Below are 144179 nucleotides of genomic sequence, written 5' to 3'. Positions count from 1 at the left end.
CAGTATAACTATAAATGTGGACTCAATAATTGCAGTATCCATACATGGGTGCTTGGCAGCCTATCATTGCCCTCTGAAACGCACATGATGTTCTACATAACTGGCTCATGGAAAAGTGCCACGATCACCCAATAAACTAGCAAAATGTTTTGTTGAGTGATCAATCTTTCACTGAGGCACCTAACATTGTCATTTTTCAACAGTACATTGCCATGCATAAAGAGGGGATTTACTTCCAATAATATCCGATGTGAATGAGAGACTAACAATTGAAATACAAATAATTCATCCTCCTTCCAGATATTAATAGAATTCCCTATAAGGAATATGATATTTTTCATGTAAAGTAGAAAACTGACATTCCCGGAAATCTTCAAAAAGAAGAGAAATGCAAGAGAAGGCCCTTCGATATCCATAAGTGTAGGTCCACATCAGGTAAGAAGAAATATAAAGCTTCTAGAGGAGTGTGTGAACGTAAGGATAGCTGAACGGTAAGACTTTTGGAATGGAATGCCTTCCAAATAGATAGTGAGATGGAAAAGAAGTACGAAAGGACCCCAAGGAGGGTAGAAGGTGTAAGTCCTGCTATAAGCAATGCTCTGAGATTGCCCCCCAGGGCCACTGAGGACTGAATCTGTAACCAATGGTGCCTCGTGTCTCCAGCCCACCATTCTTTTAATGTTAGGCTTAGACCACCAGCTGCTAAGCACCGCTTTTTTTTTAGCTCAAAACAAATGTATGAAGAAGCCTTTGGATGCAGGTAAAGAACATGGGAGGGAAAGTAGGAATTACACCTACCAGTAATTGTATTTCCTGAGTCCGACATGACAGCACCACATGGAGGATGTCTCCCCGCCCACTATTGGGACAGGAACAGACAGAAGTTAAAAGCCCCAATCCCCCCCCCCTCCCCCACACACACACACCCACCCACACACACACACTAGTGCTTTTTAAATTATCACACAATGATGGATGCAAATAACTGAAACCATTTTTTAATCAACTGTTTAACATAACAGAAATATAATAAATATAAAAGGAGGGAAATCCGGGTGCTGTCATGTTGGACTCCTAGAAATACAATTACCGGTAGGTCTAATTCCTACTTTCCAGGACGTCCTCCATGACAGCACCACATGGAGCAATACCAGATTAGTATACAGATTAGGGAGAGACCACAGCCTATAGGACCTTACGTCCAAACCTGGTAATAGTTACCTGCAATGTCTAATCTATAGTGTTTGCAATATTTATGAGAACTCGACCATGTTGCTGCTTTGCAAATCTCATCAATTGAAGTGTCCGCATGTTCTGCCCATGATGCCACCACCGCTCTGGTGAAATGGGCTCTAATATTTTGAGGACAATCAATTCCCTGCATCTCAAAGGATTCAATAATTGCCCTTTTTACCCATCTGGCCAATGTTGTTTTGGAAGCCTTCATGCCTTTGTTCAGGCCATGCGAACTGAATGAACAGATTTGCATCCTTTCTAAACCTGCTAGTAGCCTCTAAATAATTCAGAAGAGTCCGTCTGACATCTAGCATGTAGAAGCTCTTTTCCGTGTCATATTTTTGATCTGCACAAAAGGTAGGTAATACTATTTCTTGATTTAGATGGAACGTAGAAACTTTCAGTAAGAAGGTTGGATCTAGCTTTAGAATGACCCTATCATCTAAAATTTTAAGGTAAAGTTCCCGGTTGGTTAAAGCTTGTATCTTGCCTATCCTGTGGACCAATGTTATTACCACTAAAAAGACAGTCTTTAGGGATAGATGTTTCAAAGAGCAATTTTGCATTGGTTTAAAGGGTTATTTAATTAAATCATTGAGAACTATCGTTAAGTGCCAGGGAGGGACTGATGATTTCACAGTTGGCCCAATCCTTGTGGTTGCTTTTATAAACCTGCTTACCCATCTATTCTCTGCTAGGGAACAGTTTAGGAACCAACTTACGGCTGCTATCTGAACTTTCAGGGTGCTGGGTCTAAGACCCCTATCCATAGCCTTTTTGTAAAAAATCCAAGATTTCCGCCAATTTCAGGAGCAGAGGATTTCCATTATTTAATACTATCCATGAGCAAAATTTCTTTCCATATTTTTTTTAATAAAAAATAAATAGGCTGAGGTTACCTGCTTATGGCCCTTTTGTAGGGTTGATATTACTATGTCTGATAACCCTTGTAATCTTAACAAGCCCCTTTCAGGATCTATGCTGTCAATTTTAGTCTGTCTATTTCTGGGTTCCAGATTGAACCATGGGACAGCAGGTCTGGTCTTAGAGGGAGAGTTATCGGATGCTCTAAAGCCATTGAGTTTAGGACTGGAAGCCATGCTTGTTTTGGCCAGAATGGGGCTATTAGAATTACTTTTGTTGACGCCATCCTGATTTTTCTGAGAACTGCCGGAATTAGAGGGAATAGAGGAAATGCATATGCCAGCTTCATATCCCATATTTGCGATTTCCCAGTTTTTTTGTTTGTATGTCAAATGTTGTGCTGCCATACCTGTTTGTTTGCTTCCTTCACGCTAGCTTTATGGATGTGCACCTGTGACTATGAATGTGCTAGTCTAAAATGTCTTATAGTATATATTGAGGGTAGCTGCCTCTTTTAGATTGAGCACTGCCCGCCCATCTGCCCAGGATTTCTAAGCAGAGTATAAATGTAGCTGGTTCCTACACATTGTAGGCTTAGGTCAAGCCCAGGAGAGGCAGTTCTGTTAGTGTTAGGGACCCATCTGCAGAATCCACCTTGACGCCTGGTAGTGTCATGGCACTGTGTGGGTAGATAACGCCACACCGACCACAAGAGGGATGGGAAAAGGTACTAGGCCTGGAAACTAGGGAAAGGAGAAAAGGTCACCACCTAGTGAATCCCTAAACCGAACCCTAACTACTTTTTTCTTCATTTCCTGATTCCAGAATCCTTGGAAGCAATGGTCTCCTATTTTGGCACCCCATCCCTGCAGACTGGTGTCTGTTGTTACCACGATATAGGGACTTAGGTTCCAGGGAATTTCTTTTGAATAGATTCTCCACATTTCTCCACCATTCCAGGGATTTCCGAGCAATGTCCTTGATGTGAATCTTTTGATTCAAGGATTAATGGTTTCCATCCAAAACTGAGAGAATCATCTTTTGTAGCAATCTCAAAGGGAACTGGCTCCATGGGACTGTCATGATACAGGCTGTCATCAATCCCAGGATGCTCATTGCTTCCCTTATCATACATACAGATTTATTTTGAAAAGCCACGATCTTTCTTTTCAGGCTCTTTTGTTTGTTTTCTGGAAGGAAGGATCTCTGCAACGTGCTGTCTAGTACGGTTCCCAAAAAGATCTTCCTGGTTATCCAGTGTTAGATCTGATTTTACCACATTCAGGATCCAACCTAAATCTTGTAGGAGGGAAATAACAATCTTAGTCTGATCGACTACAGTGAAGCTTCTGAACAAGTCAATAAAATGTTGTCACTTCAAGATAGACTCTATCAGATCTACCATACCTCTGATTCTTCCAGGAGTGGTAATGTGCACCCTGGACTCGAAGGATGCATATTATCATGTGCCAATCCACCCAGATTACCAAGGGTGATTTAAGGGAGGAAGGAAGGGTGAGACATTATCAGTTCCAATGCCTCCCATTTGGAATATCCTAAGCCCCTCGGTTATTTACAAAATTAATAATAGGAATTGTAGCCTTTCTCAGGGAGAACGAGAAAAAAATTGTGCCATATCTGGATGATTTCTTTCTGATTGCAGAGGTCTAATTGGGCAGCAGAAATATAAGGGAGATGTAACTTCTCCAAAAAGGCAATGATGTCTGGGAGAGAAACTTGGGAAGGAGAGTCAAAGTGACCCAAATTATATAGAGATGAATAATATTCCATAAACCAGTTAACCAAAACCCTCTGGATCCATAATCTTAATGGAGTCCCGGGCGGAAAGGAGGTATGGGAATTTTGGCTTTAGCAGCTCAGGATTTAAGGTGTTGCGCCAGCAATTTCCCTGCTTATTGGTTTAAGAGTAGTACCTGGTCTTGACTTTCTTAAGATTTTGCTCATATCTGTAGAGAAGGCACTCTTTAAGTTGGAGCCCAAGGATCCCAAGTTGGTGCATGTATAAAGGGGCAATATTATTTTTTGTTTCAATGTCCTATATAGAGTAAGGAGGTCTGAAATCAATTTGTCCCTATGCTTCTTGGCCTTATGTCACAATTTAAGAAAGATACCTCTAATCCCATAATTCCTTATGGGCACACCAAAGTGTCAATGGACAAGAAACAGAGCCGACATTATGATGGAAGATTTCTCTCAGAGCATCCTCTGGCTCAGTCTTATATGAAGGGTGCGACATGAGGTATTATTATGCCATAGGACAGGGTGGGAGGTTGCATGGGCTTCATTGAGGGTTAGAGCGATGGCCGTGTGGTCTGACCATTTAATGAGGCCGATAGATGAATCTGTGGCCAGGAAAAGATATTTGAACTAAAAATAGGTATATTCAAGAGTACTATTGGTGAGCTGTAGAAAAGAAAGTATAATCCCTTTCCAGCAGGTGCAGAATCCACCAAACATCAAATAACTCTTCAGAGTGAGCCCAGTGTGCCAAGGAAGGACCCGCTTATCTGTGGCTATCAGTGGAGTCAATATCTGTACAAGGGACTAGATTAAAATCCCCACAGACTAATAAATGTCCCTGTTTCACTTTAGTAATATTGTGAGCAAATGTATTGTGAATTAGGAGCATTAGATCGCTAATAGTATAGAAAACATTATTGATATGACAGACTTGAATAAAAAGGATGCCTTGGAGTTAGACAAAATGCAAAGGAGAGCAACTAAACTCATAAAGGGCCTGGAAGTTTAGTCTTGGAAGACATCTAAGGGTTCATTCAGACGTCCGTTGAATGGGTCCGGATCCGTTCCGCGGGCAGTAGGAGATGAGCGCTTCTTCAGGACAGCGATACAGATGTCTGTGCTGCGGCAGGGCAGGGGAGGGAGAAGCATCTCCCTTCCCTGTTCTTCTGATAGGCCGCAGGCACTAATGTCTGCAGCCTATCAAAGGCCGACTCAGGCGGCGCGATGACATCATTATCATCGCTCTGCCACAGCCGTGCAGCACACAGCGGGGTACACAGGCTGGAAGAGGCCTGCATCGCATCGCTGCTAATAGAGGTAAGTATTAGTGTGTTTTTTTTTCTTTGCGGGGGGAGCTGCCACTATGGGGGGAGCTGGCATTTCTTACAGCCCCATTTTTTGGGGGGTGGCATTCTGGGGGCATTAATTTCTTGCCCATTTTGGGGGGGCATTATGGGGGCATTTATTACTGGCACATTATGAGGGGGGCACCATGGGGGAGAGGAGCACTATGGGGGCATATGGGGGCTCTAAAGGGGCTTTTTTTTAATTATTGCCACATTATGGGGGCACTATAGGGAAGAGCGGCACTATGAGGTATCTGTTGGCACTATAGGGGCATTATTTGGGGCACTATGGGGAAGTGGGGGCTCTAAAGGGGTCTTTTTTATTGGCACATTATGGGGGCACTATGTCATCTGGTGGCATTAAGGGAGCATTTTTTACTGGCCCCATTAGGGGAGGCATTATAGGGGAGAGCGGCACTATGGGGCATTATTTGGGGGCACTATGGGGGAGTGGAGCACTATTGGGGCATCTGGTGGCACTAAGAAGGGGCATTTTTTACTGGCACATTATGGGGGAGAGGAGCACTATAGGGTCATCTGCTGGGGGCACTAAGAAGGGCATTTTTTTACTGGCATATTATGGGAGACACTATGGGGAAGGGGGAGAGGAGCACTATGAGGGCATTTACTGGGGCACTATATAGGGGTATTTTGTACTGGCATACATTATGGGGACATTAACTCAACTGCGGGCACTAGGCGGGGGTATTTCATGTACTGTCATATTATAGGGAGAATTATTACTACTAGGAGATATTATGGGGAGCTTTACTACTACTGGGGGGCTATGAGGAACATGATTACTAGTAAGGGCACTATAGGGGCATTATTACTACTAAGTGTGCTCTGGCAGAAAATTATTTCTATTGGTGGGATTTTGGGGAGCACTGTTACTTTGGGGGGCACCCTGGCACAGTATCAGCACAATTATTTTTGGGGGACATTATCTTTATAGTATTATTGTCTGGGTGCAGTTATTATTTAGAGCACAGTGTGCCAATAATTGTTGAAGGGTGCACTATCTGTGTGGTAGTAGTATTTCCAGGGGACTGTTTCTGCAGTATAGTATTGGGGGTGGGAGGGAAAGGGTGTTCAGAAGATGTGAAGATGATGGAAATATGGGAAACTAATGTCTGTTTGTCAATCTCTGCAGAGACGGGAGATGGCTGAAAAGTCATCATGGCGGTCTGGTCTGAATGGAGAAGATAAAGAAAGAGAACGTCTACAACAAAGATGACATCACTGGATGTAAGAGGTATGTGGCACTATGTAGGAGAGGAGATGCTCCGGCTCCTTCCACTGCCATTTGCAGAAGGAGGATTCAGAGCTAGGTTAGGACTGCCAAAGGGGGCAGCAGGCCACGGGCGGGTGGCAGATGGTAGGGGGAACCACAAGCCTTGAGCAGGATCTGGGGAGGAAGGAGAGTGGAGGAGCTTCCTGGCTGTAACCTGCTGTTATTTATTGTATAATGTGAAGCAGGCAGTGCAGCCAGGACAGGCCTCCCCTCTCCGTATGATGTGTAGAGACAGGCCTCAGCAATAGAATTTCAGCTGTACAGTGTTTGTTGGGAGTGGCCTATTATATGTAGGAGGGGCTTTTAATAATGGTCGGGGCAAAAAAAATGGGCCACTTGACAGGATTTGCCCCCCAGGACTAAGGCTGCCAGCCCTCCCCTGACAGCTGGGAGCACGCTCTCGCGGTTTTTATCTTCACTGATGCGATGGTCGCATTTGACCATGGCTTCTGAGAGGTTAATACATTTGAGAGGTTAAATATATGCTATCGTCCTATTAGTCCTGGGTGCCTGCTTTTTAAAACAGCAGGCACCCGGTGGCAATGGCGCCTGCTGTACTTGCGAGTGAGCTCTATATTTAAAGTCCCGACCGCCAACGTATATAGTAGTAAGGCAGTTGGGAACAGGTTAAAAATTGCATCAGATAGTTCTTCTCAAAAGGCTGTGTATAGGGTAGGTAGAAGAGGTAATATTAGGTCCTCCAGAGCTCATGAAGTGAGCAGAAAAACAAAGGCATTTGGCGTACATGTGCAATGACACAGGAGGTGAGAAGAGGAAAGGAGGAGTAGCAATAATGAAGGTTGTAGTCACTCACTCTGACACTCCCCTGGACCATACCTTTTCCTGTCTTTGGGCACACCCTGGTTTAGGAGTTCTCCTACCTGGTGTTGGTTGAGGTACCAATGATGGTGATAAATTGCGAGGTCCAGGACAGGGTCCCTTTTTCAGGTTTTACTCAACAGGTTCACGGTACTTTACTGAGGCAGTCCAATCAGGGCCGGAGCTATCATAAGGCAGACCAAGCAGCTTCCTTAGGGCGCACCCTGGCGGAGGGCGAAAAAATGAACCTTCTTTTTATTTTTTTTATTTTTTTAATTACTCACTTGTGAGTTGCGCCGGGGCCCGACAGCACGTTCACGGGGTCAGACCAGAGGGGTGTGACTGGCGAGTGGCGCAGCAACGGTGGAGCGGTAGCAGGGACTGGAGCTGACTGTGTCTGTGAGTCTGACTCACACAAAGCCAGATTGCCGTAGCAGCAGGACAGGTGGGTAGGTGATCACTGATGAGCGCACTAGCACCAGAGTGCATGGCATAAATGTGTTACAATAATTACACAAACAACAATCATAAATGGAACGGGGGGGGGGTAGTGACTGTGACATGACAGGAGGGGGGACAATGTCTGTAGTCTGTGACATGGGGATGGGGCCAGGGCCGGCCGGGGGGGGGGGGGTGATGTACCATGGGGGGGGGGACTGAAATGTGACACAATAGGAGGTAATGATGTGATCATGATGTGACATGAAGGGGGTAATGTGACATGGTTTGGAGGGGAGAAATGTGACATTGAGGGAGTGAAATGTGACAAGGAGGGGGAGAAATGTGACATGGAGGGGGTGAAATGTGACAAGGAGGGGGTGAAATGTGACAAGGAGGGGGAGAAATGTGACATGGAGGGCTGACGTGACATAGGTGATTTGACATGGAGGGGGAAATATGTGACATTGAGGCCTTGAGAGGGAGAAATGTGACATTGAGGGGGTGAAATGTGACATGGAGGGGGAGAAATATGACATGGGGGAGAAATCTGACATGGGCTAATGTGACAGAGGGGATTATGTAAAAAGGAGGGGGAGAAATGTGACATGGAGGGGGAGAAATGTGACTTGGAGTGCTGATGTGACATAGGGGGGTGATTTGACATGGAGGGGGAGAAATGTGACATGGGGGGCTGATGGCTGACATGGGCCCATGATGGCTGACATGGGGTCATGGTGGCTTACATGGGGACATGATGGCTTACATGGGGGCATGATGGCTTACATGGCGGGATGATGACTGACATGGGAGGCTAATGGCTGACATGGGAGGCTAATGGCTGACATGGGGGCTAATGGCTGACATGGGGGCATGATGGCTGACATGGGGGTATGATGGCTGACATGGGGGGCTAATGTCTGGCATGGGGGTCTGAATCTGAGGCATTAGGGGTCTTATCTGAGGTCTGATTAACATTGGGGGTCTGATTACTGGTCTGACCTGAGGTGTATCGGAAAATATTTTTTTCTTATTATCCTCCTCTAAAACCTAGGTGCGTTTTAGAGGGAGAAAAATACAGTCCTCAAACCAGCGATTGTCTGAAGCAGAGAGAAGATACCAGGACCACACAGAGGAGAAGCCAGCTGCTGCAGACGGGACCAGGGCCAGGTGAACTGCGAGGTGGGGGGGGGGGGGGCGCCAAAATGTAGCTTTGCTTGTGTTGGCAAAAATCCTTGCATCGGCCCTGAGTCCAATAAATGATTCACATTAAATACAGTCTTTACGGTGGCATATGCCGTTCCCAAGGCTGTATATGGAAGGCTGGTCTATTTCTCTCTTTTCAGTCAGGCTATGCAATCTCTCCTTTATCAGCCTAAGAATCCGTTCACACGTCTGCGAGTGTTTTGCGGATCCGCAAAACACGGACACTGGCCATGTGCGTTCTGCATTTTGCGGACCGCACATGGCCGGCACTTTAGTAGAAATGCCTTTTCTTGTCTGTGTCTGCGGACAAGAATAGGAGATGTTCTATTTTTTGCGGAACGGAAGGGAGGACAGCACACAGTGTGCTGCCCGCATCTTTTCCGGCCCCATTGAAAATGAATGGGGACGGATCTGTTCCGCAACGTTGCGGAATGGATCCGGATCCATTTTGCGGAAGTGTGAATGGACCCTAAGGGGGACAACTGACATCTGTCACTCTCACTATATGGTATCTCTGTCGTATCATCAGTGTAATACAGTCTCTGAACTGACGACCCTTCTGTCCTTTTGGTATTAAAGGGTTACCTAAAGCTTATTACTCCCACTAGTATGCAGAGAAACCTGTAGCCACAATGTAGGTGCCTTACCTTTCTCTGACAAATGCTCTGCAGTCCTCCACCAATGGCAACTGGAGGTGCCAGCCCTGCCTAACAACAGTAGCTAGGAACCTTAAACTCTCTCCATATACGTCCTTTGGGCACAGAATATAGTGACATTAACACTTGCAGTAGAGACAATGCACAATGTACAATTTAATAGGGATTTACAAGAAAGGTGTCCTAGAAAACCCCTTTAAGGGTGCATTCACATTACCTCTTAGCTTTCTGTTCTTCTGAACCATCAGGAAAATAAAACAGAATTCTGTAAAAAACTGATCCAGTTGCATTAGCTGTTGTCAGTTTGAACCATTTCCATCTGAGATCCGTTTTTTAGGCAGAAAAAAAAGTACTCCATGCAGGACTTTTTTTCTTTCTAAAAAACGGATCTCAGATGGAAATGGCTCAAACTGATGACAACTGATACAACAGAATCCGTTTTTTACAGAATCCTGTTTTTTCCCCTCTCTCTCTTCTTGTGAAGGTTCAGGAGAACGGAAAGCTAAACGGTGATGTAAATGCACCCTAAATTGTAGAACCAAAAAATGACTTCTTTTGTAAGTGCATTGCACTCCTTATGGATCTATGTGTTAATCCATGACGTTAAGACATCATTAACAAATATAGTAGAAAAACTCCTCATTCTCACTCCCTGCCTTATAATCCACACATTCTGTTAATGTAAGCATTCTACACATTCCAACATTTTGACATTTTTAACCTTCTCTCCTTAGCTCATGTTTATCCATGTTTATATTATAAGATTTTATTCTGCTTCGTATTTTTAAAGTTTTACCTAGTCTTTCCATGCAGGTTTACTTACTGCAAAGTCCGTGTTATCATTGAGCTTTAGTTTCAATGAATTATGCTGTAGTTTCTTAACACGTTAGGCCCCTTGCAGACGAGCGTTCCTCCCACAGCTAGTCCGCATCGCAGCACCCAGCCTGACCTCCCAGCACTGATGGGATTCACATAGCATTACAGTTCTGGAATGTATTGGATAACACTGGTATAATGCTGCCAGTGTTTTCCAATACATTCCAGAACTGTAATGGCTACATAGCATCATAAATCAATATAATGCTACGTGACCCCGGGCAGCACTGGGAGGTCAGGCCGGGAGTTGCGTTGCAGACTCGCTGCGGGAGGAACGGTCATCTGCGAGGGGCCTTAAGGACCCAGGACAAGAATGCTTGTACTAAAGCGCTGGTACTTAGTGCCCCAGGATGAGCATTCTCATCCTGCGGTCCTTCCTACTCCCCGCTTGCGTTGCCGTGATCAGTGGCAGAGATTTGGCTGTTACTGACAGCCAAATTCCTGCTGCATCCACCAGCATCAGTGATAACGTCGATGCCGGTGGATTAACCACTCATTTGCCGAGGTCAGCGCTGACCGCGGCATATGGGAGGTATGCGCTCCCTCACCTCATCCATCGGGTCCCCGCGCTACTGTGGAGGGGACTCGATGGTTGCCATGGCAGCCCCAAGCCACTCTAAGGCTTGGGGCCCGGCATGTACAGTGGCCTAAGAGGCCCAGCCCCCAGGCTGGGTCTCCTAGGGAACTGTTAGCGTCTTACAGTGTAAGACACTAACAGTTCAATACAGCACAATACAGATGTGCACTGAAACACGGATCAGACCCTGTGATGTTGAAGTCCCATAGTGGGAGAAATAAGAAAGTGAAAAAAAAAGTAAACAAAATGAAAGTTAAAAAAAAATAATGAAAAGCTTCAAGTAAAAAAGAAAAAGCATCCTTTCCCCAAAATAAAGTTAAAAAAAATTGTAAAAAATAGGGAAATAAAGAAAAGGTATCACCGCGTCCGTATCGACAAGCTCTAAAAATATCACATGATCTAACCCCTCAGGTGAACACCATCAAAAAAATTTAAGAAAAACTGTGCTAAAAAAGCAGTTTTTGGGTCACCTTAAATCACTAAAAGTGCAACACCAAGCGATCAAAAAGGCTTCTACCCCCTAAAAATGCACCAATCTAACCATCACCTCATCCCGCAAAAAATGAGCCCCTACCTAAGACAATCGCCCAAAAAATAAAAAAATATGGCTCTCAGACTATGGAGACACTAAAACATGATTTTTATTTGTTTCAAAAATAATATTATTGTGTAAAACTTAAATAAATAAAAAAAAGTATACATATTAGGTATCGCCGCGTCTGTAACAACCTGCTCTATAAAAATATCACATGACATAACCCCTCAGGTAAACACTGTAAAAAAATAAAATAAAAATGGTGTCAAAAGCCATTTTTTGTCACCTTACATCACAAAAAGTGTAATAGCAAGCAATCAAAAAGTCATATGCACCCCCAAAATAGTGCCAATCAAACCGTTATCTCATCTCGCAAAAAATGATACCCTACCTAAGACAGTTGCCTAAAAAAAAATAAAAAATATTGCTTTCGGAATACAGAGACACAAAAACATGATCATATGTACCCTAAAATAGTACCAACAAAACTGCCACCTGATCCCGTACTTTCCAAAATGGGGTTATGTTTTGGGAGTTTCTATTCTAGGGGTGCATCAGGGGGCTTCAAATGTGACATGGCAGCTTAAAATTATTCAGAGTGAAATCTGCCTTCCAAAAACCATATGGCGTTCTTTTCCTTCTGCGCCCTGCCGTGTGCCCATACAGCAGTTTACAACCACATATGGGGTGTTTCTGTAAACTACAGAATCAGGATAATAAATATTGAGTTGTGTTTGGCTGTTAAATTTTGCTTCGTTACTGGAAAAAAATTATAAAAATTAAAAATCTGCCCAAAAAAGTGAAATTCTGAAATTTCATCTTCATTTTCCATTAACTCTTTTGGATAACCTAAGGGTTAACAAAGTTTGTAAAATCAGTTTTGAATACTTTAAAATGTGTAGTTTCTAAAACGGGATCACTTTTTTGGAGTTTCTACTCTAGGGGTGCATCAGGGAGTCTTCAAATGTTACATGGCAGCTTAAAATTATCCCAGTGAAATCTGCCTTCCAAAAACCATATGGCGTTCCTTTCCTTCTGCGCCCTGCCGTGTGCCCGTACAGCAGTTTACGACCACATATGGGGTGTTTCTGTAAACTACAGAATCAGGGTAATAAATATTGAGTTTTGTTTGGCTGTTAACCCTTGCTTTGTTAGCAGAATTATTTTTTATTAAAATGTAAAATTTGCCAAAAAAGTGAAATTCTGAAATGTCATCTCCAGTCTCCATTAATTCTCGTGGTTAACAAAGGTTAACATAGTTTGTAAAATCAGTTTTGAATACCTTGAAGGGTGTAGTTTCTAAAATGGGGTCATTTTTGGTTGGTTTGGGGTCATTTTTGGAGGAATGTAAAGTAATAACTATTTTTATTACTATCTATTATAAAAGTAGAGAAATTAAAATTTGGAAATTTGCAACTTTATCCAAATTTTTGGTAAATTTGGTATTTTTTTATAAATAAAAATGATTTTTTTTAACTCAATTTTACTACAATCATGAAGTACAATATGTGACAAGAAAACACTCTCAGAATGGACTGGATAAGTAAAAGCGTTTTAAAGTTATCACCACATAAAGTGACACATGTCAGATTTGCAAAAAATGGCCTGGTCCTTATGGTGAAATATGGCAGGGTCCTTAAGGTGTTAAAGGGGCTTTCTGGTTTTATGTCAACAAAGTAGAATTACAGTAGAAATAAAAAGTTCTAAGTTTTCTAATAAACTTTGGTCCAGGTTTACTAATAATATGCTAATGTGCTTGTGCCTTGATGTACAAGTGCACCAAAATTTAGTACAATCTGGTGTATTTTTCTGTCTCTAGTTTCAGACCTATTTAGGATTCAAATGAGACATAAAAAATTTAATCCACTGTGCCTAGCTTGCCAAAGGGGCATGATTTAGCAGGAAAGAGGCATGGCCTAAGATTTGAACATAAAACTCTGTCACAAAGTAAGCCAACTAATAGGTGATGTAGAGTTAGACAAAAGTGTCTAGTTGTTCACCAAATTTATCATCCAGCCTCAGACACTGTAATAGGTTTCGAACATCTTTAGACTGCCTAAGTTTATGATGTCTACATTTTGGATTAGTAAATGTGGCCCATTATGTCTCAATTACTCCTCCTTATCAAAACAATAGCTTGCTGTCAGTGGCTGGCAATCCCTACATACCTAATCCAGAATACAATTATATCCAGTCTAGGCAATGCTCTGTGAGCGAAACAGCCTGAACTCTAGACTGGTACAGAATTCTGATGCAGATTGTGTGTTATGTTAATGAAGTGTCTTAGAGACGTTGTCTGCCTTGTTTGGCAGGTCGGCATGACTTAGAAGGAAAGCAGGGTGGCTTAGCGGGAAAGGGTCTCTGTGTTAATTGCAACACCCTGCGCTAAAATTAAGGCAAGATTCTGGCTCTAAATTCTTGTGCAAATAATCCAAGTCATAGGTGGTAATACTGTATGAACTAAGTTTTAACGGCCTGCCAGTGCTGGTCTGCAAGTAGCCTGAGTTGTAGTAATTCTCTCCAACTGTTGCTGCTAATGTATACAGCTCACAGAGCATTGCCTAGAAATGATACAGATATATCCACCTCTAATTTTGACAGACTTCACTAACAGCAAATTAGTATATTTGAAACATTGAAATATAAAGTTGCAGAACTTTTTACATACACATTATTATGTTTCAGTTACATAAAACCAGAAATCGCCCTTAAGGCCTCATGCACACGACCGTTGTTGTGTTCCGTTCCGCAAAATGGGGTTCTGTTGTTCCTTGATCCGTTTCCGTGTGTATTCCTTTATTTTTGGAGGACCACCAGACATAAAGGAATGTTAAAAAAAGTCTAAGACAGGTTTGCCATGCAAATGATAGGAAAAAAAACTGACGCGGATGACAATCTTGTGTGCCTCCGCGTTTTTTTTTGCGGTCCCATTGACTTGAATGGGTCCGCGAACCGTTTTCTGCGAAAATAATAGGACAGGTTATATTTGACAGACTGGAACCACAGATCACGGACGGAAAACGGTGCATTAGCCAAGTTTTCAACAGACACATTGAAAATCAATGGGTCCGCAGAAAATCACGAAAAACTGTGCAACGGACACGGAATAAAACAACGGTCATGTGCCTAAATGTAAGGCTGAGTTCACACTTCAGTTATTTGATCAGTAATTTCCATCAGTTATTGAGAGCCAAAACCTGTACTGAAGCCTACATAGAGAGAAGATATAATGGAAAGATCTGTACCTGTGTTTTTGACCCCCCACCTGGTTTTGGCTCAAAATAACTGATGGAAATAACTGACAAAATAACTAAAGTGAATTCAGCCTCACCTGTCACCATGAAATGCAGTGCAGCATGTTATAGAACAGGAGGAGCTGAGCAGATATATACACTACTCACAAAAAGTTAGGGATATTTGGTTTGTGAGTGAAATTTCAAGATGAACCTAAAATGTACTCTAGCCTTTACAGGTGAACCTAATGTGACCTTCTCAAAACTTTTGAATTCAGATGTCCAACTATTTAGTGTTTCAATACTTTTTGGCCAACTTGCTGTTCTCTAACGAGGAGCTTAACGGCAAAATTCACATAAGGTGTTCGATCCATGAATCGCCCAATACATTTCCTGTTTCAATTAAAATTAGTATTTAAACAGTCCTCTTCATCATGCTGTTCACATTTTGACATCATGAGACCAAGACGACACCTAACAATTGATCAACAATATCTCGCCATTGTGAGGCTTCAAGCAGGACATTCTCAGACGGAAGTGGCGACTGAGCTTAGAGTGTCACAGAGTGTCATCAACAGGTTGCAACAGAGATACAGAGAGACTGGAATAGTCACAGCAAGGCATAGAAGTGGACGAACTTTGGCCAAATCCCACACTGATGACCGCTTTATTACGAACAATGCCCTGTGGAACAGGATCATGAATGCCACACAACTCCAGGCACATTTAAGGAAGGTGAGAGCCATGCAAGTGTCACTTCAGACCATTCAAAACAGTTTACATCAGCGTGGTCTGTGTGCTAGATGACTTGCAAGGGTACCTGACCACACCTCCAGGCACAGGAGCCATCTTCCTGCATGAGCCAGGGATCATCTATGCTGGACGAGGGACCAGTGGGCCTCAGTGCTGTTCATTGATGAAAGTTGATTCACGTTGAGTAGAAATGATAGCCGCCAATGATGTTGGAGACGTCAAGGAGAGCGCTAAGCATAAGACACTGTTGTCACCAGACGAGCCTTAGGTGGTGGTGGTGTTACAGTGTGTGTCTAATACAGAACTGCCCTACACTTTGTGAATGGCACAGTGACAAGCCCATACTACTTGAATAATATCTTGAATCCAGTAATTGTGCCTCTGCATGAACAACATAGGCCTAATTTCATCTTCATGGACGATAATGAACTAAGGCATCGAGGTTACATCCTTAGGGAACAGCTGCTGGAGACTGAGGTACCTCAAATGGAGTGGCCTGCACTTTCTCCAGACATGAATACAATTGAAAACCTATGGGATCAGCTGAGTCTCTGTGTAGAGGCTCGTAACTCTGTACCCCAGAACCTCAATGACCTGAGGGCCGCCCTTCAAGAAAAGTGGGATGTCATGCTTCAGGAGACAATAAGTCGACTTCTGAACAGCATGAGACGTCGTTGTCAAGCTGTAATTGATGCTCAAGGCCACATGACAAGTTTTTGAGACATTGACATTTTTGTAGGGGTATACCCACCACTGTTGTTGGCTTTTGTTTCAATAAATGGTTTGAGATGAGGAAATCACCATTGCATGCTTCTGCTTAAATTCCCTACTTTCATGATATAATATCACTGTAGCGTGAACTTTTTAAGTTTTCCATAAATTTCACCTGGAATCCAAATATTCCTAACTTTGTGTGAGTAGTGTAGTTTTGCCGGAAAGGATTCAGTAAAACTTGTCATTTATACATTTATATTTCTCTTCTTTCTGGCTTCATCTGAGGTGTTATCAGTGATTGATAGCATTCTCTGTGTAAGTGTGTATACATAGATAGCTGTCAGTCACTGATAGCTATACACAGGGGAGGTGTTATCAGTGATTGATAGTATTCTCTGTATAAGTGTATATACATAGATAGCTGTCAGTCACTGATAGCTATACACAGGGGAGGTGTTATCAGTGATTGATAGTATTCTCTGTATAAGTGTATATACAGAGATAGCTGTCAGTCACTGATAGCTATACACAGGGGAGGTATTATCAGTGATTGATAGTATTCTCTGTATAAGTGTATATACATAGATAGCTGTCAGTCACTGATAGATGTATGCAGCTGGCCAGCTAAGACCTGTCCTAGGTTGCTAATATAGCTTATATGTTTATACAGCTAAACCTGCCAATAACCTTAATACAGTTCCTATGTTTGTATGTTAAAGACAAAAGCAGTTATTTGCAGTGACTTCATGTTTGGATGTCATAAAACTGTTATACGGTATATTGTGTTCACAGAAGCAGAAAAGATAATATGCCTTTAAGAGTCATTATATAATGTAAGGTAAGCTCAATGACACAGCAGAAACCACAGAAAGCATAGAGTTAAACTGTTGTTGCTGGGCAGGAGTCTTGTCCGATCACAGCCAGCCTCACACACAGCAAAAGTTTTGACCAATCACAGCCAGACTCACACACAGCCTGTGTGGGAAATTCCACTAGCAGGAGCTGCTAGAATCATTACACCAGAGGAGAGAAGCTGAACAAACATTCACTCCACTAAGGGCTGTGTTTTATGGAAGCAGAGAGGCCAAAACAGTTATTTAAAATAGTTATACAATGTTCTTACTGGCAATATAGTGATTAGAACTGTATACTGAACCAAGTATATGTGTGTTTACTTACAGTTCCACCAATTGCAAACTACAAATACCAAATTCAATTGCAAACTACAAGGTTCATAATCCAAATTAAAATTCCATATTGCAATCCAAATTGCATACAACCATACCAGATCATACTCAACCAATCTACAAATAGTTGCTGCTAACTGCACACTGCAAATTGCGACCAAATTCAGAGAGTGAACTATTAGTTAGACCTCAGATATACCTCTCAGAGATATCATAAAGTACAGATACTCAAGAGAGAAATATATCCACCATTTTATGTTGAATGACAAGATTGAACAATTGAACCACCATCTTATGCATACTGCCATTTTATGATACTTTATTCAACACGTGTTTTGTACATGGACTATCTGCTGCGGAGTTATATGAAGAAAGTTGAAGTTAAAGTTAATAAAGAAGTTATTTCAAGCATTTGGTGTGCTCTTTAAACCTACTGTTTCTATAGAATGGGGCTAGAGGAATTACAGAGTAATAGACAGTCTGGTTAGACTAAAAGTCAGAGATATCAGAATTCTTCTAATGCCACAGCGCAAAAGGCACTTCATAGTGTTGCGCCTGCCACAATGTACACAGGGGAAGTGTTATCAGTGATTGATAGCATTCTCTGTATAAGTGTATATACATAGATAGCTGTCAATCACTGATAGTTGTCCACAGGGGAGGTGTTATCAGTGATTGATAGTAAGTGTATATACATAGATAGCTGTCAGTCACTGATAGCTGTACATGGGGGAGGTTTTATCAGTGATATCATTATCTGTGTGTGTATACAGAGATAGCTGTCAGTCACTGATAGATGTACACAGGGAATGTGTTATTAGTGATTGATAGCATTATTTGCGTAAGTGCATATACAGAGATAGCTGTCAGTCACTGATAGATGTACATAGGGGAGGTGTTATCAGTGATTGATAGCATTCTCTGTGTAAGTGTATATACAGAGATAGCTGTAAGTCACTGATATTGTACACAGGGAGGTGTTATCAGTGATTTATAGCCTTCTCTGTGTAAGTGTGTGTCACCACCAGATCTCTGAGAAGTTCTGACAGACATTCTTCAGTACCTCCTGCATGATGTTCTTTTGTTTTGGTTTCGCTTTGACATCTCTTCTCCCTCTTCCAGCTGTCATCTATTAGCAATGATTGCCTCCCTTTATATCCCCTCCCATATTGCCTCACTTTGCGGTTTATACTACTTCCTGGATTGTGCTCACTGCTAGAAGTTTGCTACTGCTGGTTTCTCAGATAAGTCTATCCCTTTATTTGTGTTTCCCTGTTGGCTTGATTCTAGGTGACCCTGACTCCCTCCGTATTAAGTGCAGGGAGCCGGTGGTCGTGTCTCCTCACTATTATAGGGTTTTCAGGTGTCACTCAGTCTAGGTACGTGGACATGCAACTTTCTATCACAGAGATCTTTGCATGGGCTGAGCAGTCAGGGAGAGCTATAGGGCTTTAATAGGGCTCACCCTTTTGTTCCTTAGTTTGGGATCAAGTCAGTCGGATCTTTATTTGTTACTTCTTGTTTTCTTCAACACCATCCGTGACAGTGTGTATACAGAGATAGCTGTCAGTCACTGATAGATGTACACAGGGGAGGTGTTATCAGTGATAGCATTCTCTGTGTAAGTGTGTACACATAGATAGCTGTCAGTCACTGATAGATGTACACAGGGGAGGTGTTATCAGTGATTGATAGCATTCTCTGTATAAGTGTATATACATACATAGATAGCTGTCAGTCACTGATACACTACATGCAGAATTATTAGGCAAATGAGTATTTTGACCACATCATCCTCTTTATGCATGTTGTCTTACTCCAAGCTGTAGAGGCTCGAAAGCCTACTACCAATTAAGCATATTAGGTGATGTGCATCTCTGTAATGAGAAGGGGTGTGGTCTAATGACATCAACACCCTATATCAGGTGTGCATATTTATTAGGCAACTTCCTTTCCTTTGGCAAAATGGGTCAAAAGAAGGACTTGACAGGCTCAGAAAAGTCAAAAATAGTGAGATATCTTGCAGAGGGATGCAGCACTCTTAAAATTGCAAAGCTTCTGAAGCGTGATCATCGAACAATCAAGCGTTTCATTCAAAATAGTCAACGGGGTCGCAAGAAGCGTGTGGAAAAACCAAGGCGCAAAATAACTGCCCATGAACTGAGAAAAGTCAAGCGTGCAGCTGCCAAGATGCCACTTGCCACCAGTTTGGCCATATTTCAGAGCTGCAATATCACTGGAGTGCCCAAAAGCACAAGGTGTGCAATACTCAGAGACATGGCCAAGGTAAGAAAGGCTGAAAGACGACCACCACTGAACAAGACACACAAGCTGAAACGTCAAGACTGGGCCAAGAAATATCTCAAGACTGATTTTTCTAAGGTTTTATGGACTGATGAAATGAGAGTGAGTCTTGATGGGCCAGATGGCTGGATTGGTAAAGGGCAGAGAGCTCCAGTCCGACTCAGACGCCAGCAAGGTGGAGGTGGAGTACTGGTTTGGGCTGGTATCATCAAAGATGAGCTTGTGGGGCCTTTTTGGGTTGAGGATGGAGTCAAGCTCAACTCCCAGTCCTACTGCCAGTTTCTGGAAGACACCTTCTTCAAGCAGTGGTACAGGAAGAAGTCTGCAAGGTAAGAAAAACATGATTTTCATGCAGGACAATGCTCCATCACACGCGTCCAAGTACTCCACAACGTGGCTGGCAAGAAAGGGTATAAAAGAAGAAAATCTAATGACATGGCCTCCTTGTTCACCTGATCTGAACCCCATTGAGAACCTGTGGTCCATCATCAAATGTGAGATTTACAAGGAGGGAAAACAGTACACCTCTCTGAACAGTGTCTGGGAGGCTGTGGTTGCTGCTGCACGCAATGTTGATGGTGAACAGATCAAAACACTGACAGAATCCATGGATGGCAGGCTTTTGAGTGTCCTTGCAAAGAAAGGTGGCTATATTGGTCACTGATTTGTTTTTGTTTTGTTTTTGAATGTCAGAAATGTATATTTGTGAATGTTGAGATGTTATATTGGTTTCACTGGTAAAAATAAATAATTGAAATGGGTATATATTTGTTTTTTGTTAAGTTGCCTAATAATTATGTACAGTAATAGTCACCTGCACACACAGATATCCCCCTAAAATAGCTAAAACTAAAAACAAACTAAAAACTACTTCCAAAAATATTCAGCTTTGATATTAATGAGTTTTTGGGGTTCATTGAGAACATGGTTGTTGTTCAATAATAAAATTAATCCTCAAAAATACAACTTGCCTAATAATTCTGCACTCCCTGTAGATGTAAACAGGGGAGGTGTTATCAGTGATGGCATTCTCTGTGTAAGTGTGTATACAGAGATAGCTGTCAGTCACTGATAGATGTACATGGGGGAGGTGTTATCAGTAATAGCATTCTTTGTGTGTGTATACATAGATAGCTGTCAGTCACTGATAGATGTACATGGGGAGGTGTTATCAGTGATTGATAGCATTCTCTGTGTAAGGATGTATACATAGATAGCTCTCAGTCACAGATAGATGTGCACGGGGAAATATTATCAGTGATTGATAGCATTCTCTGTGTAAGGATGTATACATAGATAGCTCTCAGTCACAGATAGATGTGCACGGGGAAATATTATCAGTGATTGATAGCATTCTCTGTGAGTGTGTATACATAGATAGCTGTCAGACACTGATAGTTGTACACAGGGAAGGTGTTATCAGTGATTGATAGCATTCCCTGTGTAAGTGTGTATACTGAGATAGCTGTCAATCACTGAAAGATGTAGACAGGGAAGGTGTTATCAGTTATTGATAGCATTCTCTGTGTAAGTGTATACACACAGCTGTCAGTCACTGGTAGTCGTATACAGGGGTGGTCTTCATTTCAGGTTCCACCACCATGCCCGTGAATATTGAATGGTTTAATACAACACCCCACCACCCTTTGAATGGCAGCTTCCTCCCCATTTATACCATTTGAGAGTATGGTGGAAGAAGGAAGCTGAAAGCTCGTGAATAAGGCTACTTTCCCATGTAGGTTTAGGCTATCTGACTGGCTGCTCCAGCATAGCCGGATACTCCCATTTACTGCAAGAGCCATTGACTGGCATGAGTGCCGTGATTCGACAGGACAAAAACTAGTGCAAGCACCATTCTTCGTCCAGGTGAATCCCGGCAATAATGGCTGAAACAAGCCGTATCCCTGCCGGGTCCCAATATAGTCAATGGGGTCTGGCAGTGCTTCGGTATAGTCGGAACAGCCTGCCAGATAGTTTAAACACATATGTGAAAGTAGCCTAAAGCCTCATTCACACGTCAGTGTTTCACGGATGGGGGCTGTAGGTGTTCTCCACAGACAGAACACGTCCCCATTCATTTTAATGTGTGTATTCAGACATCAGTGTTTTAGCACTGTCTGTGGGTCCGTATTTTAGTACGGATGCATGCTCTATTTTGTACGTCCATCACATCCATTATAGTCTATGGGTCCGTGAAAACCATTAAGAAGAGATTCTTTAAAAATTATTTTTCAGCTGTTCAGTGTCAGTGAAACACGGATGCAATACGGACAGCAAAAAATGGACAAATGGACCCAACACGGACAGCTTCACGGATGCATCACTGACCACCTGCTCACGGATTTGAGCACAGACACGGACGTGTGAATGAGACTTAAGCTGGCATTGCTACACTATCATTTTTGTGTATCTGTGCATGTCTGTACTTGTACTGTCTAGCTTTTCATAAAAATGTATCCTCCTGAGCAGCACCCTAGCCCTCTACACACACTAAAAGTTGCCTAGTAGTCCTTTGGGGCAGACCTAGACAATTCTGAAAAGTTTGGTCTCTGTGGACTGAGTTTATCAGACCGGTGTAAACGTCTGCCCTCCTGGAACAGTTGTTTTTTTAGTTTCTTATCTGTTTGTGGCAAAGCGCATTTCTTTGCCTCAGGCTTCCTTTTTTTAAATTCTCTTGTTATCCCATTTTCTTCAGTATAGGTTTACATTAAAGGGAATGTCTCACATAGAATTTATTTTCTGCCATTTAAAACCAGATAGTGACGCGTATCCTTTTTTCTAATCTGTTTTTATACTCTGATTACAGATTTTTTTTAATTCTTTTTCCTGAATATGGAGGCGGCCATCTTGCCTGAGCTGTTGGTGACAGCATTTAGAGACGTGCTTCACAGCAGCAACCATGGGCCTTAGGCTACTTTCACACTTGCGTTTAGTGTGGATCCGTCATGGATCAGTGCAGTGGCCAGGTACGGGGGGATAAAACTCAGTATTTGTTTGTTACGCCAATTGCAGCCTGCACAGGGTACTATCCCAGGGCCCTTCCAAGGTGTTATAACGCACGTCCCAGATTAGGAATGCCAGAGTGGTGTGATGGCCTATAATGTCTCTATAGCTTGATGTTAGTTGTGTCACGGTGTCTCCTACCTGGGTACGGCCGGACTCCTGGCTTCCTGGCTCACTTGCAATAAATTTGAGTGTAGTGATAGTAGGAGTAATAGAGGAACTTTGCAGAATAAATGATGTCCAGACCTTTAGATGAAGTTCAAACGTTGCTTTACTTGACATAACTTGCATCCAAGCAGTATACAGCTTTGGTCTCTTGGTCCCAGCAGGTTTTGGCAATCATTGGCAGGAATGAATACTTCTGCTTTAAATGTGGAGCTTGCAGGATAAACGTCTGCTTGGTAGCTCTGTAACTATGGCAGGATTAGCTTCTGCACTTATCTGGTACCTTCTGCTGTATAAGGGACAGACTAGCTGAGGAGGAATAAGCTTCTTCTAGGCACTGGCCCTAACTAACCTCTTAGATGGATTCTCACGGGATGCTTTCTTTCTGGAACTCTGGAGTTTGTCTGTAGTTTCTGCTTTCCTCATCCAGCAGAGCTGAAGGTTCTCAAAATGGGTATATGGCCAAGTCTCAGCCGAGACTAGGTTCTTTCTGTCTTCCCTATGCAGGGGAACTCCACATACACACACACACCCTACCCCTAGCAGGGGGTGGGCTACACTCCTCATTAACTTCCTTCTCCTCCCACAGAGTGGGAGCTAAGCTGGAATAATCCATTCCAGCTCAGATACACTAAACTGTAGCTTGTACCTGCCAATGGGTTGCTGCCACCTGCTGGTAGCCAGACAAATTACACGAACAATTGCATTTAACATAGATTTATATGCACATTTGTGGAAGACATGAGCAAAATCATATCTTATGACAGTATAAAGGCTCCTAGGAGATAGTAGCGGGGTAGTGGAGTATAGTAACACAACTCTGTTCAGATAATACAACCGCATGCATCCGTTCAGAACGGATCTGTTTTCTATTGCGCCATATTGTGTCGTTTGGCTCAGTTTCAGCAGACAGACACCAAAACGCTGCAAGCAGCGTTTTGGTGCCCACCTCCAAAGCGGAATGGAGACTGAACGGAGGCAAACTGATGCATTCTGAGCGGATCCTTATCTATTCAGAATGCATTAGGGCAAAACTGATCCGTTTTGGACCGGTTGTGAGAGTCCTGAACGGATCTCACAAACGGAAACCAAAGCCAGTGTGAAAGTAGCCTAAGACACCATGGACAGGATGGGGCCCCACTGACTTCTATGGGAGAGATTTCTAGGCATGCTCTGTGACCTGTGCAGAGGTCAGGAGGGAGTAGATAAGCTGTGATATCACCTATTGGGGATGATGATAATGGGATAACTGCGGTAAAGTGACCTGTATAGACCAAGAAGTGGTGCCGATTATTAGGTTTAGTGGCCAATGTGAGAACTGCAGGATTTTAGGATTTTTTCAAATATAAATAGTGAGATGGAAAATTAAAAATAACATCACTAGAAATTCTTTAAAGGGATTGTTTCATCTTGCTGTTCCTAAGGTGAGATGAGACACAGTCCTGACCACCAGCCGGCTGGGAAATAGCGGAACGCACCGGTGCTCGCTGTTTTCAGTAGCTCCCATTGCGGTAAACTGGAGCTACGGAAACAGCGTAGCACAGGTAGCTATGCCATTTCCCAACTAATGTACTGTTTCCATAGCTCCCATGCATCACAATGGGAGCTACTGAAAACAGCAAGCATCAGTGCGGTCCTCCATTTCCCGGCCGGCTGGTGGTCAGGACTGTAACTTACCTCGCCTTAGTAATGGCAATGACAATGTCGACAACTCCTTTAAAAATCGAAATTCAAATGTACAGCAACTATTAGGGTATGGCTAAAAGGCGGCATGTGTCATGTGAGAAGAAAGTCGCACAGCATTTCAGATAATGTATTTCAATGGTGTCGCAATACAACATGCTGCGACGTGACAGCGACAAAAAGTCCATCCAAGTAGGATTTAATTTTGCGACTCATGTTGCAGCATGTTGCGTTGCGACACCATTGAACTACATGAATGTCGCCATGTAGATGCATTGTGCCGCACAACACATCGCTGTGTAGCCGTACCTTTAAATTGTTACCTATGACCTATTAATGACCTGAGGATAATTTTCCCAATTCCAGTCTGTCCTACAAGGGTTGGAAATTGGTCAAACAAGTGCCTTATGCTCCAGGATTAAGAAGATTGGCAAGAATGGGCGCTGGGGAGGGAGCCCACCTCCTCTATATACCATATCAAAGTAATATACATAAAATGAATGGCGCCCTACCTATGGATGAATGGGGGCTTGGACCATATATGTGTTTTTGTGATGAAGCAAGGTATCCAGTCACGTCTGGTCTGGGACTAGGTCTAGGAGAACAATAGTGGAAAATGACAAGAATTCTCCCAATATGTGAATGTGTTAGACACAAAGCCCTGTCATCAGTGCTGCATCTCCATGCCACCACCATGGATGTGCAGCTTTCTCCAGTGTGTGATGACTAATGTCACCGTGCTAGGCAGGCTGCAGCAGATTGCAGCATGGCCGGGGGGTTCACCTGCCTGTAGTCAGGGGGCACTGGAGTGAGGCTGGCTGGCTCCTGTAGTTCTCCCCAGGATTCTCCTAGCTGCACTTTGTATCCCTCCTACCTCCTTCCCTCTCCATCCTCAGTGCCCCCTCCTCGTCTTTCCTTCATTCTGCCTCCTTCCCTCTCTCCTGTTGCCTCTCTCCTTCCCTGCATTCTCCCCGGCTTCTCTCCTCATTGCACTCTCTTTCAGTCTCTGTCTCTCTCCCCTCTTCTCTCTACCTTCCTCTGTCTCACCATTCCTTGCTCTCTAGCTTAGTTCTACCGCATGCCGTCTCTTCGCGTGACACCACTCCATTCAACTCTCTTCTGTCTACCTGGGTGACAGCCCCCATTCTGCTGTCTCTTTCAGTGTCTGCTGTCTCCTAAAAAGAAAAAAAAAAGAGCATTCCCTCTCTGCCGTCTCTTCAAGTGACATCCCTCTCTTCAGGTGGCATGCTGTCTCTTCATGTGACATGCTATCACTCTGCTGGCTGTCTCTTCCTGTGACAGCCCCTCATTCCGCTGCCTGACATTCGTGGCAGACCCTCTCAATGTGACGGCCAGCGAGTGCCCGCATGCGGCTCACCTGTGCCACCCGGCCAGTGACAGTGCCCGCGCTGTGTGACCATCCACTGGTGGCAGTCTCTCGGTGACAGTCACTCCGTATGCTGCCCCTTCGAGTCGTGTCTGCCCCCGGGTGTCCCCTCGCCCGCAGAGATGCCTTTTCACCCGGTAACGGCGGCGTTAATGTACAGGGGGGTCTACACCATCCCCGAATTACTGAGAGACCACTCACCCACGCAGCTCCCCGAAGACGAGATAGAGGGTAAGTACTGCGTCTATGGGGGAGCACTAGTTAGGGGGGCAGCCACCCTCTATGTAGGGGAAGGGGGGAGACTTCAACAGGTGAGTGGGGGGTAATGGGGGGAGGGAGTCACCTAAAGGTGAGGAGGACACGTGGAGGCTTGTATATAGTGGTGTATATATTGTGCCTGTTTCCTAAACCGTGCAGTCTGAACACAGTCCTATGTGACCCCTGGGATGTCATGATCCAAGGCTTTTATGGGATTTCCCCAGTCTGGACTATTGATGCAGGTTGTAATATGGCAGCCAGGACCTGGAATGTGGAGGGGCTGTCTCCTATGTCTTCTCTGGATTTCATTCATGGACTTGTCCAGTGAGGGTGATGATGGATGGAGTGACTGGTAATTAGTGTAAATCGGCTGTCACCCTGTGCTGATAGCAGGGACTGCTGCCAATCTGCCTCTGCTCAGTCCCTATGGCCGGACCTCAGTGTGCCCTAGGACTTACTCAAGCAATTTACACTGTTTTTACTGATTATATAACAGGGCTGGAAGTTTGGGATTTTCATCATCAAACACATTAAAACCAGCTTGCTTGCTTAGAAATACACCAGGCTTCTGTCATCTTCCGAATGTCCTATAGAGAACGCCTCCGGCTTCCCTGACACTATTGTATACTGCACTTTTATCCCCTGTAATGGTTTATTACAGCTGCGAAAAGGACTAAATAGGGATATTGAAAATGTATTGAAAATGACATTGGCACAGAAGGTTGGCATTGGTAACTGTTCAATGGGAGGTCGCTTCCTGGTGCATACTGTGATAGGGTCTGCTCCGACTGTGACACCTCGGTTAATATTTGTCACAGTTTCTTGTTCAAGGCTGTTAACAGTTGTCAAATGATATGGAAGTGGCGTTTTTATCAATGATAAAGCAGTGTGATATAACAAAATCCGTGTTTGTCCCTTCTCCCTTTGACCTTCCCATAGGAAGTAAGTGAATCTGCCCTCACGCTTGGACCTTCTCCATCCATCGCGAATGAACCGTTTGACAATATAAAAGCTTTAAATTGTTAGCCAAGATGAGAACAACATAGGGAAAGCAAAGCAAGTCCATGGACGTTCGGACCAAGGGCCCAGTAGGTGTGGGGAAGGTAAACGGTATACTGGTTGGAGAATCTGGTCTGATACCTGACAGCTGAGGGTCTCATTCTGTATAAATGTGGCAAATATTAATATTTCATTACATATTAATGAAACGCTCCAAAACATCTTACGAATGGTAAGATTTGTAGTGCACCTAGTTCACAGGCTGCTGGCAATCCATGTGTAGTCTGATCCTGCAGCAAGGTGTATATGGAAAATGAACTACTGCAAAAGTGCGCATATCTTAATCCCTGCAGCATTGTTTGACCCATGTAGGGGGACACAATAAAGACACGATATTTTGCATATCTATGTCTAAAGTGTAGTTTGATGATAAAATGTCCAACATGTTTCGCTTCTTTTCCGCCACTTTTCTTGCGAGTGGGAGGGAGGAGGCAGGCCGCGGACAGAAGCTCCGTAGCCGGACACGTTTTATCCAACGTGAGCACATGCCACGCATTACACCAGGAATCTATTCTAGCTCCTGGCTGGAGGAGATTTCTATTCTGGGGCACGGACAGCAGTAGATGCGACAAATTTATGAAGAGGTGTGCGCCTGGTGACATCTTCCGTCTGCAGGATTTTTCACTAAGACTGGCTTGTGAACAGGGGCGGACTGGGAATTTAAGGTGGCCCTGGGGGGAAAAAAATAAATAAAAGTGGCCCCATGTTGTAGGTGGGTCCAAATTGACAGAAGCCGGGGCAATACAAGTAGTGCAGATTAAACATAAGTAGGTAGGGCCTGCAATACTGTAGTGCAGCAAAAAATACTGCTGCCACAGCAAAAACCAAACACCATAGTGCAGCACAAAATCATCATACTGAGGACGGTGATTACCGTTGAATTCAGGAAGGTTCCTGCAGCTGCTGGGGAGGTACATAGGTATCTGACGCTCCCAGCATTAATTAATGCAGAGAGCATCAGATCGTTATGTACATGGCCAGCAGACAATAGAAGGGCTCGGCGGCCCCATGGGCATCGGCCCACTGGAAACATTCCTCTGTAGGGTCTATGGCCAGTCCGCCCCTGCTTGTGAAATGCCGGTCTTTAGTAAATGACCCCCAATGTGTTTTACACTGTTGAAATGAGGATATGAATTTGTGTTTTACTGTCTAACCTTTACTATATATTCAGCTCACGCATTGGCTTATTCTATTCCTATTGATTGTCAATATCGGAGTGTGGGCGATTCGGTAAATCCAGGTACCTGGTCCCCATAAAGAATGAGCAGAACCCACCTAAAGATCCTCTGATGACTTTCATGGTTCATCAGGCTGTATTCAGATTTTCATGGTAGGCTTTGGGTTTGGGTTGATGGATTTATGATGATTGAGTGTAAGCGGTTCTTATCTAAAATGCACCAATGGACATTGGAAACCAGGAGAAACTTTCAGGTGACGCATCATTGAAACGCTGAACTTCTGCATTGCAACAATTGGTAAAGTTTCTCTCTCCCAGGCTGGATGTATTACACTTTACAGTTTTCACCTGGTTTAATATTTAGATCATGCACCATTCAGACAGCATCTCATTTATTCGTGTCCTTCCAAATGACAGAGTGCAATGTGAGTATTACGTTACTGTAATATGGCTCCTTCAGAGCACAAATGAACAATAGTGAGATCCTATGTGCAGCGGGTGGTGATTTAGCGATGCCTCCTTTATATGGTCACTGTTGTCAATACATAGCTGCCACTTCAGTCACTGTGATGAATTGCTGAGGAAGATTGACTCATTTATGTATCAAATATTCCTTTAAAAATGTGTACTGCATCAGGATGGCAACAAATGTTTTGCAGCTGGCTTTAAAAGCATGATGTTCTCCTTTGTCCTATGACTTCAGAGGGAGCGAGCAAGCTATAAATGTTCAGATGGAGTCCTTCAGAGTTCTCTTGAGTCTTACATCCATTTTACCATGACGAAGCTGAATGGCAGCTTGTACAAAAATACCACTTACCAAAGGACCAAAATAACAGCCTGCAATGACCATTACAAAATAAGTCTTGTCCTTTCCTTTCTATTTTACTCATTTGGAACTGGCACAATAACTGGGTTGCAGGAATATGGTCCCCAATATGATTATGAGACTAAGGCTACATGCACACAAACGTATTTTGTTTCCGTATCCGTTCTGTTATTTTTTTGCGGATAGCATGCGGACCCATTCATTTCAATGGGTCCGCAAAAAATGCGGACAGCACACCGTGTGTCTGTAGCCCCACAAAAAAAATAGAACATGTCCTATTCTTGTCTGTTTTAGGCATTGTTACAATGGTCCGCACAATTTGTGGACCGCTGAACACATACGGTCGTGTGCATGTAGCCTAAGGCTACATACACACGACCGTATGTGCATGTAGCTTAAGGCTACATGCACACGACCGTATGTGTTTTTAGTTCTGAAAATTGCGGATTCGCCCAAAAAAAAGGATGACATCTGTATGCCATCCTTTTTTTTTGCGGATCCTTTGTAACGGACAAGAATAGGACATGTTCTATTTTTTTTGCGAGGCTATGGAACATACATACGAATGCGTATAGCACACGGTGTGCTGTCCGCATTTTTTGTGGACCCATTGAAATGAATGGGTCCGCATCCTATCCGAAAAAAAACAAAAAATGGAACGGACACGGAAACAAACAACGTTCGTGTGCATGTAGCCTAATGGAATGAATGACTGCAAGGTAAAAAGAAATGATCGCAGAGATAACATGAACTTACCTGAAGCACAAGGAGTGAATATATAAGCCTCTTTTGATGCTGGTTTACTTAAAGAGGACCTGTCACCAGAATAAAACTTCTAAAGTAACTATACAGACATGGAGAGCGGCGCCCAGGGATCCCCCTGCACTTACTGTTATACCTGGGCGCCGCTCCGTTCTCCCGTTATTGCCTCCGGTATCTTCATAGTTAGGCTCCACCCAGGGGAACCTGCCGTCGGCTCATTCTCCCGTGCTGTAGCGCTGGCCAATCACAGCGCTCAGCTCATAGCCTAAGAGAAAAAAAAGCCTCTCAGGCTATGAGCTGAGCGCTGTGATTGGCCAGCGCTACAGCATGGGAGAAGGAGACGTCGGCAGGTTCCCCTGGGTGGAGCCTAACTGTGAAGATACCGGAGGCAATAACGGGAGAACGGAGCGACGCCCAGGTATAACAGTAAGTGCAGGGGGGTCCCTGGGCGCCGCTCTACATGTCTGTATAGTTACTTTAGAAGTTTTATTCTGGTGAAAGGTCCTCTTTAAGGAGGAGCTGTCACCTCTCCTGAGATGTCTGTTTTAGTAACTAACTGCATCCCCCTTGTAAAAACAATTCCAGAGCATCTATTCCTATGGCTCTGCGAAGTACCGTTCCTTTATTATTTCTGCTAGAAGTTATGAATGAATTGCTAGAAGTTGGCAATGAAGGTCAGATGGGTGTTACCAGTTGTAGATGTGCCCCTGTACAGTCTGACACTTACAGTACTGACTGGATAGTGTACGACTATGTGGAGATAACCCCCCCCCCCCCCCCCCAACTGCTAACACCCATCTGGACCTTCATTGCAAACTGCTAGTAATAAACTTCTAGCAGGAATAAAAAAGGAATGATGGCAATACAGTTGGAAGCACTCATTGCCCACGGCCCTGCTGCCCCCCCCCCCCTCCCCAGAATGGCAGAAATCTGGGGGGGGGGGGGCAGCAGGGCCGTGGGCAATGAGTGCTTCCAACTGTATTGCCATCATCAGGAAACAAACCACCGCATCCTGACAGCACCATGGAGGTAAGTATTTGAGTTTGTTATTTTTCTTTGGCAGCACACCATTGGGCCACTATGGGGCGGGAGCACTATTTTTTGTTGTACTGTCATACCTTATAAGGTGCATTTTTATACTGGCTTACATAAGGGGGCCTTTTTTTGTGCTGGCACACATTGTAAGGGGTGGCACATTCGTTCTAAAAGAGGGTATATTATAAGATGCATTTTGTACTTCGACTTGTTATAAGGGGGAATTTTTTTGTACTGGCACTCATAAGGGGTATTTTGTGTACTTGCTCACATTATAAGGGACATTTTTTGTACTGGCACACATTATAAGGGGGTATTTTTTGTGTTGGCGCACATTGTTAGGTGGGTATTTTCTTTATACTGGCACACATTATAAGGGACATTTTTTTCTAATGGCATACATTATAAGGGACATTTTTTGTACTGGCACACACTATAAGTTTTTTTTTGTGTTGGCGCACATTATTAGGTGGGTATTTTCTTTATACTGGCACATATTATAAGGGTTATTTGTGCTCACACACATTATAAGGGGGTATTTTTTGTACTGGCACACATTATAAGGGAAATAATTACCACTGGGAAGCATGATGGTGGGCCGTATTACTGCTGGGAGACTTTGGGGAATATGATTACTAGTATGAGCACTATGAGGGCATTATTATTTCTTGGGCACAATGGGGACATCCTACTACTGAGGGCACTATTAACACTAGGTGCACTCTGGCAGAGAATCATTACTGTTGTGGACACCTGACACAGTATCGGCTTAGGACAATTATTTTTGGGGTACACTATGTTTACGTCACTATTAGTGTCAGCACTATTTGCTGGGCACAATTATTTTTGAGGGCACTATCTGTGTGGTACTAGTATTTTCAGTGGGACTGTCTTTTTCCTCAATAGAATATTGGAGAGCACAGTGGGCACAGTATTGGGGTAACAGCATGGGGTGTTCAGTAGATGGGGCGGATGATAGAAACATAAAAAACTAAGATGTCAATGTGTCAAACTCTGCAGAGACAAGAGATGGTATCATCATGCCGATCCGGTCCAAATGGAGAAGATGAGGAAAGAGAACATCTACATCAGAGGAGACATGACTAGATGTAAGAAGTATGTGGTGCTGTATATCTTTAACTCTTTAACAGTAGGGCTGGAGGGAGGGAAAGGGTTAGGTTGAGAATTTGGCACGAGGGGGAGGCACGTTGTTTCAATTTTCGCCTCGGGCAGCAGAACGGCTAGGTGCACCCTTGATGGGGAAACCAAGTACTTGATGAAACAGACATGTCAGAAGAGGTTACATGTCCTTCTTAAGCCTCCTCCATTATGCAAAAGGAGGATCGGCCTGTTGCCTTACGTCTTTGCTTACTTTATGACAACTATGCATAAATGGATTCAAGCATCTGGATAGGAGAACATTTCCAATCTTTATTTGAATTGTAGGTCTTAGGTGTTAGCGTTACAAACCCTGGTTGTAAGTTGGATTCTATTGATTTTCACATAAAGGTTGGAGTTTTTGTCCTATTTGGATGCTGGCATCCCTTTCTGCATTCATACACGCTTGGCTCTGAGCATTTCCGTGTATACTATCTATGCCAGGCGAGCTGGACTCTCTATTTCTGTTTATTAACAGTACCTATGAATTAGGCTGTTAGCCCATATTGGCTTTCCCTCCTTATTCGGGCCATAGCAACTACACAGATCTACTATATAGTATGTACACTCTTGCCTAGCACCATGCAACAAGACCAATATAGATATCTACATCCCATTGCTTATATAGCTCCAGAAATTGTCATGATTCACACCAGTCCTTTTCCCAAAAGTGGCTCACAATCTCATTCCTCTATCACAGGCATACACTCTGCGACCCATTAATAAGCCAAAAAGTTATCGGTATGTTCCAGAATGTCCAAGAAAACCCACACAAACATACTGAGAACATACAAACTCAATGCATTTGTTGTCCTCAGTTGGGTTCACACTTAGGGAACATTGGGCTGCAAAGAAACAGTGCTAACCACTGAGCCACTACAATACACTACATTGGGTTTTGAATACAGAAGTGAATTAGATATGTCCAGGCTAAGCCACCAGTTTCACCAGAGTATAGACCATGGTATCTTCAAAGCACATTTCTGTCATCTGAATGTAATACATGTTAACATCACACTAGACATTAGATGTTGCATTATTCCAGCTCTGAATATTTTTTGATATCAGACCAATTGCTCAATATCTGCAGTGTTATTGTGACCTACTTTAGCCTAGCTCACTCTTCATAGGCTATAGATAACACTACCAACCAATTAGCGATAATGCAACCACCTACTGGTTGCAACACAGAAAAAAGTGAGAAATCATTTAGACTAACCACGCAAAGGTATTTATGCCAACAATTAAAAAACGGTAGACTTTGATGATAAAATATAAACCACAGGTCATTTTAATTATGTATCCGAAAAAGGAAAGAAAAAAAATTAACTTTTACGAAATGATAGAATAAAAACATAACAAATCTGCAAAAGCAGATGTGACAGGAATGCACGGCAGCTGGCAGCACATACATCTAGTGCTACAATCCGATGTTGAATTCACAACCACAAATCTATGCAAGAAACCATCTGCATGCAGCATCCATTGATCACAGTGCAGATGAAAGACACAATATTGTGGCAACGACTGCAAATCACTTGTCAATTGCTGGCCCTTTGTATAAGCCGCCTATAATACACTTCAGCTGTAACTATGTTTAATGTCCCATTACAAATATATAATTGAAACCCTCAATAATAACAATTGGTGAATCAGAAACAGCAGCATCAAATTAACTAAAATATGCAGGTTCTCGTATAGTTGTTACGCTTTATAAAAATGGCATTTGCAAAGAATTGTGTGTGACTCTAGTAACAATGATCTGCCTTTTACACCGATGGTGTCCTCACACATGTCCGAACTAGGACGCTCTTCTACCTCCTGCTCTATAGGTAGATGATAAAAGAGGTTATACTGTACAAAGTGCATGGTAATACATCCGTGATCTCTGCATGTAAGTTCACAAGTCAACCAGGACTGTGTTGTGAACTTTCCATAGAGATTATAAATGGGAGTAGAGCAACAGTAGAACAAAAGGATGAGGCGAAATTGAAGTGAAATTCAACATGTTCGATCCTTATCTTTCCTGACAGCCGTTGGTGGCTTGACACCATACACATTAGGCTACTTTCACACTAGCGTTCGATCGGATCCGTTCTGAACGGATCCGATCATAATAATGCAGACGGAGGCTCCGTTCAGAACGGATCCGTCTGCATTATTTTTAGCATATAACAGCTAAGTGTGAAAATAGCCTCGTACGGATCCGTCCAGACTTTCAATGTAAAGTCAATGGGGGACGGATCCGCCTGAAGATTGAGCCATATTGTGGCATCTTCAAACGGATCCGGCCCCATTGACTTACATTGTAAGTCTGGGCGGATCCGCACGCCTCCGCACGGCCAGGCGGACACCCGAACGCTGCAAGCAGCGTTCAGCTGTCCGCCTGTCCGTGCGGAGGCGAGCGGAGCGGAGGCTGAACGCTGCCAGACTGATGCAGTCTGAGCGGATCCGCTCCATTCAGACTGCATCAGGGCTGGACGGCTGCGTTCGGGTCCGCTCGTGAGCCCCTTCAAACGGAGCTCACGAGCGGACCGACGAACGCTAGTGTGAAAGTAGCCTTAGATGGTCAGCTGACATCAATCTAAGGGTCCATTCACACATCCGTATGTGTTTTGCGGATCCACGGATCTGCAAAACACGGACAACGGCAATGTGCGTTTCGCATTTTGCGGACCGCACATTGCCGGCACTATAATAGAAAATGCCTAATCTTGTCTGCTATGGCGGACAAGAATAGGACATGTTCTATTTTTTTCTGGAACGGAATTGCGGACCTGGAAGTGCGGATCCGCATTTCCGGATCCGGACAGCACATAGTGTGGCCCCATAGAAATGAATGGGTCCGCAATTCCGTTCCGCAAAATGCGGAACAGAATTGCGGACGTGTGAATGGAGCCTTATGTGTATGGCCAGCTTAAATTGGTTGTTCCGAGTGTTTAATACTGATGATCCATTCTCGGGATAGGTCATCGGTATCTGATTGGTGGAGATCTGACCACTGCCACTGATCAGCTGTTTAAAGAGACCGTTGTGCTCCATGACTGCTGCAGCCTCTTCCTAGGTCAGTGATAGTGTTGAGCGAACTTGTGTTTTAAGTTCGGGGTCTAAAGTTCAGGTTCGGGTTATCGAAGAATTGGGTTATGTATTCTGAATTCCGTTATGGTCCATGGTAGCGGAATCCATAACGCAATTCTTCGATAACCCGAACCCGAACTTTAGACTCCAAACTTAAAACACAAGTTCGCTCAACACTAGTCAGTGACAGCATGTTGATCGGTCATATGGGCCATTCAAGCACAGCTGCCATCCAATACACGGCACTATAGTTGGTAAGCTGCAAGAAGGCTGTGGTGCTCACCAAAGCGGTGCAGCCTCTTGAAACCACTGATCGGCAGTGGTCCCAGGAGTCAGAACCCCACGATCAAGTGAAGATTAGTGATATAACAACACACACACAAAAAAAGATTTGCTCCCCTGCCAGTTTCAAATGGGGTCTTGTAATCCCTAGGTTCTCAATTTGTATTACCATTGGGGGTACTTTGATATAATTAGCTTCAGCTGGGGGTACCTGGTTTAGGAACATTGGGGCACATCTATTAAGACCTGCGTCGGTCTTAATAAAGCCCCACAGCTGGCGGAGGATATGAAGTTATGAAGAGGCGCAGGCTAGTTCTAAATGTAAGACCGCTTCCTAGCTGTCTTACATTTAGACCATTTTGTACGCCTTAGGCCTCTTTCACACTACCGTTTTTTCCGTTTTCCGTTCCTTTTTTTGCGTTCCGTATACGATACGTATACGGAACCATTCATTTCAATGGTTCCGCAAAAAAAACGGAATGCGTTCCGTATGCATTCCGTTTCCGTATTTCCATTTTTCAGTTCGGTTGAAAGATAGAACATGTCCTATATTTGGCTGCAAATCACTGTCCGTGGCTCCATTCAAGTCAATGGGTCCACAAAAAAAACTGAACACATACGGAAATGCATCCGTATGTCTTCGGTATCCGTTCCGTTTTTTCTGAACCATCTATTGAAAATGTTATGCCCAGCCCAATTTTTTCTATGTAATTACTGTATACTGTATATGCTATACGGAAAAACGGAACGGCAGAACGGAACGGAAACGGAACCACAACGGAACCAAAAAAACGGAACAACAGATCCGTTAAAAACGGAACGCAAAACACTGAATTCAACATACTGTAGTGTGAAAGAGGCCTAATACAGGTGTAGAAAATGATGAATGAGACGCATCCCCTTCAAAACCAGTGCAAAGTAAAACTGCCTTAGTTACCCATAGCAACCAATCAGATTCTACCTTTCACTTTTCAGAGCTAATTTGGAAAATGAAAGGATGAATCTGATTGGTTGCTATGAGCAGCTAAGCCAGTTTTCCTTTGCACGACTTTTGATGAATCTACCCCATAGATATAGGGTGAGATTCATATGCCAGTCTTAGACCATATTTCATTTGAGTCAAATGTGCCAAACGAGACACATGCCCCTTAATACATTTGCCACATTTTCTGGCTGTCCTTTTTTCAGAAACTGAAATGTTTGCTTTTTATAAGCAAACGTAGACTTGCACTATACTTTGGGCCAAATTCTAAGTTGTAGTATATCTGTTGGAATCATTTAATAAACTTCCCCCATTCGTGGAGATTTATCAAAACTGGTATAAAGGAAAAGGGACTTAGTTGTCCATAGCAACCAATCAGATTCCACCTGTCATTTATCAAAAGTGCTCTAAACAATGAAAGGAGGAATCTGATTGGTTGCTATGACCAACTAAGCCAGTTTTCCTTTACGCCAGTTTTGATAAATCTCCCCCATTGTGTCTAGTTTTTGGTGGCTACTGGTATGGAGAATGTTTAGCCCCTTGTGTCCCGAAAGTACATGCAGTATCCATTTTGGGCTTATTATGGTATTCACTGGCATTTCCCCAATCTTGGGTTGCGTTCCTTCCATCTAGTGCTCTTAGCTTTGTTTCCTCCTCTGTCTGCAAACATCTCTATAGTCTGTCACCCATTAGGAACGACTCTGATTTTACATACGAAGATGAAGAACTAAGAACATCCAGTACCTCGGTGATGCGCAGGTCTAAAATAGCACACACTTTACTGAGTGATATGCCATATAAATTGAAACGTACACAGGGCAAATATTGGTTTTATTACAGATATTGTTTGAAGAGATAAATTCATTTTAAGACTTGCTTCTCTTCAAATAAGATTTTTCAGTAGATCATGCTCGTCCCGGGCATTTGTTAACTTGTGCCATTCCTGGAAAATGCTGCATTGGTTACCAGAATTGTGGAAGTAGTATTTTTGTAGGTTATGTGAGTAGTATGTGAAATGAGAAATGTTTAATATAGCCCTCTAGGTCATGCTGTGTAAAGTACAGGCGGATGTGTGACATAAATGAGATGTCTTATTCTGCTGCCTTCCTGTTTCTTGCCATGTAATGTTCTCCCTGTGAGTTATGATTTGCCCTTTAGCCATATTCCTGCCTTTGATTCTAGTTATACTCTGTATTTAATATGCAACATTAAGTATTTTAAGACATGGCTCTTCCTTGTCCTCTTTTAAATTAACTCCATTTTTTCTGTGAATAGTACAGTGTTGTATCCAATAATAGTATAATGCTAAGCTATCTATCATCATTGACAACAATTTACATATATTGGGTAGGTTACCTCATGGTATAATGCTACCAGTGTGTTAAAGGGGCTGTCTCACTTCAGTAAGTGGCATTTATCATTTAGAGAAAGTTAATACAAGCCACTTACTAATATATCGTTATTATCCATATTGCTTCCTTTGCTGGCTGGATTCATTTTTCTATCACATTATACACTGCTATCCGGAGGTTAGTCCATCAATGTTGAACTTCCAGAAAACCTTTTTAATTAGATGTAAATAAACCTGAGAGGTTTGCCTATCCCTGAACAAGTCTATGTAGGCCTGTTCAGTGTATTGAGATCATCTTGAGGGGCTAATCATATAGTAGAAATGTGATTCATAAGGGACCATTTCTAACCAATGGGATTCCATATAAGCCAAAAATAAGAACCAGGCAATAAGCAGTCAATTGTGTAGGAGAAATTAAAAAAGATGGAGATGCCATCCATGCTCCTAACAATTCCACATAACCAAGTAATGAGGCCAAACTGAGAATTTACTTTGGACAGTGTTTGTGATGGGGCTTGTCTCCTCCACCTCACCTCCACTAGGGTGCAAAACTTGTTTGCATAAGATCTTTGCTTGTGCCTTTAGTAAGTGAGTTTCAGCATACAGTCAGGTCCATAAATATTGGGACATTGACACAATTCTAACATTTTTGGCTCTATACACCACCACAATGGATTTGAAATGAAACAAACAAGATGTGCTTTAACTGCAGACTGACGGCTTTAATTTGAGGGTATGTACATCTAAATCAGGTGAATGGTGTAGGAATTACAACAGTTTGCATATGTGCCTCCCACTTGTTAAGGGATCAAAAGTAATGGGACATAATAATCATACATCAAACTTTCACTTTTTAATACTTGGTTGCAAATCCTTTGCAGTCTATTACATCCTGAAGTCTGGAACGCATAGACATCACCAGACGTTGGGTTTCATCCCTGGTGATGCTCTGCCAGGCCTCTACTGCAACTGTCTTCAGTTCCTGCTTGTTCTTGGGACATTTTCCCCTTAGTTTAGTTTTGTCTTCAGCAAGTGAAATGCATGCTCAATCGGATTAAGGTCAGGTGATTGACTTGGCGATTGCATAACATTCCACTTCTTTCCCTTAAAAAAACTCTTTGGTTGCTTTTGCAGTATGCTTTAGGTCATTGTCCATCTGCACTCACTGTGAAGCGCCGTCCAATGAGTTCTGAAGCATTTGGCTGAATATGAGCAGATAATATTGCCCGAAACACTTCAGAATTCATCCTGCTGCTTTTGTCAGCAGTCACATCATTAATAAATAGAAGCAGGGGCGTAAGTAAAGATTAATGGGCCCTGGTGCAAGAGCTTAGCTTGGGCCCCCCTTCCCTCAGTGCTTTGTGTGGCCAGGGTCAGGGAAGCACATAGCCTTCGTACTGCCCAAGGCAAAAATTTAAACGCAACCCCCCCCCCCCCCCCCATGCCAAATTATTGACCTAACCCTTTCCTCCAGCCAAAGGTGTAACTTGACCAGCATGCACTTTATATAATACCAGTGTCTTCTTATGTGGCACAAGGGTCTTTGGGCCCCCTCAGGCTCCTGGGTCCAGTAGCGACTGCTACCTCTGCACCCCCTATAGCTACGCCCCTGAATACAAGAGAACCAGTTCCATTGGCAGCCATACATGCCCACGCCATGACACTACCACCACCATGCTTCACTGATGAGGTGGTATGCTTAGGATCATGAGCAGTTCCTTTCCTTCTCCATTTCTTGTCTTCCCATCACTCTGGTACAAGTTGATCTTGGTCTCATCTGTCCATAGGATGTTGTTCTAGAACTGTGAAGGCTTTTTTAGATGTCGCTTGGCAAACTCTAATCTGGCCTTCCTGTTTTTGAGGCTCACCAATGGTTTACATCTTGTGCTGAACCCTCTGTATTCACTCTGGTGAAGTCTTCTCTTGATTGTTGACTTTGACACACATACACCTACCTCCTGGAGAGTGTTCTTGATCTGGCCAACTGTTGTGAAGGGTGTTTTCTTCACCAAGGAAAGAATTCTTCGGTCATCCACCACAGTTGTTTTCCAGCTCTTTTGGTGTTGCTGAGCTCACCGATGCGTTCCTTCTTTTTAAGGATGTTCCAAACAGTTGTTTTGGCCACGCGTAATGTTTTTCCTATCTCTCTGATGGGTTTGTTTTGTTTTTTCAGCCTAATGATGGCTTGCTTCACTGATAGTGACAGAAACAGATTCCAAATGCAAATAGCAGACTTGAAATTAACTCAGGACCTTTTATCTGCTCATTGTAATTGGGATAATGAGGGAATAACACACACCTGGCCATGGAACAGCTGAGAAGTCCCATTACTTTTGGTAAGTGGGAGGCACATAGGCAAACTGTTGTAATTCCTACACCGTTCACCTGATTTGGATGTAAATACCCTCAAATCAAGGCCTATTGCACACGACCGTATGGCTTTTTCAGTGTTTTGCGGTCCGTTTTTCATGGATCCGTTGTTCCGTTTTTTGTTTCCGTTGTGTTTCCGTTTCTGTTCCGTTTTTCCGTTCCGTTTTTCCGTATGGCATATACAGTATACAGTAATTACATAGATAAAACTGGGCTGGGCATAACATTTTCAATAGATGGTTCAGGAAAAAACGGAACGGAAACGGAAGACATACGGATGCATTTCCGTATGTGTTCAGTTTTTTTTGCGGATCCATTGACTTGAATGGAGCCACGGACCGTGATTTGCGGGCAATAATAGGACATGTTCTATGTTAAAACGGAACGGAAAAACGGAAATACGGAAACGGAATGCATACGGAGTACATTCCGTTTTTTTTTTGCGGAACCATTGAAATGAATGGTTCCTTATACGGACCGTATACGGAACGCAAAAAACGGCCAGTAAACGGGGAAAAAAACCGGCCGTGTGCAATAGGCCTAAAGCTGACAATATGCAGTTAAAGCACATCTTGTTTGTTTCATTTCAAATCAATTGTGGTGGTGTATAGAGCCAAAAATGTTAGAATTGTGTCTATGTCCCAATATTTATGGACCTGACAATGTTCATACATTGGAAAGTTATGGTACTTCATACTAGTATTCTTGTATGGAGGATTTTGATGACGTCATAAGTCAGTTCATTTTGATGAAGATGGAGCTTATCATGGAAGCCTATGACACCACATTGATTGAACAGACAATTAGCAATTAAAGGAGCTTTCCGAGATGTTAAAGTGAATGGGGCTGAGTGCGATACAATATACGACGCTGTGCTTGGTAAGCTGCGAGAAGGCCGTCACGCTCACGGGAACACTGGTGCCTTCTCTAACAGCTGATCGGCGGGGGTCCCGGGTGTCAGACCCCCACCGATCAGATAGTAATGACCTATAAGCTAGTTTTAAGCTGGCCCTGCACTGGGTCAGGCATGACATGATGACATGCACAGTTCATCCTTTCCACCATTCACTCACAGTATAATAAATATGGACCAACATAATTTCCATCTGTCCTAACATCTGTTCATACATGCTGATATTATATAATTTACATATTATACATTCACAGAAAACAACTGCTTCTGATCTGCCTTAAAATGCAGCTGACACATGGATCACCGATCCCCATGATAGTTGCTTCTATCCTCCAGCTATAACATTACCCAGCGGTCTAAATCGCGCATTTCAAAGCACCACAACCTCAGAGATTAGTATTATTGAGAGAGCCATTTTGGTTCACAAGCATCATATATTGAAAACGGTTTGGTAAATGACATAAGTCATATCATGTATTCTGTTCCGTATTCTATTTCGGCTACGCTCATGCTATGCTTATATCTGTATGTCTTAATGAAGTGACATCCTTGCCACATTCTGTGTGTTCTTCTATCTTTCCACATTTATTCATGTCCATTCTAACCATGTTGGACTTTTTTTTTTTTCATAACTTCCTGATGTACCAAAAGCTGAATATGAATTAGGGCTCATTCATACGCCGGTAGTGTAATGCGGATCAGCAAGTTGCTGATTCACAATACATCCGGACGGCAGAACCGCCTATTCTTGTCCGCAATTGCAGAGAAGAATAGGACATGTTCTATTTTTGTGCTCTCCGCATCTATTCCTGCCCCATGTAGAATGAATTCGTCTGCACCCGTTCCGGATATTGTGGAACGGATGCGGACCCATTCCACAATATCGGGTTTTCCAGGTGTTTAATATTAATGACCTATCTTAAGGATAGGACATCAATATCTGATCATTGGGGGTCCAACTCTCGGCACCCCCACTGATCCGCTGTTTGAAGAGACCATGGTGCTTCGTGCATTGGTCACATAGAGCACTTTCGATCATCAGTCACATGGCCTAGGTGCAACTCGGTCCCATTGAAGTGAATGAGCTTGAGCTGCAATACCAGGCACAGCCACCATACAATATATGGTGCTATTCTTAGTACGCTGTAAGGAGGACTCTGCGCTCATCGGAGCAACAAAACTGCTGATCCGCATGCTGCCAGGAGTCGGACCCCTGCTGATTTGATATTGATGACCTAGTCTGTTATATATTTGTAGTCCTGGAAAATCCCTTTAAGCCCTTCCTGATCTCCGCCTCACATATATAGCCGAAGTCGGGTCCTAAAAAATGTCGCCCAATTTCAGAGCCCAGCAGGTGCCATAGTCACCGGGTTTCTGCTATTTTAAACAGCAGACACCCGGGGCTAATATCTGTGATCCACGATAACACCGTCATTTAACCCCTTAGATGCAGTGGTCAATTCTCCTTCCAAAGAAAATGTAATAAAAAGTGATCAAAACCTCATACGTACTCCAAAATGGTATAAGTTTCAATTACAGATCACCTCGCAAAAAAAATGAGTTCTCACACAACTCCATAGACTTAACTATAAAATGTTATGGGGAGTCAGAATATTCTGATGTGAACAAAAAAAAATTCCAAAGTTTTTTTTTACAGTATTAAAACACAATAAAAATGATACAAATGTGTTATCGCTGTCAGTTTTACTGCATAGTGAATGCTGTAAAAACGAAACCTATAAAACTATGGTGGAATTGCATTTTTCCAATTCCACCACATTTTGGGATTTTTTTTTCCAGCTTCCCACTACATTATATTCCATATTAAATAATGCAATTACAAAGTACAACTTGTCCCACAAAAAGAACAAGCCCTCATACAGTTACGTGGACGGAAAAATAAAAAAAGTTATGGCTCCAGGAAGGTAAAAATGAAAACGGAAAATTTGTGCTATTTCTTTCCTGCAAAGCGCTGCTCATTACAAACATCCTAATGTTACCATCACACCTACCTTTTTGGGGGTTATCTTGCCCTGTTCTATGAGGCATTCATTACAATCAAAGTCCTCTTGCATCCATCTTCAAATGCTTTGTAAATGATTCTCATTTCTCAGACATGAAGCTATTTAGATTCCTTTTCCTTCTACCGTACCTTGACTCCCTGTTAATTGGTCTGCCTTTGTGAAGACTCTTGCCCTCACACTTAACGTGGGAGTCTGAATTTTATCAAGACTCGCCGCACAAAGTGGAGCAGCTAATCACGTTTGATCGTCTTTTATACCGAAAATTTCAAATCCGATCATAAATCTGCAAAAACCTTTCGTTATCTCCTGCAACCTCGTTTCCTTCTAATGACTTTTCTAATAACGCATTCCACCCAGGTCTGTTGCATCATTGGCTTTTTATTTTTTCTTCCCAAAACATATGTGGGTTTTGAATCCCCCAATTATTAATAAAAATAAAAAAAAACTGCCTATGTGCAGGTATGTGACAAGCGTATCTCATGGTGTTATCCATGACTAGTCAGGGAATATGGCCACTCTTTGGCCCCTTTCACACGGGCGAGTATTCCGCGCGGGTGCAATGCGTGATGTGAACGCATTGCACCCGCACTGCATCTGGACCCATTCATTTCTATGGGGCTGTGCACACAAGCGGTGATTTTCACGCATCACTTATGAAAATCGCAGCAAGCTCTATATTGTGCGTTTCGGTGCGATAATCCACGCAACGCAGGTCCCATAGAAGTGAATGAGGTTGCGTGAAAATCGCAAGTATGTGCGGATGCGGTGCGATGTTCACGCACGGTTGCTAGGAGACGATCGGGATGGAGACCCGATCATTATTATTTTCCCTTATTACATGGTTATAAGGGAAAATAATAGCATTCTGAATACAGAATGCATAGTAAAATAGCGCTGAAGGGGTTAAAAACAAATAAAAAATTATTTAACTCACCTTAATCCACTTGCTTGCGTAGCCGGCATCTCTCCTGTCTCTTTCTTTGCTGATTGTAGTCAAGGACCTGTGGTGACGTCACTCCGGTCATCACATGGTCCATCACGTGATCCATCACCATGGTAAAAGATCATGTGATGGACCATGTGATGACCGGAGTGACGTCACCATCAGGTCCTTGACTACAATCAGCAAAGAAAGAGACAGCAGAGATGCCGGCTGCGCGAGCAAGTGGATTAAGGTGAGTTAAATAATTGTTGTTTTTTTTTTAACCCCTCCAGCGCTATTTTACTATGCATTCTGTATTCAGAATGCTATTATTTCCCCTTATAACCATGTTATAAGGGAAAATAATACAATCTACAAAACACCGATCCCAAGCCCGAACTTCTGTGGAGAAGTTCAGGTTTGGGTACCAAACATGCGGGAAAAATCACGCATGTTCCCGCACCCGCCTCTTATCCGGGCCTAAAATATGACGCCCGTGTGAAAGAGGCCTTTGGAACGCTGTTCTGTCAATTCTGTGGTACATTTTCTCAAACTTTTTACCAGACCTGGTGCAAAGGTTATATCATTCACTCTGCGTGTTAAAAGTCCAATTAGCATATGCATTGGTTAAAGACATTACAGTATTTCCCAAAGTGTTGCGTGGGACAACAGGTTCTGTGCTATTTATTGCTTTTTCTCACCCGCCATAATAGCAAGAAGTAGCATCAAGACAAGACCCAACCTGAATTTATCCACACTAATAATTGAAATTAAATTACAACTCATTTTAGTAATGATCATTTGCAAATCTGCAGACGTGTGCCCTAAGTGTAAATGCTCTCTGTTTCTTTTGTAAATTCTTCTGATTATTTTGTGGTGATGATAAGCATTCCCATGGGTACAGACATGGCAAAAGGAACTAGATACTTAAGAGAACTCACTGTACTCATATTTTGTCAACAATTGGTTTTGGAAAATGTCACATTAGGGCTAGGGCCACATGGTCCGTTTTACTGATGCAGTTTTGGAGTCCAAAACCAGGAGTTAATTTAAAAAATGAGAAAACGTTGTATTTGTCATTTGTAGTTTCTCTCCTTTTATGATCCACTTCTGCATCAGGAAACCTGACCATGTGACCGTATCCTAAAGGAGTTTTCTGGCCGAGGAGATGAGTATCCCAGTGGTCAGAAGGTGTGCAATATAAAAAAGAAAATAAAGAATCAAACAAAAAAAAATACACTTACCTGCTTACCTGTCCACAGTACTACTACTACTTTTTCAGTGCCACTGCCCCATTCTCATCTACTTCTGGTCCCGGCTGAACTGGAAGTGGCTTGAACATGGCGTTCAAGCACATGTGACCACTGAGGCCAGCGATTTACTGCAGCGGTCACAGGACCAAGCTACTTATAGTCTGGCAATCAGAAGCGGCCAGGAATGGGGCAGTCAGGGGAGGACTGGGAAGTGGCTCCATAATGTAGGTGGGCCCAATTTGACAGAAGGAGGGTAGCACAAACAGGCAACCCATGTAGCCAGGGACAAGAGAAGTAGGCAAGTCCAGCAATACCATAGTGCAGCACAAAATGCTGCCCCAGCTGAACCAAATACCATAGAGCAGACCAAAATACTGCAGCCCCAGCTGCAGTATTCAACTGTGAGGAAGACGCGGTGGAATTCAGGAAGGCACCCTGATGTTCCCAGCATTAATTAACAATGAGAGCATCGTTGTGTACCTGGCTGGCAGCCATGAGGATGGCTGTGTTGGCCCCCTGGGCATCGGCCCACTGGAAAGTTTCCCTGTAGTGTCTATGGCCAGTCTGACCCTGGGGGCAGTGTTTCTGGAACAGCAGGACTGCAGACCATTTTTAAAAAAAATGGGCTTCCCTTCTGAGCACTGGCGTTGTGGACTCCTAGGCCAGACAACCCCTTTAAACCGTAAAAAAACAAACAAACACTCCAGCATTTTATTTCCCTATGTAATATAGCATAGGCTATTCTCACAGAATAAGGGCTCATGCACTCGACCGTGGCCCGGCCGGGCCTGTGCTGTGGACCGCAAATAGCGGGTCTGCAAAATACTGGTCCCAGCTGTTCTGGCACCACATCACAGATGCGGACCCATTCATTTGTATGCACTACTTTTTTGCGGTGCGGACCGTCGGATATGGATCGCGGACCCCATCGAAGTGAATTGATCCGCGATCCGCATGCGGCGGCCCCATGTTCGTTGCCCGTGCGGTCGTGTACATAAGCTCTAATGTAGAGGTTCTTCTGTATGCCTTCTGTTTACCCGTTTTAGCTGAAGTGCCATTTATGAGTGGCAGCTGTACTGATTCCTTCTTCTTTTCTGATATGGTTCCCCTAAGGTCTCGGCTGCAAGGTGACTTTTGTGGGCATAGTCTTACCACACAGCATTTGCTCTGCTTGAGTCCTATCTAATAGCAGTAAGTAATAAATCTCTAGAGTCTGCGTATTTTGTGTGATGCAGTTTCAGCTTTCTCCCTGACAGCTCTTACAAACAGGAGTCAGGGGAAAGCAGTGTGAACAGGGGCGGACTGGTAACTTAAAGTGGCCCTAGAAAAACCCCAAATGACAGGAGGCAGGGCAACACTGTGGCAGGCACAGCACTATAAAGTGCCTTTTGCGCTGTGGCATTAGAAGAATTTTGATATCTCTGACTTTTTAGTCTAACCAGACTGTCTATTAGGCCCCATGCACATGGCCGTTGTTTTGGTCCGCACCCGAGCCGCCGTTTTTGTGGCTCGGATGCGGACCCATTCACTTCAATGGGGCTGCAAAAGATTCGGACAGCACTCAGTGTGCTGTCCGCATCCGTTGCACTGTTCCGTGGCCCCACAAAAAAGATATAGCATGTCCTATTCTTGTCCGTTTTGCAAACAAGAATAGGCATGTCTACAATGGGCACACGGGCGCCTTCCGTTTTTTGCGGATCCGCGGTTTGCAGGCCGCAAAAAACGTCACGGTCGTGTGCATGTAGCCTTAGGCCTCTTTCAGACGGGCGTTGAGGGAAAATGTGCGGGTGCGTTGCGGGAACACCCGCGATTTTTCCGCGCGAGTGCAAAACATTGTAATGCGTTTTGCACTCGCGTGAGAAAAATCGTGCGTGTTTGGTACCCAAACCCGAACTTGGCTTGGGATCGGTGTTCTGTAGATTGTATTATTTTCCCTTATAACATGGTTATAAGGGAAAATAATAGCATTCTGAATACAGAATGCATAGTACAATAGCACTGGAGGGGTTAAAAAAATAATAATAATAATTTAACTCACCTTAATCCACTTGCTCGCGTAGCCGGCATCTCCTTCTGTCTTCATCTTAGCTTTTTGTAGCAACAGGACCTGTGGTGACGTCACTCCGGTCATCACATGATCCATCACCATGGTAAAAGATCATGCGATGGATCATGTGATGACTGTGACGTCACCAAAGGTCCTTGTTGCTACACAAAGCTAAGATCAAGACAGAAGGAGATGCCGGCTGCGCCGAGCAAGTGGATTAAGGTAAATTAAATTATTTTTTATTTTTAACCCCTCCAGCGCTATTTTACTATGCATTCTGTATTCAGAATGCTATTATTTTCCCTTTTAACCATGTTATAAGGGAAAATAATAATGATCGGGTCTCCATCCCGATCGTCTCCTAGCAACCGTGCGTGAAAATCGCACCGCATCCGCACTTGCTTGCGGGTGCTTGTGATTTTCACGCAACCCCATTCACGTCTATGGGGCCTGCGTTGCGTGAAAAACGCACAAAAAGGAGCATGCTGCGATTTTCACGCAACGCACAAGTGATGCGTGAAAATCACCGCTCATGTGAACAGCCCCATAGAAATGAATGGGTCAGGATTCAGTGCGGGTGCAATGCGTTCACTTCACGCATTGCACCCGCGCGGAATACTCGCTCGTGTGAAAGGGGCCTAACTCTGTAATTTCTCTAGCGCTGTTCTATGGAAGCATTAGGTTTAAAGAGCACACCAAATGCTTGAAATTAACTTCAAATTTTCTTCATATATAACACTGCCGCCTCCGCAGCAGATAGTCCATGTACATAACACATGTTGATATCACAAAATGGCGGTATGCATAAGATGGTGGGTCAAATGTTCAATCTTGTCATTCAACATAAAATGGTGGATATATTTCTCTCTTGTGTATCTGTACTCTCACTTTAAGTTATTTAAGCACTTTATGATCTCTCTGAGAGGTATATCTGAGGGCTAACTAATAGCTCACTTGCTGAATTTGGTCACAATTTGCAGTATGCAGTTAGCAGTAACTATTTGCAGATTGGTTGAGTATTATCTGGTATGGTTGTATGCAATTTGGATTGCAATATGGAATTCGAATTTGTGAACTTTGCAGTTTGCAATTGGAGGAACTGTAAGTAAACACACATATAACTAGTTTAGTATACAGTTCTAATCGCTATATTAACAGTAGGAACATTATATAACTGTTTTAAATACCTATTTTGGCCTCTCTACCTCCATAAAACACAGCTCTTAGTGGAGTGAATGTTTGTTCAGCTTCTCTCTCTGGTGAATAATGATTCCAGCAGCTCCTGCTAGGGAATTTCCCACACAAGCTGTGTGTGAGGCTGGCTGTGATTGGTCAAAACTCCTGGGCTGTGTGAGGCTGGTTAGCCTTGGACAAGGCTCCTGCCCAGCAACAACAGTTTAACCCTATGCTTTCTGTTGTTTCTGCTGTGTCATTGAGCTTACCTCACATTAATATTATGCCCAAAGCATAATTACTGACTTATCCAGTATCTTTTTCTTGTAAAAAAACACCATGAATTAAAAGCATTTTTGGTGGCATTTTTTATGTCACTTTTGTAGCATGCCTTTTTTCCCTGTAGGGAGGCAGAAGAAAAATTGCCCCACCTAGAGCATTCTTCATTTTGAAAACAATCTTGTATAAACTTGGAAAAAAACACCCTTAGGCCTCATGCACACGACCGTTTATTTTTAAGGTCCGCAAAAACGGGTCCGTAGGTCCGTGATCCGTGACCGTTTTTTCATTCGTGGGTCTTCCTTGTTTTTTGGAGGATCCACGGACATGAAAAATGAAAAAAAAAAATCTAAGTCAAGTTTGCCATTGAAATGATAGAAAAAAACGGACACGGATCACGGATCACGGATCACGGACGCGGATGACAATCTTGTGTGCATCCGTGATTTTTCACGGACCCATTGACTTGAATGGGTCCGTGAACCATTGGCCGTGAAAAAAATAGGACAGGCCAGTAAACACGGATCACGGATGCGGCTGCAAAACGGTGCATTTTCCGATTTATTCACGGACCCATTGAAAGTCAATATGTCCGCGAAAAAAAACGGAAAACGGCACAACGGCCACGGATGCACGCAACGGTCGTGTGCATGAGGCCTTAAGAACATCATAAAAAACTCCACACAAAAAAGAGTTAGGGTACTTTTAAACTAGCGTTATTTTTTTTACGGCATTGAGTTCCGTTCTAGGGGTTCAGTACCGGAAAATAACTGATCAGTTTTATCCTAATGCATTCTGAATGGAGAGAAATCCGATCAGGATGCATCAGGATGTCTTCAGTTCAGTCTTTTTGCCTTTTCAGGACGGAGATAATATCACAGCATGCTGCAGTTTTATCTCTGTCCAAAATTCCAGAATGCCGGATCCAGCATTTTTCCCCATTAAAATGCATTAATGCCCGAGTGTTCTGGCAAAATGGATCAGTTTTTGCGGTCTGCGCATGCTCAGACCAAAAAAAAATTTGAAAAAAAATACCAGAGAGACGGATACGGCATTTCAATGCATTTGTCAGACGGACCAGGATCCTGATCCGTCTGACAAATGCCATCAGTTTGCATTCGTTTTGACGGATCCGGCAGGCAGTTCCGGCGACGAAACTGCCTGCCGGAATCCTCTGCCGCAACTGTGAAAGTACCCTTAAAAGAGCTTACAATCTAAGGGCTCATTCACACGAACGTATGTGTTCCGTTCTGTGCATTGGGGCTGCAATTTGCGGTCCCCAATGCACGGAGAACGTTCGTGAGGCCTCCGGAACTGATCCAGACCCATTCAACTTGAATGGGTCCGCATCCCTCCGTTCCGCAAAAAGATAGGACATGTTCTATCTTTTTGCAGAACGGAAGTACGGAACGGAACCCCACAGAAGCACTCTGTAGTGCTTCCGTGGGGTTCCATTCTATGCTTCCATTGCACACCGCTCCGCATCTCCGGATTTGCGGATCTATTCACTTGAATGGGTCTGCATCTGTGATGCGGGTTTGCACACGGAACAGTGTCCGTTTATTGCGGATCCGCATATGCGGTCCGCAATACGGAAACAGAACCCATACGTTCGTGTGAATGATCCCAAAGGGTTCGACCACATGGCTTGGTTGTGCCATGGTTGCGATGTGGCCTCACTGCACTGGAGTACCATGTGAGTATACCAGCCACAGCAGGCTCTACTTAACTAATTACTGTAGGGCCGACTTGTTTAGTCGGTCTGCATTGGCATTGGCCATGTTGTTGTGCCCTAATTTTTTAATCCTTCGATATATATTCACTATGGACAAGCCAGCAGATGTTGTAGTATATTTTTGGTGTGCAAAAGAAAATTAGACTGCACAAAATCACTAGAAGAACATGTGGACCTCAACGGGGCCGCAAAAAATGCAGACAGCACACAATGTGCTCTCCACATCCATATGTCCGGTCTGTGGCATCCGCAAAAATATATCCGCATTATGGACAAGGATAGGACTGTTCTATTGTGGGCCGAATGTTCCATTCTGCAAAATGCGGAGTGCACACATCAGATATCCGTGTTTTGCAGATGCCTAATTTGCGGACCTCAAAAATGGCAACTGCTGTGTGCATGAGCCTTTAGTCTCTGCAAATATTGATCTGGATTCTGGTGGTATTTAGGTTCAAGACTAAAGTAAGCATGTTGTTTCTGAAGGTCATGAACAGGATGAAAGCTATGGAAAAGTCACTATATACAGTCATGTGAAAAAATTAGGACACCCTTTGAAAGCATGTGTTTTTTTTGTAACATTTTTAATAAAAGGTTATTTCATCTCCGTTTCAACAATACAGAGAGATTAAAGTAATCCGACTAAACAAAGAAAACTGAAGAAAAGTCTTTTCAAGATCTTCTGTAAATGTCATTCTACAAAAATGCCTATTCTAACTGAGGAAAAAGATAGGACACCCTTGCCCCTAATAGCGAGTGTTACCTCCTTTGGCTGAAATAACTGCAGTGAGACGGTTCTTGTAGCCATCTACCAGTCTTCGACATCGGTCTGAGGAAATTTTACCCCACTCCTCAATGCAGAACTTTTTCAGCTGTGAGATGTTTGAGGGGTTTCTTGCACGTACAGCCCTTTTCAAGTCACCCCACAGCATCTCAATAAGAATCAAATCTGGACTTTGACTTGGCCATTCCAGGACTCTCCATTTCTTCTTTTTCAGCCAATCTTTGGTTGATTTACTAGTATGTTTTGGGTCATTGTCATGTTGCATGGTCCAGTTCCGCTTCAGCTTTAATTTTCTAACTGATGGTCTCACATGTTCTTCAAGCACCTTCTGATACACAGTAGAATTCATCGTGGATTCTATGATGGTGAGCTGACCAGGTCCTGCTGCAGCAAAGCAGCCCCAAACCATGACACTTCCACCTCCATGCTTCACAGTTGGTATGAGGTTCTTTTCTTGGAATGCTGTGTTTGGTTTACGCCAAACATGTCCTCTGCTGTTGTGTCCAAATAATTCAATTTTGGACTCATCTGTCCAAAGAACATTATTCCAGAAGTCCTGGTCTTTGTCAACTTTATCTCTGGCAAATGTCAGTCTGGCCTCGATGTTTCTCTTGGAAAGCAAAGGTTTCCTCCTTGCACACCTCCCATGCAAGTTAAACTTGTACAGTCTCTTTCTGATTGTAGAGGCATGTACTTCTACATCAACAGTAGCCAGAGCCTGCTGTAGTTCTCGAGATGACACTTTAGGGTTTTTGGAGACCTCTTTTAGCATCTTGCGGTCTGCTCTTGGGGTGAACTTGCTGGGGCGACCAGTCCTGGGCATGTTGGCAGTTGTTTTGAAAGCCCTCCACTTGTAGACTATCTTCCGGACAGTGGAATGGCTGATTTCAAAATCTTTTGAGATCTTTTTAAATCCCTTCCCAGACTCATAGGCTGCTACAATCTTTTTTCTGAAGTCCTCTGACAGCTCTTTTGCTCTCACCATGGTGCTCACTCTCACTTCAACAGTCAGGAGCACACCAAACTAAATGTCTGAGGTTTAAATAGGGCAAGCCTCATTCAACATGCAGAGTAACGATCTACTAATTATGTGCACCTGGTGTGATATACCTGTGTGAGATCTGAGCCAATTTAAGAGGGAATACATGTGAGGGTGTCCTATCTTTTTCCTCAGTTAGAATAGGCATTTTTGTAGAATGACATTTACAGAAGATCTTGAAAAGACTTTTCTTCAGTTTTCTTTGTTTAGTTGGATTACTTTAATCTCTCTGTATTGTTGAAACGGAGATGAAATAACCTTTTATTAAAAATGTTACAAAAAACCACATGCTTTCAAAGGGTGTCCTAATTTTTTCACATGACTGTATATAGGGTTGATCCGCATTTTTTGCGGATCAGATGCGGACCCATTCACTTCAATGGGGCCGCAAAAGATGTGGATAGAATACCGTGTGTTTTCTACGTCCGTGTGTCCATTCCACGGCCCCGCAAAAAAATTGTACGGACAAGGATAAGACATTCTACAAAGGGCAGTACTTTCCGTTCTGCATAAAGCAAAACGCACACGGCCAGTATCTATGTTTTGCAGACCCCAAAAATGTCTAAGACCGTGTGTGCATGAGTCCTAATGGGTATGCGACAGATCGGGAAACCTATGGTTAGTTCATTTTGCTGACCTGAGGTTGTCTGCCTCGAAATCAATGGAAGCAACTGCAAGAAGAAAAAAAAAACACCGCTGAAAAATTGAAAAGTGAGGCTATGTTTAACCCTGCCCCCCAAAAAAAGGAGTAGGAAAATTAAGTATACGGTCCCTAAGCCATCAGACATTAGGGACTGTGATTAAAAAGCACTGGAGAAACACCAGGGACTTCCAGGGACATTGGCAAGTCTGTATTTTGCCTTCAGTGCCTGTTTAACTCCGTATAAAGTGCATAGTACTGGTGTACAGCTGTTCATCAACCGTCGGTGCATTCAGTATAAAGCAGGTGTTAACTCGGTAGGTGCCTGTGTGAACATATCGGGTGTTATTGTCTTTCTCCCATTAAAATTCCTATCAGGTTTCTGTGAGGAATTCAATTTGTTCAAACACGAGGCACAATGGAGTGAGCTGAGGAGACCTGGAGACTGCGGTGTGTGTGTGCATGCATAGCCTGTGTAGAAAACGTGTGGAGGTAGCGCGTTTCTTCGTGGATCTATGTATAATTCACGGAGTATAAACAGCGCCTGCAGAGCTTTCACTGAGGGCAATGCATGAGGGGAAGCGGTTTAATAGCAGTGTCAATGAAGGCAGCCGGTGGCTCCGTGGAGGAGATTAATCCACATGGAGCCTGTGTGTGTCTGCGTACTGTGTATTGTGCTTTTTTAGCGTGTGAGGAGTCAGCTTGTGTACGTTTAGTGTGAATATGTTTATACGGCGTGCGGCATGCACAGGGGGAGGTTTACACTGAGTGGCTGGCTTCTGTGTATGTACGCCGGGCTTCCTATGATGTATGTGACAGCAGTTGCTGTATACACATCTTAAAAACTTTGTGTTGGAAGAGATGAGTTGGCGACTACGTGATGTGTACAGTAATGTGCTCGTCCTATGACTGCAGTGAATATATGTCATCTCCAGGTGCTTCGCATAAAGCAGAGATGCTGTTTTCTAATATGGTTTTGCAACACTGCAGTGTATTTGTACATGTTGGAAGCGCAGTGCGAATAATGAAGGGTTATAATCATGACCCCATGGTTTATCACATCCCCCACTACTCCCTTCCTCCTCCTCCTCCTCTCGCTCTTCTCCCTCCTTTAGACTTTCCTGATTTTTGTTACATAATTCAGGCAGCATTTCAGTTGCTCCATCTCCGTTGTTCTTTATTTTCATTCCAGAGCAGACCACATGGTACGGATTCAAGTACGGATGGAGGTCCTATCGGAGATGGAACCTCTGCAGATATCTAGCTCTTCACTGATTACTTTAGATGTGTATTTTATGCCTTCTCATTTTCTGTAGAATTCATTTTGCTGAATACCATTTTCTGCAAGTTAAGAGTTCCAGGTGCCCTTTTCTAGAATTCTATATGTAATATTGAATTAGACCTATAATACACCGTCAGATAACTCACCCATAAATTGCATCAGGTTGTAAAGACCAATTGTACCGCTCAAGCTAGGTGACCCTGAGAGATTACAAATGACGGCATTCGTCATTGTACTGTATATGGATCTCTTTGATGTTTTCCTTATCTGTGAAAATCAATACAAAAATGTATACTAGGCAATGAATCCAAGCAGATGCATGTAAAATGAAGACATCAGATAGAAGAGATGAAAGAGCCGGTTCTTCTGTAGCTTTAATATGTGTTCCAAGAAAAGTCACATCCTTTTGTCCTTGATACACTTGTCAGGAGAGATGTGTCCTTGCGGTTCACTCACCTGCCCATACTGTACATACATACAAACAGCCTTTTATTCCTCACCCCACAAGCAGGAACGGACTGATTTTGCAGGCCATTCATTTTAGTTTGCATTTCACTAATATGTAAATGGTTCTTTTCATGAATAATGTAATAAACTGGGGACTCATATATTATATTAAAGGTAGATTTTGCAGTAAACATTAAAGTAATGGCGCATTACATCTCAGAACGCTAATCTTCACATGATGAAGCATTACAAGACAGCACATAAGATGTTAAGGAGGTCATACACATACAATAGCTATCGGTGGAACAGATATCTCTCCTGAATCCCTCCCAGCGTCCTCATACACATACATGTTCACCTCGGCCGAACACGTATGTGTATTCAATGGGAAGAGAGGAGAAAGCCGCAGCCAGACACTACTGGCAAGGGCATATCTCCTGAGAGAACAAAAGGATCAGGCGAAAATATTCACTTCACCCAATCCTTCATCTGTTGGGGGAGAGCCGGGAACTCCCCACACACACGTCGGCCAAGGTTGGCTGACAATACTCTAATATGTATGGGGGCCTTTAGGCTTCATGAATATTTACAGTTGTTAAATTTTTAACATCTTCCACAGTTTTCATAGATATACTACTATATGTAGGCAATTTCAAGAGATTTACTAAGCTAAATGCGCCATAATTCTGGATTTATTTGCACCATTCTGGTGGACATGCTTTACGTGTTTTAGACACCTTTTTCTCCTTGCTCCACAAGTGGGTGTGGCTTAACAGGAAACAAGTTTGGCTTAACGGGAAGGGGGGCGTGGTGTATTATGAATCACCAACTTGCGTCAAGTCAACATTGCAGTAAGCCACCCACTAGATGGTGTAAATGAGACAAAAGATGTATCAAATTTATCATCCAGTGTGAGCCGCCAATACATCTGGCAAATCTTACATACATGGGATTAGTAAATATACCCTATTGTGTTTTTGGTAGATTTGTAGCAGTGAATTCCTAAAGGGGCCATACACACTAGGTAGACGTAGGTCATACATTGAACAGTCATACACAATTTATTTGCTATTGCTTGTTATAGTCAGTCGAGTAGTCCATGAACGGTTATAGCAGGCAAATAATGAAGAATAGTCTTGACCCACCTTTTATGGTATTACATTTACTAAACATTTGCTGAAGGTTTGCACCATACACCAACATCAATCAACCGAAACTACCGTATTAACTGCAGCTGACTTGTTTCCAGACAATGATGGTTTGGCGTTTTTTATTTTTTTATGCTGGCCATACAAATTACGCTGGTCATACACAATCAACGATTGTTTGACCGACAGCTATATCTCTGAACTCCCTCCCGATTCTCACATACACATACATCGCACAGACTTGAGCTATAATTTACTCCAGTTTCTGGCGGAAATTATAGTAAATCTTTTAGGGTGCGCTAAGCCCTCCTGCCCCTTCCACTAAGGCTACCTGCACATGTTGTGGAATACGCACAGTTTTACCACGCTGATTCCCGTGCGGAAAAAAAGCATCGTAGTACAGTACCAGCAAATTGTATGAGATTACAGAAATTTCATGTACACTTTGTGGATTGTTTCCTATGCGGAAAATGACCTGCAGTGTGGATTTCCAAATCAGCAGCATGTCAATTATGTTTGCGGTATTAGCTGTGGATTTCACCCTTTTCAAAGGAATGGTGAGATCTGCGGCAAAACCGCCTCTAATCCAATTAGAAATTGCGGATTTTGGTGTGAATATGATGCAGAAACACAGAGAAATTTGTGCATATCTTATGTGCGTTCAACCTCACTCATGTGCAGGTGGCCTTAGCCCTCCTTTTTTTTCATAAAGTTGCAAGAACCTCTAAAAGTTGCAAATTATAGTGCAAATATGGTGTGCACAGGGGCATAACTACCATAGCAGCAGACCAGGTGACTGCTGTGGGAGACAGGGCAAGAGGGGGCCCAGTTGTAGTTGGAATCATCTCCTTTTCTACTGCGGGTGAAATCTTGTTCAGGACTCTACCCTCTAAAGGAACAACTTTTAGCAAATGAGACTGTCATGAGAGGCAGACGGCGGGCGTCTTGTTCCCTGCGCCGCCGTCGGCCCCCTGATCTTGCGGCAGCCAGGACATTCAGGTCTCCTGGCTGCGCTCTCCTGTCTGCTGCGTCATGGTTACCATGGTGACGGGGGAGGCGGGACGTTCGGCCGCACTCCTCCTGCAGGAGCGGCCGACGCTCCCCGTTGCCATGGGGACTGTCAGGAAGGAGGGATCATGTGACGCTGGCCACATCACATGACCCCTTCCCTCCACTATTTAAACAGGCAACCTGCTGGCCACAGGTTGCCTGTGATTTTCATCCCTTAGGCTTTGTGTTATTGTTATTATTAAGCTGACCTCTGGAATTGACCCTTGATCGCTTCCTGACACCTCTTCTGCCTGCTCTCTGAACCTTGACGCTACCTCTCGGATTTTGACCTCGGCTTGCTTTTGGATTTTGTCTTTGTCTCCTCCCTTTTACTGACGTGACCTCCTGGACTGACCTCGGCTAGTTGACCCACCTCGCCCTTCCGTTTTTGGTGGTACCTTACTTGTTCTACCTCTCTGTCCACTCGAGTGCTACCTCTCATTGTCTGTCCGCTTCCCTGCTGTCTCTATCTCTCTGCTTGCACTTACGCAGGTCAGGGACTGTCGCCCATTTGCACCCCATCACCTAGGGCGGGTGGTGCAAGTAGGCAGGGACAGGGGACCGGGTGGCAGCTCAGGGGGTGCACCTCCGCTCTATCTTGATACCCATGATGCTACCCCGTGACAGAGACAGTGGAAAAAATGGCCCAAGGGTCATTAAAAAGGGTTTAGACGGAAACCCTTCTGTCCTGTGTGGGGGGCCTGGTTTGATCCTTGCTGTGGGGCCCTTACTTCTCTATGTACGCCACTGGGTTAGCGCCATAATTTGTGCCTTCTTAATATGGTGTGCCTTCACAGTAATGACGTAAGCACGATGATAAATGTCTTACTTGTGCATAATTAACATTATAGTAAAACTTTTAACAGTTAACTATGGCATTAACCCTTTAGCAGTAAACCTTTATCAGTAACTGTATTAAAGGGGTTATCCAAGACCTATAATGGTCCACATATGCCCGGGCCCCTAACACAGATTGTACTTACCTCGCTCCCGGTCACCTATGTCGCTTTTGATGGAGGCACAGCCGCCGCTGCATCTCCCTGTTGTGCATATGAAAACATCTGTCGATGGGGGCAGCCAATAGCAGGCTGCAACGGGAATGAGCCTCCCTAGCATTGCAGGTGACGCTAGGGAGGCTTGTTCTCGTCGCAGCCTGCCATTGCCTGCCCTGCCCTCAAACGCTGGATGTTTTCATCCAGCAACGGGGAAATGCAGTGCGGCCGTGTCGGCATCAGAAGCGACGCAGGTGCCTGGGAGCGAGGTAAGTACAATCTGTGTGAGGAGCCCGGGATTTGGGGGGGCATTATAGGTTTTGGATAACCCCTTCAAGGCAGGTGTTTGATCGCAGTGGTCACGAGACCAAGCTACTTCCTGGTACTGCAGAGACTGGAAGCAACTACAGTAGAATGGGACACAGCAGATATATATATATATATATATATATATGGCCACACCATGAATTTCTCATTTTTTTATGCCCATAACAGCCTATGAGTATTCTCTGCAGCATGAGATGGTGCATTGTCATCCATGAAGATGAATATGCTATGGAAGGCACGGTTCTTCTTTTTGTACCATGGAAGAAAGTGGTCAGTCAGAAACTCTACATACTTTGGCGACGTCATTTTCACACCTTCAGGGACTCTAAAGGGGTCTCCTAACTCTCAATCCATGATTCTGGCCCAAAACATGACTCCGCCACCTCTTGCTGATGTCGCAGCCTTGTTGGAACATGGTGGCCATCCACCAACCATCCACTACTCCATCCATCTGGACCATCCAGGGTTGCATGGCACTCATCAGTAATCAAGAAAGTTTGAAAATTAGTATTCATGTATATCTTGGCCCACTGCATCTGTTTCTGCTTGTGAACACTGGTTAGGGGTGGCTGAATACTAGGTTTATGCACAACTGCAAGCCACTGGAGGATCCTACACCTTGAGGTTCTCAGGACTCCAGAGGCACCAGCAACTTCAAATACCTGTTTGCTGCTTTGTAATGGCATTCTAGCAGCAGCTTTCTTAGGGTACTTTCACACTTTTGGCAGAGTGATCCGGCAAGCAGTTCCGTCGCCGGAACTGCCTGCCGGATCAGGCAATCTGCATGCAAATGGACAGCGGATACGGATTCGTCTCACAAATGCATTGCAAGAATGGATCCGTCTGTCCGCATGCGCAGACCGGAAGGATGGATCCGGAATTGCAGTATTTTTATGCCGGATCCATCACTAATACATTTCAATGTAAATTAATGTCTGATCCGGCATTCCAGCAAGTGTTCTGGAATTTTGGACGGAGATAAAACCTGAACGGATTTCTCTCCATTCAGAATGCATGGGGATAAAACGGATCAGTTATTTTTGAGCCCCTAGGATGGAACAGTACCAGAAAAGAAAAACGCTAGTGTGAAAGTACCCTTAGGCCGAACGAGAGCGGTCCGTGGTATGCCGGGCTGGATTCCTGTTCAGAGCAGGAGCGCACGGCGTCATGGTTGCTATGACGCCGTGCACTTCATGTCGCCGCTGCACTACAGTAATACACTATACTGCTTGAAACCTGTGGCCTGATTAATAATGTGGGACGTTCATCTTAGGCCTCATGCACATGACCGTTGTGTGTTTTACGGTCCGCAAATTGCGGATCCGCAAAACAAAGATGGCGTCCGTGTGCATTCCGCAATTTGAGGAACGGCACAGACAGCCATTGATATAACTGCCTATTCTTGTCCGCAAAACAGACAAGAATAGGACAGGTCATATTTTTTTTTGCGGGGCCATGGAACGGAGCAACGGATGCGGACAGTACACGGAGTGCTGTCAGCATCTTTTGCTGCCCCATTGAAGTGAATGGGTCCGCACCCGAGCCGCAAAAACTGCAGCTCGAATGTGGACCAAAACAACGGTCATGAATGAGACCTTGAGCAGTTTTCCTTTAATTGTGCTTACCTATCAAACTAATTATCACAGGTGTTTGAGATTGATTTCAGTGATCCAAAGAGCCCTGAGACACAATACCATCCATGAGTTTAATTGAAAAACAAAAATTACATCTTTATGACAGTTACATCCAATTTGCATAATAATTTGGAATGCGGTCTGCATATATATATATATATATATTCAATGTAGGTTCTCAGTGCCGCAGATGTGAATAGAAAGTAGAGATCATGGAGGCAGAAGTTCTTTTGTACTTCTCGGTAATCCTGTGAAGAACACTACCGTTAAATGTAAAATGGCTCTTTTAATGTATATTTGTCATTAATTTGCACTTTTATAAGGACAATATTTTGCACTTCTGTGATGACTAAGCAGCGTAAAGTCATATCTTCTAGGTGTCTAACGGGATGGAAACAGTTAACCTTCTTTTGCTTGTCTACACAGAGATTCGAGAAGCTTTCAAGGTGTTTGATCGAGACGGAAATGGATTCATCTCCAAGCAGGAGCTGGGCACAGCAATGAGGTCTCTGGGGTACATGCCCAATGAAGTGGAACTGGAGGTCATTATACAGAGGCTGGATATGGATGGTAAGGCCTGGGAGCATTATCTGTACTTCATCTTTATACTTTACAATGGAACTAAATACTCGGTTTATACTTTCCTCCAGCATAATGTAGTCTCCATATATTGATCCCAGTGGATAGGACTATGACAGTAGTTTCTGTGAGTCTACACATCTATAAATCACCTTGTGTGTTCTTAGAAAACTCTCAGTGTGTCTTATATATTCTTCTTTTATATCGCAGGCTCTGCTTCCATATGCATTTGCATGTCGGAGGTGTACATCAGGAAATGCTCCCGAAATATACACTTCTGGCACATGCACTGCATAGTTGTATGTATGTAGATATACACTGACATACATTGCCCATTGATTCCCATTCTTTAGCAAATAAATATAGCTATACTGCATGGCATACTTTTTTGACGGATGCCTCTGTTGGCACAAAACAACATGTATCATCTGTCTACAAGTTAGTTAGTAAATAAATGTATGATCACCGAGGGAGAGCTGAGCACTGGGCCCTCTACCTATTACAAGAACGGGGTTCTCCGAGCCGCCTGTGTGAATCGAACAGTACTGAGCATACATGGCCACCGCTCCATTGACTTCGACTGGACTGCGGAGATAGTCGAGTGCTGTACTGCAGTCCTAAAGACAGTGAATAAAGTGTAGAATGACAGACTTCTCATCAAACGGGTGGTTTTCAAGCTCAAACAGTGCTTTATTTGTCACACAGCACATCACACTTCCAAGTTTGGCGTCACTTGGCACAATGAAGTTGCAGCTTCACCTCACAACGTGTTACATCAACACAAAAATACAAACACTTGCCTGGCTAGGCGTTAACTATACAGAGGTCTCCCTAACTCACCTCTAGGTCAGTGTTCACACTGCGGTATTCGGCTTCGGTCAGACAGTCTCCTAGCTGTGACCAGTGCACCAAAATACCTTGGGGGGATATGGTCCAACAGTCCTGACTCTGACCCGGCGACACCCCTCTTCTTCAAGCATCGCTGGGTCCTCCCAAACTCAGGCTTCCTCAGCCTTGTAGTGCCGCGGCCTTCTCGCTGTTTACCGCTGGCCCAGTGACGTCACGACTAGTATCAATGGCCTGAGCGGGGCTAAGCTCCATTCAAGTGAACAGAGCTTAGCCCTGCCCAGGCCGCCTAGGCCATTGATACTAGTCGTGATGTCACTGGGATTGTGGTAAACAGCGAGAAAGTCACGGTGCTACTGCCAGCGCCGCTGCCTTCTCAAACAGCTGATCGGCGGGGGTGTCAGGTGTCTGACCCCCGCCGATCAGATGCTGATGATCTATCCAGAGGCTAGATCATCAGTTTGAAAAAACTGCAGAACCCCTTAATAGTGGTTGTGCCATAATCTACTTTTCACTTTAAAGTGTATTTTCATCAACTACTCCAGCTCCCATTCCTACTTGGATATTTTCCCCCCATTTTTTCTTTTTGTCAAATTGACCTCATTTGCAGTTTTCTCTTAGGCCTCATGCACACAACTTTTTCTTGGCCTCCGTTCTTTTTTTTTGCAGATAGGATGGGGACCCATTCATTTTAATGGGTCAGCCAAAAAATGCTGATAGTACATCCGTTTGTGTTCCGCGTCCGTTGTCCGTGTTTCCCTTCAGCAACAAATATAGTGCATGTCCTACTTTTTTCACATTTGCGGATAAGGATAGGCATTTATTACAAGGGATCTGTAAAAAAAAAAAAAAAAACGGATCCTCTAAAAAAACAGGGCGCCGCATCAGTTTTTTTTAGCGGACGCAAAAAACAACTGTCGTGTGCATGGATCCGGCAGGGTCCAGCAAAATCACTTGCATTACTGATAATACAACAATCTGCATCCATTATGAACGGATCCGGTTGTATTATCTTTAACATTGCCAAGACGGATCTGTCATTAACTCCATTAAAAGTCAATGGGGGACGGATCTATTGTGGCAGTATGTGGCAGAGAAAACGAATCCGTCCCCATTGACTTGCATTGGGGGTAATGACGGATCCGTCTTGCTCCGCATTCCAGGACGGAAAGCAAAGTACAACATGTTGCGGTTTTCTCTCCGGTCTGGGAACGCAACTAAACGGAATGGAATGCATTTTCGAGCATTCTGTTCTATTCAGTTCAGTTTTGTCCCCATTGACAATGATTGGGGACAAAGCTGAAGCGTTTTTTTCCGGTATTAAGCCCCTATGACGGAACTCAATACTGGAACGTAAACGCTAGTGTGAAAGTAGCCTTAATCTTACTTCCTGGTTTGTTATGTGACTGCTGTCCCATCATGCCTTTAGGCAATGACATGTGTCCTGACATGTGACACTAAGGGCTCATGCACATGACCGTATAGATTTTTCAGTGTTTTGCAGGCCATTTTTAACAGGTCCGTTATTCAGTTTTTTGTTTCAGTAGTGTTCCCGGTTCTGTTCCGTTTTTCCGTATGGCTTATACAGTATACAGTAATTACATAGAAAAAATTGGGCTGGGCATAAAATTTCCAATAGATGGTTCTGCAAAAACAGAAAAGATACGGAGACATACAGAGTACATTCTATATGTGTTCCGTTTTTTTTGCGGACCCATTGACTTGAATGGAGCCATAGAATTTCATAGATGTTTCTGCAAAAACGGAACGGCTACGGAAGACATACAGAGTACATTCCATATGTGTTCCGTTTTGCCTTCTGGCAGGCTGTTCTGGCATAGAATGCCAGTGGTTTTTGTCTGGCGATTCTCAGCATATATCTCCACCGATTCCTATTGTAGTTAATGGGGCCAGACGGAAATCCGGCAGACTGTTCCTGGCCAGAACAGCCTGCCGATTCTGTCAAATGCAGACATAAAACAGGCCTTAGGCTACTTTCACGCTTGCGTTTATATTTTCCGGGACTGAAATCTGTCATAGGATCTCAATACCGGAGAAAAACCTAAATGAACAGAACGGAGTGCTCCAAAATGCATTCCGGTTAGTTGCATTCCCATTCCGGAGAGCAAACCGCAGCAAGCTGCGTTTTTTTTTCCGTCATGGGATGCGGAGTAAAACAGATCCGGCATGACCCACAATGCAAGTCAATGGTGACGGATCAGTTTTCTCAGACACAATAGAAAACTGATCCATCCCCCAATGACTTTCAATGGAGTTCATGACGGATCCGTCTTGTGTATGTTAAAGATGATACAACCTGGTCCATTCATAACAGATGCAGATGGTTGTATTATCAGTAACAGAAGCTTTTTTGCTGTTCCCCGCCGGATCAGGCAAAAACGCAAGTGTGAAAGTAGCCTTAGACAGTTTTGATAAATGTTGGTATTTGGAGATATAACAGCAATATCTGTTCGATCGGATACATTTATATTAGTGGCACAACCCCTTTAAGGCAGACACCCGCTGCAGCACTGTCCCTTTAAGCAATATAGAGCTGTATAGCTGCTGTAGCCATCCATGTGCCTGCCTGTAACACAGCAGAGTTAATACAGCAGGATAAAAAAACATTGAATTTGACCCCTTGACCCAGCAGAGCCATTATATTGCTATACAGAGAAGAAAAAATTACAAACGACTCACCAAACTATTTCTAATACCACAACTTCATTGCCCTTCTAATAGCGTCTATGGCCCTATGGATCAACTGGACAACCCAAATGAGTATACTGCAACATGCTGTATACAGAAGTAACAGAAATAAGGGGGACATTTGTCAACTCCCTTGTGCCAGAAAATTAGCTGTAAAAAGTCGCAAGCTGTGTGTTTGTGACTTCTTAAATGCAACCTTTAAAAAAAAGTCTCAAATGTCTCTTTTTAATCCACCCTCGCCACTTTTCCAAAAAGGTGCATGGCAAGGGCAGGAAAAGGGCATGGTCAGCACTGGAGACAAATTTATCTTCAGTTACACCTGATTTTTGGTGCAAATGAAGCCAGAAGTCATAAATTTCTGTTTAGGTGCATGGACTGCTGGAGGATGTACCTAATTTATGACATGGCCTGCACCTCATCACAAATTAGGCGCATCCTCCAGCAGCGCAGTTTAATTATTTTATGTACTACTACATGATAGTATGGATTTAGATTGCTCTGTAGCAGGAAAAGTTTAAGCTGCGTGGCTTATTTATTGTGGATACTTTGAATAAGCCTAACTGAAAAGAATTTTCCAAAACTTTTATACTGATGACCCATCCTCTCAATAGATCATCAGTATCTGATCAGTGGGGGTCCAACACTTGGGACCACTGCCAATCAGCTGTTTGAGAAGGCTACAGTGCTCGCAGTAGCGGCGCAGCCTTCTCGCTGCTTAGGCGCTAGGCCATGTGACGTCACATTCATCGGTCACATGGCCTAGGCGCAGCTCAACCCCATTGAAGTGAATGGGGCTGAGCTGTGATACAAAGCACAGCCATTGTACAATGTACGGCAGTGTGCTTGTTTAGCAGGGAGAAGACTGTGACGTTGCCTCTCCTACAGCCTCCTATATATATTGGAGACCTGTCTCCATAAAGCATTAAAATACATTGCCTGCTTTGAGGCAAAATTTGTTTCAACCGAAGTTGCCCGAGACTTTGGTGAATAAATTCGGTATTCAGTTCTACATCTTTAAAAACATTTCAAATTTGGACTCCGAAGTCGGATTTGGTACCGGCTGGTACCTCGGTACCAAACTCGACTTCGGATTGTTAATTTGAAATGTTTTTAAAGATGTAGAAACGAATACCAAATTCATTCACCGAAGTCTCTTGTGACTTTGTGTGACATTTTTTTTTCCTCAACAGAAGCAATACATTTTAATGCTATATGGTCTCCGTACAGCATTAAAACAAAGTGTTAGAACGAATCGACTTCGGATCTACTCCCAACCTCTCAGTTGTGTAAAAATATGAAAATAAAACGCTTACTAGTGCAGGACAGGAGGAATAATCAAGTTTACAGTATGCTGCCCAGGCCCTGTATGCCCCCTTAGTGCCCCACACAGTAGTGATGCCCCCTTAGTGCCCCTTAATGGTAGTGAGTTATGCCCCATCTGTTGTCCCACATAGTAGTTATGCCCCCTTAGTGTTCTCACACAGTAGTTATGCCTCCTTAGTCCTTCCACACATTAGTCATGCCCCTTAGTACTCCCACACAGTAGATATGCCTCCTTAGTTCTTCCACACAGTGGTTATACCTCTTTAGTCCTCCCACACAGTAGTCATGCCCCCTTAGTACTCCCACAAAGTAGTTTTGCCACCTTAGTTTACAGTATGCTGCCCAGGCCCTATATGGCCCCTTATTGCCCCACACAGTAGTTATTCCCCTTTAGTGCCCCCTTCACAGTTGAATGCTTCCTTAGTACCTGCTGCCCCCTTAGTGCCTCTTAACGGTAGTGAATTATGCCCCATCAGTTGTCCCAAATAGAAGTTATGCGCCCCTAGTGTTCTCACACAGTAGTTATGCCTCCTTAGTCCTTTCACACAGTAGTCATGCCCCCTTAGTACTCCCACACAGTAGATAAGCCTCCTTAGTACTTCCACACAGTGGTTATGCCTCTTTAGTCCTCCCACACAGTAGTCATGCCCCCTTAGTACTCCCACAAAGTATGTCTGTGGAGGTTCTCATTTATCCAGGTCATGGTATATCTGTAAAGAATAAATCAAGGCAACTGGACTTACTGTAGAGTTCTTGAAACGTTTTCAAGAAATCTACAGTAAGTCCAGTTGCCTTGATTAATTCTTTACAGATATCCCACAAAGTAGTTTTGCCACCTTAATGCCCTCACACAATAGCTATGCCCCGGGGTGGGATACAAATTTTTCACAACAGGTTCCCTACAACAGGTCCATACGGCGGACATGCGGCATCATGACACATGTTTACATATACATTACACCATATACAGTTGCAAGAAAAAGTATGTGAACCCTTTGGAATGATGTGGATTTCTGCACAAATTGGTCATAAAATGTGATCTGATCTTCATCTAAGTCACAACAATAGACAATCACAGTCTGCTTAAACTAATAACACACAAAGAATTAAATGTTACCATGTTTTTATTGAACACACCATGTAAACATTCACAGTGCAGGTGGAAAAAGTATGTGAACCCCTAGACTAATGACATCTCCAAGATCTAATTGGAGTGAGGTGTCAGCAAACTGGAGTCCAATCAATGAGATGAGATTGGAGGTGTTGGTTACAGCTGCCCTGCCCTATAAAAAACATACACCAGTTCTGGGTTTGCTTTTCACAAGAAGCATTGCCTGATGTGAATGATGCCTCGCACAAAAGAGCTGTCAGAAGACCTACGATTAAGAATTGTTGACTTGCATGAAGCTGGAAAGGGTTATAAAAGTACAAACCGGATTCCAAAAAAGTTGGGAAACTAAACAAATTGTGAATAAAAACTGAATGCAATGATGTGGAGATGGCAAATGTCAATATTTTATTTGTAATAGAACGTAGATGACAGATCAAACGTTTAATCCGAGTAAATGTATCATTTTAAAGGAAAAATAAGTTGATTCAAATTTTCACGGTGTCAACAAATCCCCAAAAAGTTGGGACAAGTAGCAATAAGAGGCTGGAAAAAGTAAATTTGAGCATAACGAAGAGCTGGAAGACTAATTAACACTAATTAGGTCAATTGGCAACATGATTGGGTATAAAAAGAGCTTCTCAGAGTGGCAGTGTCTCTCAGAAGCCAAGATGGGTAGAGGATCACCAATTCCCACAATGTTGCGCAGAAAGATAGTGGAGCAATATCAGAAAGGTGTTACCCAGCGACAAATTGCAGACTTTGCATCTATCATCATCAACTGTGCATAACATCATCCGAAGATTCAGAGAATCTAGAACAATCTCTGTGCGTAAGGGTCAAGGCCGTAAAACCATACTGGATGCCTGTGAGCTCCGGGCCCTTAAACGACACTGCACCACAAACAGGAATGCTACTGTAAAGGAAATCACAGAATGGGCTCAGGAATACTTCCAGAAACCATTGTCAGTGAACCCAATCCACTGTGTCATCCGCCGTTGCCAGCTGAAACTCTACAGTGCAAAGAAGAAGCCATTTCTAAGCAAGATCCACAAGCTCAGGCGTTTTCACTGGGCCAGGGATCATTTAAAATGGAGTGTGGCAAAATAGAAGACTGTTCTGTGGTCAGACGAGTCACGATTCGAAGTTCTTTATGGAAATCTGGGACGCCATGTCATCCGGACCAAAGAGGACAAGGACAACCCAAGTTGTTATCAACGCTCAGTTCAGAAGCCTGCATCTCTGATGGTATGGGGTTGCATGAGTGCGTGTGGCATGGGCAGCTTGCATGTCTGGAAAGGCACCATCAATGCAGAAAAATATATTCAGGTTCTAGAACAACATATGCTCCCATCCAGATGTCATCTCTTTCAGGGAAGACCCTGCATTTTTCAACAAGATAATGCCAGACCACATTCTGCATCAATCACAACATCATGGCTGCATAGGAGAAGGATCCAGGTACTGAAATGGCCAGTCTGCAGTCCAGATCTTTCACCTATAGAGAACATTTGGCGCATCATAAAGAGGAAGGTGCAACAAAGAAGGCCCAAGACGATTGAACAGTTAGAGGCCTGTATTAGACAAGAATGGGAGAGCATCCCTATTTCTAAACTTGAGAAACTGGTCTCCTCGGTCCCTAGACGTCTGTTGAGTGTTGTAAGAAGAAGGGGAGATGCCACACAGTGGTGAAAATGGCCTTGTCCCAACTTTTTGGGGATTTGTTGACACCATGAAATTCAGATTCAACATATTTTTCCCTTAAAATGGTACATTTTAGTTTAAACTTTTGTTCCGTGATTTATGTTCTATTCTGAATAAAATATTAGAAGTTGGCACCTCCACATCATTGCATTCAGTTTTTATTCACGATTTGTATAGTGTCCCAACTTTTTGGGAATCCGGTTTGTATCTCCAAAAGCCTTGCTGTTCATCAGTCCATGGTAAGACAAATTGTCGATAAATGGAGAAAGTTCAGCACTGCTGCTACTCTCTCTAGGAGTGGCTGTCCTGTAAAGATGACTGCAAAAGCACAGCGCAGACTGCTCAATAAGGTGAAGAAGAATCCTAGAATGTCAGCTAAAGACTTACAAAAGTCTCTGGCATATGCTAACATCCCTGTTAGCGAAAAATTAAGGAAAAGTTAATTCGCAAGTTTATCAATATATTTTATAGGAGAACTTAAGGCCATCTGTCCACCAGCTGAAACTCAACAGAAGATGGGTGTTGCAACAGGACAACGACCCAAAGCATAGAAGTAAATCAACAACACAATGGCTTAAACAGAAGAAAAAACGACTTCTGGAGTGGCCTAGTCAGAGTCCTGACCTCAACCCGATTGAGATGCTGTGGCATGACCTCAAGAAAGCAATTCACACCAGACATCCCAGGAATATTGCTGAACATAAACAGTTCTGTAAAGAGTAATGGTCAAGAATTACTCCTGACGATTGTGCACGTCTGATCTGCAACTACAGGAAACGTTTGGTTGAAGTTATTGCTGCCAAAGGAGGTTCAACCAGTTATTAAATCCAAGGGTTCACATACTTTTTCCACCTGCACTGTCAATGTTTACATGGTGTGTTCAATAAAAACATGGTAACATTTAATTCTTTGTGTGTTATTAGTAGAGATGTCGCGAACATAACATTTTCCGTTCGCGAATGGCGAACGCGAATTTCTACAAATGTTCGCGAACGTGCGAACCGGGCGAACCGCCATTGACTTCTATGGGCAGGCGAATTTTAAAACCCACAGGGACTCTTTCTGGCCACAATAGTGATGGAAAAGTTGTTTCAAGGGGACTAACACCTGGACTGTGGCATGCCGGAGGGGTATCCATGGCAAAACTCCCATGGAAAATTACATAGTTTCGCATCTTACAGATATTACTCAGATTGCTCTCATTAGTAAATGCTAGATCGATCCTAGACATTGCTCTGCCCCCCCTACTGACACAGGAGTATACTCTCTTTCCTCCACCAAGATGTTCCCATATATCCACCACTCCCACCTCAGAGCAGAATTGAGGCAGCGGGGAGTTACAAGGATACCTCCCCTTTTCCACATCAAGTGAAAATCTGTCTTTATTAGGATCAATGACCGCATTAAAATCCCCTATCAGGATTAAGCGGCATTCTGGTCTCTTTTCAGAAAAGAGCATTAACTGAAGCAGTAGGTACATTGAAAATGGCGGAGGTATATAGAAAAAGGCTAGGATATAACTATCACCATTAAGCTTGCCATGCAAGAAAATAAATCTGCCCTGGGCATCTATATGAGATTTTATAAGGGTAAAATCTATGGAGTTATGAATAAGAACCGAAATACCCCTGGAGGAGCCACTAAAGGTAGAATGATACGATTGGGACTGCCATCCCGTTGTCAGGCGGGACAAGGTTTCCCTAGTTAGGTGAGTTTCTACTATACAGATAATTGCTGGAAGATATATTTTTAATGCGTCCATAATCGCTTGCCTTTTAACTCTCTCCCCAAGTCCTCTGACGTTCCAAGCTACAATTCTAGTGGACATCTCTCACAAAAAGGAAGAAAAAAAAAAAAAAAACATTCCTGCAAGGTGGGTCCCCCCCCCCTCCCCCACTCTTGATCCGCCCAAACTAGTCAGCGAACCTCTAACCTCCGGCCGTTCTCCCCCAGCCTGGCCCCCCCTCCTATCCCTCCAATCATAGTGAAGCACAATTTCAGATGCCCATTTGATCCATCCAGTCTGATGCCTGTTGTGGTGACTCAAAAAAAAGGGAAGTCCCGTTATGAATTACTCTTAATTTCGCTGGGTATTGTAAGGGAAAATTACATAGTTGACGTTGTTTAAAACATCCAGTGTGTGTATACGATCAGCTATGATGTTGTATCGATTAGGTAGTGTAAGGGTTACGCCCGCTTCACAGACATTGACAGACCAAACTCCCCTTTTAATGCACCGCAAACAGTCCATTTGCCCAACCGCAAACTTCCCATTTGCACAAGGTTGGATACCAAGCTAGCCATGTCCCGTTGATGTCATTAAAGGTTTCTTCCTCCACCCAGCCACGTACAACACCAAGGGTCCCGGAAAGGTGAATGGAATTGATTTTTCGAATGGGGAGATGGTTAAAAAAACGCTGGCTCCCTCCCCTTTGTTTGAATTCACGGTCACTGCGTCTGTGCCGTGCAGTTTACTGCCCCACCCGATATGAGTGCTATTTTCTATAGTTCTCTCTTCTCATCAGTTTAATCCCTGTTATGTCCCCAATCTGGGGTCCATTTATTAAATGGATTTTTCAAACGGGGAGATGGTTAAAAAATCGCTGGCTCCCTCCCCTTTGTTTGAATCCACGCCACGGTCACTGCGTCTGCGCCGTGCAATTTACTGTTCCACCCGATATGAGTGGTATTTCCTGTAGTTCTCTCTTCTCATCAGTTTAATCCCTGTTACGTGACATCCCCAATCTGGGGACCATTTATTAAATAGATTTTTCAAATGGGGAGATGGTTAAAAAAATGCTGGCTCCCTCCCCTTTGTTTGAATCCACTCCACGGTCACTGCGTCTGCGCCGTGCAATTTACTGTCACACCCGATATGAGTGCTATTTTCTGTAGTACTATTCTCATCAGTTTAATCCCTGTTACGTCCCATATCAGGGTGGGATTGCCTTTTGTGAAAAAAAAATTTGACCGGGTACCTTCGACTGCCTTCACAGTGACAGACCAAACTCTGATACACCAAACTGAATTGATTTTAGGAACCGGGAGATGGAAAAAGCAGCTTGGTCGGTCCTTTTACTCCCAAGTTGGGGCACTGCGCGTGCACGGAGCAATGTGCTGTGACACCCTATATGAGTGGTGTCTTAACTAGTACTATTCCTATCAGTTTAATCCCTGTTACGTCCCCTATCCGGGGACGTGTGTCGAATTGATTAACTATTGTCGAATTAACGAACCATTACGACATCCTGCAATAATTTAGTTCTGAGCTTTGTACTTGATTTGTATTGGAATTGTTGGGGATTTTTTAAATTGTCTGCATTATTTCTAATAAACTATTAAGAGACTTTATTATGATTTTTTTATTTTATGTATTAAAAACCGACCCATACAACTTAAAAAAAAAATCAAAAATTTAAGTTTTTTCTATGAAAAAACATCCAGCCGAACCTGTTCGCTTTTGGTCTGATCATAATGAAGCAACGGCCTTATCATCTGGGGTGTGGCAACATTGCCAACACACTCATAGAGGTGATGATCGTTTCAATGTGATACGCAAGCCCCTTCACCACAACAAGGTAACGATCACGAAAGGGGAATTGACACTTGTATGTGCCTTTTTTTTTTGTTTTGTTTTTGCAGCCACAGTGCAGCACCAGAGGCCAGAAAAATGAGGCATGTACAGCCGCTGTTATAGCAGCGGACAGAAAAATTGATGTTTTCAAGGCAGAAAGGTGACTAAAACATTGCGGCTTGACCCTAGTTGGTGGCGGAGAATTCACGAAAGTCATCCGGTATGCAGACATTAAATACAGCAGCGTGGGGACCATTTTGAGGCCAAGGCATGTCAGGCCGTTTGTTAGTTAAACGTATCCCCTACTGTCAGTCCCTTCGGGATCCATGCCTCATTCATCTTAATGAAGGTGAGGTAATCAACACTTTTTTGACTGAGGCGACTTCTTTTGTCAGTGACAATGCCTCCTGCTGCACTGAAGGTCCTTTCTGACAAGACACTTGAAGCGGGGCAGGCCAGAAGTTATATCGCAAACTGGGATAGCTCAGGCCACAGGTCAAGCGTGCACACCCAGTAGTCAAGGGGTTCATCGCTCCTCAGAGTGTCGATATCTGCAGTTAAGGCGAGGTAGTCTGCCACCTGTCGGTCGAGTCGTTCTCTAAGGCTGCCACCTGTCTGTCAAGTCGTTCTCTAAGGGCTGTGGCGATGTGTTGGACTGAAAAAGCTCTGCATGTCTTCCATCAACAACACATCTGTAAAGCGTCCTGTCCTTGCCGCCGTGGTCGTGGTAGGAGGAGGATTACTTTCACCTCTTCCCCAGTTAGATTCCCATTGTGCTGTGACATCCCCCTTATAAGCTGTGTAAAGCATATTTTTTAGTTTGGTTTTGAACTACTGCATCCTTTCTGACTTCCGGTAATTTGGTAACATTTCCACCACTTTCTGCTTATACCGGGGGTCTAGTAGCGTGGCCACCCAGTACAGGTCGTTCTCCTTCATCCTTTTTATACGAGGGTCCCTCAACAGACATGACAGCATGAAAGACCCCATTTGCACTAGGTTGGATGCCTAGCTACTCATTTCCCGTTCCTCCTCCTCACTGATGTCATTGACGGTCTGTTCTTCCCCCCAGCCACGTACAACACCACGGGTCCCAGATAGGTGACAACAACGAACACCCTGGGATGCCTGCTGTGGTTGGTCTTCCTCCTCCTCAAAGCCACATTCCTCCTCTGACTCCTCTTCCTCATACTCCTCTTGCAGCGTTGCCGCAGCTCCGGCAAGCGATGATGACAAGGCTGTTTCTGGTGGTGATGGTGACCACAACTCTTCCTCTTCCCGCTCATCTACAGCCTGATCCAGCACTCTTCGCAGGGCACGCTCCAGGAAGAAAACAAATGGGATGAGGTCGCTGATGGTGCCTTCGGTGCAACTGACTAGGTTTGTCACCTCCTCAAAAGGACGCATGAGCCTACAGGCATTGCGCATGAGCGTCCAGTAACGTGGCAAAAAAATTCCCAGCTCCGCAGAGGCTGTCCTAGCACCCCGGTCATACAAATACTCGGCGACTTTTTCTTGTTGGAGCAGGCGGTCGAACATTAGGAGTGTTGAATTCCAACGTGTTGGTCTGTCGCAAATCAAGCGCCTCACTGGCATGTTGTTTCGGCGCTGAATGTCTGAAAAGTGCGCCATGGCCGTGTAGGAACGCCTGAAATGGCCACACACCTTCCTCGCCTGCTTAACGACGTCCTGTAAGCCTGGGTACTTAGACACAAAGCGTTGTACAATGAGATTCAACACATGTGCCATGCACGGCAGATGTGACAACTTGCCCAAATTCAATGCCGCCAACAAATTGCTTCCATTGTCACACACCACTTTGCCGATCTCCAGTTGGTGCGGGGTCAGCCACTGATCCACCTGTGCGTTCAGGGCGGACAGAGGTGCTGGTCCGGTGTGGCTCTCTGCTTTCAGGCAAGTCAACCCCAAGACAGCGTGACACTGTTGTATCCGGCATGTGGAATAGCCCCTGGGGAGCTGGGGGGATTCATTTGATGTGCAGCCAGACGCCGCAGCAGAAGAGGACTCAGCCGAGGAGGTTATGGAAGAGGATGGAGTAGGAGGAGTAGAGGAGGTGGCAGTAGGCCTGCCTGCAAGTTGTGGCGGTGTCACCAACTCCGCTGCAGAGCCACGCATTCCATGCTTGGCAGCCATCAGCAGGTTGACCCAATGCACAGTGTAGGTGATATACCTGCCCTGACCATGCTTTGCAGACCAGGTATCAGTGGTCAGATGGACCCTTGCCCCAACACTGTATGCCAGAGATGCCATGACCTCCTTTTCAATTACTGAGTAGAGGTTTGGGATTGCCTTATTAGAAAAAAAAATTAGTCCAGGTACCTTCCACTGTGGTGTCCCAATAGCGACAAATTTTTTTAAGGCCTCAGACTCCACCAGCTGGTATGGTAAAAGCTGGCGGGCTAAGAGTTCCGTCAAGCCAGCTGTCAGACGCTGGGCAAGGGGGTGACTCTGTGACATTGGCTTCTTACGCTCAAACATTTTCTTTACAGACACCTGACTGTGGGCAGATGAGATGGAACTGCTGAAGGTGAGAGGTGGAGTGGCGGGTGGTTTAGAGGGGGGCAAGGAGGACAGCAGTGGTTGACGTGGCTGAAGATGCTGGACCCGGAGGAGGATGGTGACTTTGAGCTTGTGTGCTACTTCTACTCATCATCATGTGTTGATCCCATAGGCGTTTGTGATGTGCGATCATGTGCCTTCGCAAAGCAGTTGTACCTAGGTGGGTGTTGGATTTCCCACGACTCAGTTTCTTTTGGCACAGGTTGCAAATGGCATCGCTGTGTCAGAGGCAGACACACAAAAAAAATGCCACACTGCTGAGCTTTGCAATGACGGCATTCTGGTGGTGGCAACAGCATGCGTTGATTGGTGTGCTGTCTGGCTGACCCCGGGTGCCGATACATGCTGTCTGACTGTGCCACTTGCTCCTTGCAACGACCTTCCCCGGCTTCCAACTCGTCTCCTCTTTCTCTCTGTCTCCCCTTCTGAACTTTCCCCTCTTCTTCTTCTCTTCGAGCAGGCGCCCACGTGGCATCCATGGACACATCGTCATCATCAACCACTTCACTTGTATCTGACACCTGAGCAAAAGAAGCAGCAGCGGGTACAACATCATCATCATCACACTGTACGTCCATGTGTGTAATGCTGCCTGACTGAGACATATCCCTGTTATCTACATCCCCTGTCAATAATGGTTGCGCATCACTAATTTCATCCAACTGATGTGTAAATAACTCCTCTGAGGGATCATGTGAAGCGGCTGTGGTGGCTGTGGTGGTAGTGGTGGTGGCGGGCAGGGAGAGTGGTAACTTGAGAGCAGGTGACCAAAGCTGAGCTGGAGGAGGATGGTGCGTCAAGGTTCGTAGCGGAAGCTGTTGAAGATTGGGTGTCCTGTCAACTATGTTCTCCAAATTTTTTGGGTTCAGGGTACGTGGCCTCTGAACACTGGGCATTATTCCAGGGCCAGTGGAAATCACAGCACCACGAACACGACGGCCCCTGCGGCGTGGCCTGCCTCTGCCTGTCATTTTTTATTAGATAAGTTTTACTATGCGTGCAAGGTACTGTGCCATCCTATATAAGTGGTGGGCACAGTACAGTCTGTGTGGGCCTGACACGCACGGGCTTGCAAATGTGATTAGATCACAGTTAAATTTTAAATAGAATTTTTTTTTCTGCAAGGTATTTGAGTGATCGACACCCTGTTACGGTATGAGTGAAGGCCTAGCCAGCCACTAGCCAGTGGCCACAATACAGTATGTGTGGGGCGCCTGACACACACGGGCTTGCAAATGTGATTAGATCACAGTTACATTTTAAATAGATTTTTTTTTCTGCAAGGTATTTGAGTGAATGACACCCTGTAACGGTATGAGTGCAGGCCAAGCCAGCCACTAGCCAGTGGTCACAATACAGTATGTGTGGGGGCCTGACACACACAGGCTTGCAAATGTGATTAGATCACAGTTACATTTTAAATAGATTTTTTTTTCTGCAAGGTATTTGAGTGAATGACACACTGTAACGGTATGAGTGCAGGCCAAGCCAGCCACTAGCCAGTGGCCACAATACAGTATGTGTGGGCCTGACACACACGGGCTTGCAAATGTGATTAGATCACAGTTAAATTTTAAATAGATTTTTTTTTTCTGCAAGGTATTTGAGTGAATGACACCCTGTAACGGTATGAGTGCAGGCCTAGCTAGCCACTAGCCAGTGGCCACAATACAGTATGTGTGGGGGCCTGACACACACAGGCTTGCAAATGTGATTAGATCACAGTTACATTTTAAATAGATTTTTTTTTCTGCAAGGTATTTGAGTGAATGACACCCTGTAACGGTATGAGTGCAGGCCAAGCCAGCCACTAGCCAGTGGCCACAATACAGTATGTGTGGGCCTGACACACACAGGCTTGCAAATGTGATTAGATCACAGTTACATTTTAAATAGATTTTTTTTTCTGCAAGGTATTTGAGTGAATGACACCCTGTAACGGTATGAGTGCAGGCCAAGCCAGCCACTAGCCAGTGGTCACAATACAGTATGTGTGGGGGCCTGACACACATGGGCTTGCAAATGTGATTAGATCACAGTTAAATTTTAAATAGATTTTTTTTCTGCAAGGTATTTGAGTGAATGACACCCTGTAACGGTATGAGTGCAGGCCAAGCCAGCCACTAGCCAGTGGCCACAATACAGTATGTGTGGGCCTGACACACACGGGCTTGCAAATGTGATTAGATCACAGTTAAATTTTAAATAGATTTTTTTTTTCTGCAAGGTATTTGAGTGAATGACACCCTGTAACGGTATGAGTGCAGGCCTAGCTAGCCACTAGCCAGTGGCCACAATACAGTATGTGTGGGGGCCTGACACACACAGGCTTGCAAATGTGATTAGATCACAGTTACATTTTAAATAGATTTTTTTTTCTGCAAGGTATTTGAGTGAATGACACCCTGTAACGGTATGAGTGCAGGCCAAGCCAGCCACTAGCCAGTGGCCACAATACAGTATGTGTGGGCCTGACACACACAGGCTTGCAAATGTGATTAGATCACAGTTACATTTTAAATAGATTTTTTTTTCTGCAAGGTATTTGAGTGAATGACACCCTGTAACGGTATGAGTGCAGGCCTAGCCAGCCACTAGCCAGTGGCCACAATACAGTATGTGTGGGGGCCTGACACACATGGGCTTGCAAATGTGATTAGATCACAGTTAAATTTTAAATAATTTAATTTTTTTTTGCAAGGTATTTGAGTGAATGACACCCTGTAACGGTATGAGTGCAGGCCTAGCCAGCCACTAGCCAGTGGCCACAATACAGTATGTGTGGGCGCCTGACACACACAGGCTTGCAAATGTGATTAGATCACAGTTACATTTTAAATAGAATTTTATTTTCTGCAAGGTATTTGAGTTAATGACACCCTGTAACGGTATGAGTGCAGGCCTAGCCAGCCACTAGCCAGTGGCCACAATACAGTATGTGTGGGGGCCTGACACACATGGGCTTGCAAATGTGATTAGATCACAGTTAAATTTTAAAATTTTTTTTTTTTTTTTTGCAAGGTATTTGAGTGAATGACACCCTATAACGGTATGAGTGCAGACCAAGCCAGCCACTAGCCAGTGGCCACAATACAGTATGTGTGGGCCTGACACACACAGGCTTGCAAATGTGATTAGATCCCCCAAATTTTTTAAATATAATATTTTTTTCTGCAAGGTATTTGAGTGAATGACACCCTGTAACGGTATGAGTGCAGGCCTAGCCAGCCACTAGCCAGTGGCCACAATACAGTATGTGTGGGCCTGGCTTGCAAATGTAATTAGATCACAGAAAAATATTAAATATAATTTTTTTTATCTGCAAGGTATTTTCTGTCACACCCTGTATGAATGGTGTGCACTGTGCACACAGTGCTGTCTATGACTGAGCCTGCAGCCTCTCACACACGGGCAGCCAGGCAACTGCAATATATATATATGAAGAAAAAAAGAACACTGATGTACCAGCCCTGAAAAGGGCTTTTTGGGGTGCTGTCAGGACGCTGTCCTTACAGCACATGAGTCTGTGGACACAGAACACTGCCCTAGCTAACGCTTTCCCTATTGAATCAGCAGCAGCAGCAGCACTGTCCCTCCTCTCTCTGTGAATGCAGTTTCCGAATTAATCTAAAATGGATGCTGTCCAGGAGGTGGGGGGGGGGGGGGTCTGGGAGAGAGGGTCTGCTGTTGATTGGCTGGAATGTGTCTGCTGACTGTGAGGTAGAGGGTCAAAGTTAAGTCAAAGATGATGTATAGGGGGCGGACCGAACATTGCATATGTTCGCCCGCAGCGGTGAACGCGAACAAGCTATGTTCGCCGGGAACTATTTGCCGGCGAACTATTCGGGACATCACTAGTTATTAGTTTAAGCAGACTGTGATTGTCTATTGTTGTGACTTAGATGAAGATCAGATCACATTTTATGACCAATTTGTGCAGAAATCCATATCATTCCAAAGGGTTCACATACTTTTTCTTGCAACTGCATATGCAACACACATACACATAAAAACATGATGTAAGCTGTGTACAGGGGTGGGCTCCCCAGGATACAGTGAAGTCACGAACGAGGAAAGCAACCCCAACACCAGCTTTTGCCAAAACCGAATTTTACTTAAATGTGGCAATAAACACAACCACAAATGCTGGGAACATACAATCAATTTACATACACCCAGCCTGAAGGCTGAGACCCTTGTGCTGCACAGGACGGCACCCTCCGATAGATAAAAGAGGAAAGTGCAGTAATTTATTTACTGGCGGGCGCTAAACTGCCACACCTTACCTGTTATTACCCTAAAAACAAGAACCACTGTATGGTTGTGTGTTACGGGCTATTCTACGGTGCAGCACAACCGCTTACAATCTTATACAGTATTCCCCCCTCCTATAACACGTGCCTGAGTATTCCCCCTGAGCAAGAAAACACCAGCCTGGCTTGAGTTTGTGAGAATTGTATCAGCTCTCCAATGTGAAATGTCACTTTAAGTTATGGAGTCCTTGAAATGAAATGAACTACAGGCCTAGTCTGAGTCTCTAGGCGCCAACACGTTGGTAAGGTGTGCGCACGATCTTACCGACCCAAGTCTATTTTGCATCCGCTGGTGACTCTGAACAGAACAAATGTCTCTCCTACAAGCATGCGGTACCGCAGTGTATGTTTCTTTGTTCCTCTGCTCTCATCAGCGTTCCTGGCAGCAATCCTCCTGCCTCTGGACAGGATCTTGGACACGATCAGCTTCACTTAGCTGCAGCTCTGGTCACTGAGGGATGCTCTCACACCTGGATGCCATCAGATTCTCTGCTCACACAGTTCCTTAGTTTCACCTCCGTCTAAGATGGCTGCTCTCTCCTTGTCTTCTCTTCAGACTCTGTGTAAACCCCACCTCTCTCATGAATATGGAGATATATGTGCAGTCTGTAGCTGTGTTTAGGAAACAGCAGCATCTGGGGTACAAACAGCAGAATATCAGTCCAGAACATTTAATTTAATCACACAAACAGTGTTCAGACAAGGAGAGCTGTTTCTCGCATATACATGGTACACATACATAAATACACCATATATACACTACACACACATACCACCCAACTAAGGAGCTAAACTATCAGTGGTGCGCAAAGCAATAGAAGCAAACATCTTCAGCTGCCCTGCCACCGCCAGAGCACCGGATCGGGACTCGGGCGGTAACACGGTTCTCCGATCCAGTTGTAATTTTAACAACTGGATCTGGAGAACTGGAGGGAACTGGCTGAATCCCATACCTGGCTGTGCCCCTTAGTACTCCCACACAATAGTTATACCCCCTTTGTGCTCCCACACAATAGTTATGCCCCTCTAATACTCCCACACAGTAATTATATCTCCTTAGTCCTCCCACACAGTAGTTATGCCCCCTTAGGACTTCAACACAGTACTTATATCCCCTTAGTGCTCCCACATAGTAGTTATGCCCCTCAGCATTTCCACACAGTAGTTATGGCTGCTTAGTCCTCCCACACAGCAGTTATGCCTGCTTAGTCCTCCCATACAGCAGTTATGCCTGCTTAGTCCTCCCATACAGCAGTTATGCCCCCTTTGTACTCCTACACAGTAGTTCCTTAGTCCTCCCACACAGTAGTCATGCCCCTTTGGTACTCCCACACAGTAGTTATGCCCCCTTAGTGCTCCCACACAGTAGTTATGCCCTCTTAGTCCTCCCACACAGTAGTTATGCCTCCAGGATTCGCCTACTTTATTACGAGGCCTACGCCGCATCATGAATTATTAGCATCCTCCAGCGGTGCAGGGGATATCAAGAACAGCATTTTATAAATGTCCCCCATTGTGTAAACTTAGACAAGACAGCCTAAAAATGCGCCAGATTTACCACAGTGGCCAGTGTTGCACCATTAGACTATTAAACTGTTAGTTTTTACCACCTATTTGTGCCAGAATGATGTGTCTGAATTTTTGTGGATGTAAATCCGTGCCCCTTTCACTCACCTCTTCTACTTAAATGTCTGTGTAATAGATGTGGCAGGACAGCTCATGCTAGAATCCTGGCATACTTCCATTAGTAATCCAACCCCATTCTCTCTCCTATGCCGATAGTAGGCCTTAGATTGTGCATGCATGTCATGGTGTCAATAAAAGTTCAAATAAAATATTATATCATTCTATTCATTGAAGAGAATTCTCCTTTGTGTATTTTATGCAATTTAATAAACCTGTTAGCTACCCGTGTCTATAAATATATATATCAGGCGAGTGAACCACTCTGGCAGCACTGCAGCCAATAGCGATAAATCTAATTCCAGACTTACTTATTAAGATATTGCCACGGCAGACATCTGCAGGATATAAATGTGTATACAAATGAATATGTATATTCTGTCCACGTAGGTTGCAGTGAGCTAAGCCCTTGCTGTCCGAGTATGTTTATGACAAGGGTCACATTTATACTGTAATCATGCTTTTCCATTTAAATGAATATACTATGCAAGAAAGTCTCTAAAGCTGCCATAGATGGAAGGGGGGTGTCACACAATATCTTTCTTGGCATTCTGGGGAAGATTTATCAAAACTGGTGTGTGCTACAATGGTCTTGATATCCCTTGTGCCGCTGGAGGATGTGCTTAATTTATGACAAGGCGCACTTCTTGTCATAAATTATGAGCAACCTCCGGCAGTCTGTGTGCCTAGATTGAAATCAAGGCCATCCTGTAGCTAGTGTAGATTTCAGTTATCATTTACATAAGGAAACTGATTAATCTGCCGGGTGATGGCCCCACCCAAAACAAGCCCCCGACAGGGAGGAGGTAAAATGCTATTTGCTCAATTTTTGGGGGCGGGAATGGCCTTTAAAAAGTCACAATCCTGGGGTTTATGACTTTTTAATTCCAGTTTTCTGGCTCATAATGACAATAAATCTCCTCCCCTTTTTTTGTGTGTGTTTTTTACTGGCATTTCTAGGTAAAAAATGGCAGTTCCAGAAGTCTGAGAATTATTAAATGCAGCACAATGTGTTTTTTGACACTTGAGTTTTTTGCTTCCACAAAATACAGATTGAGGGGTGTGATATACCTGCTTCCACAAAATACTGATTAAGGGGTTTGATATACCTGCTTCCACAAAATGATGATTGAGGGGTGTGATATTCCTGCTTCCACAAAATACTGATTAAGGGGTTTGATATACCTGCTTCCACAAAATACTGATTGAGGGGTCCAATATACCTGCTTCCACCAAATATTGATTTAGGTGTTCTATATACCTGTTTCCACAAAATACTGATTGAGGGGTGGGATATACCTGCTTCTACAAAATATTGATTGAGGCCTGCAATACATTGTATTCCACAAAATACTGATTGAGGGGTGCGATATACCTGCTTCCACAAAATACTGATTGAGGGGTGTGATATACCTGCTTCCACCAAATATTAATTCAGGTGTTCTATAAACCTGTTTCCACAAAATACTGATTGAGGGGTGCAATATGCCTGCTTCCACAAAATACTGATTGAGGGGTGTGATATACCAGCTTCCACCAAATACTGATTGAGGCCTGCGATATACCTGATTTAACAAATACTGCTCTTCTCTAGGGACTTTGGAACAGGGTCATTTTGGAAATGACAGGCAGAGGCAGAGGCAGGCCTTTCCATAGGGGTGGTAGGAGTCGGGCAGGTGCACCAGGCCAGAGCCTAAGTGGGAAGTTGGAGAAGGTGAATGCGATTACTTCAAAGAACGCACCAGACTTGGTTGAGTGTCTCACTCAGCCTTCCGCTTCTGCAACCTCCTCATCCTCTGTATCGGCACCCTCCTCACTCTCTGCTGTGTGCACCCCCAGAGACACCACCAGCACTACCATAGCCCTCCACTCAAGTCAGAGGAATTATTTTCCCATACATTGCCAGACCTTAATGATGCGCAGCCATTCTTGGCATCGTAAGAGGAAGAGGAGGTAGCAACGGCCGCCACCCAGCGGTCTGATGACAGTACCCAGGATCAGCCGAAGGAAGGTGGTCCCCGCTGTTGCTGCCTTCTCCGAAATCTCTAATGTCAGTGGTGGTGAATGTGACGATGATGATGTGTCGATGGACGTCACATAGGTGCCCACAAGAGAGGAAGAGGAGGGGAGTTCAGAGGGAGAGACAGAGCAGCAGATAGGGAGGAGAATCAGGCAGAACTCGCAGTGCACAGGAGGCAAAAAGCAGACTGCAAATGTATCTGGAGCGAGCCATCCACCATGCATGGTCACATCTTGCGCTCCCAGGATGCCGCCACATGGCTCCTCAGTGTGGGCTTTTTTTTAACGTGTCAGCTGCTGATAATAGTATTGCCATCTGCAGCCTGTGCTGTCAACGCATAAGTCGCAGTAAGCCCAACACTCACCTAGGGACGACCGCCTTAAGAAGGTATCTGGCCTCCCATCACCGAGCCCAGTTGGAGCAACACCGTCAGAACCCACAAAGCCACACTCCCGGCGCTCCACGTTCTTCCTCTTCTCCTTCTCCTCTCTCCTTTAATTTGTCCTCCACTCCACCTTCCACCGTGCCGTCATTGCGTTCATCTGGCAGAAGGCAGGCTTTTGTGGCCCAAGTGTTCAAGCGTAAAAAGTTGATGATGCTGGATAACCCCTATGCCCCTGGATAACGGCTGACCACTGGCTTGTCAGAACTGCTAGCCCGCCAACTACTGCCATATAAACTGGTGGACTCGGAGGTCTTTAGAAAATTTGTGGCCATTGGCACACCGCAATGGAAGGTCCCCGTAAGGAAATATTTCTCCCAGAAGGGCATCCCAGAGCTATATGGCCATGTTCAGCGGCAATTGAATATATCACACAGTGTCTGTGCCAAGATACATCTGACCACAGACATGTGGTCTAGCAAACACGGGCAGGGAAGGTACATAAATTTTACTACCCACTGGGTGAACCTTCTGACGACCGTCAAGCATGTAACCCGTGGCACCTGTGTGGATTTGGTGTTACCGCCACGGATTGCATGCAGACCTGCCTCTTCTTCTCCTCCTCCTACTTCATCCTCCGTCTTCTCCTTGGCTGACTCCTCCTTTTCCACTGCTACCGCCTCTTCCGCTGCACCCCCCAAGCTCCCTAGAACCTATTCAACATGCCAGATGAGACGTTGCCATACAATGCTGCGGCTGTTGTGCCTAGAAGCCAAGTGCCACACCGGTCCTGCACTGCTTTCAGCTCTGCAGTCACAGGCCGATCAGTGGCTAACCCCGCTCAATTTGACAGTTGGTAAAGTGGTGTGCAACAATGGTGCCAATCTGCTGAGCGCGCTGAAACAGGGCAAAATGACACACATGCCGTGGATGGCACACGTCCTGACCTTAGTCGTGCAGCAATTCGTTGCCAAATACCCCTCTGGCCATTTTAGAAGATCTTACACGGCCATGGCTCGCCTTGCTGACGCACATCAGCGACACCACCTGCCCGTCAGACGTCTGATTTGTGACAGACCGACGAGCTGGAACTCCACCTTGTATATTCTTAACAGGCTGCTTCAGCAGCATCGTGCCGTTAAAGACTACTGGTACGAACTCTGCAGCAGGACGGGTTCTGGGGAGCTTGGTTTCTTTTCACTGTGCCAGTGGTTGTTCATGTGCGGCGCATGCAGACTTCTGCGGCCATTTGATGAGATCACCAAACTGGTCAGTTGCAGCCAGGGCACCATCAGTTGTACTTACGCCTTCTTTCACATCGTACTTTTGCCTTCTTTCTGGAGTGTGCATTGCATCGTGTCATTGATCAAGCCGTCGTGGAGCAGGTGCAGGAAGATGAGGAAGTCGCAATGCTGAATGAATTCCCAGGGGGGGCAACTTCATCTGAGACAAGTCAGCAGGAGTCTGAAGAGGAGTCAGAGGAGGATGGTGGCTGGGGGGAGGAGGAGGAGGAGCAAGGAGAGTAGGCTTTGAGGCGGACTTTCAACTTTTCAGGGATCCCTGGTGTTGTCCGTGGCTGGGGGGAGGAGACTGAGGACAACATTCTCCTGGGTGATGAGCAGGAGCCAGGGCGCTCCACCGCTTCCAATTTAGTGCAAATAGGGGCCTTCATGCTCCAGTGTTTGAAGAGGGACCCCTCGTATGAAAAGCATAAAGGGCAAGAACAAGTACTGGGTGGCAACGACTTAGACCCCTGGTACAAACACAAAATGGCGAACATGTTACCAGAATCACAGAGGGCTGTCAGAATGCAGCATTTACAGGCCTTGCTGCAAGAGATGCTGCATTCTGCAGTTGCGGGCGCTGGCAGAGGTATTTCGACCCACGGCAAAACAGGTGCGGGTACCAATACTACTACGCCTGCAAGAATAGGGCGGTTTAAAGATGTGTTGGTCTCTTCAGATATGAGATGATTCTTGCACCCAACCCATCGAGAGCCGCCCCCCTGGATCCAGCCTCAGGGAACGCCTAGATAGAAAGGTGTCCGACTACATCGAGTTTACGGCCAATGTGGACGCTCTGAGAAGCGAGGAACCCCTGGACTACTGGATGTGCAGGCTTGACCTGTGGCCAGAGCTAGCACAATTTGCCATGAAACTCTTGGCTTGCCCCTCGTCGAGTGTCCTCTCTGAAAGGACGTTCAGCGTAGCAGGGGGGATAGTGACCGATAAGCGCACTCGCCTAGCTTAAGACAGTGTGGACTACCTCACATTTCTAAAAATGAATCAGGCATGGATCTCGGAGGAATTCAACACCTGTGACAACCACGTGTAATTGAATTTCCTCATGCCAGCCTACACATATCCGCCACTACCCAGAACAAAGAATGGTCCTTGTCTTATGTATATACAGCGGCAATAAAGGCCTTTTCTGTCAGGTGAATGCCTAATTTCTGGGCCTGTACTGGCCTACAGTAAAATTTTTAGCCAGTGACAGCCTATCGTACCTCCAGCTACATCATCACAAGTTCTTTTCTGTCAGGCGAATGCCTAATTTTTGGGCCTGCACTGGCCTACAGTAAAATTGTTATCCACTGACTGTCTAATATACCTCCAGCCACATAATCACTTGTTCTTTTCTGTCAGGTGAATGCATAATTTTTGGGGCCTGTACTCCACAGGCCTGCAGTAAAATTGCTATTCACTGACTGCCTAAAATATACCGCCAGCCACATGATCACTTGTTCTTTTCTATCCGGTGAATGCCTAATGTTTGGGGCCTGGACTCCACTGGCCTGCAGTAAAATGTTTATCCACTGACCGCCTAATGTACCTCCACCCACATAATTACTTGTTCTTTTCTGTCCGGTGAATGCCTAATGTTTGGGGCCTGTACTCCACTGGCCTACAGTAAAATTGTTATCCACTGACCATCTAATATACCTCCAGCCACATAATCACTTGTTCTTTTCTGTCTGGTGAATGCCTAATGTTTGGGGACTGTACTCCACTGGCCTGCAGAAAAATTGTTATCCACTGACCGCCTAATATACCTCCAGCCACATAATCGCTTGTTCTTTTCTGTCTGATGAATGCCTAATGTTTGGGTCCTGTACTCCACTGGCCTGCAGTAAAATTGTTATCCACTGACCGCCTAATATACCTCCAGCCACATAATCACTTGTTCTTTTCTGTCCGGTGAATGCATAATTTTTGGGGCCTGTACTCCACTGGCCTATAGTAAAATTGTTATCCACTGACCGCCTAATATACCTCCAGCCACATAATCACTTGTTCTTTTCTGTCCGGTAAATGCCTAATGTTTGGGGCCTGTACTCCCGTGGCCTAAAATAAAAATTTTCTATGCTCCAGCAAGGCACATTTTTGAGAGTTTCACTTTAAGAGACATACAAATAGCCTGTGATTAAAATACATATTTTTGGTGGGAATTTTTGCCATTGATCCCCCTCTGGTATGTCACTGTCCATGTTGTGGGACTATTTTGGTGGCTGCAATTATGACCTGAAGGTTTTTCAGGTTCGCCTGCCATTAAAGTGAATGGGTCCCGCCGCGAACGCGCAGTTCGCAAACATTTGATCGCGAACGCGCGTTCATAAAACTTCCCGGCCGATGTTCATCCATCACTACTGGTGATCTGATGGAAGAGTCTGGGTTTGGTTAACACCAGCAGAACGTTACCTGCCTGCATTGTGCCATCTAAAAAGTTTGGTGGAGGATAGATAATGCTATGGGGTTGTTTTTCAGGGGTTGCTCTATGCTACTTAGTTCCTATGAGGGGAAATCTTGGAGCAAGAGATTTTGAATAATTCTATGCTGCCAACTTTGTGGAAAATAGTTTGAGAAACACCTTTTCCTGTTTTAGTTCTGTTCCCCAGTGAACAAAACAAGGACCATAAGGCCCCTTTCACACGGGCGAGTATTACGCTCGGATGTGATGCGCGAGTTGAACGCATTGCACCCGCACTGAATCCCGACCCATTCATTTTTATGGGGCTGTTCACATGAGCGGTGATTTTCACGCATCACTTATGCGTTGCGTGAAAATCGCAGCATGCTCTATTTTGTGCGTTTTTCACATAACGCAAGCCCCATAGAAATGAATGGGGTTGCGTGAAAATCGCAAGCATCCGCAAGACAGTGAGCGATTTTCACTCACAGTTGCTAGGAGACCCGATCATTATTATTTTCCCTTATAACATGGTTATAAGGGAAAATAATAGCATTCTGAATACAGAATGCATAGTACAATAGCGCTGGAGGGGTTAAAATAATAATAATTTAACTCACCTAATCCACTTGCTCGCGCAGCCCGGCATCTCTTCTGTCTGTCTTCTGTGCTGTGTGGAGGAACAGGACCTGTGGTGACGTCACTCCGGTCATCACATGATCCAATACCATGGTAAAAGATCATGTGATGGACCATGTGATGACCGGAGTGACATCACCACAGGTCCTGTTCCTCCACACGGCTAAGATGAAGACAGAAGGAGATGCCGGCTTCGCGATCAAGTGGATTAAGGTGAGTTAAATTATTTTTTATTTTTTTTTACCCCTCCAGCGCTATTTTACTATGCATTCTGTAGTCAGAATGCTATTATTTTCCCTTATAACCATGTTATAAGGGAAAATAATACAATCTACAGAACACCGATCCCAAGCCCGAACTTCTGTGAAGAAGTTCGGGTTTGGGTACCAAACATGCGTGATATTTCTCACGCTAGTGCAAAACGCATTACAATGTTTTGTACTCGCACGGAAAAATTACGCGTGTTCCCGCAACGCACCCGCACATTTTCCCGCAACGCCCGTGTGAAAGAGGCCTAAAGGTTGAGTTTGATGTGGAATCATTTAACTAGCCTGCCCAGAGCTCTTACCTCAACCTCAATGAACACATTTAGAATGAACTAGAACAGAGATTACAAGCCAGGCTGTCTTGTTCATCATCAGTGTCTGACCTTTTAAATGCTCTCCTGGATGAATGGGCAAAAATTCCCACAGACAAACTCAAAGATCTTGTAGAAAGCCTTCCCAGAAGAGTGGAAGTAGTTTTAACTGTAAATGGGGGACCAGCTCCATAGAATGGGATGTCATAAAAGCTCCCATAGGTGCAATGTGGATGTATCACAACACTTTTGTCCAGTGCATCCTGGAGGCAATATGTTATAGAGCAGGAGGAGCTGAGCAGATTGATATATAGCTTGTGGGAAAAGATTCAGTAAAATGTGTAACTTATACATTTAAATCTTGAGGGAGATGTTATCAGTAGTGTTGATCGAGCACCATAGTGCTCGGGTGCTCGGGCCGAACACATTGGGATCCTCGGGTGCTCGCTAGATTGTAATAGAAGTCAATGGGAGAACCCGAGCATTCAACCAGGCACCACCTGCTCTGAAGAGGGGAGGGTGTCTGGTTCATAGGAAAAGGTCAGAAATTGATGGAAACACCACCAAAATGGTTTGGGAACAGCATGGGGAGGATGTCTGGATGCATCTTGGACTCCCAGGTCGCTGCTGGGAATAATGTTGTCCGAGTAGTACGCCACTTTTACAGACTGACAATAATACGCACAAAACCGAAGATAAAATCGATTTTAGAGGAAACATTGTTAGGAAACATTCTTTACTGTATATTTACTTGTATATAAAGTGCAAGTGCTGCCAAAAATTACAAGGAAGAGGCACTCCGATACAAGCTGTATATCACATATAAGCAAAGCAGCTTTATACCATGTTATCTAAGTCTCATGCATTCTAGTGAGGTTTTCTATCCATTAAGTTTTAAAGATAGATTGCCTGGGGCACTTTGCACAGCCAACGCAGCAGAATAATGTAAATGCAATTGGCCTGTCATAGTGGACACCAGGCTAGATGGAATTCATGGATTAAACATCTGCTGGAGCTTTACTTATGTGCCTGGTAGACCCTTTGATAGAACATAGGGAGAAATATGTAACAGCTATTCACCAGTGCCTAGTTCTAAACATCCCACAAGTACTGATGTGAGAAAACAAGTGCATGGCTTCTATAGCCTGCTTATCGCCTTCCTGAAGAGCTGCTGAAATAATATCAACTAAAAAGTGAGAAAAAGTAGAATCAAGAATTGATAGTAGGGCTGAGCGAATTTCATATTTTGACATTCGTTTTCGGTTCCGGTTGTGGTAAAAGGTGAATTGCGTTATGGATTCCGTTATCGAGAAATCTCCCAGTATCCCATGCTAGTTCATTGCACAGAGATTACTTCAGTCTAGGAGGTAAGACCTCTTCAGCAGACACTGTACAGAATTTCTGATAGGTAAAAACAGTCCACTGCTTTACAAGAGTCAGCTAATTCGTTTTTCAGTTTCCATTGTCCATCAGCAGAATTATAAATTCTACTCTGTATGGTAATACAAGCTGTAGCTCAGGATCAGTGAAATGCCGTAAGTGAAAGCAATGTATACAAAATTATTCAACTAAGAATTAAAGCACTTCCACAAAAATGTTTATTCTGTAGTCCATTAGAAAGCTACATTATGTAAATTGTATTAAATTGTGAATTATCCAATCCCTCAGCTGTTTCATTTGTCCAACTTATGTGTGGACAGGAAGTCAGTTTCTCTATTCATTCTTGTAGGAGCCTACCTGACTTCCTCTCCACACATAAGTTGCTGTGTCACTAATAAGAAGATTACCTTCACTACAATTCACATCATGTACCTTTCTAAAGGGCCGGAGAATAATTTTTTAGGACCGTTTCTTTAAATGGGTCTGGACACTGCTAAGCCCCATTGAAGTGAACGGGGCTTAGCTGTGCCCAGGCCAGTGATACTAGTTGAGATGTCACTGCGCCTGTGGAAAACAGCAAGAGGGCCATGGCATTACTGCCAGCGCTGCTGCCTTTTCAAGCAGCTGATTGGCGGGGGTCCAAGGTCTTAGACCACCGCCGATCAGATGCTGATGATCTATCCAGAGGACCACTATAGACCACTATATTGCATATTATAGCAGTTGTCTTCTTTGAATCCTGTATCTCTAATTCTCCGTTGTCTCTAAGCTAGTGGGTAGAGACTAGCTGCTTCCCATAGACTACACATAGAGACAGGAGATTCTGTTTCCTAACTCTATTTCACTCAGAAGCACTATATAGGACATTATAGTGAAGTCTATGTCTATCTCTCTCTTCTGTCTGCTTGTTTTTCTCTGCAGTTCTTCTCTTCTTTATAAACTGCATAGAATGTAATCTGATCCTTCAGTGAGCAAGCAGCCTGTCTTGGTTTCGCAAGTCTGATTTCTTACATATTTCAGAGAGAAACATAGTTTAGGAAAGGGAGAAGAGCTGATAACTGGAGAACAAGGCATTTTTATGTAATAAGATATATCACAAAGTTTCTTATATTCATCTGTACTAATTATTTGTGTATGCAAAATTGTGTGAAAGTGCAGTGATTATTTAAGCTATATGTGCCATGTGTCTCGTATTTTCTTTTTTTTTTTTCAGGGGATGGCCAGGTTGATTTTGAAGAGTTTGTGACATTACTGGGGCCAAAAATCACAACTTCTGGGATACCAGACAAGTTTCGTGGTGCTGACTTTGACACTGTGTTTTGGAAGGTATTTTGCACAAAATTTTTACTAATCTATGCTTCTGGAGCTAAAACTTAGTAAAGTAACCTCAAGAGCCAAAGCATCACAATTTCTTACCTGAAGCTGTCATGATAAAATTGTCAATAAGATTATTAGGCATAGTACAATAAATTCTTATGGTATGTCATGACCCTTTCACAAGGAGAATAGATGAATAATCACACATCCAGTAAAGCTTCTGATTTGTGCCCTGATATCTGTGTTAGGAGAACATGGAATGTGCAGTGGCTGCCATTCTATCTAGTTCAAAATGAACATACCAACCACTGATGCATATTAACAATCATGTAACAAGGAATGGTTACAAACTTATTTTTTTGATTCAGATAATTTTTTATTAGAACGTTTTCAAAAAAATTACAGAGGCAAACAACCCCCACCCCACAATCCCCCCATAAACCCCCCCCCCCCCCTATAGACTGTTATATGAATAAAGTCCATTCTTCATGTTTCTTGGGTGTCCATTTGGCGTATAGTGCACTGCATCGCATCCGAGGGCCAACCCGTCAAGGCCTGGGTATATATCCAAAACATACAGTCTCTTAGGGTCTCAGAGATGTAAGGATTATCCTGCAGCATACGATTTCAGTTCGAAAGGAGCGTTCCGCTAGTAAAGTCTGATTTTCCACAGATAGGAGAAAAAATCTGACTGGAATCGTTTAGTAAAAGAGGAGGTAGTACAGAAAAAAGGTGCATCCTGCCGAATACAGACACATCTTAGCTTAATACAATACAGCACCATACCCTGTCAGACCCAATCGTCAAGTCTATCTATTCTCATTATTCTGTAATCTAACAGCAAGACAGCCCTATAATACTAAAGTATAGTGATGAGCCCAGAGATACCATATCTTATCAAATTTCTTATTGTTGCCCCTTTTCTGATATACAAAACTTTCTAATTTCACCAAGTTGTGTACACGGTCCACCAATTCCGCCACTTTCGGAGGATGCGAAGCAGTCCAATAACATGCAATCAGTTTCCTATTCCAATTTTCAGTTCTGCCATTATTGGGAGAGGTGGACCTCAAATATATTCACAATAAGTGCTATTACATCTAGCCAATATCGTCTTAGTCGCGGGCAGTTCCACATGAGATGGATAAGATCTGCATTAGGTGTCCCACAGCGAGCACATAGATCGTCTACCCTATATCCCATTCTCTTTAGCAACCTCAGGGTCCTATAGACTCGATGCAAAATAAATAGTTGGGATGCTCTGTGGGCCTCACTGAGCGCTACTTCCGGGAATTTCTCTAATACTGCCTCCCAGTCCTCCTTCGTCAAATCTGGGATGTCTCTTCGCCATTTACCATAAAGAGTCAGTGGGGCTTGCTTCCACTTTGAGTCCATAAGACTCCAGTAGTTAAGCGAAATTACACCACCGTACCGTGCGTTGTACTAAGATCTATAATGGCGTGTTTTGCAGCTGGTACTATCATGGTTACACATTTTATTGTACTTTATTGTCTCTAGCCAAATGCCATTGTCCCCTCATTAGTGTATGTCTTGCATTTCCACTAACCTACTCTTCTAGCATATGTGAGGTATGTAGATATATTTGCAATCTACTAAACAAAGCACTCATGGGTGCAACAAGTAATGCATGAGCCGCATAGCAAAACTTGTAATGGGCCCCACTCCACCATGACCAAGTTCAGAACATGAAACACATGTAATTATGATGGTATCCCTGATGCACAGGGATAATGCACACTGTGATGACATAGTACAGGGATAATCTACTAGTTGATGTAACACCACAGACATTATACAAACAGTGATGTCATAGTACAGGGGTAATGAAGAATATAATATCATAGCAACCGAATAATGCACACAGAAAGGTCACCATGTCACCAGCAGGCATTATAATGTCCCACTACTAGGATAATGTCATAGCACAGGAATAATGCAAAAAAATAATGCTGCAGTGAATGGGAACCCTCCGACTCCAGAATAAAAACAGGACTGGACCAACTTTACATTATTCATAGTCATCTCTAACTGCACCCTATATCTCAGTGGAAATGGGCCCCTTTGGTTGTTGGGCCCCACAGCCACTGCTATGTTTGCTGTAGCTGTATCGATCCACACAAAGTGTCCTATAGGATAGCTTGTTTTATCTATGTGCCTTTGTTTGTATAACAGGATTATTGTTGGTAAATTAGCCCCACCACTGGACATGCAGGAATGCCCGAAACCCACCTGGGAACACTTTATGCCCAGGACAGCCCAAATGGGGGTGTCGCTAAAACCGTACATCATGAATTAGTGTGAGCTAGAATAATTTCATGCAATTGTGCTGCTGAACAAGTAACATACCAGCCAAGTATTGTTATTTGAGCTCCTCTAATTTATGTTTTTCTTATGTGCGTTCTTGAAAAAAGTTGAGTGATTCTTCACTTACCTTCAATAAATTATTGTATACTTGGACCTCTGGTCAGGAGGTGTCCAAATTCATTCACATTACATGTGGATACAAAACGAGGATGACAGGCAAATTTATAAGATTAGGCAGAGAGAGGCCAAACAAGTTATAAGAGCTTCTAAAGCACAGGCAGAAGAGAAATTAGCTCAGGCAGGGAAAAAAGGTGATAAGGCATTCTTCAGATACATAAATGAAAAAAGGAAACTAAAACAAGGAATTACCAAATTAAAAACAAAAGAAGATAAAGAACTAGCTGACTGCCTCAATGAATACTTCTGTTCAGTTTTTACAAAGGAAAATGACCTCAGTTAGGAAAGAAGATTTATGAATCTTTTGATGCATGTGTCTTTACAGAGGAAGAGGTTCTAAGTCAGCTGTCTAAAATTAATACAAATAAGTCACAGGGGCCTGATGGGATACACCCAAAGCTATTAAAAGAGCTCAGTGGTGAACTAGCAAAACCATTAACAGATTTATTTAACAAATCACTGGCAACAGGAGTCGTCCCAGAAGATTGGAAATTAGCAAATGTTGTGCCCATTCACAAAAAAGGTAGTAGGGAGGAATCGGACAGTAAGCCTGACATTAATTGTGGGGAAATTAATGGAAACCATACTTAAGGAAAGGATTGTGGAACATCTAAAATCCCATGGATTGAAAGATGAAAAACAGCATGGGTTTACTTCAGGGAGATCATGTCAAACTAATCTTATAGATTTTTTCGATTGGGTGACTAAAATAATAGATGAAGGAGGGGCAGTAGACATCGTTTATCTAGACTTTAGTAAGGCTTTTGATACTGACCCACATAGAAGGCTTATCAATAAATTGCAGTCATTGGGCTTGGACTCCAATATTGTTGAATGCATTAGGCAGTGGCTGAGGGACAGGAAACAGAGGGTTGTAGTCAATGGAGTATATTCAGACCAAGGTCTTGTTACCAGTGGGGTACCTCAGGGATCTGTTCTGGGACCCATATTGTTTAACATCTTTATCAGCGAAATTGCAGAAGGCCTCGATGGTAAGGTGTGTCTTTTTGCTGATGACACAAAGATTTGTAACAGGGTTGATGTTCCTGGAGGGATACACCAAATGGAAAAGGATTTAGGAAAAGTAGAGGAATGGTCAAATATCTGGAAACTAAAATTTTATGTTGATAAGTGCAAGATAATGCACCTGGGGCGTAAAAACCCAAGAGCTGAATATAAAATCAGTGATACAGTCCTAACCTCAGTATCTGAGGAAAGGGATTTAGGGGTCATTATTTCAGAAGACTTAAAGGTAGGCAGACAATGTCATAGAGCAGCAGGAAATGCTAGCAGAATGCTTGGGTGTATAGGGAGAGGAATTACCAGTAGAAAGAGGGAGGTGCTCATGCCGCTCTACAGCGCACTAGTGAGACCTCATTTGGAGTATTGTGCTCAGTACTGGAGACCATATCTCGAGAAGGATATTGATACTTTGGAGAGAGTTCAGAGAAGAGCTACTAAACTGGTACATGGATTGCAGGATAAAACTTACCAGGAAAGACTAAAGGACCTTAACATGTATAGCTTGGAAGAAAGACGAGACAGAGGGGATATGATAGAAACTTTCAAATACATAAAGGGAATCAACAAGGTAAAAGAGGAGAGAATATTTAAAAGAAGAAAAACTGCTTCAAGAAGACATAGTTTTAAATTAGAGGGGCAAAGGTTTAATAGTAATATCAGGAAGTATTACTTTACTGAGAGAGTAGTGGATGCATGGAATAGCCTTCCTGCAGAGGTGGTAGCTGCAAATACAGTGAAGGAGTTTAAGCATGCATGGGAAAGGCATAAGGCCATCCTTCATATAAGATAGGGCCAGGGGCTATCCATAGTATTCAGTATATTGGGCAGACTAGATGGGCCAAATGGTTCTTATCTGCCGACACATTCTATGTTTCTATGTTCGTACAAGTGATTTGTTCTGGGACAAGTGCTTTCATACAGATCCCAAAACATTTAGATGCCTTCCATGAATGCTTTTTCTGTTTCCATGTACATTATTTCTGGTGGTGGTAAATTGAGAGGTAACTTACAAATCTATACAAAATTGTGTAGCAAGGTTTAGAATAAATTATGGGGCACATTTATTAAGACCCTTAATTAGCCCCTGCACTGGTGGTGGATCGCCGAAGTTATGAAGAGGCGCTGGCTGTCACAGATGCTCCCGCGACAGGTGGCAAGAGATCAGTGAGACTGGCAACACCTGGTTTGATCTGACATGTTTTTTGTTTGGATCAAATGACGTCTGTGTTGTTTCTGGTTCTTGCCACACCTTCTTTCCCCAGGTGTGGCTATTATGGTCATTTAACCTTCTCTATTTATTGTTGTTTCTCCCACTATGCTATACGGTTTATAGCTTCAGTTTAAGTTGTGGGTAGCTGGTGTGTGGATCTCGGCTGAGTTCCTGGTGCTGCCATAGCCACTTGAAGTTAAGTGTTTTCTTTCCCTTTTGTATTTTGTTTGGGTTATTTTGTGTGTTGCATTTCCCTATCATTTATATTAAGGCCTGAGGCAAATTCCTGTTCATCCTTCTTTTTGGAAGAACAGGTTGTCTCAGTCCTGACATTAGTACCAGGGTGCTTTAGGGGGAGTTAGGACATTAGGTTTTCCTGTGTATGAACTCAACTACCTCTGGGGTCTGTTCATACTGGTAGTTAGTCAGGACTTTGATTAGGGTTTTACTAGGAGGTATCCATCTCCTTTCCCTAGTTTCCAGGCCTTATAACCTGACCCCTTTCCCTCCTATGTTCGGTGTGGTGTTTCCCTCCCACACCCGAACGTGACACTGGCCTCTACATAACTTTGGCGTATCCAACACCAATTCTAAATGTTCTCCTCTCATTTGTTCTTCACACAATCATCTACAAGATTTCTCACGTGCTCTGTAATTCGCCACTCCAGCACATCAGACTCTCCACCAGCATCCAGACCCTCAAAAGTAACCTAAAAACCCACCTCTTCAGGAAAGCGTACCACCTACAATAAGCAGGCTGCTCCCATACAACTAGATGAGCAGCTTTTACCCTCACCTTACTGTGTCTTTCTCCATTCCTTTGTAGATTGTAATAATAATAATGTACCACTGACCATCATGTAATTGAGTGCATCTCAAACTGTACAGTACAGTAAGGCACATCTCAGTGGTTGCTGAAGCACAGCAGGAGGGGGAATTGTGACATTACTGATCATATACTGCAGCAGTCTCTGATTTAGCAGCATTTTAGACTTCCTTCGTGCTCATTTTAATATTATACTGGGTTTATCCACAGGTGAAGCTTAGGCATCACTAAGCTCTAGACCAGTGTTTCCCAACCAGCGTGCCTCCAGCTGTTGCAAAACTACAACTCCCAGCATGCCCGGACAGCCTTTGGCTGTGCAGGCATGCTGGGAGTTGTAGTTTTGCAACACCTGGAGGCACGCTGGTTGGGAAACACTGCTCTAGACAGTGGAGCTCTAGTAGAAAAAGTTAAAGGTGCCTCATGTTAAAGGACAATGAATATGTCACTGACTACCAGGTGCAACATTCCGGATTTTGAATTAACCAATAGGGACAAAATGTAGAATTTTCTACAGCCCACATGCCTCCAGAAACTAGTTAAATCTACTGTATGATAAAAAACAAAATGATGAGTACGTACAAATAGGAAGAGAAGCTTCACCGTGTGCCCCCTTAACATTGAGTTTTTTTGCTGCTGAGTTTGGCGTGTTTTTCCACATGGAATCTGTGCCAAAAATCATCCCCAACAGCTTAAATTTCAGTGGGGAGAGCACTTGCTTTTTTTCCATGTGGAAAAAAGCAAGGAAAAAAGAAACAGTAAGCCTGTGCTGGTGCGGAATCTGGGCTGAATCTCCCATTGAAATTATTGGAAAGAGGTAAAAATAAAAATAAATGCTTCGTACCGTGCACATTTTTGTTTTGTGGATCCGTGCCAAAAACTACAAAGCATATATGCAGATTTGCATTGAAGTATACACCCCCAATAAATGCACGTAAAAATTGCACAAAAAAACTTGTTTTAAAATCAGTGTGGATTCAATCCATTATGTGAATCAGTGGCATAGCCATAGGGGTCGCAGCGGTCGCAGGTGAGCCCGGGCGCTTTGCCAGTGGTGCACTGGCAATTACCAAATTTTTTGCTTTATAAGATGCAATGCATCGTTATAAGAAGAATGCTGGGAAAGGAGCGGTTGAGCAGGAGAGGTAAGTTACTTTATTTATTTTAAGGTCTGATCTGAGTGTTGATACTGGGGGCATGACATGGAGGTCTAATGGGGGTCTGATCTGAGGTTTGATATAGGGGGTTTTGACATGGGGTCCTGATCTGAGGTCTAAGTGGGGTCTGATCTGATGTCTGATATAGGGGTCTCACATGGAGGTCTGATCTGAGGTCTGATATGGGGGTCAGACATGGAGGTCTAAAGGATGTCTGATCTGAAGTCTGATATAGGGGGTTTAACATGAAGGTTTTGTTTTCTCATTTAAATTCAGTCCGATGTCGGCTCTTATTTAAAAAGTTGTGAGGACCCACTGGAACGAGAGCTTGGAGAGTATAAGGGATAATTATTTCTATCGGTGGGACTTTGGGGAGCACTATTACTGTGGGGCGCACCGTGGCACAGTATCAGCTTTGCGCAATTATTTTTGGAGATGTTATGTTTACAATATTAGTGTCAGGGACACTATTTGCTGGGCACAGTCATTTTTTAGGACACTGTGTGCCAAAAATTATTGAAGGGTCACTTTTTGTGTGGTACTAGTATTTTCAGGGGGATTATCTGTTTCTGTAGTATTGGGGAGCACAGAGACCTCAGTATTGGGGTGTTGAGAAGGTGGGGAGGATGATAGAAAAGTCGGAAATTAAGATATCTGTTTGTCAAACTCTGCAGAGAAAAGAGATAACTAAAAGAAATCTCAATGGCAGTCTGGTCCGAATAAAGTAAATGAGGAAAGAAAACATCTACATCAGAGGAGATGTCACTGGAGGCAAGAGGTACGTGGCGCTGTATTACCCTGTATGTTTTGTAGCTCTGTATGTAATGTTTTCCAAGTATGGGCCCAAGCTGAATTCTTGCACCAGGGCCCATGAACCTTTTATCTACACCCTGGCATGCACCATAATATATTTCCAGCCACAAAGCTTCTTTCTTAAGATATACAGCTTGTTTCTACACTGCCGGAAAAATCCAACAGTGTAGAGGAGGAAGTGAACTAAGGCCTCTTTCACACTTGCGTTGTCCGGATCCGGCGTGTACTCCACTTGCCGGAATTACACGCCGGATCCGGAAAAACGCAAGTGTACTGAAAGCATTTGAAGACGGATCCGTCTTCAAAATGCTTTCAGTGTTACTATGGCACCCAGGACGCTATTAAAGTCCTGGTTGCCATAGTAGGAGCGGGGAGCGGGGGAGCGGTATACTTACAGTCCGCGCGTCTCCCGGGGCGCTCCAGAATGACGTCAGAGCGCCCCATGCGCATGGATGACGTGCCATGCGATCACGTCATCCATGCGCCTGGGGCGCCCTGACGTCACTCTGGAGCGCCCCGGGAGCCGCACGGATGGTAAGTATGCTGCTCCCCCGCTCCCCGCTACACTTTACCATGGCTGCCAGGACTTTAGCGTCCCGGCAGCCATGGTAACCACTCTAAAAAAGCTAAACGTCGTATCCGGCAATGCGCCGAAACGACGTTTAGCTTAAGGCCGGATCCGGATCAATGCCTTTCAATGGGCATTCATTCCGGATCCGGCCTTGCGGCAAGTCTTCAGTTTTTTTGGCCGGAGCAAAAAGCGCAGCATGCTGCGGTATTTTCTCCAGCCAAAAAACGTTCCGTTCCGGAACTGAAGACATCCTGATGCATCCTGAACGGATTTCACTCCATTCAGAATGCATTAGGATAATCCTGGTCAGGATTCTTCCGGCATAGAGCCCCGACGACACAACTCTATGCCGGAAGACAGTAACACAGGTGTGAAAGAGCCCTTAAGCCAGTAAAGGCCAGCAGACCAGAAGCACAACAGCAGCAGGCCACAACCCTGAAGAAGGCCTCCTTCATCCCTGCATCAGCCAGTGTTGTATGTTTACAGTGCCCAGATGTGTCTTTCCAAAGCCTTGCTGCACTAGCAGTAAGCCCTGCGATCTAGATGAAGTCCTTACCTTTTCCTTCCCCTAATGCGGACATGGCCATGTTGTTTTAGCGCCACCTGAGCAGAGCTTAAGCATGCTTTCATCGTTGCAGTCTTCAGGATATGGAATGTGATTGGAGAGAACATGTTAAGCTCCTGTCTACTAGACAGGAGATGGAGAAATTTGGGGGAAGGCTAGAAAGTGCCTATAAACAAGAGTTACACTCCCTTAAAGCTGACATTGACTTTGGATAACAGAGCCTAGGAAGTTACTGCTGGTCAGGCACTTTTGCCTACTACGGTAGAAGATGTATCTATAAAATGCAACATGCATGAGCAGCATATTGTACCATCATTTAAATGATGATGCCGAAAATAGAAGCAGGTGGAACAACGTTACAACTAGAGGCCTCTCTGGAATGACCAATATAACTGACCTGGTCGTTGTGTTTCCGGGCCTATTCAGTACCATCTTGGACTGACCTCTTAGGATCTGGAGGTTGACTCTTGGTCTTATTAATCATGATACCAATAGAAGTTATTTTCCAACTACATTTCTATAATTTAAAAGGGGAGATCATGCATAACATTAGAAACATGAACTCTATTGACCCTGATGGGGCCTACCTAACATTCCTACAGGATTTGTCTTGTTCTACCCTGATGCAATGTTGTGCTGTTCAACCTCTGCTAGACATCTTAAGAGAAGGAGAGATTCCATATTCATGGGGATTTTTTTTTCAGCTTGTGGTCTGTAAAAATGGGAAGCATCATGAATTAAGGGACCAAAACCCGACTTACAGTATGCTTTGGGTCTGGCTTAAGTTGCTTTGCCAGATTGGTCTGCTGTTTCACCATTTTAACAGTGTCAATCGATCATGAAATCTGGAATTTCCATAGCTGCTAGCAAATCAAGAAGATCCAGGGCTCCTTCAGGAGCTCTTGAGTGACTGGTTGGTGATGGTTGCTATAAAAAGTGACACATTTTTTTCCAACTAGGATTTGGAGAGTGACTAGATTACATATTCACATCTTTGGTGAACATTTCCAGCAGGCTGTTCCTCGGAGTCTACTCGATCCAGCATTGCCAGATTCAACAGTTCACCGCAGGATGCCTATTGACTATAATGGGATCAGGCGGTGATCTGGCTGCTTTCTGGCATAAATTCCAGGTTTTGACCAGACAAAAACCATTACATGCAGCGGATTTTGATCCGACAGCTGGCATTTGTGCCAGATCAGGCAGCAGTAATATCTTAACAGAGATGCGAACGTGGCCTTAGTTTTTTTGTTCTTAGGATTTCCTGCCATTTATATGAGTAAGTGTACTTAAAGGGAACCTGTCATGTGGATATTTGATTATAATCTAACTAATTATATACAATCATTAACTACAAAAAAGTGCCTTAGATGTATTTACTTACTGGTGTGACAGATGGTTACCTCATAATATACACACAAAGATGTCGCATGCTAATGAGCTGATTTGAGTCCAGCGTGATGTCATTGAGTCCAGCGTATATTTAATTCAGAGCTATAGCCACTCCCCTGCCCACCTGCTGCTGATTCACATGGAAAAAAACTGTCATTCAGCAGCAGGTGGGCGGGGAGAGTCAGGAGCTCATAAATATTTATGACTCATCATTATCAGCTGGAGCTTTTCAATACAAGATGTTGGCAGATTGACTGGGTCAATTAAAGAAAGTGACCCAGCATTTTGCTAAGAGAATCAGTCAGTTATTTATGTTGCCCTTAGTTAGGACACCATAAAACTTGTGACAGGTTCCCTTTAAGGGCTTTGATTCATGGGTGCTAGTTATCACAGTTTTCAGTATGACTACTATTTTTACCTTCTTTTCTTTATCTATTTTTCTTTTTTTATTCTCATAGCTCCAACATAATAGTTCCCTTTTTGGGTCCTGTACCCTTTTCTCTTTTTAACTAAAGTAGCTAGGTACTTTTTATCTATGATCTTCTCTCATTACTATATGTTATACATTTGAGGGTTTATTATTTTTTTATATCAATTAATGCAGTGTGACAAGCTTCTTTCTTTGCTGTAGAAAGCTCTTTCCTGCTTTGGGTCATTGCCTGTCGGCATTGTGTTTTAGATAAGCTTTGCTGTGTAGGTTAGTTTGTGTGGAGTTGTTGAGTGAGAGTTCACAGCTTTTTCTTTTACATTTTTCTGCTCTCTCTACTTTCTTTTTCTTTGCTACTGTTTACAACAGTTTCTTTCCTTCTTTTTAACCTTTACTCCATATTATTCTGTCTCCTTTCATACTTTCTTCCCTTTTTATTGATCGCTGATTTCCAAAAGTGGCAGGACCTTCTATAAAATTGGTTCCTTGAATGTTTGAGGGTTTATTGTACATAAAAGGCTCAGATTGGTTACTATGTACATATAGAGAGGGTACACATGATGGAGGAGATTTATCAAAACTGGTGTAATGGAAAACTAGCTTAGTTGCCCACAACAACCAATCAGATTTCACCTTTCTTTTTTCAGAACTCCTTTGGAAAATGAAAGGTGGACTTTCAGTTTTCCTTTACACCAGTTTAGATAACCCCCCCCCCCCCCCATGTTGTTGCAGAAAACATATATGAAAGCCATCCATTTCCAAGTGATACGTACCAGGTACTATAATTATTGGCTACCTAGAACTAACCCTGAATCTGAATCCAAGGGCGTGTCAGTTGCTTTGCATCACTCTCTTCCATATACCGTGTTTCTCATCTAAGAGTCCATTCACACGTCTGCACTTTGGGTGCGGATCCATTAATTTTCAATGGGGACGGAAAAGATGCGGACAGCACACAGTGTGCTGTCCGCATTCTCATTTCCGGTTCGCTGCCCCAACTTCCGGTCCGGAAAAGCTGCGGAAAAGAATAGGCATTTCTATTAAGGTGCCGGCCCAGTGTTTTGCAGATCCGTATAACACTGCAGACGTGTAAATGGGCCCTTAAGCGGTGTCTCCTCCTCCCTAGCTGTAAGATGGCCAATCGCAGTGGAGAGCGTCACAACCATGGAGAACGTTAGTTTTTTTTTCTCCCTGGCTGTGACAGTCTCTGCTGTGATTGGCCAGAGACATTTTATTTTATTTTTTTAAGATCTTGGTTCATTCTAAGATATATACAGTTGGTAATAATTATTTACCGAATGTTGATCGAGGTAAGACCTTAAAAGATATTTTATTGAAGGTGGACTTTTTTGTTAAAGGGGTATTTTTGGTGAGAGGGCATTTTAACTTGGTGAGGAGTCCTTCCCTGGCAGCCTGGACATGTTCTTTATATTCCAATATGCTTTGACTTGTTACTCAACTGCAATTATAGGATATAGCTATTTGTCAGATCACTTACCTGTGTAAGGCTTTGTGTCTGTCGGGACTAAAGCAAAGGAAATAGAAATGTCTCCTGAATTAAGTCTTTTTAAAAGACTTATGGGGTCATTTATTAAGACCAACATTTTAGACTTAATACCCCTTAATACCCCTGCGCTGGCCCTTGATGTGCCTAAGTTATGTAGAGGTGCTGGCCTTTACATAACATAGGTGCATCAACGCTGGCCTAAATCTAGATTTAGATAATTTTCTGCGCCTAAAACAGGTGTAGAAAATTATAAATGAGTTGGGGCATCTACGTTTCATAAGCCATGTTCCCTTGTTAGGCAAATCTCCTGTGCTGTCCATACAGAGGTCTTGTCCGTAAAGTGGCTGCTGATGGACCAGACACATCAGTCTTCAATATTCAAACACACTGCACTTGCACTAAACTTCCAACAGTGAAGTACAGATGGCAGATACAGTGTATTTGAATGGAGGAGACATCACTTGGAAGGAATTTGCACATGACCCTCCATCAGCAGCCATTTTATGGACAAGATCTCTTTGTGGACAGAACAAACAACTTGGAAAACAAGAGGGAACACCATATGAAATATAGAAAATGGGAGAGAATTTCAATATAGTCTATATTAGTAAGTGCCATAGAATAATCTCACAACAGTATTGGTCAACAGTAACGAGTAAGTGGTCAACAGTAACGAGTAAGTGGCCATCCCCTTTAAATTTGCATAGCTGGAAAGAGATCATAAGGAGACTTCTGTCTCCCAGACTTTGACTGACCTCATGCTGCGCTGTGAAAAACTCAAAAACATTATTAATCAGTAGACTCATTGGCAGATGGAAAAGTTGCACTTATACAAATTCTCGAACAAGTGTGGAAATTCTTAAGCTAGATTGCTGCATCCATAGAACTCTCCTACACATATAGCTTTTCCTAAGAACTCTGAGAGTGCTGAGGTTCATAAACCCTGACAGATGGCCAAATCTTTCAAAGGTTTCTATGAGTTCTTCTATAGCAGTAAGGGACAATTTCAGAACCTCTCAGAGGCTGATTTTGATGTTAAGATTATATTGCTGAAATGTCCTCTTTCCTCTCTTAAATGTGAAAAGAGTCCAAATATAAGATATTTAAGCTTAAAGAGGACCTTTGGCAAAACATTGTGAACTAAGTGTCATGATCTGTACAGCGGCACCCAGGGATCTCACTGCACTTACTATTATCCCTGGGCGCCGCTCCGTTCTGCCGCTATGCCCTCCGGTATGTTCAGTCATTTGGTTATAGTAGGAGGAGACTGTCCTTGTTTTCCTGGGCGTCGTCTTCTCCCAAGCTGTAGTGCTGGCCAATCGCAGCGCAGAGCTCACAGCCTGGGAGGTTTTTTTCTCCCAGGCTGTGAGTTCTGCGCTGCGATTGGCCAGCGCTACAGCCTGGGAGAAGGAGACGCCCAGGAGAACAAGGACAGTCTCCTCCTACTATAACCAAGTGACCGAAGATACTGGAGGGCATAGCGGCAGAACGGAGCGGCGCCCAGGGATAATAGTAAGTGCAGTGAGATCCCTGGGTGCCGCTGTACAGATCATGACACTTAGTTCACAATGTTTTGCCAGATGAAAGGTCCTCTTCAAGCTTTTGGCCTTACTTTCAAAAATCAATTCTTTATCTCCTTTTTGTTTCTTTCCCAAACAAGCTATGGAGGCACATGATCCTGCCCAGACGTAATAAAGTTGTGTTGGTGTGTGGTAACCATCACCCATTTCCCTAATAAATAACGACATTAAGTTATGCTCCATATTACTCACTAGGGCCTCATGCACACAATTGTATGTATTTCGCAGTAATATAGATGATGTCTGTGTGATGTCCACGTTGCATCCATTTTTTCTGTGGACCTATTGACTTAGGTCTGTGGTCCACATTTTGCAGCCAAATATAGGCCATGTTTTATCTTTTTGCAGAAAGGACATAAAGATGTGGAAAGCACATGGATAGCTGGTTTCTATGTGTCTCCTGATAATACACACTGAGAAAGTGTTTGATAGTTTACATTGGAGGGTTTTGGGTGCATCTCTTCACCAACTTGGTCTGGGTCTGCTTTTTATAGATCGTGTCGTAGCCTTATATTCTGTACGTATGGCAGGGATTAGAGTTATTAGTATTCTTTCAGAGTAATTTGCTATCAGAAATGGTACCCGGCAGGGCTTTCTGTTGTCCCTACTATTATATGTAATTTTTATGGAATATCTGGCGGTGGCGCTGCACAATAATTCAGATGTATCGGGAGTGGAGGTTGGGCATTCCTGCCATAAATTGACCCTTTATGTGAATGATATGCTTTTTTTATGTCTCTTCCCCTGTTACATCTTTCCCTTCCATCTTAAGAGAGTTTAAAAGTTTCAGGTATCTCAACAATTTCAGAGTCACTTTGACAAAAACTTGGGCCTTATTTTTTTTTTTTGTCGGATCAGGAGGTTAGTTCTCTGACAGTTTTGCATTCAGGTGGCAGGCAGTTAGGGTATCTTGGAGTGCAGATACCAACTCAGTTACACCAACTTTTTCCTCTGTATTATCTCCCACTGCAGAAGAGGACATTGGAGCATTGAAGGATTTACAGAAGGATAGGAATAGATTGATCTCTTGGTTTGGACTTACAAAGATTTTTATATTTGGTCTAAAGCCATTCCATTTTGATCTACAGCACTCTCTTACCAAATTTATTTGGTGTACAAGTAGGCATAGGCTCGAGAAGACAGAATTGACTAAGGGTCCATTCACATGTCCTCAAAATACAGTTGCGGACGTGTGAATGGACCCTTTGATTGGCAGGACTGGGCTACCTGACTTTCAGATTTATCAAAAGGCAGCTGTTCTTGCACGGTTGCTTGATAAAACACATAACAGATTCAAGAAGCTTTGGATGGAATTGGAGATAGCTTTTTCTACAATTAATTTGATGTTTGCTCCATGGATTTCCTTCAACAAATGATGCTCAGTGGCAGCAAACCTATCTTTGACTTGTTGGTCTTTGATAAATTACCCCTCCCCTTGTGTGCAAAAAGTGCCCAAAAATTCAAGGTGGCAAGAAAAAAGCACCAGAGCTTACTCTGGCATTTTTTACAGGTAGAAAAATGCCAGACCCAAATTCATATGGAACCCTCACCATTGCATTTGTATATGTTGTTTGAAGCTACAGCTAAATAATCTACTTTAAAGCATCACATAAGGTACTTCTTCATGGTGATGAAATGAGAGTAGCAATTATAGCATCTGTTGATCTATGTTACAAGATGCATAATCAAAGATGACTTTGATATCCATCTGCATGAGGACAGATGCTTTTACACATTTATTTTCTTTATAACAATTTTAATAACTTAAGAAAATAAGATTACTGTGTCTTTAACTTTGTTTCGCTTGCTGCTTGCTTCAACTAGATGACAGAGCTTATTGTTATCTATTATAATTATGCTACTAGAACATCCACAAGTGCATCATTAGAGACATTTTAATTGTCTAAACTTTGCCATACCCAAAGTGGGTAAACCTTATTAACTTTAGAGTGGGGTGAATGCTTTGCTGTTTCTTAAGGGCCTATTGGATGAAGTGACGATTGTCTGAATTTCTGAATATTCGTATAATCTTTTAAATTTGATAAATTGCATGTAATAGTGTGCAGTGATACATCATTTGTTTTCCATGGATCAGACACATCTGCCCGACTGAAAGATTATTTGGCTACTTTCACATCTCCGGTTTAAATTCAGATTACAGCCTGCCGGAATTCTTCTGATCCAGCGCTGCCAGATGCGGACAGAATGTCCACCGGCCCCATTAAGTATAACGGGGTCCAGCAGAGATCCGTACGCATTATGTCAGGCAACCAGAGAACAGTCTCAGTTACATAGTTAATACGGTTGAAAAAAGAAAAGACAAACGGCCATCAAGTTCAACCAAGGGATAGGTGGGGACGCGAATCCCAGAAGGAAGTGAGATTCAGATTTCTACACGTTTTCATAAGCATTTATGTTTTTTACTTTTAAGAATTCGTCTAAACCCTTTTTGAAACTGTCCACTGTTCCTGCTGTGACCACGTCCTGAGGAAGTCTATTCCACAGATTCACAGTTCTTACAGTAAAGAAGCTTTGACGCTTCTGGAGACTGAACTTTTTCTTCTTCAGTCAGAGGCAGTGCCCCCTTGTCTTTTGAGGGCATTTTACATGGGACAGTTTTTCGCCGTATTTTTTTGTAGGCCCCATTTATATACTTGAACAGGTTAATCATGTCCCCCCTTAGACGTCTTATCTCAAGACTAAATAAATTCAATTCTTTTAATCTTTCTTCATAACTAAGACCCTCCATGTCTCTTGTCATTTTAGTTACTCTCCTCTGTACTTTTTCCAGCTGCAGTGCATTCTTTCTATGTACTGGTGCCCAGAACTGGACTGCGTATTACAGATGAGGCCGCACCAGCGCTTTGTAAAGTGCTGTCGGACACAAAACCACTGCATGTTGTGGTTTGTGTCCAGCGATCCTCTGCTTGTCTGACGGAAAGGCCATGCTGGAATTTCACATTGAAGGTGCAAAAAGTAGCCTTAGTTGCTGCCACATCCCCTTGTCTAATTGGAAATCTTGCAGTCATTAGCAGTGTTAATTCTGTAGTGATCTTGTTCCCTCACACCTCCTCCAGTCCCTCTCCCCAGCTGTCATTACTCACCTAACTATGATTTTTAACCTCTCTCTCTCTTCTGGTATCTTTCCATCCTCTTTCAAACACTCTGTTATAACCCCACTACAAAAAAAAAAACCTCTCTTGACCCGTCCTGTGCTGCTAACTACCGACCTGTTTTTAACCTCCCCTTCATCTCTAAACTCCTTAAACGTCTTATCTACTCTCGCTTATTAAGTCATCTCTCTGCAAACTCTCTCCTTGATCCCTTATAATCTGCCTTTCGCACTCTCCACTCTAAAGAAACTGCCCTTGCTAAAGTGTCTAACGATCTGCTGACAGCAAAAAGAAATGGTGATTTTTCTTTACTGGTTCTTCTGGATCTCTATGCAGTGTTTGATTCCGTAGGACACTGCTCTCTCCTGGTTCTCTTCCTATCTCTCTGGCTGCTCCTTTAGTGTATCATTCGCTGGTTCTAATTCTTCTCCTCTTCCTCTTGATGTTGGTGTTCCTCAGGGTTCAGTACTAGGTCCTCTACTACTAGGTCCTCTTCTCCCTTTACACAGCCCCCATTGGACAGACTATCAGTAGATTTGGCTTTCATATCATCTCTATGTTGACGATACCCAACTGTACACTTCATCCCCTGACATCATCCCTGCTTTACTCCAAAACACCAGTGATTGTCTGGCAGCTGTCTCTAACATCATGTCTTCTCTGTATCTAAAACTGAACCTCTCAAAAACGGAACTTCTTGTCTTTCCCCCATCTACCATCTACTTACCCACCTAAACTTGATATTTCAGTTTTGGTCTGTGGCACTATCATAACTCCTGTGAAACACGCCCGCTGTCTTGGGGCCACGTTTGACTCAGATCTTTCATTTGTTCCCCATATCCAATCACTTGCACGCTCTTGTCGTCTGCACCTCAAGAATATCGCCAGAATCCACCTAAGATTAAAATCCACCATAATTTGTACCTCTCAGTCTTATCTTCAAGACTTTTCTCGAGCCTACTCACTGGAATGCTCTGCCTCGGAATATCAGGTCAATTCATAACTTTCCTAACTTCAAACGTGCCTTAAAAACTGATCTTTTCAGGCAGGATTATCAATCTTCCTAAAATTACTGTTCCCCGAGTAAACCCCTCCCTCACCAACTCCTCAGGCTTGAACTCAATCTTCTAACAGTCCCACACCCAAAGCAGATTGGCCTTCACCACTGCTTTCAGTACAATAATGGCTTGACTACTACATATTACAATTAAATACTATAAAGGTCACCCCCAGTTATTCATAGATTGTAAGTAGGGATCAGCGAATCGACTTCGGATGAAACATCCAAAGTCGATTCGCATAAAACTTTGTTCTAATACTTTGTTCTAATCCTAATGCAGGAGCTCTGTACAGTATTAGAATGTATTGGCTTTAATGAGCTGAAGTTATTGCCAAGTGGTACCTTGGAACCGAACCAGAGTTCGGGAAATGTTTTTTTACAGTACAAATTAATTTATGAAGTTATTGTGCGAAGTCTCGCGAAACTTTGTGAAGCAATAACTTCGGCTCATCAGAGCCAATACATTCTAATACTGTACGGAGCTCCTGCTCCATACAGTATTAGAACAAAGTCGTATGCGAATCGACTTTGGATGTTTCATTCGAAGTCGATTCGCTCATCCCTAATTGTAAGCTCTTAGTGTTTCAGTTGTATATTCGCTAGTTATGTTGTGATGTCTTTTATTTTGCACATGAACTCTCTGAATTTGTAAAGAGCTGCGGAATATGGTGGCGCTATATAAATAATAATAATAATTATTATTATTATTATAGGGGCAAACAAGCAATGACCTCAGTAATGAGGAAACAGCGCTCTCCTAAAGGGCCAGCATCCCCTTAGTCTTCCCTGTCCTATCACGGGTAACTTCTGGATAGTTAAATGGGATTTCCGGGAGTTTTACACTGATGACCTATCCAGTATCTGATCGGTGGTCTCACAGCTTTCCCAAAGCCATGTGACGTTACGTTCAGTGGTCATAAGGCCTAGGCACAGCTCAGCTCCATTGAAGTTAATGCGGCTGAGCTGCAATACCAAACACAGCCCCTATACAATGTACGGCGCTGTGCTTGGTTTGGTGAGAGAAGGCCACTGCACTACTGCAAGTGCTAGTGGCTTCTTAAAAAGCTGATTGGCAGGGGACATGGGTGTCGGTACTGATGACCTATCCAGAGGATAACCAGGAAAACCCTTTAATGTACTCTTCCCTAGGGGAGATTGCATGAGCTTAGGTTCCTGGCTTGCTAGTCTGACCAGTAAAGGCATGCTACTCTGACCGTCTGCCTGTTGCAGACCTGTTTATACTCCGCTGCCTGTCCTGACCCTAGCCTGTCTATTGTACTGAACTTTTGCTGCCTGCTCTGACCTAACATTTGTTTCACAGAATCGAATGAACTCTGCCTGCACTGACCTCTGCCTGTTCATTGACTACAAGTATTGCCTGATCCCCTTGGTGCTTTGCACCAGTGTCACTGACTGATTCAGCTGCCAACAACACAGGGATTATTCCAAGAGGTAGCAGCCTGATAGCTTGCCTGCAGCAAAGACCAGATCCCTGTGTAGTGGTTAAAGGGTGAAAAACAAGAAGACCACCAGGACAATGCCTGTAGGAATAGCTTAAAGGGAACCTGTCACCAGTTTTATGGTGTCCTAACTAAGGGCAACATAAATAAGTGATTGTATGTCTTAGCAAAATGCTGGGTCACTTTCTTTAATTGACCCAGTCAATCTGCCAACATCTTGTATTGATAGCTCCAGCTGATAATGATGAGTTCTGAATATTCATGAGCTCCTGACTCTCCCCGCCCACCTACTGCTGTATGACAGTTTTTTTTCCATATGAATCAGCAGCAGGTGGGCAGGGGAGTGGCTATATCTCTGAATTAAATATACGCTGGACTCAATGACATCACGCTGGACTCAAATCAGCTCATTAGCATGCGGCATCTTTATGTGTATATTATGAGGTAAACATCTGTCACACCAGTTAGTGAATACATCTAAGGTACTTTTTAGTAGTTAATGATTGTATATAATTAGTTAGATTATAATCAATATCCACATGACAGGCTCCCTTTAAAATCAAACCGGTTACCGGTGGGTCCATACCCACTGTCCAGTACATGTTCACTCATCAATAAAAAAGAACTGCCCATATCAGAGGATTCTAAATTTTTAGAAATTCAGATTGTATAGAAGCAATTCAGAGTTGGGGTGAAATAATACTAGAATGGAAATAAATACATACAATAAATAAGGGCTAATTTATCTTCCACATCAACTCAGTGGATTACAGGGGCTTGCTCTGAGTATCAGCCAACTGTAGATGTAGCCATCAACAATATGTGTGGTTGAGCCCATGGGGTAATTACACTATCTGTTGGAAGCATTACCTAGAGAAATAATGCTATGAGAATCACTGCCTTCCATTAACTACTGAACATTCACAACTTCCATAGTTTTTGACAAAGCTGATTTAAAGAAATAAGGCTACTTTCACACTAGCGTTCGATCGGATCCGTTCTGAACGGATCCGATCATTTTAATGCAGACGGAGGCTCCGTTCAGTACGGATCCGTCTGCATTAATAACTTAGAAAAAATTCTAAGTGTGAAAGTAGCCTGAGCGGATCCGTTCAGACTTTCAATGTAAAGTCAATGGGGGACGGATCCGCTTGAAGATTGAGCCATATGGTGACATCTTAAAGCGGATCCGTTCCCATTGACTTACATTGTAAGTCTGAACGGATCCGCTCGCCTCCGCATGGCCAGGCGGACAGCTGAACGCTGCAAGCAGCGTTCAGCTGTCCGCCTGTCCGTGCGGAGGCGAGCGGAGCGGAGGCTGAACGCCGCCAGACTGATGAGGTCTGAGCGGATCCGCTCCATTCAGACTGCATCAGGGCTGGACGGAGGCGTTCGGGTCCGCTCGTGAGCCCCTTCAAACGGAGCTCACGAACGGACCTATGAACGCTAGTGTGAAAGTAGCCTAACATAGATGAAGAATGCCTCCACAAACGGACCTTCTTTGTGATGTAAATTTCTGTTTTGGACAATCACTTTTTATACTACAGGTTACTTGGCAACAAGTCGATCTTAGGGACGTCAACTGCTAGGAACTTTAGCGATTACTTGTTTGAAAATGAACCATTACATGGTGTCCATTGAAATCAATAAGAATCCATTGATTTACCTTGATCCCAGCTCCAGAGCCAAGCTGAGGGCAAAGCAGAAAAGGTTTGTCTGAAGAAAATAAAACCTGTAACCCCTTAAGACCAGGCCAGTTTTCATTTTTGCATTTATTTTTTTTTACCCCTGTTTTTCAAAAGCCATAACTTTTTTTAAATTCCATTCATTAGCTCATAAGCCTGCTCCATATATCCCCTGCACTCAGCTATGTTAAAGAAACACTCCTGGCAAAACTTATAGACTTTCTACTAGCACAGGGCCTGAAAAGATGGTGCCTGACATTGGGTTTGAATACAAAAGAGAAAATACCTATGTTGTGCACTGCCCCAATAGGCCTGTTGTAAGGTGCAGGTGCATAGGTAACAATAAGGGTATGACCAGACGGTACCCCAAGAACTGCACGGCCAATTAAGCTGCAGCTACCTACAGGCAGATCCATAAATATTGGTACATTGACACAATTGTAACATTTTTGGCTCTATACACCACCACAATGGATTTGAAATGAAATGAACAAGATGTACTTTAACTGCAGACTGTCAGCTTTAATTTGAGGGTATTTGCATCCAAATCACGTGAACGGTGCAGGAATTACAACAGTTTGCATCTGTGCCTCCCACTTGTTAAGGGACCAAAAGTAATGGGACAAATGTCTTCTCAGCTATTCCATGGCCAGGTGTGTGTTATTCCCTCATTATCCCAATTACAATGAGCAGATAAAAGATCCAGAGTTCATTTCAAGTCTGCTACTTGCATTTGGAATCTGTTGATGTCAACTCTAAAGATGAGATCCAAAGAGCTGTCACCATCAGTGAAGCAAGCCATCGTTAGGCTGAAAAAACACAACAAACCAATCAGAGAGATAGCAAAAACATTAGGTCTGGCCAAAACAACTGTTTGGAACATTCTTAAAAGAAGGAATGTACCACCGGTGAGCTCAGCAACACCAAAAGACCCGGAAGACCACAGAAAACAACTGTGGTGGATGAGCAAAGAATTCTTTCCCTGGTGAAGAAAACACCCTTCACAACAGTTGGCCAGCTCAAGGACACTCTCCAGAAGGTAGGTGTATGTGTGTCAAAGTCAACAATCAGGAGAAGACTTCACCAGAGTGAATACAGAGGGTTCACCACAAGATGTTAACCATTGGTGAGCCTCAAAAACAGGAAGGCCAGATTAGAGTTTGCCAAACGACATCTAAAAAAGGCTTCACAGTTCTGGAACAACATCCTATGGACAGATGAGACCAAGATCAACTTGTACCAGAGTGATGGGAAGAGAAGAGTATGGAGAAGGAAAGGAACTGCTCATGATCCTAAGCATACCACGTCATCAGTGAAGCATGGTGGTGGTAGTGTCATGGCTGGGCATGTATGGCTGCCAATGGAACTGCTTCTGTTGTATTTATTGATGATTGGACGGCGCTTCACAGTGCAGATGGACAATGACCCAAAGCATACTGCAAAAGCAACCAAAGAGTTTTTTAAGGGAAAGAAGTGGAATGTTCTGCAATGGCCAAGTCAATCACCGGACCTGAATCTGATTGAGCATGCATTTCACTTGCTGAAGACAAAACTGAAGGGAAAATGCCCCAAGACCAAGCAGGAACTGAAGACAGGTGCAGCAGAGGCCTGGCAGAGCATCACCAGGGATGGAACCCAGCGTCTGGTGAGGTCTATGCGTTCCAGACTTCAGGCTGTAATTGACTGCAAAGGATTTGCAACCAAGTATTAAAAAGTGAAAGTTTGATTTATGATTATTATTCTGTCCCATTACTTGTGGTCCCTTAACAAGTGGGAGGCACATATGCAAACTGTTGTAATTCCTACACTGTTCACCTGATTCGGATGTAAATACCCTCAAATTAAAGCTGACAGTCTGCAAGTAAAGCACATATTTTTCATTTCATTTCAAATCCATTGTGGTGGTGTATAGCGCCAAAAATGTTAGAATTATATCCATGTCCCAATATTTATGGACCTGACTGTATTATTTAACTAATGAAGACTGCATTGTATAGCTCAGTGGTGGCGAACCTATGGCACGGGTGTCAGAGGCACAATCAGAGCCCTCTCTGTGGGCACCCGCGCCCTGGAAAAAGTCTATGGTGTACCAATATGTCTTTTCCTGCCATGCATCAGCACAGGGCGCACTATGAACAGACCAAGCAGCGCATTGAATGTAGGCAGGCTATTATAGCTAAAGGAAAAAGTACTTGGAAGATATACTGTATTGGTAGTCAGGTTAAATTGCCATGCAGGCACTTTGCGATAAATAAGTAATGTTTTGGACTGCAGTTTGGGCACTCGGTCTGTAAAAGGTTCACCATCACTGGTATAGCTTGTCTTCATTGTTAATGGCCGTCGATACCGTGTAACTATTAACAATGAAGACCAGCTATTTAGTGCAATAGGGGAGGGAGGCAGAATCCGCCGAATTAACATACAGTAAGGCTATTTTCACACCTGCGATGTGAATTCCATCAGGCTGTTCTGGCAAAGAACAGCCTGCCGTAATTTTCAGGATGCAGCGCTGCAGGATGCCGACCGAATTCCTGCCGGCCCCATTGGATGCTGCGGTTTGTGTCCAGACGATTCCCGGCATTGTCTGCCGAAACAAGCCCAACCAAATTCACACTGGAGGCACAGCATACACTTGCATATAAGATAAGGATTTAAAGAGGACCTGTCACCTCTCCTGACTTGTTAATTTTAGTAGTAAGAATCCTGGAACATATTTTCTTGTAACTGTATGTTGCATGCTTTCTCTAGTATTCTTATTACATGTTTATGTATAAATTGCCATTCCCTTTTTCCATGAGGTGTGTCCCTACACAGTCTGTCTCTGCTAGCACTGACTGTACAGTGTTAGACTGTGCAGGGGCACACTCCCAACTGGTAACACCCACCTGTACATTTGCCTATAAAATTCTAATAGGAACTGTAGTGGTTGATGTGCGGAACAGCTGATAATGAGAGAAGTACAGGGACTGATGCTGAATCGAATGGCTTTAGTGCCTAGTGTGGCACAACATAGTCATCAAAATAGATTCTCTAGAACTGATATTTCATGTAAAATACATAAGTTTACTAAAGCAGTCATTTCAGGAGTGGTAACAGGTTTAAGCAGTCTTCATACTGTATGCTGGCCACTAATAGCTACAGTCTCTTACACAGTGCTCTTGGGACTTAAGCAATTCCATTCATCCACAGTCTCTGTCCTTGCCATGATATCATCTGGTCTATACACCTGGTACCCTTGTCCCTGTGGCTGGATGCTTCTCTGCTCACATGTGCTCCTTCAGGAACAATTCTGTTCCCCCAAGCTCACAGGCATCCAGGGCAGTCAAAGTGGTCCAGACCACACACTCACACATTTCCTGTTTTCAGCTACTTTTATATTATGGTCCTGCAGCAATATCTACTGGTCACCAGTAAGGTTGCATGCATATTCAATACATGAAAACATCTATTTAAATTTACTATCAGTAACTAGGTCAACAATATCACTGCCAAAAAGGGCCCCATTTAAAATATAACCATTAATAGATGTTAAAACCAAAAGAGCATCTATTGTAGTAGCAGAGATGTATTCAAGAGGCCAATATCAAATACCATATAGCTGTGGATTTTAAAGCCAATTATAGTCAGTAGAGGGTTATTCACAACGATGATTCATTTTGGCTGCTGATCCCAGTACTAAAGGGAATGAGTAATCAGAAAATACTGTTTAAATCACATTTTTATGTTAAACATTTTTTAGAAGTCTAAGTGAGCTTTTTTCTTTCTTTTTTTTTTTCATGTTACGATCTGTATTTAAAAAAATGTATATAAGGCTACTTTCACACTAGCGTTCGATCGGATCCGTTCTGAACGGATCCGCTCATATTAATGCAGACGGTGGCTCTGTTCAGAACGGATCCGTCTGCATTATAACATAGAAAATTTTTCTAAGTGTGAAAGTAGCCTGAGCGGATCCGTTCAGACTTTACATTGAAAGTCAATGGGGGACGGATCCGCTTGAAGATTGAGCCATATGGTGTCATCTTCAAGCCTGGCCGTGCAGAGGCGAGCGGAGCCGTTCCGACTTATAATGGAAGTCAATGGGGATGGATCCGCTCGCCTCCGCACGGCCAGGCGGACACCCGAACGCTGCTTGCAGCGTTCAGGTGTCCGCTCACTGAGCGGAGGCTGAGCGCTGGCAGGCGGATGCATTCTCAGTGGATCTGCCTCCACTGAGAATGCATTAGGGCCAGACGGCTGCGTTCAGGGCCGCTTGTGAGCCCCTTCAAACGGAGCTCACGAGCGGACACCTGAACGCAGGTGTGAAAGTAGCCTAATCCTACAATTTTTGCACTGGCCACTAGATCTATTAGTAGGTCTTGATTTCCTGTTCTGTAAAGGTAACTTTTCAGAAGCCATCATCACAGACAGAATTACAATGACAAGTATCACCTCTATATGACAACACAGGATCAACCATTTACAATGATAGGTGATATCACAGCTTATCTACTCCCTCCTGACCTCTGCACTGGTCACAGTGTATGCCTAGAAAAAAATGTCTCATAGAACTCAACGGGGTCCCCTCTTGTCAATTGTGTCTATGTCCCACGTCGCTGCTCTAAAAAAAACGGAAGTCTTAACATATTTTGAGCCTGGTGGCCAGTGCAAAGACTGCACAATTTTAGGTGCTCTCTATAAGCATATATTGTGTTCCCCAAATCCTGACCTAGGCCTCTCACACCATAAATCCAGTACTCTCTATTCTGCACTTATGAGGGTCAGTCACCCTGAAGTAGATGCCTGCAGATGAGGTGCTGTCTTAATTATTATCTGAATCATGCCTCAAGGCCTATTTTAGGGGTCGAACATTGACTTATAGGATAGCTGCCTTACATCTGGTGACATTAGAGGCAGAGCTTGTTAAGGGCTAATTTGCATACCTTCTGCCCAGGATTTTTTTTTAAATATAGTAACATAGAAAAAATAAATAAAAAATCTACATTTTTTTAACATAAAAATGCAATTTAAACAACAGGTCATTTTCTGATTATGCATTTTCCTTAAAGGGACTCTGTCACCAGTTTCTAACCCCCACTTTTAAAACTATTGTTCTGTCCATGGAGCCCTTGTGATTACTAAGGTGTTGTTATAACATAAATTCGCCGTCTCGTTTTGATAAAAAAACCTTTTATCTAACCTGTCAGTCATGTAGATAAGGTGCCCAGGGCGTTTCTCATGGTCTGAAGATGCCGCCCGCCGCCGCCGTTGGTGCCCAGCTCCTCCTCTGCTCTCGTCAGCGCCGCCTGAAAATCATAAGATACGCCTCCGGCTCTCCCTCACTCCCCCCTCCTTCTTTTCTAAGATCCCGCGCGTGCGGCAGTGTTTTCGCGTTATCGGGAGGTTGAGCGAAGTGCGCATGCGCACTTCGCTCAATGAGGCTGAATCGAAAAGTCCGCACGGGCGCATCAGGCACAGGCCTGTGCGCACGCGCGGGATCTTAGAAAAGAAGGAGGGGGGACTGAGGAAGAGCCGGAGGCGTATTTCTTGATATTCAGGCGGCGCTGACCAGAGCAGAGGAGGAGCTGGGCACCAACGGCGGCGGCGGCGGGCGGCATCTTCAGACCATGAGAAACGCCCTGGGCACCTTAACTACATGACTGACAGGTTAGATAAAAGGTTTTTTTTATCAAAACGAGCCTGCAGATTTAGCTTATAACAACACCTGAGTAATCACAAGGGCTCCATGGACAGAACAATAGTTTTAAAAGTGGGGGTTAGAAACTGGTGACAGAGTCCCTTTAAGGTAGTAGCTGTGAAGTAGCAGAGTTAGATATAGTCATTGGAGATTGGTAAGTCATTACATGCCCCTTGTGTTTCCCCTGCCTGACGGGGTGGTCACCTCTATACGGATGTCCCTATTCACTGGATGTTGGTATCTTAGATACAGGGTTCAGGTAGAGTGTGAACCCTTATATACAACATTCCTAAAAAGTCTTATAACTAGGTTTTAGTACATTTAAGAACTGGATCATAACAACTAATATTAGGCTAGTGCAATTCAAGTCAGGACAGACCAACCATGTTCTCTAACCACCAAACCTGGTCACAAATATGGAGGCACATAGTTTTCTGATATCATTTTATGCTGCAGCATTAAGGTTTCACTTCTTGTAAACTAAAAGGTCCAAACAAAACAAAAAAATCAGTCCCCGATTATGGATACTGCTCCATGGATCATTATGTTTAGCACTAAGTAATTTGGCAGGAAGTGTCCTCGTGTCATCCACCAAATCCACATTCATCCATCAGATAAACTGAAGGTGAAATATGGCTCATCACTCCAGAAAACACATTTTTACTACCTTCACTGTCCAATGGTGGCTAGCTTTTTATCACTTGAACTCATATCTAGCATTACATATCCCATCTTCACCCATATCTGGCATTACATATGCCATGATCTCAAGCTCAAACTCTACAGCATTACCTATTCTACAGGATTCCATGACTGTATACTTGAATTTTTATGCCTGTTAGAAAAAAACGTGATTAAAATGGTCAAATCCTTCAAATGGAAGCCGTTTCATCCTACTTTTAGCCATTAAAGGGCATCTGTCAGCAGATTTCTACCTATGAAACTGGCTGCCCTGTTACATATGTGCGCTTGGCAGCTGGAGGCATCTGTGTTGGTCCCATGTTCTTACTGTATGTGCCCGCATTGCTGAGAACAATGATGTTTAATATATGCAAATTAGCCTCTAGGAGCAACGGGGGCATTGCCATTACACCTAGAGGCTCTACTCTCTCTGCAACTGCGGTGCGCTTTGCACTTTGATTGACTTTAGGAGAAGTCAGGGCCAGGCAGGATCACATCACCATTGCCTGGCCCTGTCAATCAAAGTACAGAGGGTGAGGCAGTTGCAGAGAGAGCTGAGCCTCTAAGTGTAACGGCAACGCCCTTGTTGCTCATAGAGATTCAGTTGCACGTATTAAAACTTTATTTGAATATGGGACGAACACAGATGTCTTCAGCTGCCAAGTGCACATGTAACTGCTCAGCCAGTGTCATAGGTACAAATCTGCTGACAGAAGCCCTTTAAGAGTATAAACGTCATAGTCAAAATAGGCGTAGCTCTCTTTGTTTGACGATAGCTTATTTTTAGCTAACAAATTGCTTATTTTACACGTCTCTCACTGATTTTCAGTAAGAACTCTACATACTATATATGTTTTTGCAGTGTGACATGCAGTCATTGTCTGTTGAGGAACTGAAGAGATTATTATATGACACTTTTTGTGAGCACCTGTCCATGCGTGACATTGAAAATATTATCTTGACTGAAGAGGCTGGAAATCTCGGAACTAAAGGGGATTGTCCTGTAGATATGGAGGGTAAGTATTTTTTATCTGTGGTCAGAAATTTTAATTGGGGCCATAGTTATATAAGGCACTTTTGTGGCATCACAAAACACAAAATAATAATAGTTTAATGTAACAATCCTATCCATGGCTAAGCGAACCCTCAGCTAGATCCTTCAAAGCTTAGACCAACTGGACTGAACTTTGGAGACGTAGAATCATATTTCTATGGGGTGTCACTCTCAGCAGAAATGCGACGTTGCATAAGTGCTAAGTTTCAAGATGGTCTACTCTAGAGCAGACCAAACATAAGGTCTCATCATTGATTTCACTATCCCTTCTTTGTTTCAGCTTCCACAAATCAACAAATCCGCCAGACCTGTGTCCGAAAGAGTCTGATCTGCGCCTTTGCCATTGCTTTCATCATTAGTGTAATGCTAATAGCTGCAAATCAGGTTCTGCGGAGTGGCATGAAGTGATCACGTGGGGATGTCAAGTCATGAACTCAGATGTACTTTCAGGAGCTCCTCCTGTCTATTCCCCACATGTTAATGGACTGCGATGTACAGAAGAGGAACTCCCTAAGACCTTGAAAAATATGGGACTTCACCCTCCAGTGTCTGAATGTGCATGGGAAGATTTGCATGGAAAATGCATGGGCATTTAAATTGTCAGGTGACCATCTGTGCTTTCAAAATCTGTGACACGAAGGGACTCTATATATAATAGGTGTATATATGTATACGGATATATAACTCTATATTTATGAGCAATAACACTTTGGGTTGCTAAAGGGTTAACTCTTTGGTTACTGGGCACAGGGTCTGTAGGGTTAATGAGCTCCTGCTAATGTGTAATTGTTTCTACACTGCAAGGAGAAGGGCAGCAGGAAGGTTAATTTGTCTTCCCTTCACCCAGTATCAGTCGCCTTAGCCCCTAAATTGTCAAATGGGTTGATGTTAAATGTAGCTCTCCCTGTTTTCCTTCCATATGTCTCTGTATTGAAGTATCTGCTTGAAGTATAATTGCCCCATATCCTGTTTGGACTTTATCTCTTGTGACACAGGGGGATTACTATGAAGCCCTGATTCCCTTTGCTGCAATCACATTGGAAACCAATAAGCTGCTGGCCGCTTCCAGAGCAAAGAATTGCTATTGTTATTTTTCAAAGCAGGAGGAATGTCTGTCCTCATGATAAAGTGTCCCTGTGTAGAGAATATTCACCAATCTCCTGTTTGCTGTGGATTTTCGTCCTTTTCGCTTTGTTCCCTGACTAGCACACCTCCTTTACCTTTGTCCTTTTTGCTTTACATATTTTATCTTTGCACTTTGTATCTCTGATTTTGGTCTGCGTTTACATTTTCTCTATCACTTTGCATTTAGGTTATTGACTTCATTGTCCACATTGCAATATCATTTATTTTAAAACAAGGTCTCATCTTCTACGTTCATCACATTAGGGGTTAAACCTGCTACATCCAGGGACTAATTTACAAGAGGAATTTAAAAAGTAAGGTTCCCTGCTATTTCTCCATATAATTGAATTGCTTACTCCACTGGTGTGAACACAAATGTAGTGTATTTTTCAATGTAGTCACCTAGAGAGGACCGGTCATCACGAAATACGGCGCAATCTGCAGGCAGCATGTTATAGAGCAGGAGGAGCTGAGCAGATTGATGGATAGTTTTATGGGAAAAGTAAAACTTGGAATTTATACACTTAGGGCTCTTTCACACTTGCGTTGTTCTTTTCCGGCATAGGGTTCCGTCGTCGGGGCTCTATGCCGGAAGAATCCTGATCAGTTTTATCCTAATGCATTCTGAATGGAGTGAAATCCGTTCAGGATGCATCAGGATGTCTTCAGTTCCGGACCGGAACGTTTTTTGGCCAGAGAAAATACCGCAGCATGCTGCGCTTTTTGCTCCAGCCAAAAATCCTGAAGACTTGCCGCAAGGCCGGATCGGGATTCAATGCCCATTGAAAGGCATTAATCCAGATCCGGCCTTAAGCTAAACGTCGTTTCGGCGCTTTACCGGATCCGACGTTTAGCTTTTTCTGAATGGTTACCATGGCTGCCAGGACGCTAAAGTCCTGTTTGCCATGGTAAAGTGTAGTGGGGAGCAGTATACTTACCGTCCGTGCGGCTCCCGGGGCGCTTCAGAGTGACGTCAGGGCACCCCACACGCATGGATCACGTCGTCCATGCGCATGGGGCGCTCTGACATCATTCTGGAGCTTCCCGGGAGCCGCACGGGCGGTAAGTATACTGCTCCCCCACTACTACTATGGCAACCAGGACTTTAATAGCGTCCTGGCTGCCATAGTAACACTGAACGCATTTTGAAGACGGATCAGTCTTCAAATGCTTTCAGTTCACTTGCGGTGTTACGGATCCGGCGGGCACTTCCGGCAAATGGAGTACACGACGGATCCGGACAACACGAGTGTGAAAGAGCCCTTAATGGTGTTGCACCGTCAAAGATATTGATATTGTCATCCATATCTGATCAGTTGGGGTCCAACTCCCAGCACCCCTCACCAATCAGATGTTTGAAGGGGTAGCGACACTTGTGCGAGCACTCCTTCCACTTCAAAATTACCTCTACAGCGGTGACACAGTGCAACTACAAACGCTTGTCTCATTTACTTGAATAAGATGAGCAGTTGTAATCACAATGTGCTGCCTCTACAAGCAACACAATGTGCAAATAATTCTGAAGTGGGAGCAGCAACTGATCGGCCAGGGTGCCAGAAGTCTGATATTGATGTCCTATGTCAGCCCTCTGTATACAGAGATAGCAGTCCATCAATTATAAGACCGCCAACTTGGGCAACTGAACACAGAAAGAGCAGAGACTTAAAGGGGTTGGTCAGTTTATATTACTAGCTGCACATGTGCTGGTAATAGTATTATTAAACTATTGCACTGATGTCCAATAATTCATGTTCACACGCAGGTTCCCGGACCTACAGTACGTGCAGGCACTCTTCTAGGAACATGGCTACTGATGTAGGATTCCGTCCCTCAGTGGCTTCCTTTCAGTTAAGCCTCATTCACGTGTCCGTGCTTAAATTCGTGAAAAAGTGAAGATGCACACGACCGTGCCGTTTTTTTGTGGTCCGCAAACCGCGGATCCGCAAAAATATGGAAGCCACCCGTGTTGCCTTCCGCAATTTGCGGAACGGGTGCTGGCAATATAAATGCCTATTCTTGTCCGCAAAGCGCGGACAAGAATAGGACATGTTATATTTTTTTTAGCGGGGCCGCGGAACGGAGCAACGGCTGCGGACAGCACACGGAGTGCTGTCCACATCTTTTGCGGCTGCCAAAATAGCGGCTCGGATGCGGACCCAAACAACGGTCATGTGCATGAGGCCTAAAGGATCCATGTGTAGTCCATGTGTCATCCGTGTTTCACAGACACTGTGCAGCTAAAAAAAAAAAAATTCAAAGCATGTCTTCCTAATGATCCGTGAAACACAGATGTCATCCGTGTTGCATCTATGGTTCTCACAGACCCATAGACTATAATGGGAGTGATGGATCCGTACAGAAGAGTGATGAACACGGACAAAATGGAGCTTGCTTCTGTGCTAAAAACACAGATCCACAAACACACATTAAAATGAATGGGTACGTGTGCTGTCTGTGCGTGGAACACTGACGTGTGAATGAGGCTTTACACTGGGAATGGACTGTGCATGTGCTAGTTTCCCTGTCAGTCCCCAGTGTAACTGAATGGAGCTGATTTTGTCCATCAGCATCCATGTTCCCATCACAGTGCCAGCATACAGGTCAGAGGACCTGCGTGTAAACACGAATTATGCATATTAAATTATTAGACATCAGTGGTGATAGTTTAATGATGCTTATTACTAGCTGCATGCATGTGCGCCTAGTAATATAAATTGGCCAACCTTTTTAAATGTATAAATTAAAAGTTTTCCTGAATCATTTCCCACAAAACTACTGTATATATCAATCTAAATCAGCCTCTCCTGCTCTATGACATTCTACCTGCAGATTGTATTTGCATGGTGACTGGTTCGCTTTAAGCCATTGTCTAAGAAGTAGACCAAAATATACAAATCTTTTGCTGGTAAAAAATAAAATAAAATACATATTTTGCTTTTGACGTTGTGAAAAAGGTGCCAGTGTCTGGGTGCTTCAGAATTCCCCAGTTCAAAGACATTTTTCCTGTCATGAACATTGTGTGGCTAACAGTATATTGCAACACCAGCACACCTATGGTTAACAATTCTGACCTCTTCTTGAAGGTTACAGTACTTATAATTATAATAAACGCCTGACAAGTCATAGTGACAGTAAAAATTTTGAATGGTGGGGGTCAACATGCTGAGACTGTTACTGATCGCTAAAACGAGGAGGCAGCAGCGCTCAAATGGGCAATGTGGTCATTAATTTCCGTTCCCCAGACTTGCCTCCTTGGAGATTGGCTTGGTCAGTCTCAGTGTCCTCTTACACGTATAGATGATCTGGCAGATTATTGGGAACTAAGCAGATGCTCCCGTTATCTGTCAGATCATCAGTGGAGATGAAGGCTACATTTACATGCAGCAACCACCTTCACAGTATGAAAACAAGTGATCGATATTGCGCTTGCCTGTCCCCACAGAGAATCATTACCCCGCACAGCAGATCGTTGTTTTGACAGAGCGATCTGCTGCACAGGAACAATGATTTTTCTCTGCCGGAAGAGCGACACATTCACCTGACACCTTTCACACAGGCAAATTATCGGGAACGAGCGTTTATACAAAAGCTCATACCCGATAACTTGCCTGATAATCTGTCCATGTAAAAGGACCTTAAATCTATAGGTGCTGATCTGACCAACTTAGTGATAACCAGGTGACTGCAGTGAAAATGACTGGCTGTTGTGGGTATGTGACCATGGATGACTGGCTTCCATGGTTAATTTATAGGTTGCCATCATGCATGCATCAATGATAAACAGGAACAGTGGAGGCACACGACAGGTGGGCAGAATCAGTAAAGAGAGTGCATCGCAAAGGTAGTCATTCTTTTTAAAGTACCAGTTCATAGAAAATGTGCAAAAAAAAAATTAAAACCCATCGCTGCCTTCCAAAATCCTCTCCTCTCCATTAAACCCGCATATTACAATTAAAACTGAGAAACAAAGAAATCTCTGTGTTCCAGAAGATAAGCCATTCCCCCTTCTCCTCACAATCCTGTCACTGACTGTAAAGCTGGCCATACATTTCAGCTATCGGTCAAGCTTGTATGAGTTCTAAACAAGCAGAGGGGGGTAAAGGCCCCTTTACACAGGCTGACACAGCAGGCAATTATTTGGAATGAACTGTTTGTTCCTGATAATTTCAAAGGAGATGAGAGCTGCATTTACATGTAGCAATCACCTCCACTAGAGTGATCACACATCCCCATACACATATCATTGCCTCTAGGCAGCAGATCTATGCTTAGACAGAATGAGCTGCTGCCCCAAAACGATTTATTTGGCTGCCACAGCAATGCTTTTACCCACTGAATGAGAATTTGCACGTTCATTAGGTGATTAGCAGCACCTTTACATGGGCCGATTATTAGTAATGAGCACTCCTAGGAACGCTTCTTCCCAATAAATGCCTTGTCAGGGCCAGAGCCCTCTGCAGGTGGCTTATCTCCTCTTAGAACAAAAGGATGGGGTATGTTAAAATTCAAAAATCCATCTTTCCCCTAATATCACATTTAAGGGAAAGTAAGGCAGTCCTATACACATTAGATGGTCATCCAGTCCCACAGATATCAGTTGTTTGGCTGTCATCAGTGTGTAGTCAGCGTTACTGCAGAAGGATGTTCCAGGAACATGCAGAAAACTTTGGAGATCCTATATATGTGCAAATGCAGAGACCAAAAATGAATTAGGAGATGGCACATTTTTTGTTCACTTACAAAGCGGCTCTTTGATTCTTTGAGTGCGGCTCTAGCTGTGGAACCGGGAAGCACTTGGGAGGCTCACTCTCCACCCCATGCTCAGATCTCACCCTGATCGGGCACTGTAGTTCCAGCTCACTCTCCACTACGTCCTGATGCACACAGTGTGAGAACGTAGTACGTGGAGACACGCACTATGACCTGACGTTGTGCTCATCAGGTCACAGTGGAGAGCGTGTCAGACCTGCAGAGTAGCAGGTGCCCGACCAAGCAGGAGCCCAGTGTCTGATCAGGAGAGGGAAGAGATTTTTTTTTTAATTATAGAACTAAGCATGGGGCTCTGATATAAGCATGGGAGCTTCTGATCTGGGCAATTGGGGTCTGATCTGAGCATGGTGGGTCCTGATCTGGGAAATGGGGGTCTGATCTGAGCAATGGGTGTCTGATCTAAGCATTGGGGGGGAGATCTGAGCATGGGAGGTCAGATCTGAGAAGGGGGAGATCTAAGCATTGGGGGAATATCTGAGCATTGGGGGGGGGGGGGGATCTGAGCACTGAGGGTCTGACACTGGGAGTCTGATTTGTGTTGTCTGATCCGAGCATTGGAGGTCTTATTTGGAGGTCTGATGAGGTTTGAGGATTTTATTTTAGGTCAGATGAGGATTGGGGATCTAAATTTAGGAGTCTGATCTAAGGTCTGATGAAAAATATTTTCTCTCTTATTTTTCTTTGTTAAAACCTAGGTGCATCTTGTAGGGTGAAAAATACAGTGACTCGTATGTAAATGTATAGCTTGTGGCTCCTGGTAGACACAAAGCCCTCGAGCAGCTTTGTGTCTGTAAGGTTGGCCACCCCTGCTCTATTGCATGACATGTCTGCCATAATATAACTCCAAAATAATAAAGTAGGGAATCTTTTCTTATGGCTTCCTCTTGTACAGGGAGTGCAGAATTATTAGGCAAGTTGTATTTTTGAGGATTAATTTTATTATTGAACAACAACCATGTTCTCAATTAACACAAAAAACTCATTAATATCAAAGCTGAATATTTTTGGAAGTAGTTTTTAGTTTTAGCTATTTTAGGGGGATATCTGTGTGTGCAGGTGACTATTACTGTGCATAATTATTAGGCAACTTAACAAAAAACAAATATATACCCATTTCAATTATTTATTTTTACCAGTGAAACCAATATAACATCTCAACATTCACAAATATACATTTCTGACATTCAAAAACAAAACAAAAACAAATCAGTGACCAATATAGCCACCTTTCTTTGCAAGGACACTCAAAAGCCTGCCATCCATGGATTCTGTCAGTGTTTTGATCTGTTCACCATCAACATTGCGTGCAGCAGCAACCACAGCCTCCCAGACACTGTTCAGAGAGGTGTACTGTTTTCCCTCCTTGTAAATCTCACATTTGATGATGGACCACAGGTTCTCAATGGGGTTCAGATCAGGTGAACAAGGAGGCCATGTCATTAGATTTTCTTCTTTTATACCCTTTCTTGCCAGCCACGCTGTGGAGTACTTGGACGCGTGTGATGGAGCATTGTCCTGCATGAAAATCATGTTTTTCTTGAAGGATGCAGACTTCTTCCTGTACCACTGCTTGAAGAAGGTGTCTTCCAGAAACTGGCAGTAGGACTGGGAGTTGAGCTTGACTCCATCCTCAACCCGAAAAGGCCCCACAAGCTCATCTTTGATGATACCAGCCCAAACCAGTACTCCACCTCCACCTTGCTGGCGTCTGAGTCGGACTGGAGCTCTCTGCCCTTTACCAATCCAGCCACGGGCCCATCCATCTGGCCCATCAAGACTCACTCTCATTTCATCAGTCCATAAAACCTTAGAAAAATCAGTCTTGAGATATTTCTTGGCCCAGTCTTGACGTTTCAGCTTGTGTGTCTTGTTCAGTGGTGGTCGTCTTTCAGCCTTTCTTACCTTGGCCATGTCTCTGAGTATTGCACACCTTGTGCTTTTGGGCACTCCAGTGATGTTGCAGCTCTGAAATATGGCCAAACTGGTGGCAAGTGGCATCTTGGCAGCTGCACGCTTGACTTTTCTCAGTTCATGGGCAGTTATTTTGCGCCTTGGTTTTTCCACACGCTTCTTGCGACCCTGTTGACTATTTTGAATGAATCGCTTGATTGTTCGATGATCACGCTTCAGAAGCTTTGCAATTTTAAGAGTGCTGCATCCCTCTGCAAGATATCTCACTATTTTTGACTTTTCTGAGCCTGTCAAGTCCTTCTTTTGACCCATTTTGCCAAAGGAAAGGAAGTTGCCTAATAATTATGCACACCTGATATAGGGTGTTGATGTCATTAGACCACACCCCTTCTCATTACAGAGATGCACATCACCTAATATGCTTAATTGGTAGTAGGCTTTCGAGCCTATACAGCTTGGAGTAAGACAACATGCATAAAGAGGATGATGTGGTCAAAATACTCATTTGCCTAATAATTCTGCACTCCCTGTATATCTGAGTCAGCTTTACAATTGATAAGTTCCATGAGTGATGAGCTTCCGACTATTGACTATTCAAGTAGACGAGCCCTTGGTGTAGTACTGCGACAAATATCTTGAATTAGGTACAGAGTAATAATGTTAAAAACAATTACCAAATTAACTGTCGAGAGAGGTTTAGGACCGGATGTATAGGTTAAAAATCCTATTCAAAAGTCATGTTAGCTCCATTCCATTTTTCTATACTTAGATCCTTTTAACAATTGCTCTGTCACATTTGCTCACTATCTCTATGTAGTACTTTGCCATTGCCTCGTCCTTCCATGTAGTTTGCTTAGAATCCGTTCCCAACCTATGCGCTTATTTTCAGTGTACTGTTGGTCCTGTTTCCTTGTTATCTGCTATTAGTTTGTATCTAATTGTACCACTTCTATCTCTCTCTGCAGACAGCAGCCTTCTTGCTTCATTCCTAGAATTCTTCCCCAATTCTTCTCTCCTTCCACGTCATGCATCATTTGTGGATTTCTCATTTTGTAATAAATCTAACCATTTGTCTGAATTCTTTTTCTATCTGTGTAGTAAAAAAAGAGTGCAAAAAGGTGGAATATTTGAAATTGCAAGCACACATGGCAACGTCACATCCCACTGCAGGAGACGACAGCTTGACAACCTGTCTGTTATCTGAAAGGACTGCAATTTGTTCCTTTTGTGCGAGGCACTTCGGTGGTTGTGTCTCACTTCGGGGTTAGCTATCCCATGTTTGGTTGAACGATATGTGAGACTGCAGATTGGCCAGCCTCTCGAGCAGCTATGTGCCATTCCGATTCCCTGCACATAAGACTAATCTGCTCCCTTCACGCTCTCTTCCTGGCGGAAGTTATTGTATCATCACAATGAGGGACGGGATAATGAGCTCTCAGAGTGACAGCCTGCAATAATCAGCTAATGCTGCATTCATTCCACAGCCCTCGCTCACCTCTGCTCTCACCACCTGTCTCTTTCATCACCACACCTCCTGTCCTTCTCATTCTCACTCCGCCGTTTGTCCTTGCACTCCTCTTTTCTTTCCTTAAATATTTTGATACCAAAGTCACAGGATGATATAAATCTCATTTTCGTGTCTGTCATAAGACGGATCATGAAGAAAAGACAATAAACAGTAACATCTCGTCTCATCCTGTCTCTACACTCTCACGCTTGGTGGTCCAACATTTCATATTGGGTCTTTTCTCTTCCAGTGTTTTTCCCTTCACCGCTAACCCTGTTTTTTCCCGCTTCGACTCCTCCAGGGTATACACACACGATGCGTATCAGAGACATCATACAGTACCAGCTAAGTAGATGAGATTTTCAAAATCTCATATACGCGGTGATGAACTTTTCCGAGTGGAAATTGACCAGTGATGTGGATTTTTAAATCCATAGCATGTTCATTAGGGCTCATGCATATGTGACTGTATGTTCGGTCCGCATCCATCTGGATTTTTGGCGGATCAGATGCATACCTATATTTTTCAATGGGGCTGCAAAAAAATGCGGACAGCACACAGTGTGCTGTCCACACCCGAACATCCGTAACATGGCCCCGCACAAAAACAATAGAACATATCCTATTGTCTGTTTTGGGACAAGGAAAGGACATTTCTACAGAATTTTAAAAATAAATGGCGGCATGCACTCTGCCAGGATCCGCGTTTTGTGGATCTGCGATTTTCCGGACAGCAAATCACTTCCGTGTGTATGAGGCCTTATTTGTGTGGATTTTCAGTGTCGTTTTCACCCTTTGCAATGCAAAGGGCTATAACTGGGACAAATCCAGGTCAAAATCTACAAACAACACGTGGATTTGGTGCAGAACCACCGCAAAAGCTACATGAAAATCCATGCGGAATATGCACTGTGTACATATACCCTCATTGATATGTATAAGCTACTAAAGCTATACATGATGATTTACATTATACCAAAGTAATGTGTTACGCTAGGCAGACAGTTCCGCAGCACTGGGCTGGTATTGCATATTACAGTAGCTTAAAATGTCACTGACTCCTTGGGTACATTGCATGGTACACGGTGTGCTACAGATTTGCATAACTGTGTTTGGAGAAGGTCGGAGACCTAAATGCTCAGGTTTGTCATTGGTCCTATCATTATTGTGCCGCTTGCTAACATATGTTTATGATATTTATTTTTCCTCCTATGTCATGTCAGTGACAGCATTATCCATTTACCTGACATATATTAATGTACGGATGACATTTTTTATCAGTAGGCAGCTAATAATAGGCTAATCTTTGCATAATCTTTTACCAAATGTCAGAGATGGCACAGCACCGTCAGATATATGAATTATATCAAAAAATACTGTTGAACATGTTAAATATGACAAAATTGCATCAGTTGATCTGGAATCCCAACATCCACCATGTACGTACTCCAAGCAGGAATATCAATCCCATTTTTGCAAATTAATATTAATGGGCCAAAATCCAGTTTTGTAAATAAGCCACAAGTAACAGAAGCAGCTATTATCTATTGCCATACATACGCAACCTCCCCTATTTTCATCATTAGGCCTCTTGCACGCGACTGTATGTATTTTGCGGTCCACAAAAAACAGATCCGCAAAAAATACAGATGACATCCGTGTGCATTCCGTATTTTGCGGAACGGAACAGCTGGCCCCTAATAGAACAGTCTTATCCTTGTCCGTAATGCAGACAATAATAGGAAATGTTCTATTTTTTTGCGGAACAGAAATACGGAAACGGAATGCACACGGTGTACTTTCCGTTTTTTTTTTGCGGACCTATTGAAATGAATGGTTCCGTATACGGTCTGCAAAAAAAAGGGAACGGAAATGGAATGAAAATACCTTCATGTGCAAGAGGCCTATATTTCCTACTTACATAGATACATCATCTAGAGATCACCTACACACACCTCGTACAGCTATGGTTACGCAACTTGAGGTAGACAAGCATTTATTTGGGCCCACGGCCTTCAGCATACATCACATACAGCATACAGATCTGCATGCAACAAATTCACAGCGTTTTACAGTACCAGCAATGTGGATGAGATTTTTAGAAGGTGTGAAGCCCAAGCCTGTGCTGTGGAGCGCAAATTGCAGTCCGCAATGCACGGGCACCGTCCATGGGGCAGGTCTATGGGGATCGCAGACCCATTCACTTGAATGGGTCCGCGATCCTTCCGTTCCGCAAAAAGATAGAGCAATTACCCCGTAGTGCTTTCGTGGTGTTCCGTTCCGCATCTCCGGATTTGCGGACCCATTGAAATGAATGGGTCCACCTCCGTGATACGGAATGGCCATGGAAAGGTGCCCGTGTATTGCGGATCCGCAAATGCGGTCCGCAAAACAGCAACGGGCATCACACGTTCGTGTAAACGAGCCCTTAGGGTCCATTCACACGTCCGCAAAATGGGTGCGCATGCTTTCCGCAATTTTCATTTTCAATGGGGCCAGAATGTGCTGTCCGCATCCGCGGATCCGAACTTCCGTTCCGCAAAAAAATAGAACATGTCCTATTCTTGTCCGCAATTGCGGACAAGAAAAGGAATTTTCTATGAGAGTGCCGGTGAGGTGTGGTCCGCAAAATGCATTGCAGAACGCAATTTGTGTTCCACAGCACGGGCACGGGCTTCACACGTTCATGTGAACAAGCCCTTACACTGCTGGAAAAAAACGACAAAAAACTGCACTATAAATTGAGCTACACTGCAGATTTTAAATATTCTCATATGCTGTGGATAAATCCACCGTAAAATCCCCACCAGAAATTCTGCCCTGTGTTGGCTGTACCCTTAAAATAAATATCCGCTTTTAAACATTATGTGGTTTTTAGGTACCTATTAATTTTCTTACAATAGCTTCATAGCAGAGTTCAGGTTTTCTGTTACAGAGAACCAAATCCTCTGCACAGACAGAGTTAAATAAATTAGTCTGCCTTCAGCCCCCAGTTGAGTAGACTCTAGGACTGCCCTCTTATTGTACATAATTTATACCTGGAAGGCATTAATAAAACTGTATACAGTTAGCTCCCTCTAGTGGTTGCCACAGACACATGGAATTTTTGTGCAGTGGCGTTTAGAGCTCAGCAACAACTGACACTTAAAATATGTATATTAACAAATTGATCAGCGCCAATTTTATAAATGTTTTTAGTTAAAAAAAAAATCTGAATGGTGTTCAAGGATGGAACATCTAAACATTTTTAAATGAGGCTACATGCTGCTATACAAAGTTGATGTAATGTCCTCACCTTCAAGTGTCCCTACATTTACAATCTTCCAGCCGATGAGATGCTAATACACACTGAGCGACACTTACATGGGAAAACATAGAATAGCGGAGGGTATCATGCACACGTCCCATTGTAATTAATTGGGGACACTTTTATATCGGAGCAGGCAGCATGTTCCTCTACTGTTAGCATTTACCTTGTATATGTCTGCATGGAGCCACTTACCTTATGGATACATTTCAAATTATTAAAGAGCAAGTGAACAGCCAGTATTAAGGCCTCATGCACACGACCGTTTTTTTTTAAGGTCCGCAAAAATGGGGTCCAGTAGGTCCGTGATCCGTGACCGTTTTTTCGTCCGTGGGTCTTCCTTGTTTTTTGGAGGATCCACGGACATGAAAAATGAAAAAAAAATCTAAGTCAAGTTTGCCATTGAAATGATAGGAAAAAACGGACACGGATCACGGACACGGATCACGGATGACAATCTTGTGTGCATCCGTGATTTTTCACTGACCCATTGACTTGAATGGGTCCGTGAACCGTTGGCCGTGAAAAAAATAGGACAGGTCATATTTTTTTCACGGCCAGGAAAAACGGATCACGGATGCGGCTGCCAAACGGTGCATTTTCCGATTTTTCCACGGACCCATTGAAAGTCAATGGGTCCGTGAAAAAAAACGGAAAACGGCACAACGGCCACGGATGCACACAACGGTCGTGTGCATGAGTCCTAAGGCAGATGCTGGTTTCCCAGGGATTCTTGTGCATTACTTGTTAAACTTTTAGTACATTTGAGTACTACATGAGCGATTAGAGTATCTGATTCTTACTATGCTGGACGACTTCAGAAATGGCCATAAATAAAAAGCCATAGAAATAATAGGATATGACATTTTACAGCTGATTTTTCTCAATGGACGTGCACATGATATTATGATAGTGGCAACTGCTCCATTAATATTCCCTTTATGAAAATGTAATGGAAGATTTATTAATAAGCAAAGAAAGACACATACACAGACCATGCCATTGGACATGCCTGACAACAGTATAATTACTACAGTTCCCAGGTGGATGAGGGGTTGAATAATTTTCTCTGAATCTGCATTTCAGAATTTCCAGCAGGCAGGGTCGCCTACATAATATGTAATTTGCAATGCTCAAAGACAATGCCGTAAGCAACCCATTTCATGGAAAGCTACGCTTGCCAGCCATACACTCTATTAATACACAGTTCTACACGATACTTTATTTTACAAGCACTGTATAAAGTCACATTTTCCATTTTGTATTCTTCTATAGGTTACCATGTAACGCTTAGACCCAACTTCACTGTATTATGGAAACTTAAATGGTCAAAAAGATTTTGAAGAGCATCTGTCATCTCTCTGGACATTTATGTTTTAGTAAATAATTGTATTCCTCATAACAATTCTGGGGCATCTCTTCTTAAAATTCTGTGTTGTGTAGTTCCTCTGTTATTCCTTCTAGAAATGTATGAATAAAATTACAACTGGGTGTCCTACACAGCCTAAGGCCTCGTTCACACTTCAGTGTTTGGTCAGTGATTTTCATCAGTGATTTGTGAGCCAAAACCAGAAGTGGAGCCTCCACAGACATGAGGTAGAAGGGAAAGATCTGCTCCTGTTCTGTGTTTAGAGTTGCACCTGGTTTTGGCTCACAAATCACTGATGGAAATCACTGACTAAACACTGAAGTGTGAACGAAGCCTAATACCATCCAATCAGTGCTAAGCGCATCAGACCATGCAGGGACATGCCCTTCGCCAAGGGGGAATAGTAACACCCACTTGTCAGTTTAGTCATGAATCTCTAGGAGGAATAACAAAGGAACAACAAAATGGAGAGTTATGAGAAAAGATGATATAGAATTGTTCTTTTATTCAGAATGCAAGTATTTACTAAAACAGGCAAGAAAAAAAATTCCTATACTAAAAAAAATCTGCCTTAAATCCATTTGCGCTTTTGCGGCTATAATAGTAAATTCCTATGCGTTAGAGTGTGCTGTCTTACAATACCATTGATCTCTTTTATGTGCAAAGTAGTTATCACTGTACATCTAAATGGATTTGCACTATAAATTGGTAGAGAATTTGTAAATGTGGAGATTTCTTATGACAGAGCTATATTTAGGGTGGATTCAAACATAGGTTTTACTGCAGGTTTTTTTTTTTTTTTTTTGCACTTTTTTTTTTTCTGTTAAAAAAAATGCCAGCTCCAGATGTTAGCTGAAAAAGTCTATGGGGAATATGAAATGCAGGATATTCAAGTGTTTTTTGCTACTGACTTTTTTTTTTTGAGTCTTCAGTCTTCTTTTTAAACTGTAGTATGTTGAAGCAATGGCATTTTATTCAAGGGTTTTTTCAGCTTTCTATATAGGGAAAAACAAGTTAAGTAAAGATAAAGAAGGAGGATATAGAAACACTAGTACAAATTGGTGTTGCAAATTAGTGTTAAAGGAGTTATCCAAACCCTATAATGACCCCCCAATGCCCAGGCCCCTCCTATACATTATACTTACCTGGTCCCCGGCACTTGCGTTGCTCCCAGTGCGGCCACTGCTGCATCTCCCCATCGCTTGGATTAAAACATCCGGCTATTGGGGGGGTAGCAGCCAATAGCATCGTGACGGCTATGCAGGCATCCGGGGCGACATGGATGCCGGTAAGTATAATGTATAGGAGGGGCCTCGGCATTGATGGTTGGCTAACCCCTTTAAGGGCTCCAGGCCATAATAAGAGCCAATCAACATTCATTTAGAAAAACTTTACATAGGACGATGGAAGATGCATTTGGACCAGTTAATTGGCAAGATCGTTCATCCCCAATACTATTATGTCAAAAGCATATTCTGTTTGCACGGGAGACGTTATTCCGACCAATGAGAATTTTCATGCGCGCATAAACAATCCAGTCGGCTGATCGTTGGGCCATTTACATGGGCCAAGCATTCATGTGACTGTTCATTCCCAATAATTGGCCCCATCCCCTGCCTGTGTAAGAGGGCCCTTACTTATAGCAACCAATCAGACTGCAGCAGTTCTGTTGCTAAGGGAGATTAACTAATCAAAGCCGTACAATAAATGGTTGCTAAGGATAACCCCTGTGTTGTTTCTTGACATCATTTTTTTTTTTTTTAGGACTTTGTCTACAGCCAAACCAATATTTTAGTATTATAAGGTCATAATTGCTCCATAAATAAGTATGTGTTCCCCAATATTTTTTTTCCTTTTGCCTAAAACTGTGGATGCAATTTACAGAAAATGTATTATCTATGCAAAACAGAAAGGTCAATGTTCGTGGTTTTGCTCTGTATATTGTGGCTATTTTTTTAATCATTCCTCTATTTTTACCCTTAATGAAAATATACCGATACTGTAGAAGTTGCACTTGTGTATATGTCTATATATATATATTAAAAGTAAATGAAACATGTAACATTTCTGGATGTTAAACGGAAAATGTGTCCAGGAGAAATATTTATTTGGCATAGTAAATATTAGTAAAGATAATAGTTTACGTTTACTCATCAGTCAGCCATGCTGGTTATGGGCATTTTTTGGAGTGAACCAATATGGAAAAATATTACTTGAGCTGAATAGGTTCCAGGGTTTTGTGACTATATGGTCATGAGGTGCCTCAGTAATAACACTGCATCCTAATGAATTTTCAAGAAGAAATCTTCAACATTTCAGTTCACAAAATGACTACGTTTATTGTCCGTAAGAATCGGGGATACTTGAAAGGTAGAAGGAAATACTGGACATTTGAAAGGTTCCTTTTGTGTCTTCTATTGCTCTTGAAAAAAAACATGCTATATGTTCATATACCACGCAAAGAGACTGTGTTAAATAAAGCAAAATAAAATACATTTGCATATATAATCAAATGAATTTAGAAGGACATTTGAGGAGTAAAAAGGGACAATTACATGGTATTTTTGCTTTGGTGGTACCATGTTTAATATTTTTCATGTAGAATCTGCCCTTAGAGACTTTTTTTTTTTTTTTTTTGTTTAAAGGTGCATACTAATGAAAGGTATACTTTAGGAGTATTCCCCCCCCCCCCCCCCCTCCCCCTGCATGATACAGCCTATAGCCTTTCACAGAGTAATATGCAGTTAGATTCTTTTTATGCTGCCCTAAAACAATAGTATATGCATGTACCTTCTGCCTTCACTAACAGGCTCATTGAGCTCCAAATCTGATCTGGTTGATTATGAAAGCTTTAAAGATAACGATCTTATCCAGCTTGACCGTTGACCAGTTAGTTGATCATATTGCTGTGGTAAAAGATCAGGATAATAGGAATCTGGCATTTATGGGCTATTCACATGAGCATATTCCAGGCATATTATCTATCGCCATTACCCACATGTATCACAGCCCGACCAAGGGTTAAACTGACCTGAACTCACAGCACATAGGGGTCTATGACGCTGTGAGCTCAGGTCACTCAAAGAAGTTTTCCAGAAGTCATACACTGATGACCTATCATTAGGATAAGTCATCAATATCAGATTTGTAGGAATTCTGACTCCCAGAACCCCCACCAATCAGTAGTTTGAAGAAACCCCTTTTGACGTCACATCCATCTGTCACATGGCCTTTGAGCATCCCAAGTCCAAGTGAATGGGACTCAACTGAAATCCCAAGTACAGCTGTTATGCAATGTATAATAAATAGGGAGAGCTGCTCAAAGGCCACGTGACTGATGGACATGACATCAGAGACCTAGGAAGAGGCTGCATCTACTTCTTCAAACAATTATCAATATCGTAACTTCCTCTACTGGGTATGTGGAAAGGGGTGCACTACACTGTCTGATCAATTAGTGATAAAGTGTATATATGAAATATATGTAGGCACACCCCCCACCTGAAAAACTGGAGATCCCAAAAATATATAGTATTCATTATCAGGATGAATTCTTATTGATACATGAATTTTATGTGATTAGTTATATTAATTGTTTTAGCAAGGGCCCTGCTATTGTAAGGTATTATATATTTTATAATGAGTTAAAAAAGCAATTCTAGTATATATTTTTTGTGGATTTCCAGTTTTTCAGATGCTGGTGTGCCTACATATATATACTTTATTACTTCTTCAAAAAGCTGATAGGCAAGGATGCCATGAGTCACACACCCCATGATCACATACTGAGCCCCCACCAGCACCATAATCACATACATAGAACATCAATAATTATGTGCTGTGTGCTGTCCGCATCTTTTCCGGCCCCATTGAAAATGAATGGACCCTAAAACAACTTTAAACCCATGGTTGGGCTGTAATATGTAATATGGTGAGATAATACATCTGAAAAAAGTTTGCATAAATAGGAAAAAGAAACAACAGTGCAAATAAATTCTCTCTGTACTACTGTTATGTTCTGTCTCCTGATGGTCAACCTTTTATTTTTAAATGCATGTTATCTTAAAGATGGTGTCTTCATTAAATCATTCAGAAGCTTGTCGAAAAATCAATATAGTCCTCGTGGCTTAACATATCTGTCAGCAGATTTTGCTATTTGTGTCATTGCTACTACAAGTCATTATTTCAAATTACAACTGGGATTAGATCTCTCATTTCGCAGTGTTAGATAAAAAAAAAAAATGCTTTAGCAATAGTATTTATGTTAAAAGGAATGTGGTCACCAGGATATGTCTTCTTTTGGATTTGTGCATCTTAAATGGCAAAATGCCTCCCAGATATTGGTGAAGCAGTTTTCACAGATGTAAACATAAGCTGCACAAATCTCGGGTTTAACAACATAACTGACTCATTTTGTAATAATGTTAATGTCATTCTGGTTAAAGAGACAAATAAAAGGTAAACTGAGCAATGTTTATAATTTTTGTATGGACTACAACTATTGGGAGTGATGCCCAGGCATCACCGTCCTTGACTGTTGAGGCCCCAGGAACCACAAATATTTTATGGACCCATAGTACAGTCTATGCAGCGTTGAATGGGTCCTTGCATACATAATATAGTCATAAGAAGACTCTTTTGAGGTCCTGCCAGGAGCAGTGTATTAATCTTTATTACACCCCTCGACATTTTTGGTATTGGCATTGTGCTAACTTAGGCCTCAGCCACAGATACATGGACCACGATCCGTGAAAACCCAGCCTACCATCCTGCTGAGTGCACAGCGTCATTGGCTGCTATAATGCCATGCGCTTTGTGCCGCCGCTCTACAGTAATACACTCTTATAGATCATAAGAGTATTTTACTGTACAGCGGCAGCGGCACAAAGCGCACAGCGTCATAGCAGCCAATGACGGCGTGCGATCGTGCACTTAGCAGGACGGGTTTTCACGGACCGTGGTCCACGTATGTGTGACTGAGGCCTTAGACTGAAAACAATGAGTGCACATCTTATACTCACTGACACAATAATGCACCAAGGAGGAGTTATTGGAACCAAATGAAACTTTCTATGTGTGAATGTAATGATGATATACTGTATGTAAGTTATTACAATATTAGAGCAAAAGAATAAGTCTATTGGAGAAAATTGTACAACTGAAAGCGGCTCTAGTACCCTGTTGGGCCGCCTCTAGTCTGGATACAAGATGAGATATGGTTGGGCACAAGGTCATCTTTAAAGCGGGGCAAAAGGGGCAGCTGCCCCGGGCCCAGTTGCTCCTAGAGGGCCCAAGGCAACTGCCTCTTGAGCCCCGCTGGCCACTGGTGACGTGGGTGGCGGCGTCAGGGCACACGGAGATGAGCGCTTCCATTTTGGAAGCGCTTATCTCCATAGTCATCTGTATCGCCGTCCTCAGGACAGCGATACAGATGGAAGTGCTGCGGCAGGGGAGGGAGCGGAGTCTCCCTTCCCCATTCCTCTGATAGGCTGCTTGGCCTGCAGCCTAACAGAGGCCGATGCAGGTGGCACAATGATGTCATCGCGCCTCCTGAGCTGTACAGTGCTAGACACAGGCTGGAAGAGGCCTGCATCGCATCGCTACCAGCCTGATGGAGGTAAGTATAAGTGTTTATTTTTTTTATATCGTTCTACTACTGGCACATGATTGGGGGGCATCTATGGGGGCACTTGTTACTGGCACATGATTAGGGAGCATCTATAGGGGCACTTGTTACTAGCACATGATTGGGGGCACTTGTTACTAGCACATGATTGGGGGCACTTGTTACTGGCACATGATTGGGAGGCACTTGTAACTGGCACATTATTGGGTGGCACTATGTGGGCATCTGAGGCCACAAAGGGGTATTTTATATGGGGGGCTCTGAATAGGGGTATTTTATACTGGGGCACATTATGGTGGGTACTATGGGGAAGGGGAGAGAGAAGTACTATGGGATCATCTTTGGGGGGCACTAAGGAGGGGTATTTTATACTTACAAATAATGGGGGACACTGAGGGCATCTACTGGGGCATTTTATACTGGTACATTATGGGGGGCACTAGGAACAAGGGGGGAGATGAGCACTATGGCGCATTTACTGGGGGCACTATATAGGGGTATTTTATATTGGCACATTATAGGGGCACTATGGGGACATTAGCTCAACTGGGGGCAATAAAAGGGGGTACTTTTTGCACTGGCACATTATAAGGAGAATTATTACTACTGGGGGGCATTATGATGGGCTTTATTACTACTGGGGGTCTATGGTGAACATAATTAGCATTATTACTTCTGGGGCAAAGTGGAGACATGTTGGGGGCACTGTAGGAGCACTATTACTACCATGTGTGCTCTAGCAGAGAATTATTCCTATTGGTGGGACTTTTGGGAGCACTGGTACAGTGGGGGCACCTTGGCACAGTATCAGCTTACAATTATTTTTGGGGGACGTTATGTTTACACTATTAGTGTCAGGGGCACCATTTGCTGGGCGCAGTTATTTTAGGACACTGTGTGCCAATAATTATTGAAGGGCACTATCTGCAAGGTACTACTATTATCAGGGGGGGTTATCTGTTTCTGCAGTATAGTATTGGGGAGCACAGCGGCACAGTGTTGGGGGTGGTAGGATGATTTGTCCAGAAAATGGGAGGATGATGGAAAAGTAGTAAACTAAGATTTTGTTTTTCAAACTGCAGAGATGAGAAATGGCAAAAAAATGGTCGTCTGGTCTAAAGGGAGAAGATGAGGAAAGAGAACATCTACATCAAAGAGACATCACTGGATGTAAGAGGTATGTGGCCCTGTTTTACCCTGTATGTAGGGGTGGATGGAGGGGTTAGTACAGTACTATCTGCACATTGTAAAAAAAAATAAAAAATCTGCAAAAATACTATATATTTGTGTCAGAAGTTGTGATTTTCTAATTTTTTCTAGAATAATGATACAGCCATTTTATTTGATACTTTTGTGCTGATTCTTTTTCCCCTCTCTATATTAAAAGGGACTCTATAGTCACCAGAACCACAACAGCTAAACGTAGTAGTTCTGGTGGCTATTGCATGTCTCTGCAAGCTTTTTAATGTAAACACTGGCTTTTCAGAAAAAATGGCAGTAATTCCATTACTGCCAAGGAACACCTCTAGTGGCCACTCATCATTAATAAAGTTTACTACTCTACGAGGTGTGTGGATTTTATTTTTTTTGTGTGTGCGTGTTGTGGTGGAGGGCGTGATTGCATGCTAGGGTAGTGGAAGGCGGGATCCAGGAGGCCCAAGTAAATTCTTTCCCAGGGTCCAATCAATATTAAAGAAATGCTCACAAATTTTTGCCCCTGTAGTATAGGTTTGGCTGACAAATTGTAGAATTATAAATGTCTTTCTCCATGCCTGATCAATTTATTGGAGAGTATGGGAACAACTAACTTCAGTTTAACACTGAATTCATACAGAGCGTTCTGCAGCATTTAATTTTTTCAGCAAAAATGCTGCAGCCAGATGTTACATTAAGGGCTCTTTCACACTTGCGTTCTTTTCTTCTGGCATAGAGTTCCGTCGTCGGGGCTCTATGCCGGAAGAATCCTGATCAGTTTTATCCTAATGTATTCTGAATCGAGAGAAATCCGTTCAGGATGCATCAGGATGTCTTCAGTTCCGGACCGGAACGTTTTTTGGCCGGAGAAAATACTGCAGCATGCTGTGCTTTTTGCTCTGGCCAAAAATCCTGAACACTTGCCGCAAAAATCCTGAACACTTGCCCATTGAAAGGCATTAATCCGGATCCGGCCTTAAGCTAAACGTTGTTTCGGCGCATTACTGGATCCGACGTTTAGCTTTTTCTGAATGGTTACCATGGCTGCCGGGACGCTAAAGTCCTGGCAGCCATAGTAAAGTGTAGTGGGGAGCTGGGGAGAGGGGGAGCAGCATACTTACCATCCGTGCGGCTCCGGGGCGCTTCAGAGTGACGTCAGGGCGCCCCAGGCGCATGGATGACGTGATCGCATGGCATGTCATCCATGCGCATGGAGCGCTCTGACGTCATTCTGGAGCGCCCCGGGAGCCGCACGGACGGTAAGTATACTGCTCCCCCGCTCCCCACTACTACTATGGCAACCAGGACTTTAATAGCGTCCTGGATGCCATAGTAACACTGAACGCATTTTGAAGACGGATCCGTCTTCAAATGCTTTCAGTTTACTTGTGTTTTTCCGGATCCGGCGTGTAATTCCGGCAAATGGAGTACACGCCGGATCCGGACAACGCAAGTGTGAAAGAGCCCTAAGTCCAAAATTTTAAGTGGGGCCCCAAAAGAAATATTGCACAAACAACACATTCACACATAGCCTGCCTGCACTGATTGTGGAATACACATGGTTTTTCCACGCAGATTCTCATGCAGAGAAACTGCAGTGTAATACAGTACCAGCAAGGTGTATAAGATTATCTTTAGGATAGGTCATCAATTTTAGATCAGCTGGTGTCCTTCTCCTGGGACACCTGCCGATCCACTGTTGGGAGGCCAGTGATGTCACTGTACATCAGTCTCATGGCCTCGTTGCAGTTCAGTCCCATTCAAGTGAAAGGAGATGAGCTGCAATACCAAGTTGATAAACTATAAAGAGACCGCAGTGCTCACCGGAGCGCCGTGGCCTCTTCAAACAGCTAATCAGTGGGGCTCCGACTCCTGACACCCCTGCTGATCTGTTACTGATGACCTATCCTGAGGATAGACCATCCATATTTAACTTGAAAAAAAAAAAAAAAAGAAGCAGGTTGGAAATACAAAAAAAGAAAGATAGCCTTTAAAGTGTAACTCTCCTTTAAAAACACTTTCTACATGTCATAGTGACCACATACCTCTTACATCCAGGGACATCTCCTGTCATGTAGACCTTCTCTTTCCTCTTCTCCTCCGTTTGACCCAGACCGCCATGACAAATTCTTTCAGCAGCATCTCGTCTCTACAGAGTTTGTAACACAGACACGTTAGATTTCTCAATTTATCCATCAACCTCCCCATCCTTTTGTCCCCACAGTGTCATCCTGCTTCCACTCCCAATACTGTGCCTGTTGTGCCGGTTATAAGGGAAAATAATAGCATTCTGAATACAGAATGCATAGTAAACCAGCGCTAGAGGGGTTAAAAAATTTTTTTTAACTCACCTTAGTCCACTTGATCGCGAAGCTGGCATCTCCTTGTGTTTCCTCTGCGCTGAGCGGCTGAACAGGACCTGGGGTGAGCTGCTCCATTAAATACAGGTTAAGGACCTTCGATGACGTCACTCCGGTCATCACATGGTACGTCACATGATCTTTTACCATGGTGATTCACCATGGTAAAAGACCATGTGATGACCGGAGTGACGTCATCGAAGGTCCTTAACCGATATTTAATGGAGCAGCTCACCCCAGGTCCTGTTCATCAGCAGAGGAGACACAAGGAGATGCCGGGCTTCGTGATCAAGTGGACTAAGGTGAGTTAAATTTTTTTTTTCTTTTTTAACCCCTCTAGCGCTGGTTTACTATGCATTCTGTATTCAGAATGCTATTATTTTCCCTTATAACCATGTTATAAGGGAAAATAATAATGATCGGTCTCCATCCCGATCGTCTCCTAGCAACCGTGCGTGCAAATCGCACGGCATCCGTACTTTCTTGCGGATGCCATCCGATTTTCACACACCCCATTCATTTCTATGGGGCCTGCGTCACGTCGAAATCGGACAATATAGAGCATGCTGCGATTTCAACTGAACGCACAAGTGATGCGTTAAAAACAACGCTTATGTGCACAGCCCCATAGAAATGAATGGGTCAGGATTTAGTGCGGGTGCCATACGTTCGCCGCACGGATCGCACCCGCACGGAAAACTCGCCCGTGTGAAAGGGGCCTAATAGACATAGTTGGGGTCATTTATCAAACTGGTGTAAAGTAGAACTGCATTTGAAAGGTGAGATCTGATTGGCTGCTATGGGCAACTAAGCCAGTTCCATTTTACACCAGTTTGATAAATTACCCCAAATGTCCCTATAGTGTCCCCAGCAGCTATAATGTCCCCTAGACTGCCCCCAGTAATAATAACACCCTTCATTGTGCTCCAGGCAATAATCCCTGTAGTGTCCCCAGAAATAATAGAATTGCCCCTACAGTGCCTCCCCAAAAACAAGGCCCCCCACGCTGCACCATATAGTAATTCCCCAATAGTAATTTCCCCCACACTGCCCCCCATAGTAAATTTACCCCACATAGTAATTTGCCCAACACAGTAATTTTCACCACACTGCCCCGTATAGTATTTTTCCCCCACACAGTAGTTTACCCCACACAGTAATTTACCCCACACTGCAGTTCCCCCCACATAGTAATACCTCCCATAATAATTTGCCCCCATATAGTAATCCCTCCCATAATAATTTTCCCCCACATAGTAATCCCTCCCATAATAACTCGCCCCCACACAGTAATCCCACCATATTTTTCCCCTACATAGTAATTTGCCCCCATACTGCAATTTACCCCTGATGTACTGTCTCTTCACATGTCCTTCTGTGTGTGTCCACTAAAGTTGGCACATAAAATAAAATAAAAAGGCAAGGTAATCAAAAAATGTTTTGGCACCGGTTTATTTTTTACGTTCATCTGACAGGTTAGATGATGCGCTATTTTTATAGAGCAGTTTATTATGGACGCGGTGATATCAAATATGTCTATTTTCTTTACTGGTTTCAGTTTTACATATTTTTTGGAAGAAAAAAAAAGTTTTTATGTCTTCATTTTCTGAACGCCATTTTTTTTATTTTTCTGCTTGTCGTCTTGTGCAGTGGCTAATTTTTTTGCAGGAAGAGTTGACGTTTTTATTGGTACCATTTTTGGGTACAGAATCTATAACGCAATTCTGCTTTTACCAGTAAACAAAACATGAACGAATTTCTAAATATGAAATTCACTCATCTCTAGTTACGACCACCCTGCAATCCATCAGCGATGGCCGTGCTTGCACACTATAGAAAATAAACACTGGCTTATGTGAGCTTCCTATGGTCTTGGCCATCAGAGATTTCAGCACGTTTTCCTCTAGTGTGCATGCACGACCACCACTGATGGATTGCCGGGTAGCCGTAACCATGGAAATGAGCAGTGTAAAATGCAATGAAAAAAAAAATCCAGCCACCAAAGTAGGCAATATAGACAATCACAATACATTAGTAAGTGCCTTATATTCACCTTCTCTACATGATAAATGCCTTTAATAATGCAGCTAGTGCTTTCTACGGTGCACTATGAAGGCCTTGCACAGACTTTATTCTGGTATAAATCCTCTACCAATACCGCCTTCCTCCCCATTAGGACTTTAACAATTGCTTGGAATACAGCTCATGCTAGACTGGAGGATAGATCC

The 144179-nt window shown here is 43.5% G+C and overlaps 1 protein-coding gene across 1 annotated transcript; it reads left to right on the top strand.

The window, feature by feature from the left end:
• The first annotated feature begins 26159 nt into the window (after positions 1-26159).
• On the top strand, positions 26160-119190 carry CABP7 (calcium binding protein 7). Its single transcript, XM_044288531.1, has 5 exons — positions 26160-26268; positions 60488-60631; positions 90379-90491; positions 118591-118744; positions 119063-119190. The coding sequence occupies exons 1-5, from the start codon at positions 26160-26162 to the stop codon at positions 119188-119190; spliced, it is 648 nt and encodes a 215-aa protein (XP_044144466.1).
• Positions 119191-144179: the final 24989 nt, after the last annotated feature.

This window comes from Bufo gargarizans, chromosome 1, assembly GCF_014858855.1.
Source record: "Bufo gargarizans isolate SCDJY-AF-19 chromosome 1, ASM1485885v1, whole genome shotgun sequence".
NCBI lineage: Eukaryota > Metazoa > Chordata > Amphibia > Anura > Bufonidae > Bufo > Bufo gargarizans.
Note: the sequence above shows the minus strand (reverse complement) of the source record. Positions and strands in the feature narration are given on the sequence as shown.

Excerpts from the sequence above, each read along its gene's own strand:
- CABP7 (XM_044288531.1), top strand. The coding sequence starts at position 26,160 with ATGCCTTTTCACCCGGTAACGGCGGCGTTAATGTACAGGGGGGTCTAC. Across the intron at positions 60,632-90,378 it reads ACAGAGGCTGGATATGGATG|GGGATGGCCAGGTTGATTTT; the intron begins GTAAGGCCTGGG and ends TTTTTTTTTCAG. Across the intron at positions 118,745-119,062 it reads TTGTCCTGTAGATATGGAGG|CTTCCACAAATCAACAAATC; the intron begins GTAAGTATTTTT and ends TCTTTGTTTCAG.